General features: G+C 33.5%; 3 protein-coding genes, 4 long non-coding RNA genes and 1 pseudogene across 8 annotated transcripts; 3 read left to right on the forward strand and 5 right to left on the reverse strand.

The window, feature by feature from the left end:
• Nucleotides 1-25,739: 25,739 nt before the first annotated feature.
• Nucleotides 25,740-43,312, reverse strand: LOC134264469 (uncharacterized; annotated as a pseudogene).
• Nucleotides 43,313-49,813: 6,501 nt separating this feature from the next.
• LOC134264471 (E3 ubiquitin-protein ligase TRIM56-like) lies at nucleotides 49,814-50,947 on the reverse strand. Its single transcript, XM_062746768.1, has one exon. The coding sequence runs from the start codon at nucleotides 50,938-50,940 to the stop codon at nucleotides 49,846-49,848; it is 1,095 nt and encodes a 364-aa protein (XP_062602752.1). The 5' UTR covers nucleotides 50,941-50,947; the 3' UTR covers nucleotides 49,814-49,845.
• A 274-nt stretch (nucleotides 50,948-51,221) lies between these two features.
• LOC134264477 (uncharacterized) lies at nucleotides 51,222-56,887 on the forward strand. The gene is made up of 2 exons (XM_062746772.1): nucleotides 51,222-51,273; nucleotides 54,572-56,887. The coding sequence occupies exons 1-2, from the start codon at nucleotides 51,255-51,257 to the stop codon at nucleotides 56,728-56,730; spliced, it is 2,178 nt and encodes a 725-aa protein (XP_062602756.1). The 5' UTR covers nucleotides 51,222-51,254; the 3' UTR covers nucleotides 56,731-56,887.
• Nucleotides 56,888-64,192: 7,305 nt separating this feature from the next.
• On the forward strand, nucleotides 64,193-68,103 carry LOC134264475 (uncharacterized). Its single transcript, XM_062746770.1, is given in 4 exon segments — nucleotides 64,193-64,238; nucleotides 64,328-65,005; nucleotides 65,007-65,171; nucleotides 67,755-68,103. Coding segments are annotated over 4 exon segments (1,212 nt in total). The 3' UTR covers nucleotides 68,078-68,103.
• Nucleotides 68,104-70,713: 2,610 nt separating this feature from the next.
• Nucleotides 70,714-71,926, reverse strand: LOC134264478 (uncharacterized). Its single transcript, XR_009991530.1, has 2 exons — nucleotides 71,764-71,926; nucleotides 70,714-71,074 (listed from the first exon to the last, which is right to left on the reverse strand). It is a non-coding gene; the product is annotated as an uncharacterized LOC134264478 (long non-coding RNA).
• A 15,650-nt stretch (nucleotides 71,927-87,576) lies between these two features.
• LOC134264472 (uncharacterized) lies at nucleotides 87,577-89,073 on the reverse strand. Its single transcript, XR_009991526.1, has 2 exons — nucleotides 88,985-89,073; nucleotides 87,577-87,871 (listed from the first exon to the last, which is right to left on the reverse strand). It is a non-coding gene; the product is annotated as an uncharacterized LOC134264472 (long non-coding RNA).
• A 9,816-nt stretch (nucleotides 89,074-98,889) lies between these two features.
• On the reverse strand, nucleotides 98,890-100,564 carry LOC134264473 (uncharacterized). The gene is made up of 2 exons (XR_009991527.1): nucleotides 100,487-100,564; nucleotides 98,890-99,163 (listed from the first exon to the last, which is right to left on the reverse strand). It is a non-coding gene; the product is annotated as an uncharacterized LOC134264473 (long non-coding RNA).
• A 4,458-nt stretch (nucleotides 100,565-105,022) lies between these two features.
• On the forward strand, nucleotides 105,023-109,370 carry LOC134264474 (uncharacterized). 2 transcript variants are annotated; one of them, XR_009991528.1, is made up of 2 exons: nucleotides 105,023-105,189; nucleotides 109,079-109,370. It is a non-coding gene; the product is annotated as an uncharacterized LOC134264474 (long non-coding RNA). The 2 variants fall into 2 exon arrangements; XR_009991529.1 differs by lacking the exon at nucleotides 105,023-105,189 and adding an exon at nucleotides 106,994-107,095.
• Nucleotides 109,371-144,179: the final 34,809 nt, after the last annotated feature.

Genomic DNA, 144,179 nt, shown 5'->3' on the forward strand with positions numbered 1-144,179 from the left:
CGACGTAAGGATTAGCTCCTTACTCCGCCACTCTAGAGCAGAGGGGGGAAATGTACATGTTAGTAGTTGCAAAGATTTATTATATTTTGTTTGTCGTTGTCCACATCGCCCCCCAAATCAATTTACAAGATAATTTTTTATCCAAACAAATCTGATTTCCGAATATACATCCTAAGAATTCGTCATACCAAATATAATACTTGTCCGTATGAATATCTAATTGTTTTCGAGGATATATTTTTTTCGTTTCTTTTTCAACCAAACGAGTAAAAAATTGTCCAAACAGATATCTATATTTTCTAAAAAAAAAAAAAAATGTCGAATTTGTTCAATCAAACAATCAGTCAAATGCCTTATTTTACCGAGAACATTTTCTCCAGCGTTGAAATTATTCTTTCATAAATTTAGAAGAAAATATCGCTTTTGAGAAAAGGTCGCTAAATGACAAAATATAATAAGCGTTGCAATTGCGCTCTTTAACATGTACTTTTAATTAACACCAGACTTTCCCTTGCTGACGCAATACTGCTCTCCATATTACATGTATATAAAAAGATTTAAGATATTTTTCTTAAAATCAAGACCACATGAATTGAAATATTCATCGTTGGACTCCTTGGAAAAACCTGCATTCTTTCTTTTCTGAAGATCAGTTATGGGTAAGCCTTTCAAAAATAAAATTATATTCACAAAGATTTGTACATATATTTCTCATTTAAACAAATAATTATTAAAAATGTTGGTAACTGAAAATTAAAAAAAAAATGTCATGTCTAGGGTTCATTTAATTCTCTCTTTACTGAAATATTTCTGAAATATGTAAAGAAATTAATAAGACCTTTTATCTCTATAGGAAATTTGAAGGACGTATGTTGGGATAAATAAAAAAGGAATATTAATTTAATGTAATTAAACATTTTTAAAACTATTTGTAATTTGATAAAATACATATGTTACACTAAAAATACAGTGTAACAATTTCTTTGTAATAGCATTTCAATTACTTTTGATTTCAAATACTTTACTTCTGCCAATCTATGGCTGAAATTTTGCCGACTCGGCATTAAACACTAATCAATCAATAAATTACTTTACACAATATTTTTATCATACAATAATTCATTTTTGTTAGCATATGCATCCTCATTCCTTCAGGTTATTGATAGATGAAAGAGGCTTAGAATGTTCAATTGCATCCAATTACTTCGTAAAATGTAATTTATTACAGTAAATTAAACTTCTTTTTCATTTACCCCATCTCTGGTTACTACAAACGTCCTTAAAACGTCCTTAAAACGTTCAGAGGTCGTATTAGTCTCTACATATCTCAGAGAATAATTGTTTACAAGGCCTGTTTACAGGTGACGTAAATACAAGAAACTTATTAAATTCTAAGTGTTCACCTAACATTTTTTGAGTTTAAAAGAACAAATGCATACAATAAATAATATCTTTAATTTATGGTAAACGATGCATATTTCAGTTCGATGACGTACCCTCAGAAGGAAAATTCACATAAAATAATCTCTATGGAGTAAGACCACCACTTGCTCTAATTACTGCAAAACATCCTTTTCTCATGGATACCATTTACCCCTAAATATGAGATTTACCCATTTTTCTGCCACATATATACTGCATGAGTTTTTCCTAACCGTTGAAATTGTGTTGGGGGGGGGGGGGGCTTTGACATTTCTTATTAAAATCCCAAAAGTATTCAATGGGATTCAGATCCAGGGATTTGGCAGTGCATCATCACCCAGATGCATTTTGGTCAACAACCTTGGGCGTTTAGCACGTACGTGTACCGTTTAAGGATGATTCAGACTGTTTGAGATGATGTAAGAATGCCACGAGCACCACTTCCTTATCATTTTCTTACCATTGAAGTCGTTTGTTTTAATGTTTCTAAAATTGTTTCAGGACAATTTTACCCGATTGTGCCGCAAAACACCTTGGCCTCAGACAAAGATCCAGATCACTTCCGGTTTGGTAAAATTTTGTCCAAAGCTTTCAAATTCTGGTAAGTTGGCGATGAAAAAGCAATAGAAAATTGTGTTAAAATGGGTTTTTATACTGGTTGTTAATTTTAAAAATGTATTATCAAGGAAAAATAAACATTAAAATAAAAGTGAGTAAACCGTGGTGCAAGGATGATCCAGATATCAACATTCCAACGGCTCTCCTTTCTTTCTCAATGGTCATTATGCCAATGTTTAGTGTTTCTTTTAGTTAAACTAGCTGTTAAAAATTGAAACTGGTAAAAAAAAGATGCTGATTACACAAAACACGTGCCGCAAATTACATATTTATTGTTTTTAAGCTTCTTAAAATCCAGCTTAAACTCATAATTCCCCTTCTTAGAAAGAAATTTTTCAAAATCATGTCAGTTTTGAATATTTGTAAGATCCCAAACAACTAAAATTAATTTGCCATTGGATTCCGAAATTTCATAAAAATTCTTACAAACAAAGATACATATCGAGTTCCAGTAAATGTTCAACCAAGCCTCTTTCTTTACTCCTCGCTAAGATATTAACAGTAGTGAAATAGAAAGAGAAAGAGAAACTTCAAGAGTATTGTGCAATAATATATTCGATAAGTGATGTACATGTTAATCAGAGTGGATAATTATAAATTCCAAAGGACTTTTCAAAAATTTGAAATAACAAAATTTAATCCAAGTCAACAACATAAAAAACTTATGACTTTTCAACTTTATATACAAATTCTTCCCACGATAAGTTAAAGTCAAGACTTTTTTTTACATCAATGACAGCTGTTTTTTCAATAAAAATATAACTTGTAAATTACTTACCTTGTCATTGGTCATCTGCAAAATCATTTTGTTAAAGACATTCTGATTGTACACACAAGTAATATGAAGTTGACATCAAAAGGATGCTTGAGTTTTTGATTGACAATATATTTTTATTGCTTTTGGAAATAAGGTCTTTCAACAATCTATTGGAATTCCCATAGGTACCAATTGTGCCCCGTTATTAGCAGACCTATTGTATTGATATGAAGCAGGATTTGTTCTAAATCTTATACGTGCAAGATAACACAGAAGTACCTTATTATGAAGTGAACATGTTGTGACATTCAACTCGATATTGAGATATATCGACGAGTTTTTGTTAATTAACAATGGCCATTTCTTATGTCGATACGATATACATGTATCCCGGTGAGTTTGAGATAAAAGATACCACAAAGTTTGACACATCATATTTGGATATTTTACTTTAAAAAGACGTTAATGGTAATCTTACTACCAAGCTATATGATATACGTGATGACTTTACCTTTTTAACTTTTCAATCGTCAACTTCCTCTTCTTATGCAGAGATATACCCTCATCATCTGCATACAGGGTTTACATGTATATCTCTCAGTTGATTCGATACGCAAGAGCATCCTCTACGTATGTACAATTTCTAAAACGAGGTAATCAAAGTATTAAATATATATATTTAAAATTATTATAAACAAAATTTTTATACTGCCAGATCATTTCTGACCCAAATATATATATATATATATAAAATTATCTGATATTTAATAAATCTTATCTACCAATTTTAGACGTAGACCTACTTCTTCGTCTCAGTAAAAATTTCTTTTAAAAAATGTATAAACAACAAAATTTTCACTCAAAGACTTTTTCAGATATTATATTTATAATTCGTGAAGGAATTATAGAAAAAACTAGAGCAAAGTTCGTTGCAAAGCAACGAGTAGGTCTTCCGTCATGTTTGACCGGAAGTGGCTTTCATTTTTAACAAAAATGAGAAATAACGTCCAAAAATTGTTTGATTCCTCTAAATCCATGTTAATTATTGCAAAAATAAGCCATTTTCTGTTACTTCCGGTTTGACCGGAAGTGACGACGACGGACGGAAAATTAATTTTAATGCTCCCAGAGACATGTGTTACCAAAAAACTTGTCAAGAACGGCAAAAATACGCGTTTTCCGACTACTTCCGGTTTGGCCGGAAGTGACGAGGCCGGGCGTATTTTGACGACTTCAATAGATTAAGCTTGACATTTTAAACAACTTTGCTTCTTTGACGTATCACAAATTCTCAATACTTTTTGAGATATAAAGGAAAAACTTTCGGACCCACCAGGCCCCTGATTTAAAGGGCCAGCCCTTTTTTCGAGATATCATTTGAAAGATCTTTAAATTCTACACCATTTTTGTTCTACATGCTTTAACAAAATATTTCTAGGTAAAAAGTTATCGTTGAAAAGGTGCTTAAAATTTTGAAATTCTTGATAGGACTATTTCCAGCCAAAGCGAGCGTCGGCGCTTCGTACTTCCGGTAGTTGTGATATACTTAGTGCACTTCTCCAAAGGTTGCTCTAGCATCACTGAAAATTTCAAGCTTCTGTGTTAAGTGCTTTTTGAGAAAACTGCCGGACAAAGTGATTCTCTAAAAATCACTAAATCGCAGAAAACTTTGAACCGGAAGTGAAGTCATCAAAATAAAAAAAATATCTGTCTAGATTTTTTGATGTTCTATCAGACCTGAAAGTTTTATGAACATTGATCGAGCCGTTCTCGAGAAATCGCGCGTACAAAATCGGTAAGAAAAAAAACAATAATAACTAGAGCAAAGCTCGTTGCAAAGCAACGAGTAGGTCTTCCGTCCTGTTTGACCGGAAGTAGCTTTCATTTTTAACAAAAACGAGAATTAATGCCCAAAAATGGTTTGAATCCTCTAAAGCTATGTTTATTAATGCAAAAATAAGCCATTTTCTGCTACTTCCGGTTTGACCGGAAGTGACGACGACGGACGGAAAATTAAGTTTTATGCTCCCAGAGACATATGTTACCCTAAAACTTGTCAAGAACAGCAAAAATACGCTTTTCCCGACTACTTCCGGTTTGGCCGGAAGTGACGACACCGGACGTATTTTGATGACTTTAGTAGATTAAGCTTGACATTTTGAACAACTTTGCTTCTTTGACGTATTACAAATTCTCAATACTTTTTGAGATATAAAGGAAAAACTTTTGGCCCCTATAGGCCCTTTATTTTAGGGGCTAGCCCTTTTTTCGAGATATCATTTGAAAGATCTTGGAATTCTACACTTCTTTTGTTATACATGCTTTAACAAAATATTTCTAGGAAAAAAGTTGTCATTGAAAAGGTGTCAAAATTTTTGAAATTCTTGATAGGACTATTTTTGGCCACAGCGAGCGTTGGCGCTTCGTACTTCCGGTGACAATGATATACTCAGTGCACTTCTCCAAAGGTTGCTCTATCATCACTGAAAATTTCACACTTCTATCGTCAACGGTTTTTAAGAACATTGCCGGACAAAGTGACCCTCTAAAAATGACAAAATCGCGAAAATCTCCGAACCGGAAGTGACGTCATCAAAATAAAAAAAAACGGATCTAGATTTTTTGTTGTTCTATAAGACCTGAAAGTTTCATGAAAATCCATGGAGCCGTTTCCGAGAACTCGCGTGCACAAAATCGGTAAGAAAAAAAATAATAATAAGAAAACTAGAGCCGAGCTCGTTGCAAAGCAACGAGTAGGTCTTCCGTCCGGTTTTGACCAGAAGTGCCGGAAGTGACGTAAACAAAAGAAAGCAATGAGTTAAGTAGTCTCTAGTGACTTTATAATTTCAATTTTCCATTAAAACCTTCAAAATAAGCTATTTTTGGCTACTTCCGGTTTGACCGGAAGTGACATAGACGGACGGAATGTTAAGATTTAAGCTTCCAGTAACATAAGTAGCCCATAAACCTGTCAAGAACAGCAAAAATATGCAATTTTTGACTACTTCCGGTTTGACCGGAAGTGACGTCGTCGGACGTATTTTTACGACTCCATTAGATAAAGCTTGAAATTTTGAACAACTTTGCTTCTTTGACGTATTACAAATTCTCAATACTTTTTGAGATATTAAGGAAAAACTGTTGGCCCCTTTTGGCCCTTTATTATAGGGGCCAGCCCCTTCTTGTTGATATATTTCGAAAGATCGTGACATTCTCTACAACTTTTATTCTATATGTCTTTACAAATTGTTAACATGTAAAAAGATATTGCAGAAAAGGTGTTAAAAATTTTTGAGTCTCTGGTAGAACTTTTTTCGAGCCATTGCGAGCGCCGACGTGCGGCGCTTCCGGAAAAAGAGAATGGTGTGTGACAAAAGAGCACACCTTGCTCTATCATCGCTGAAAATCTCATGTTTCTGTCTTAAGGCATTTTCGAAAAAAATGATGGACAATGAGACCCCCTGAAAATCGCTAGATCGCGGAAATCTCAAAACCGGAAGTGACGTCATCAAAACAAAAAAATTACTTTCAGCTTTGTTTGATGTTCTATCAGTCCTGAAAGTTTCATGAAAATCTATCCAGCCGTTTTCGAGAAATCGCGTGCACAAAATCAGTAAGAAAAAAAAACAATAATAATAATAACTAGATACGATCTCGTTGCGAGCAACGAGTGGGTCTTCCGTCTGATTCTTGATAAGAAGAGATAAGATTTTGATTGAGAATTTCATTCTGAATAATGATAAAGATTGTAAAGAAGAACAATTTTGCCTTCATAATCTGTAAACAGACATTGAACATTAAAGACTTAAAAATTCAACTTTTGGCCCCTCACGGCCCCTAATATTAGGGATCAGCCCTTTTTTTCCTTACATCGTCTAAAAGCTCTCAGGATTTTGAACACTTTTTGTTCAACAACTATTCAGAGATTCTCTTTCATTTTCAAGTTATTAAAGAAAGAAATATTTAGGGGCCAACCCTTCAACTCCTTAATGGGCACATTTAGCGAAAAATGAAAGGTTGCATATTGTTTAGAACATTATTTTGAACATCTTTTGTTCAATATTACTTATTAAAATATTTCCGACTTTTGAGATATAAAGCGTCAAAGATTACGCATTCTGGCCCCTTGTGGCCCCTTATTATGCACCATAGGACATTCAAATTATAATATATAGTTGAAGATTGTTGAGATAAACATTTTTGCTTCAGTAATGTATAACAAAATATTGACTGCTAAAGAGTTATCGATTGAAGACTTTTGGCCCCTCTCGGCCCTTAATTTGAGTGCCCAGCCCCTTTTTCTTGATTTCATCTTAAAGCTCTTAGGAGTTTGAACAATTTTTGTGCAACAACTATTCAGAGATTCTCTTTCATTTTTGAGTTATTTGCAAAAGAAATATTTAGGGGCCACCCCTACAACTCCTTAATGGGGACGTTTAGCTAAAAATGAAAGATTGCATATTGCTCAGAACATGATTTTGAACATCCTTTGTTTAATATTACTTATCAAAATATTTTCCACTTTTGATATATTAAGCTTCAAAGATTAAGAATTCTGACCCCTTGTGGCCCCTAATTATGTACCATACGATATAAATAACATTATATATAGTTGTAGATTGTTGAGATAAACATTTTTGTTTCAGTAATGTATTACAAAATATTGACTGCTAAAGAGTTATCAAATAAATACTTTTGGCCCCTCGTAGCCCCTAATGTGATGAGTCAGCACTTTTTTCTTGATATCATATTAAAGATCTTGTTATTCTGCACAAATATTACTCAGTATGTGTTAACAAAATAATTATACTTTAAAAGATATGATTCAAAATGTCTCAAAAAATCAGTCATGATTCGTGTCCTAAATTTTGACCCCTACCGAGCTTCCATACTAGGCACGTCCAGAAATTTTGAAAACATAGGTACAAAACTATAACATGTCGTCTATCATTCCTGAAAAATTCAGCCTTCTAGCGTTTCTCGTTTTTGAGTTTTTGACCGGACAAAAATGTCATATAAAAATCGATTAAAGGGCGATAACTTTTGACCGGAAGTGAATTTCCAAAAATCAAGAAAAATGGATCAGGTTCACATTATGACAGATCATCTCTGAAATTTTCAAGTGAATCGACCAAACCGTCTCTGAGAAATCGTCTGCACAAAAATTGGTATGGAGAAAAATAATAATAATAATAAGAAAAAAAGTGAAAAAGAAACAATAGAATAATAGGAGGGTCTTCCGTTGGAGACGGAAGACCCTAACTAGAAACTCTTGTTGCTACAGCAACAAAGAAGGTCTTCCGTTCTGCCCTATTTATCTGCATGAATGAGATTTAATCTATGTTAAAAAGGGCATGTAATATTTTAAATGATTTCAGGAAAACAAACGGCCGGAGGTATAACTTACCAAGATTTTTTACTTTACTTAAGACAATTATAGTCTTGATTACATGTACAAAAATCATTTTCAATTATTTTTTCACTTTCTGTGACGACTGGAAGTGACGGCAGACGCATTTTACCCTATATTTGTTGCCCAATCTTCATGGTTAATTTTTCATATAATTTAAGTGTCTTGATCTGTTACAGTTTAAGAGATCTCGTAATATTATCTTCTCATTTTGAGGACAAGAACGTGACCGGAAGTAAATTTTTGAAAAGATATTTTAGGTTACTCTAGACATTTCAGTCTGAATAACATGTCCTAAAATCAATTCAAATGCTCTTTTTATAAAAAATATTTATGGGATAGTATGATACTAAACTTATGCAGATTTTCTTTCATAGCCGGAAGTTGTCGTTTTTGTTTCCAGTGGGACTGACATATTTCAGAACTACAAATAAGATGCTATAATGTATTACTAAGAAAGATTCCATTAGAAAAGTTGAAATTTTTGATTTATTCGTTCACTTCCTGTGACAACTGGAAGTGACGGCGGACAATGTTAACCCAAATGGATTTCCCTACTCATCACAATATATCACTTCTGTAAGTTTGATGTCTTAATCTCTTACCGTTTACGAGATCTAGTTATGATAACAGTAAATCACGCAACCGGAAGTGAATTTTACAAAGATATTTATGTTTCTGTAGACAGTTGCAGTCTAAATAACATGTCCAAAAATCATTACAAATACTTCATCTATAAAAAATATTTACAGGAAAGAAAAATGCTCCAATTATGTAGTTTTTCTCTTATAACCGGAAGATATCGTTTTTTGTTTCCAGCGTTACTGACATATTTCAAAACTACAAATAAGATGCTATAATGAGATGCAAAAAAGTGTCCATAAAGAAAAGTTGAATTTTTGGATTTCTTTGGTCACTTCCTGTGACGTGCGGAAATGACAGCAGACAATCTTATCACCCATAGATTTGCCTACTCAGCAAGATATACAACTTGTAAAAGTTTGGTGTCTTAATCTATTACCGTTGACGAGATCTAGCTATGATAACTTCTCATTTTGAGGACAGAAAATCCCACGCAACCGGAAGTGAATTTTACAAGGATAGTTGATGTAACTGTAGACAGTTGCAGTCTGAATAACACATCCAAAAACCGTTACAAACACTTTATCTATAAAAAATATATAATGGAAGGGAAAATACTCAAATTATGTAGTTTTTCTCTTAAAACCGGAAGTTGTCATTTTTGTTTCCAGTGGGACTGATATATTTTGAAACTACAAATGAAATGCTGTAATGTGATGCAAAAGAAATTTCATTAAAGAAAAATTGAAATTTTCGATTTCTTTGATCACTTCCTGTGACGACCGGAAGTGACGGCAGACAATTTTATCCCAACAGGTTTTGCTTACTTATCAAGATCTATCACCCCTATAAGTTTGGTGTCTTAATCTCTTACCGTTTACGAGATCTAGCTGTTATAACTTCTCATTTTGAGGACAGAAAATCACGCGACCGGAAGTGAATTTTGATAAGATTTTTAACGTTACTGTAGACATTTGCAGTCTGAATAACATGTCCAAAAATCATTACAAATACTTTATGTATAAAAAATATTTATGGGAAAGAAAAATACTCAAGTTATGTAGTTTTTTCTTAAAACCGGAAGTTGTCGATTTTGTTTCCGGTGGGGCTGATATATTTCGAAACTACAATTTAAATGCAATAATGTAATGCAAAAAAAGTTTCAATAGAGAAAAGTTGAAATTTTCGATTTCTTCGATCACTTCCTGTGACGACCGGAAGTAACGGCGGACAATCTTAACCCAAATGGGCTCGCCTACTAATCAAGATCTATTACTCATATAAGTTTGGTGTCTTAATCTCTTACCGTTTCTGAGATATGAATCAGACAAAATTATTTTGAAAAAGCGGAAATCGGACATATGTGACGACCGGAAGTGAATTTTGAGAAACTGAAAACTGCATTTGAAAGGTATTTTTACTCTCTGTCATCCCTGAAAATTTCATCAGAATCCGTCCAGTCGTCTTTGAGAAATCGAGCTTTTAAAAAGGGAACAAAAATAATAATAATAGGAAAAAGAAAAAGAAAAAGAAACAGTAGAATCACTATAAGGTCTTCCGTCTGAAACGGAAGACCTTAAAAAGAAACAGTAGAATCTCTATAAGGTCTTCCGTCTGAAACGGAAGACCTTAATAATAACTAGGTTCATGTCAAAATATGGCGGACGCAAAATAATTCCTGAATTTTCCTCTTTAACTCGAGCATTCCTGCATTGGACAGGTCTGATGCTTGATATAATTGATAAACCCTGTGTAAACTTTCTTAGTTTAGCGGAATCATGAACATTTTCGGCGTGATGAATGAATTGTTTACAGTAGCGATGAGGCCACCGCGCAGCTGCGAGCGGATCCAAGGATTTATGAATGAATTAAAAAAGATGGAAATAGAGTTTGATTTCTTTTATTTTATTTAATGACATTATTCATATGCAAGTAAAAGATATACAAGAAAATGCGAGATGCTAATAAATGCAGCTGACAATCTTTATTTTCTCAAGATAATTTTTTTTAATGAAATAATTATAAATTCTACAGACAAAACATAGGAAGAATGAATGATTGCAAATTATCAGATGACATAAGGGGAACTAAATTTTTTTATGAATGAAACTTTTAAAACGTTACTTGTAAGTTGTATATGTTATATCTGCGAATTCTACCTGGCTGCGCGCTTCCAAGGGGGGGGGGGGCTGTCTTGAATATAAACTTGTAAATTACCATTATTTTGTAGATAGAATTAAGCCTTATCATTTTCTTAACTTTAAGAAGAGTGCCTTGTTATATAAATGTCATGGTCATTTTATGTAGAATGTAAAACAATAAAGCGGAATGAGCATCCATTTCAATAAATGAGAAAGGTGGGGGCTAGGTTTCTTACAGTTTTCAAAAAAAAAAATGGGGGCGGGGTATAAGATGCACACACACATGACATATGTTTCATACATTTTATTTGCTAAAAACTCGACTCTGCGGAACCAGAGAAGGTTTTCTACAGGTCCATTCCCCATTACACGGGGAAGACCTTACCTGCACAATGGCACCATGTATATTACCCGCGCAGCCTATTTATGAGAAAATGAAATGAATATTTTTTAGTGTTTAAGAAAACGTTGAACCTACGCTTGCGAAAGTTCTAAGACATTCAAAGATATTTAATTTCTTCTTTATCAAATCAAGAAACTGGTTATACGTTAAATCAGCAAATAGGGGCCTTTACTTATGCCATGAATATCACAGAAAAAGATAGAAAGAAAGACAAAGAAATTTAAAAAATCGACTTTTAATTCCCTTTTTCGCGACGACCGGAAGAATTGACGACGGACAAAATGTTGTTCGACACATCTTCAAGTCATGATCTATGATATCCGACACAGTAAACTTTCATATCTTAAGCTGTTCGGGAGAAATGGACCGGACAAAGGTCATTTCCAGAAGTTGGTCAATACGAAAATAGTAAGAATACTAGATATGAAACTCGTTGCGAGCAACGAGAGGTCTTCCGTCCAATTCTGGAAAGAAAACGTAAAATCGGGGTAAAAAAGTAAAAAAAAAAAAAAAAAAAGATTTGCACACAAGGGGGATTAAAGTCAAGTCGCAAGCAGGAAATTCCAAAGCACTAAATATTACGCTATCGGGACTTCTACTCTAAATCTACTTGAATATATTAAGAAGACAGTGCTTCTCTCTTAAAATTATGAAAGGTGGGTCACTATTCAAAATTCAGCGCCAAACGCCACGAGTTAATCTTGCGCCTTTTCTTTGGAATTTTCTATTAAATAGGTGTGATAGCTTCAATGAAATTAAAAAAAGAACGTTCTTATAGCCTTAGATTCCAGGTTTAGAAAGTATATTTAACACATTTTACAAATTCCATATTGTATATATGCATGTAACACTTAAGCGGTTAAAACGGGTATGATTTTTTTTTCAATTTCCTGTTTATCCCCAAAGTGATCTATCCTGATTAGTTAATCGAAAAAGGTTGAAACGTTTCACCGAAGAACATGACTCCCCCTACGACGGTCAAGGAATCAGACATCATTTATGCTCAATAACTTGAATCAGGTCTTTGAGACAAGAATATTCAAATAAACTCCACGAAGCGATCTTTAAAAAAAATCGTTTTCTTATTTTTGCATTATTTATTAGTTTATTATGACACAAATGTGTATATGAAAAACAATGGTTAAGATATATACTGACAATATTAATTGATATCCTTTTTTGAAAAAGTCTTACGTATAAGTATGATTTAAGATCTGTTTTTCCGTGATGCACAAAAGATATTAGGTATCGAATTTCATTTGCACATTTAGTCTTTTCTTTTTCTACTTTGAAAGCCAGCCAAAACCAATTATAGAAGACGTTAGTTTGACACAGAACTGCAACGTAACTACGACGTGACAATCCAAGTATTCCTTTACATTTCATTTATTCTTATGTTACTTCGTTCAAGCAAACGCTCGGCTGCCTCCGTAAACCCCTATTGCGAAATGTCGGCGTTGACTAAGACAGCCGCCATTTTGGACCCGCTTCAGATTTTTGAATGCTAATATCTAGAGTTTAGATTTCTCAACATTCAAACAAATTATATAGTAAGCATTATGAGGAGGGTTTCTTTTAACATACCAAAAATAAATGAAAAATATTGAAAAACAAAAAAGTTAGAAAATACGAGTTTTTTTAATTTGCATCTCGTAACGACCGGAAGTACTGACGACGCACAAAAAGGTGATTCTGCAAACCACAAAGTCATGATCTATCATCTCCAATAAGTCTCCATATCATATACCTAGCCATTTTCGTATAAAAAAAATTCTTAAGGGGCGACAAAATCGCATTTTAAAATCAGAAAATTGTCCATAACTTGGCACCAGAAGAGAATTTTCCAAATTTCTCTTCGGATGTAACAACTTCATATAATGACACATATTTGTTGAAAGTTTCATGAGAAACCGCTGAATAGTTTTCGAGAAATCGCCTGCACAAAATTTTGTCAAAAAAAAGAATAATAATAATAACTAGATGCGTTCTTGTTGCTAGGGCAACAAATAGGTCTTCCGACCGACTTTTCTTTAGAGTTCTATGCTGCGTCATCCCATGAAATAGATTTCAGAATATATTTTTTCGTTTACGTTCATTTACAGTAGTTTCACAACACAGATCGTGATTGTTCCAGGTATTTCACAAAATATCTCCAAATATAGCTTTTAAAAATCGGCAAAATATTCCACACATGTTATAAAAGAGTGAAAAGTAATTTGTAACTGAAAAAAGACAAAAAGAAAGAAAAAATTTGGGGAACGCCTCGAGCGGGATTCGAACCCCCGACAGTAAGACAAAGTTTGGTTCGGTCATATCTTTGCAATAAACAAACGCATGAAGAAAATGAAAACATATATAGATATCTTTAAAGACGCTCTATAAACCCTGTAAATCCGAAAGAAAAATATTGAAAAACAAAAAAGTTGAAAAATTAGACTTTTTGAATTCACTTCCGTTTGCGACCGGAAGTAGAAACGACAAAAAATGAAGGACGTTCGGCACATCTACATGTGATGTTCTTTCATGTCCATAAGTTTCAATGTCATATCTTTAGCCGTTTTCGAGAAAAGTAGTGTACAAAAATCCATTTAAAAAATACAAATTTCCCCAAAAATCGCAAACGGAAGAAAATTTTGAAAAAATGAAAAACACGTCTGGAGATATTAACCTGATGCATCTTTCCTGTAAAAATCTTTGAAATCCGTACAGTCACAGCTGAGATATCGCCATAAAAATGAAAAAAAGAATAATAATAATAATAATAATAATAGGAAACCGACGGAAAACAATAAGGTCTTCCGAAGGAAGTCGGAAGACCTTAATAAGAATAATAATAAGAAACAGTAGAATCACTATAAGGTCTTCCGTGAAGACGGAAGACCTTAATAAAAATAGTGGAAAAGAAACCTAAGAATAACAAGAAGGTCTTCCGCTGAAGACGGAAGACCTTAAATAGTGGAAAAGAAACCTAAGAAAAACAATAAGGTCTTCCGCTGAAGACGGAAGACCTTAATAAAAATAGTGGAAAAGAAACCTAAGAAAAACAATAAGGTCTTCCGCTGAAGACGGAAGACCTTAAAAATCAGCAAGAAATATGAGATGATATATGTGCAAGCTTGTGATGTGCTTCATTAAAATTTTTCATGCAAGATAAATTTGCCTTCAATTTAAAGAAAAACTTCAAATAGATATCATTGAATCAGCTATAAATAAATGTTCCATGTTGCAATGTTGATGACCGATTACAATAGGCTTATATTCCAAAATAGATACATGTATAATTACATATGTATTTGCCGGACAGACGACAGCAAAGCAATTTGCCTTCCCTTCAAAGGGGAGAGTGAAAAAATGCTTAAAAAATATATGTTTGAAATTTTTTTTTTTTAAAAATAGTGACTTTCTTGAACTCAGCACGCTTTCTTCTTATTTCCAGTTAAAGATATGGATCGAAATGTAACGACAACTCCAGAAAATCTTCTGCCTATTAAAAATAGGTGCAACATCACAAGGAACATCACTAATTGTTTTGAGATACAAGGCCAGAACTGTACAAATGAGAGTGCAATAATCTGGAAAATACCTTGCGTTTCCATCGAATGTGGTTCTGAAATGTACACCCTACTTGCTTTACTTGGATTGGTCTATATTCTTGGTATCCTTGGCCAGTTCTTCACTATTGTCAGAATTTTTAGGGCTAGATTGTACAAATCCACAACATTTTCGTGCATTCTTGTTTTGGCAATCAGCGATTTCCTGGTTATATTTCCAGGATCTTGTAAATTTTTACTGGCAGGAAACGTAGAGAAAATTGTCCAGGTGTTCCATCCAGATTTGGCAACTTTGGTGTCTGTCGCCATTGTGGTATTTGTTCCCACTTTTTGGTGGATACTGTTTATTTTGCGTATGAGCGTTTTTATCTGATCAAATATCCCCATTTGTACATTGTAAATCACTCAGCAAAGAAGGTTATTATTCGATCTCTATCGACACTGTTGGTGCTGATCATAATGTATTCAACAGGCGTGGTCCTTTTTTATGTGACCAATAATCTTAGCAGTATTTTGAATTTTTTTGTAATACCAACCGTGTTTATGGCGTTATGCCATATTTTAATTTTCATTCTCCTACCCTTCTTTCATAAATCGAAAATAGAGGTCTTAAAACAGAGTGAGGCATCAAAGCTACGTTTGGAAACAGCCAATTCAATGACCAAGCGAACTGTTATCATTTTGATAATTTTTGGAACTTCGCAGCTCCCGTATTTTGTATTTTCGTGGCTTGTGGAGACGGGATATTTGAGTGGCTACAATGATATTTCGTTATATAGGATTCAAGTTCCATTGATCATAATCAATGGCATTAACTACGCTATCAATCCATATATTTATTTCTTGTTTTCGGGCGATTTTTTGGGATGCATTTGCTGAAGCACCTCTTGAAAAGAAATATATACACAATTTGATTTTACTAGAAAAAAAAAAATTAAGGTGGTGACAGTGTTTAATCCTGACATAGTAAATGTTTCAGAATAATTAAATTACAATTAAATTTTTGAAAACACGTAAACTACGTATTATTAATTTTAGAGATATGTTAATACATTGAAATAACAAATCAATTTATAACTCATTTTGAAGAACTAAATAACAACAATCCCCTGTTCATATTGCATAAGACTGATATTTTCTTCATTGTGGTTACTTGCCCATGGTAAAGGTAATATAAATCTTTAAAAGGCAATCATTTGTTTTTGACATTGATTTTCTTCAAGATAGAAAAGAAGGAATTCAAGCTAAAATTTTCTTCATTATCATTTTCAGAAAAAATCATGTTTTGTATTGCATACATTGTGATTTAAAAACATAGATATAAATCATATAAAGAATTCAGTTATTTTTTTTTAAAAAAAAAAGATCACTAAATACTCATTTATATTTTAAATTTCACCCCTATTCCAACCTGCAATTTCAGAATGAATAAGTCTATGCTTTTTATTAGTCCACTACCGGTGAAACGGGGGGGGGGATTTATATATAGGATTCCTCTGCGTCCGTCCGTCCGTCCGTCTGTCTGTCTGCCCGTCAGTCAGTCCGCCCGTCAATCAGTCCGCCCGTCTGTCTATCCCCGTCTGTCTGTCAGTCTGTCCTACTTGGTTTTCCGCATTTTTTTTAAAACGTTTGCAGACGTTGAACTGCATTTTGGTATGTGAATATATCTTGATCAGTTACAGATCAAGTTTGAATGTCGTTTCACTTCATTGATTTATGGCATTTTTAATTTTTCATAATCGTTTAAGATCGGGTTCGCGCTGCGCTAAATTCCGATGGTCAACATAATATGGCTAATAAGCGAGAAAAAGATGTTGAAAAAATGAGTTGAATTTTCATCTTAACGTGGATTATTTTATTAGGTTATAGGCATTCACAACCTCAAAATCAAGCAGTTTTACATTGGACATGTAACTTTTGCATATTATGAAATGACATCCAAAAGAAAAAGAGGAACCCGGTAGGTTGAAGATTTTGAAAAAAATGAGGCAGTTGATTTTTCGTCTTAATGTGGATTATTTGTTTCAGGTTAAAGGCATTCATAACTGCCGATGGAGAGCTGCAAATTTTGTCCTATACATGTATATGGCACTCGGGGCCATGGAGCAGGGAAAAATCGTTTCCGTGCTAGCACCTAATGCGACACGGGACCTTGGTTTATAGGCTCTCATACGAAGGACCGGTCTCCACGTCCCACAGTGGGATTCGAACCCGTGACGTAAAGATCAACTCCTTACTTCGCGACTCTAGGGCAGACGCTCTAACCACTGCACTGATTTGAAAGGAAGAATAAGGTGATAATGGAATATATTGTCACAAAAATGAGCAAATCTAAAGGTTTGAATATCCAGAGCCTAATGTTTTCTAAATATCATAACTACATACGTATTTTTAAATCAAGGGAACAATGTCTGTTGCTTTTTTATACAGAGTTAACTTGAATTTTAGATCATCATTTAATAGAAATAACATTTATGTTGATACGGTCAAGTCATCCAATGGAGAATATTATCTATGTATTGAATTGTCAAAAATCACAAAAAACTTATTTTTACGATAGCTGTTATGTAACTTAAATAACGCAGTAGCTGTGAAAAACATAATATTCTTAGATATTTTTATACGTTGTTTGTGATAAGTTCTACTTTTTTGTATACTCAACATGTATATATTATTGTAGTACTTTGAAAATTTTGTATGGCTTTTCAGATTGTATGGAAGAGGAATATCTAAATTTTTGGAAATTAAGACCGATCCCCTGACATATTGTTAATACAATATGTTTAAAACACACTTTGTTTTGTGACTTCTAAGGTGCCAATTTGCACTTAACGTAGCACTTTTTTCAAGGTCTCAATGATTACTGCACCATGAGATTCAACATCTTCATTATCAGGTTGTTTACGCTTTTTAAATATATTTTTCAGTTTTATTTCCTCCTCTAGAAATAGACGATTACATAAAATAAAGTTCCAACTACATTGTAAATTTTTAAATAATACACTTAATTACCCCTTCTGCTGATTCCACAGTAATATGAATACTTCTGGCAGACCTTTTGAAAACATTTCCTTAGCTTATTTTATCGTTGGGTGTGTAAAGATATCACCATTGTTTAATTTTTATAGTAAATTACACGTAAGAGTATCCCTTTTGGTTATTTTGATGCATGTGGTTATTTAAGTGATTTATTGTTTGATTAATATTTAAGAATTAACTTATATATTTTGAAATCACAAATTTTCGTGCGGGGTTAATTTTCCTTGTTTTAGAGGTGTGGAGATACTTAAAAATTCATGTCCAACACGATATGTAAAGTGTTACATACATAACTACTCAATACTTCTTCATCCACGAAATCAAATCCTTAGGAATCACAAGGATTTCCTCAAACAACGAAAAACTAACCCCTCAAAAATATGTGATCTTACATGTATTTTTATTTTCCTTTTTAAAAAACAAATAAAACCACAAACAAATGTTTTGTTCTTTAAACTAAGAAAAGATATTAAAGTATTAACTGAAAAAATTTTCCCTGAAAAGAAGCAAGTCAACTTTCCGAAAAGCGCTGTATGTGACTATATATTTTCATAAGAAACATCTTATTAATTATCATATTACGAAGTTAAAGTCATCATTTTTATCTTTAAGCTTTTTTGTCAGGTCCCATTAACGTCTTTTATAGTAAAATATCCAAGTACCGTGCTCTGACTTGACTATCTCAGCAAAATTTGGCAGTCTGTAAAGGTGACATTATGTTTCAAAGACAGTAGTTCCCATCACCACGTACCTCAATTCACTTGACTCGACACTAATCTAGAGTTTCGGTGGTGTAATATAGACGAGGATTATAATTTTGATAGTATATTAATTAGCTGTAATCCGCCATCATCAGGAGCCTATTTTCACATTTGTTATACAGATTACTAAATTAGTTAGGAGAAGAGCATGTCACTCAGATTAATATTGTGTTTAATACAAGTAACACAACAGTTTGTTCTTGAAAGATTGTATTGCAATTCCTTAGAAAATGTCGAAATTTAATAATTTTGGTAATTTCATTTTAGCGAATATCGCATACAGAATGGGGTCCCTGACTTAGAATCCATCACATATGTAATTATTTGTTTGTGAATATTTGCATGGAATTTAAATATATTACTTTCTGGGATAAAACATTCCTCTATTCATATTATTCCAATATCACTAGTTAATTTCGAGATTTAAACATACATCTAATACTTATATTAATTAACTATATGCCATTTTGACAAAGGCTTAACGTCTTCTTTTTCATGTTTGGTCCATTCAATGGCGTAATCTTCCACATAATTTATGATATATGTGACGCTAGTCGAAAGGTCAGGGTTTCTTAAACTCTGGCTCTTCTGAAAATTTATGCAAGGGAAAGTTTAATTAATTTTCAATCAAAAATTATTATCTATGAAAGATATAATTGTTTTAATGGAAAGTTTTTAATTCAATGATCATTAGAAATTATATTATACACGTATGGTTGTTTTTGATCTATCTATATATGTATCGCTGACAATTGTACTTGCCATGGTATTTCTTTCATCTTTAATTAACTTAAGGTTTTTGTCTTATTGTATCCACTAGATATTTAAAAGCGTTTAAAATTGAAAATCACAAAATTGGAAAATAATAGTAAAGATTTTGTGAAGAAAATAATTTAAAAAATGTTAAAGTCGATTAATTCATATTACATGTATTTTCCATATCCCAAATGTATACGTTCCTGCTCCAGTTCCTTCAAGTATTGGGAAATGTAGTCCTTTTCATGAATCGAAGACAAGAAAGCATACATAGGTCTGGGGTGGGTTTCGGTAAAATCATGAATACATTGAACTACCAATGCCAGTTTTCCATGCTCATCCTCAATATTCAATATCATTGGTACAGCTCTGAGAATTGTGACGTCATCATTTTTGCGGTGACGTATTATATTTGGGATATTCCCATATCCGAAGTGTATACGTTCCTGCTCCAGTTCCAGTGGCGGATTTAAGGGGGGCGCACCCGGCGCGCGCCCCCCCTAAAATTGTCAAAGTTAGTGTAAATCCCAGTTTCGTCTAGAAAATGTTAATGTGTCTACTTGGTAGACCTCATTTTTACCCTATAAAATCTCTAAAATCCAGGAGCTTCCGGGGGCTTCGCCCCCTGGGCCCCCACCAGGGCTTTGCCCTGGACCCACTGGGGGCCTCGAGGCGGCCCCCAGACCCCTTGCCTACTCTTGGCGCCCCCTCTGACTTCAATTCCTGGATCCGCGCCTGAGTTCCTTCAAGCAACTATTCCCTTCGATTACATAAACTTCAGTCTTTTTATATCTTTTTATATCATTGACAGCTGCTTTTTCAATGTAAATGGAACTCATAAATTTACTTACTTTGTCACAGGACATTTGTAAAATCTTTTTGTTAAAAGTATTCTAATTGTATACACGCTTACTCTGAAGTTGACATAAAAAAGATGCTTGAATTTTGTTATTAACAACATCTATAAGATTTTTGCCGACCAGATCTTTCAACAATCTATTAGAATCCCCATCGATACTAATTGTGCCCCGTTATTAGCATGCCTATTTCTTTAATCATATGAAGCAGGATTTGTCCTAAATCTTATACATGTACATACAAAGAAGAGAAAAACTTGCTGTGACATTCAACTCGACATTTAAATATATGAACGAGGTATTGTCAATCAACAATGGCTATTTTCATTTTTATGTCAATACGATATATCCAGCCGAGCATGAGATAAAAGATACCACAGAGTATGACAGCTCTGTTCCATATATGGATATCTTACTTGAAAAGAGGTTCATGGTTATGTAACAAGCAGGCTCTATGATAAACGTGCACGTGGTGACTTTAACTTTTCAATCGGCAACGTCCCTTACTTATGCAGCAATATACCTTCATCACCTACATACGGAGATTATATATCTCGCAGTTAATCCGATACGCAAGGTCAAGCTATTCGTATGTGCAGTTTCTAGAACCAGGTAATGAGAGTTTAAAATATATATATATATTAAAATTGTAATAAAGAAAGCTTTTATACTACAACATCATTTCTGACCCAATTTGATAAAAAGTTAACTACTAAACCTAATCTACCAATTTTAGATTTTGGCTTACTACTTTGTACAAGAAATATGAGATGAGACATCCTCCAAAATAATTGGAATTTTTCCAGGGGGCATAATTCTGTCAAAAATGGATCGATCGTATTCAGAACAGAACTCAACCTTGGTATTCTGATGAAAAATCTATATACCGAATTTCATTTCAGTATGTTCAACTTCTACTCAGAATAAACGGATACTGCAAATACATGCATGTTATTGGAATTTTTTGAAGTCCATGGATCAAAAATGACTCGATCGTGCCCAAAACAAAACTTCTCCCGGATATTCTTATGGTAGATCTATATACAAGTGTAGGTCTAATATCTACGCAAAAAATTAAAGAAAACAGCAAATAATTGAATTTTTTAAGTTAATTTATTTTATGTTTTAAGGGACATAACTCATGCCTCGATCGTACCCAAACAGAACTTGACCTAAATATTTTAATGAAAATCTTAATGCCAAATTCAATTTCAGTATGTGCGATCACTGCGAAGAAAATGAAAAGAAACTTGGTAGAAAGACAGACAGACAGATCGACCAGCCAAATTTCTTAAAATGCTAAATTAATGTGTATGAAATTGTTTAAAAATATTATTAAGAAATCGTAACTTTCTTGGATATGGATCAGAATGAAAAGACTTCTACAGGAAAACATCTGCTGATTGAGAAGAAGAGCAACTTCACAACGAACATCAACATTTGTCTTGAGATACAAGGCCAGAATTGTACAAATAAGAGTAAATAATCTGGAAGATACCTTACGTTTTCATCGAAAGTGGCTCTGAAATGCACATCCTACTTGCTTTACTTGGATTGGTTTATATTCTTGGTATCCTTGGCCAGTTCATCACTATTGTCAGAATTTTTAGAGCTGGCATGTACAAATCCAGAACATTTTCGAGCATTCTTGTTTTGTCAATCAGCGATTTCTTGTTTATATTTCAATTTTTACTGGTAGGAAACGTACAAAAAATTGTCCAGGTCTTCCATCCAGATCTGGCAACTTTCGTGCCTGTCACTATTGTGGTACCGGTATTTGTTCCCACTTTTTGGTCCAACATGAATACTGTTTATTTTGCGTATGTCATTGAGCGTTTTTATCTGAAAAAAAACATTATATTTATGTTTTGTTTTCGGGCGATGTTTAGGGATGTAGTAAAGTTTGTATTTGCAAAAGCATTTTATGAAAAGAAATAATACACAATCTGATTTTCAGTGTTAAACCCTGGCATAATGAATGCTCCAAAATGATTAAAATACAATTATATATTATTTGAAAATACGTACACACTAGATTATTTTTTTTTTAGAGATGTGTTATATATAATACATTGAAGTAAGATATCAATTTTTATCTAATTTTTGAAGTTCTCAATAACAAACAAACCCCCGTTCATATTGTATAAGACACTGATATTTTCTTTATTATAGGTATTTGCTGACGGTAATATTAAATAACTGTATATCTTTCAACGGCATTCATTTGTTTTTGACATTTTTTTTTATGTCTAAATGACAGAAAAGATGGAAACTAGAATAACCTTTGTCTTTGTATTGCATACTAGCTTAAGTATTTTGTGATTTTGAAACATAAATACGAATAATATAAAGACGGATCCAGAATTTCTATTTATAATTCACTTAAGTCTTTTAAGGTAGTCCGATCCTCAGGTTTATAAAATAAGCAGTTAAGTAATCAAAAATACTTATAAAAGTATCTCTGAATCCACAAAGTTATGAAATTTATCCTCAGTATTTCTTTGCAGTTAAAGATTAAAGTGAATCATATTATATAGAGGAAATGGTCAAATCTCCAATATTTTGCAGAAAAGGCGAATTGGAATATCAGCAATGCGTATTCTCATTGCAAATAAATTAACAAATATATTTAAGGTTAAAAAACGATTGGTATCCAGGCATTCAGAGAAATTGTCATGATTTTTATACTTATTTGGTACTTTTTATCTTCTATTTCCGTCATGTATTCTATAATAAATAGTGTAAAAGGTTTTTGCTATCATTGCAAGACATCACAAATCACTTCTCATTTCATATCATGCTAATAAACATTGGTTTTAGAAAATGTAAGGCTAAAGCTTATTCATTCTGAAAATGCAGATTGGTGAAATTTAAAATATTACTGAGTATTTACAGATCTTTTTTTTTTAAAGGATATCCGATCCCCCTAAATAAAACAACTCAAAATGATACTTTTCACTTGGATATAATTGAAAATATGAAAAGAAAGCAGTGTCCAATGCTATAAAAGTAGAACAGGTCAAAACACAGAGCTACCTTTGATGTGTCACTGCTGCTCTGAGCATATATAGGACAGTGATAGGGAAAACGGACTGATCAGTACATAGTTGAATCAGAATAATGAAAAAGGGTAACGTACAGAGATCTAAAGACCCCTCCCCTCCTCCAAAAAAAAAATTGTGAGCAGGATATTAAAAACAAGGCCCCTTGGAAATTGTTGGGATCAGGTGCCTAGGAGGAGTAAGCATCTTCTCTGGTTGATTTGAAAGGAAGAATAAGGTGAAAATTGGATATATTGTGACCAAAAAAAAAAAAATCTAGAGGATTGAATATCCAGAGCCTGGTGGTTTCTAAATCATAACTGCATTCATATTTTGAAATCATGGGAACAGTTGTTTTTTTTTTTTAAACAGAGTTAACTTGAATTTCGGATCAACGATATTGATATGGTCAAGTCTTCCAATAGAATAAATTATACAGTTGTATGTATTAAATCGTCCAAATTTATGAGAAACTTATTTTACAATAAACATTCAAAGCTGCAGAACTGTAGCTTCCTAAAAAATTATATTGATAGACCTGAGAGCTGCAGTGCCACCCATAGAAAAAAAAAACTGTATATTTATTGCGAACAAAAAGTGCGCTCGGTTCTAGATTAATTCTTTCAAATTCTTATCTCAATTGCAAAAAAGCTAGATTTGAATAAAGTCCTTACTCCTCTAACAATCACTTTCATAGTTTACATCTGTACGAAGAGCGTTGGACCAAATTATCTTGCAAACCAAAATGGCAGTATAGTTGGGAGATATTCGATGATCTCAATTTCATGGGCCAGTAGGGCTATTAACAACAATCACAAATCTTCTTCTGTTTTGTTGTGGAAACAGTGAAAGAATATGTTAGGATCACACGGCTGGTAAGATTTTGAGATGACAGTTTTAGAAACATGGAGAAATAAATATAGGGAAACAGCGCACTTTTTTGTGCGCAATAAATATACAGTTTTTTCAATGGGTGGCACTATAGCTCTCCGGTCTACCAATATATATTTTTTCGGAGAGCTACAGTTCTATTATATTCATAAATATATGTTAGACGTTGTTTATGATAAGTTCTGCTTTCTTATTTCAATATTGTTTTGATAATCATCATTTTTTCTCTGTGTGTATAAAATATTTTGAGCCTAGACGTTTAATGATGAATGCATTACTTGTGTATCATAATGTCAAAAAATGATAAATGTGCATAAATTGCCATGGGGAGATAATCATTTTCTTCGCAGAAGAAATGAACAAAATATTTGGTATTGTACAAAAATTAATTCAAGGTATGGCTCGTTTCAATGAACACTATTTGTATTTTCTCTGTAAAAATTATCTAATATATTTGATAATATAACATTGTATTTATTATCACCATCATTTTTAATGGAAATTATTTTCTTCTTCATAAAAATATGTTTTTGTTATTCTATATACCGTACATGTTTATATTATTGTAATTCTTTGTAAACTTGTGTTTGGCTTTGGGAGAGGACTATCTAAGTTTACGGAATTTGTGTCCAATCCCTTTTGTTATTTTCAATAAATTATGTTCAAAATAAACACTGTTTTGTAACACTCAAGGTGCTAATTTGCTCAATACGTAACTGTTATCAACACCTCGTCCAAGGCCTCAATGATAACTACATTATTAGATTCATCTTCATTATAATATTGTCTACCCTTTTAAAAAATAATTAAAACACGTACATGCAACAATACCATATCCATCAAATGAAAATAAAAGAAACAGGTCAACTTACGGAAAAGGACTGTTTGTGACAAATCACCATTTTTATCTTTAAGCTTTGATACCATTAATGTCTTTTCTAGTAAAATATCTAAATAATGTGTTAAGACTTGACAATCTTAGCAAAAATTAGGCAGTCGGTAAAGGTGACATTGAGTCTGGGCCTACAAAATTTTATTTGCAATGCACAATGAAAAGCTCAATTAAAGTAGAATAAAAACATGAAGAACATACATGTGAATGTACATGTAACCTCCCAAATGTGCTAAAATTGCCAAAATACTGGTGGAGGAGGGTGGGTTTTGCGAATAGCACAAGTAGCTCGTAGTTACCAATTGCTCAAAAGGCGCACTAAAAATTGGCGCTCAAATTAACATAGTGACGTAATAGCATAACATAACTGCATGAGTAAAACAGGCGGAAAACTATTTCCGTAAACCTTATTCATTTACAAGAATTAACATTTTACTTCAGTATATAAAAAAAAGATGAGTCTGGGCCTACAAAATTTTATGTGCAATGCACAATAAATAGCTCAATTAAAGTAGAATAAAAACACAAAGAACATACATGTGAATGTGCTTGTAACCTCCCAGACCCATGTAAATAATGGTTGAAAGAGCAGAGGGTGACTAAAACTTCAAAACAACCCTAGAGACTGAAAGGTAGTCCACTACCAAACTGGTACATTTTTTCGAACTTTTGGTCAGTGTTAGACGCTAAGTAGCGTAGATAGGCGTTGCTCTTCCAAAAACCCAGTTCCTGTATCAGCTCGCCTTGTAATCCTTGTTGGAAGGCCCAAGTGACCCCTCCCCTTCGAAAGGAGTACCCGGTTATATTCTCCGCAGGCAGGACTCTCTACAGTCGAGACAAAACCAGTTGTAAGACAGGGGTTCACCGTTGACCTACTGTAGGAGGGGTGAGGTGACCGACGTTAAAGGGTCAGTGAAGAGCAAATGAAATAAGCTGCGCAAGGCACTGGCTGGGCACAGTGGGTGACCATGCAAGTCAGGAAGCGTAACTTGAAGTTGGTGCTCTCGGAATTGCAGGGTCTTGGTCCAATTTAGGGATAACAAGAAGCCCTTGGCATGTGGGCTTATATTTTGAATACACAAATCACGGTCTGGAACACAGATAGGTCCCTGAGATAAGAAGTTTCCAGGCCGCAGAAGTCCGAAGAATACGATGAGGCATGCCGTCCAGAAGGACAAGTCCTCCTTCAGATCTAAACATAGGGAACTCCTAGTCAGTAAGAGGTGTCTAGGCTGAATAGGTGTCGCTGCTCCCTGAGCATCACCAAGTTCACGTTTTGCTCCCTTCAGGGTTTGCTGAATGGACCAAACCCCGTGAATAGGGTCATCTAAATAATTACCACAATGTAAATGTTTCACAATGTTCAGTTAATTCTTAATGGTACTATACTTAAAGGACTTCACATCCACGAAATATGCAATGTATAAGATGATCTGCTCAGGAGCTGCTGGTAACTTTAGCACAAAAGTCCAGATAGCAGGTAAGTTGGGCTTGGTATGTTTTCTTGGTGCTAACCGCCCATCCCTGGGTCCTCAGGCGACTGGCTGCCATGCGCAGTGCTTGAAGAAGCTCGGCCCCATCTGCGATAAATAAAGGCAGGTGACATGTGTGAAACAAGTGCTTTTACTGTGACCCATCAAATGGTAATATTTCATAGAGCTTAGTGAGCATGTAAGGTTCACTTAAACGCGAAATCACATCTGCTTAGTGTTCAGTTTACCCTTTACATAGGATGCAAAGATACTAAAGTTATAAAATGCTTGAGTTAAGAATAAGCTTCTGAGCCAGTCCATAATAAAAGTATTTCTGCTGGAACATTTGTTAATATATTGATTGCGCCCATGACAAAAGGGCCTTATGGCATTTTTGCTAAAACCGAGAAATAACGTCACAAAGATGTGACCTTGCAGACGGTGAACTTCGACGCAGATTTTATTTTAACCACGTGTTTTGACGTTTGACGCATCACAGGAGTCTGAAGTTTTTATTGTAAAAAAAAAAAATAAGAAAAAAAATAAATAAATAACAATCCGGAAAAAACATTTCCTACCTTTAACTAAAAAAGCCCGAGTCTGAAGTTTTTATTGTAAAAAAAAAAAAAAAAAAAAAAAAATAAATAAATAACAATCCGGAAAAAACATTTCCTACCCTTAACTAAAAAAGCCCGGGTTTTTTTAGTTGAGGGTAGGAATTTTTTTTTTTCCGGATTGTTATTTTTTTTTTTATTATTTTTTTTTTTTTACAATAAAAACTTCAGACTCCTGTGGACGCATCCAGAGTTTCTATCGCTGTTTCCAATTGTTATAAAATTTAGAATAATCATCATAATAATTTTATGATTCAATTAGAATTTTTTTAATTCAACATTCAATTAAATGAATCAAGCAGTAGTGAATTGCTATGTAAATGATTGTTAAATGTTTGATTGTAAATTTGTTTTGCTTCCCAACTTCTTAAGGCACAGCAGGGTTCTGTCTGGGAGGGGGAGCTTGCGAGCCAGCATCTCTATTAATCTCCAATTTGTAACTGTCATTTTGGGATGACCTGGTATAAAAGGGGGGTCAATTTCTATAATTAGCTGTAGACTTGTTGGTTTTGAAGATGTCAGAGGAGCAATTGAGACGAGCGCGTGGAGATCTGGTAATTAATTAATTGCTTTGGTTTTCTTTGGGATTTAACAATTGACACCAATTATTTCACCGAGATCTCTGGTAAATTAATTGAAGATCAGTAGTTTTCGGTGAAATTATATTGTGTTAGCTAAAATATTTAAACAGCTACACATCCCATATTGTATTCTATTTACTTAGGAAATTATTTCAAGTTTCACCTAAATTATTTGAACGGTGTAACTACTTGGTGAATCTTAATCTCGGTGAATCAACACCGAACTCCACCGAAATATTTACCAAGGTGCGAGTTCTGGTGTTCGGTAAAAATCCATTCTTGAGTATAATAAAGTCATTTATTTAACCTTAAATTCATCATTATTCAAGGGATATTGGTAAGTAATTGGGTTATTAAAGAAGTTGGGATTAAAATGTGTTCATTTTAATTTTGCATGCTTATATATTCATGTTTACATAAATAAATTGTAGAATAGAATTTGATTTATTTCTTAAAGAAAAGTAATTAAAAGGTTTATAAGTTTACACAAGGATTTAATATTACACTGGGATTTATAACTTTGGGATCTACCAAGTTCAGTGAAGTGTTGTGTAACAGTGTGTGATTCAATTTGGAATATATGATATTTTTCACAATAAAAACCAACGTTCCCTATAAAAATTGTGTTGACGAGTTCGCCTCGCGTCACATTGGTGGCAGCGGTGGGATCTGGGGTATTTGTGAAAATATTTTGTGATCTGAATTGTGTGTGAAAATATCCGTGCGCGCTCGTTTTGATTTATTGTGAACCGTGTAATAAAAAAATGGATAGTTCTTCAGTTGTGTCATTCAAAGGAAAAAATGATAGTGACTCCGAGTTTGATGAAGAACAGTGGCAGGAGACAGTGATGATTAGTGATGACAGTGATAAAGTTAATGTGCAAGAAAATGTGAAGGGAGGTGGTGTGTCAAGTGAAGAGTTTAAAGAAACGTTGTCGCATTTTCAGGAAACGGTATTTGGTCAAATGGAGAAACAACAAATATTTATGGAGAAAATGTTTCAATCTGTCCGAAAAGAATTTGATCAATATCACGGAAGATTGAAAATGATAAAGGATGAAGTGTATGGTGAAATTAAACAAGAAATTGATGGAATAAGAAAAGTGTCTGAGGTGGAAATCAAAAAGGAAAATGTAAGTGATGATGTGGCCTCGTCAGAGGAGGGGAAATTTCCAGGATTTTTGGCTTCTACTCCAAAGAGTACTCTAGGATTTCAAAAGAATGTAAAATGGGATTTGGATGAGCAAAAACCATTTATTGAGGACATGTCTTTTGGAGGAGTTACTAAAGATACATGTCAGTCTGATAGAAAAGATCAGCAATGTAAGGGGCGGAAATCATTAATTTTGGCTGAAGAGAAGGATCAGAAACCGAGTAATTTGGAGGATTCTGGTTCATCTAAGAAAGAAACCTCTCAGTGTTTAAGTGGTTTAACACCTAGTGCAGTGAAAATGAAACCTCAGCAATATGACGGAAAAGATGATTGGGATGAATATGTGACACAATTCGATATTCTTTCTGATATAAACAAATGGAGTTATGAATCAAAATCTCTTTATTTGGCAGGAAGTTTAAAAGGCCAAGCTAGAGCTATTCTGAATGAATTGTCACCATCAGAAAGGAGGGATTATGATAAACTTGTGAAAGCCTTGTCAAATCGCTTTGGAACGACGAATCGGGCTGAAATGTATAGAGCTCGACTGCAATCGAAAACAAGAAATAGAGATGAAAGTATTCCGGAACTTGCACAGACGATAAGGAAATTGACACGACAAGCATACCCGAATGCTTCTTCAAATTTACTCGATGTTCTCGCTTTGGATCATTTTATTGATGCATTAACAGATCCAGATATGCGTTTTAGACTGCGTGAGGCAAGACCAAAAAATATTTCTGAGGCTGAAATTATTGCCGTTCGTATTGAAACTCACAAACTTGCCGACCGACAAAGAGGAAAAGTGTTTGTGAGATCAATGGATGTTTCTGAATACAATAAAAAGCCACCTAACAAGCTACCACAGAAAAAATGGACTCCGACATCTTCAAAACCTGGCTTTGGAAAGTATTCTCAACATGGGACACAAAGTGCAAATAATGTGCAGGGAGAAATGCGAGAACTAAAAAAGCACTTTGATGACCTAAGGCGTGAACTTAAAATGTGTCAGGAAGCATTGAGTGATTCGCGTAGGGTTTCAACGGAACAAGAGAAGAAAGCTTTTTATAACGAGGGAAACGTAAAAACACCGAGTTCAGGGGCCAGAATTCGGGAGGAACAAACTGGCCCAAAGTAAAGTTTGTGGGTTCAGCTTGGATGAATGGAGACGGACTGTATATACGTTCTTGTGTACAAGGTGTACCGATTGCATTTCTTGTAGATACAGGTGCAAATATATCTATTCTTAGTGTAGACTTTTTCAAAAGTATGCCTGAAAGTGTAAGGCCTGCATTGGATTCTGTAAATATTGCAATGTTGACAGCAACTGGCGAAATCTCACCTTTCTTTGGGAAGGGGAAATTTAATTTGAATGTGGGTGAAATGGATTTTTATCATGAAATGTGGCTTGCCGATATAAAAAATGACGGAATCCTTGGGATGGATTTTCTTATGGAGTATCATTGTGATGTAGTGTTAAGTGAACAAAGTCTTAAGTTGGGAAAAAGTTTTATTCCATGTTTTAAGTCTAGCGCAGAGGCAATGTGTTGTAGAGTAGGTATTGCATCGTCAACTTGTGTGCCAGCGAATAGTGAAGCCATTGTACAAGGGAAAGTGATTGGCAATCGAGAACACTCTGAATTTCTCTTGATTGAACCAAGTGAACAATTTAGTGACCGTTACAATCTTCTGATAGCATCAAGTGTGATAAATGCATCTGGAGATAGTGTTCCCATAAGGTTAATGAATTTGACTGACCGGGAGATTAGCCTCAATAAAAACGTATTAATCGCTCAATGTGTTGAGGTGAATGAAGTTCAGTTAGAATCGGTTTCATCTGAAGTCCGCAGTTGTCAGACAAGTGAGTCTGATTGTTTACCAAAACATCTGGAGAGGTTATTTGAGGATAGCTCCATAAATCTAGACAGTGATGAGAAAGAAAAAGTGCAAAAGTTATTACTGGCAAATCAAAACGTTTTTTCTAAACATTCAAATGACATAGGGAGAACAAATTTAGTGACACATAAAATAGATACACAAGGTGCAACTCCAATAAAACAGAGACCTAGGAGAGTTCCTTTAGCTAAACAACAAATTGTGCAAAAATCAGTGAATGATATGCAGGAGGCTGATATAATTGAACCGTCAAGTGGACCTTGGGCTTCACCTGTAGTATTAGTGACAAAGAAAGATGGTACAGCTCGATTTTGTTTGGATTATAGAAAAATAAATGATGTGACAGTGAAAGATTCGCAACCTCTACCAAGGATTGATGACTCATTAGATGCTTTAAGTGGTTCTAAGTGGTTTTCAACACTGGATTTGAAAAGTGGTTATTGGCAGGTTGAAGTTGAACCAGAGGATAGACCTAAGACAGCATTTGCAACGTTTGATAGTGGGTTTTGGCAATTTAAAGTCATGCCATTCGGATTGTGCAATAGTGGTGCAACATTTGTGAAACTGATGGAAAAGGTGTTATATGGGTTAAATTGGAAAATCTGTATGGCATATTTGGATGATATAATTGTAATTGGCAATTCTTTTGAGGAACAAGTTTCAAATTTGTCACAGGTGTTTGAAAGAATCAAGGAAGCCAATTTGAAATTAAATCCGGAAAAATGTGTTTTATTTCAAAAAGAAGTGAAATTTCTTGGACATGTAGTGAGTGAGAATGGAGTTTCTACTGATCCAGATAAAACAAAGGTGATTGAGGAATGGGTTGTTCCTAAAAATGTAAATGAAGTTAGGAGCTTTCTTGGGTTGTGTTCGTATTACAGGAAATTTATAAGGAATTTTGCTTCTATTGCCAAACCACTTCACAGACTTACAGAAAAGGGCAGAAAATTTGTGTGGACTGAAGAGTGTGAGTTTTCTTTTAAGACTTTGAAGGAGCTACTCGTGACACCTCCAATATTGGCTTATCCTAATAGAACTGGACTATTTGTGTTGGACACAGATGCATGTGATTCTGGACTTGGTGCTGTTTTATCACAGATACAGGATGATCAGGAAAAAGTGATATGTTATTACAGCCAGTCACTCTCAAAACCAGAAAGGAAGTACTGTGTAACTAGGAAGGAATTATTGGCAGTTGTGAAAGCAGTGAAACAATTTCATCATTACCTTTATGGCAGACATTTCATTGTGAGAACTGATCATGGTGCGTTGCGTTGGTTGCTCAATTTTAAAAATCCTGAAGGTCAAATGGCTAGATGGATTGAGATTCTGTCCACTTATGATATGGAAATTCAACATAGGCAGGGAAGGTTGCATTCAAATGCTGACTCGTTGTCCAGACGCCCATGTTCTAATGTTGAATGTTCTTATTGTGATAAAGCTGAGAAAAAGAATGTCAGTGCTAGTGTGGATATTGGCATTCAAACAGATGTCAGTGGCTGTGGAGTTTTGGGTAGCTTGCTGGAAATTGCGTTGAATAATGACGTGAGTGCAAGTCCAAATAGTGACATGCCAGCTGATGTAGCTTCGTGTAATAGAGTTGTGTCCGTACCAGAAATGTCGGAAATGCAACGAAATGATAGTGTTCTAAAAATTGTCATGACATGGAAATCTTCAGGAATAAAACCTGAATGGAAGGATGTTTCTTCCGAATCCTTAGAAGTGAAACATTACTGGGCCCGGTATGATTCACTAACGCTGAAGGATGATGTGTTGTATTTAAAGTGGGAATCAGATAGTGGAAAAGAAATTTTGTGGTTAATTGTCTTGCCTAAAGAATTACAGAAATATGTGATGAATGAGTTACACAGTTCTCGAACTTCGGGACATCTAGGGGTTAACAAAACTTTGGAAAGAGTGAAATGTAGATTCTATTGGTTTAATATGAGGAAGGATATTCAACACATGTGTAAAATTTGCGATGTGTGTGCTGCAAGAAAAAGACCTGTGAAACATTATCAAGGACCAATGAAGAAATATGTTGTAGGAGCTCCCATGGAAAGAATAGCGATAGACATAATGGGTCCTTTACCTGAAACTGAAAAAGGAAATAGGTACATTCTGGTGATAGCTGATTATTTCACTAAATGGACTGAAGCAGTGCCATTACGTGACCAGGAAGCAGCAACTGTTGCATCTGCTCTAATTGATCGATTCATCAGTGTCTTTGGTGTTCCTAAAGAAATTCACTCTGATCAAGGAACGAATTTTGAATCAGGACTGTTTAAGGAAATTTGTGAATTGTTGAATATGGAGAAAACAAGAACTACGCCATTTCGACCTAAATCAGACGGTATGGTTGAACGTGCAAATCAAACAATTCAAAATATGTTAACAGCTTTCATAGATCCTATGCAAAGAGATTGGGACATGTTTTTATCAGTTGTGATGATGGCTTACAGATCCTCTGTGCATGAAGCAACAAAAGTGTCACCTTCGTACATGATGCTTGGAAGGGAAATAACTTTACCAATTGATTTAATATTTGGCGAAGTTCAACACGAAAAACAGAAACAATTAAAGTCGGATTATGCATTTCAACTATCTGAACAAATGAGATGTGTGCATGATTATGCCAGAGAAAATCTAAAAATCACTGCAGACACAATGAAAAAGAGATATGACAAAAATATCAATTTTCACGAATATAGTATGGGTGATGCTGTGTGGTTACATGATCCTACGAAAAAGAAGGGGTTGTCTAAAAAATTGCGAAATCAATGGATTGGACCATTTCTTATTGTGAAGAAAATTAGTGATGTGACATACAGGATACAAGAGTCTCCAAGATCAAAACCGAAAGTTGTGCATTCTGATAGGTTGAAACCATATCAAGGAGAAAACAGACCAAACTGGGAAGTTAATGAAGTTGATAGGGATAAAGTGAGAAGTAAAACCGTTGCTTGTGATGGAGGAAATATTCATTTGGGAGAAAACGGGATGGATATTAATAGTGATGATGGAATAGTTATTTCAAATGAGGATGGATCCGATGGTGGTGTTTTACACGATGAGGAAAATGAATTATGGTGTACTGACTCAAACGTGCAATGTGAAAGTGACTCTAGAAGTGCGGCTAGAATAGAAAATAATGTGAATCGTGATCAGCGCCCTAAGAGAAGTGTGAAAGTTCCCCAGCAATATAGTGATTTCCAGTTATACTAGTGATAGGGCTATATATTATAAATGTAATTATTATTTTTTTTTTATTTATTATTATTTTATCATGTTGTTTCAAAAGTATGAAATTTCTTTTTAGGTGACCAGCTTTGTGTGTAATATTTGTGAGAAGTTTAGGTCAGAGAGTCTGTATGCTGCAAACAGACACGTGCAAGAGCAGCACAGTGGATTTAAATTCAAATGCCAAGACTGTGGAACAACGCTTTCCCGTAAAGATCAAGAACACGGGAAGTGCCGAAGGGGATTCCCAACTATGTTAGTGAATATAAACACCCGCATATCAGGAAAAGCAGCGAAAGAGGAAATGGACAAATGGTACAAGGAAATTCTTCCGTTACAGATAACACGCATCACTAGTCCAAGGCCAATGCCGTCAACAACTTCAAGGTCAAGATCAAGATCACCTTTGGGACACAGGGATTATGACGAAATTTCAATCGACGCAGATGATCAATTTGAGAGAGAAGAGGAGGACATTAAGATCTTAGACGGATTAGAAAGAATGCAGAACGACATTATTCAACTGGATATAGGGGGTTATAAGTTCAAAACAACTAGAGGGACTGTAAATCAAATACCATCAAAGCTTTCCAAACTAATCAGCTTGAAGTCATCGGGAAATGTGCCGTCATACTTTGTTGACAGAGATCCGAAGCATTTTGGAATAATTTTAAATTATCTTAGAAACAATGGACAAATAGATGTCAGAGTTCTACCCGATGAGAGAAGTGCCCTAGCAGCTATGATGGTGGAGTGTAAATTTTATGGACTTGTGGAATTAGAAAGCGTGGTGAAAAAGAGACTTGAAATGTGCAGATGCCAGCACATGATGGAGTAAATCATTAAAGAGACACTATAATCTGAAATATTTTTAATTGTACAGTGATTCACTACTGTAGATATTGCTAGTTTAGGGACTAAACTTTTCAAAAAGGGGGGTTATGTTATAAAATTTAGAATAATCATCATAATAATTTTATGATTCAATTAGTATTTTATTAATTCAACATTCAATTAAATGAATCAAGCAGTAGTGAATTGCTATGTAAATGATTGTTAAATGTTTGATTGTAAATTTGTTTTGCTTCCCAACTTCTTAAGGCACAGCAGGGTTCTGTCTGGGAGGGGGAGCTTGCGAGCCAGCATCTCTATTAATCTCCAATTTGTAACTGTCATTTTGGGATGACCTGGTATAAAAGGGGGGTCAATTTCTATAATTAGCTGTAGACTTGTTGGTTTTGAAGATGTCAGAGGAGCAATTGAGACGAGCGCGTGGAGATCTGGTAATTAATTAATTGCTTTGGTTTTCTTTGGGATTTAACAATTGACACCAATTATTTCACCGAGATCTCTGGTAAATTAATTGAAGATCAGTAGTTTTCGGTGAAATTATATTGTGTTAGCTAAAATATTTAAACAGCTACACATCCCATATTGTATTCTATTTACTTAGGAAATTATTTCAAGTTTCACCTAAATTATTTGAACGGTGTAACTACTTGGTGAATCTTAATCTCGGTGAATCAACACCGAACTCCACCGAAATATTTACCAAGGTGCGAGTTCTGGTGTTCGGTAAAAATCCATTCTTGAGTATAATAAAGTCATTTATTTAACCTTAAATTCATCATTATTCAAGGGATATTGGTAAGTAATTGGGTTATTAAAGAAGTTGGGATTAAAATGTGTTCATTTTAATTTTGCATGCTTATATATTCATGTTTACATAAATAAATTGTAGAATAGAATTTGATTTATTTCTTAAAGAAAAGTAATTAAAAGGTTTATAAGTTTACACAAGGATTTAATATTACACTGGGATTTATAACTTTGGGATCTACCAAGTTCAGTGAAGTGTTGTGTAACAGTGTGTGATTCAATTTGGAATATATGATATTTTTCACAATAAAAACCAACGTTCCCTATAAAAATTGTGTTGACGAGTTCGCCTCGCGTCACACAATATGTGGAATTTATTTTCATTTATAAATTAATTTAATTAATGTCTGAATCTTTCAATCCACTGATTTTAATAGATATAAATAAAAACATTTAGAACTGTTTTGAATTCTTAACAAACTTATCTATTATACGTCTCTGATACCAATATACAGTTCTCCGACATCATGCACCATGTACATATATATAGAAGCTGTCGACAAGGTGTTTATCTGATAGGATAATAAACCTGTGTACTCTAGAAAAATAAATTTTATTTAGATATTTATACCAGATTTAGGATACATGTTAGACAGGGGTATATTGTTAAAATATTGCAAAGGAAAATTGCCTTCCTTTTTTGAGATCCGCTCCACCACTCTCAATATATATCGCGATCGCGTCGATCACATGTAAACATTGATTCATCGGTGCATACTGCTTAAACTTTTGTTAAATTGTTTATACTAATGTTGAAATTAAACATACATCTTCTACGTTGTTACAAATCTAGCAAAATGTGTCAGAACAACAGTCAAGATATTTGTATTTTCTATAAATAAAAAATAGGAGAGATAACTGTAATGTAAACAATCGATGTAAAAGGGGTACCAGAGAGGGACTTTTAACATTTCAGCGAATTTGCTCCTGGATTATAAAAGAGATCTTTTATTACCAAATAAAAACACTTTCAGTTGTCAGCATAATTTTAATATTTTTAAATAAAAAAAAATATTGTTGTACTTTGGGAACAATTAGGTCCTGTTAATGTAGACAAGGAAAAACAAAGAAAAAAGGAAAACTGTAAAATTGAACAGACTTTCAAAATTTTTTCCCCAAATCTCTTATCTATAGCTTTTTTTTGCATGAAATAATTAATAACGAATTTCATTTTTTTAAAAATAATATACATGTATAGTATCTACCGTATCATGAATCATGATTAAATATGGTCAAGTAAATCTGATGAGAAAGAGATGGCGAGAAAGAGAGAGTGGATGGAGGGTGGATAAAAATATTTATATTGAATCTATGTATCTAATATTGAGAAATGTGAAACTCTATTGAAAAAGATGAGTTTTCAAATCAAACAAAATAATAAAATCCTGTATTGTAAAATGAAAGATTTTTTTTTTTAGTTCTCTAAACTACATGTATGGCTATTTATTTTCAAGATCTCCAAATCAGTGCATATATAACCGCAACAATATGCTTGCATTTTGTTTTATTTTGGCCACAGTGCAGGGGATGGGGGTGGGGTTGTCCGTTTATATTTCCGTAACATGTAAGGCTTTACAAGGCTTAGCATATCCAAGCTGCTGGCATGGGACCAGAATGGAATTCATACTCTGTAAAACTCACTTCATAAAATAAAATTTAGAAAAAAATCATTAGAATGAAGGGAATTTTTTTTACAATTCAGTCATAAAAAAATATGATGAATTTTCTAAGATGCTCACATCCCTACTAAAATCTGACATTTCAAAACTCAGCCAGTTCAGAGACAATTGTCAGGAAATATATTATACAAAACAGTCATATTTAACTGACTTTATATTTAGGCATGAACAATTACCGGTATATGTTATTGATTTTTAACCTACACCCACCCCAACAAAATCTATACATTAAACTGCATGATGCATTTTCAGTGGACCTTCAGATATCCGGACCCCAGATATTCGGATGCTTCAGTATCCGGACGACTTTTCATTGGAACGAAATTTGTAAATGTAATTTTGTCTTGTTTAATTGGTAATTCTGGTATCCGGACGCTTCACATATCCGAACAAAATGACTGGGAACCAAAGCGTCCGGAAAAATGAGGCTCCACTATATATTGATTTGTCTACTGGATGTTTTTTTTAATAAATTTATGAGGAAAAAAAATCACGTGACACAAGATAGCGTCTTTTCACTGATTTAGAAGTGCCAAGAAATTCACAAAATTGTTTTGAGAAATTTACCCACCCTCCGTCCCCCTTCATACTCCATGATAAAAAACAGTATAGTCTCAAAATTATGTTTTGTAATTTATTTATCATAATATATACCTTGTGCCATCTTACTTGCCATCGTGCAACTTTTGTCTTGTCATCTTTATGAATTTTTTCCTTTTTAAATACTTTGTTTGTTTAAAAATATTGGCAGCTTTTTGTTTTGACAACTTTGTGGTTTATATACTTTTTATTTGTCAAAATATTTTTGCCAAAGTAATGTTTGTTTGCAATAGGGGAGATACCGTTGCCAAATTTATTGTTCTTTGTACTCAGGAAATATCCCGGTGATCTCCCCTTAACTTTCTGTGTTATATACTTATTGTCATTTAATAAATGACAATTCTCACTCAGTATACATTGTTTGTTATATTTCAACTATTGCGGTAGTCTAGCCAGATCACTAGGGTTACATAAATACCACTTTGTTCGAAATTCTTAATAAATTTTTGTAAATGTCATCTTTGATTAAATTCTATTGGTATGCTTCTAAAACCATCCATTTCATAAAATAAAACCAGATTCTGTTATTCTAAGGTGTCATTATATACATGATTAACGATACTGAATTTATAACAATTCGGTTCCAGGCTCATAGTGCTCATGATTGCTGTGCGATTTTGAAAATGACAATGCTCACAAACAAAGGAACAGATATAAAATGAAGAATATTATGCAGTATTATTTCAAACCTAAATAAAAAAGTGAAATTACGTGTTGTAGGGTTAATGGTACTGGGTGTAGGAGAGACACCCAGCCTGTGCATCTAAAACTTTGGAAGTAAAAAAAATATTTATTTATTTTAACTGGATTGTGTTCACAAGATTTGTAAGTTTCTGCCATTTAGATTTTTAACCCCCCCCCACCCCTCACCAACACACACATGATCCCATCAATGTTAACCCTGGGTCTATCTATTGTGTAAATGTGTGCGGGTTATAATTCATTCCTTTGTTTATAAAGTTTTTCATCTTTTTGATCTGTAAATATTAAAATATTTTTACTGTTAGACTGAAAAATATTCCGTGTATCCTTTATATTTTTCAAACAGCATTGTCATTTTTTGTCCCCCGCTTGAAAAGTGGGGGATATTAATTTGGGTTTGTCCGTCCGTCCGTCCGTCCGTCCGTCTTTCTGTCTGTCTGTAACGCTTTCGTTTCCACACGATATCTCGAGAACCCTTTGAGCTTTTGCAATGAAATTTAGCATAGCAACTCCCTGTGGACTAAAGAAGACCCCTATTGATTTTGAGGTCAAAAGGTCAAAGGTCAAGGTCATAAATAAGCAAATTCTGTCTGTGAAAACACTTTCGTTTCCACACGATATCTCGAGAACCGTTTGAGCTATTGCAATGACATTTTATATAACAACTTCCTGTGGCCTAATGAAGACCCCTATTGATTTTGAGGTCAAAAGGTCAAAGTTCAAGGTCGTAAATTTATACATTCTGTCTGTATGTAATACTATCATTACCGGGCGATATTTCAAGAAGATTTTGAGCTTATGCAACGTAATTTTATACCAAAACTCCCTAGGACGTCTCTCGCCCCTCTCAAAGTGCCCCGCCCCGTTTGTTTTATTAGTATTTATAGTATTACATGTCGCTATTTTTAGCGCAGGGGCATGAGGAGAGTTATTGCGTATAAAACAGGTTCTCGGCGGACTTTATGTTCTTATTACATCTATTAGAACTGTTTAATAAAGGCTAAATAAATCAAACACCATGGATTGTGTAAAATTTTGAGAATACCGAACATGAAAACATGAATATATACATGTATGTGACTTCAATTCTGCATATACTTCACACCGAGTAAAGCGATTCCGTGGTGTTGTGGTTATGTCTCTCGCTTCAAATGTGAGAGGACCCGGGATCGAATCTCGGTCGATCCTTTCTTTTTTTTCTTTTTTTTAAATACTTTTTTTTTTACTAAATGATAGTATTCAGCATGTGAAATGAAAAATTTATGAGGTTATAAAATCATCATTTCAGTGTGATAAACATTCCATATAAAAAAAATCTTCTATACACATAATAAAGAATAAGCAATCAAATCTTTATATGCATATTGACATACATGTATTTTATTTCCTTCAGTATACATGTATACATTTAATAATTCTACAAATTCAGTCAGGGGGAGCCGACTTTTTCCCTAAGCGGGGGACACGAATTCTCTGAATTAGCTTGTTGACCTTTGCAAACAGACAACCCTAAAAATGCAGTGAATTAACCGAATTTCCGTTTTATTTAAGTACTGTCTATTGTATATATCGTAATAACGTTACCACGCTTCACAATTTTTTGGTCTTTATATGAAATTTAGAAAAAATAACAATCTAATAAATTTTCACTTCATTTTGGTAGCGTTTTGTTGCTCTAGATATATTTTTTAAATTAATTTTTCACATATATTGTAATTTATGACAAATCGTTTTATGCTCTTCCTATCGAGAGCAAAGTTTTAAATTAAAATAATTTTCTAATGGATTCTACAGGCTTATCAAATGACTCTTGCATGGATTACTAGATGTAAATATTTTGTTTGAGAAAATAATTGTTCAAAAAACTAAATGGATGTCGCCCGCTGTTCAGGTCTCCCCCTGGTGTCATAGAAAAGTGAAATGTAAAACACTCACTCATAATACTATACACCACTAATGAATCGTTAATATATAAATAGCTATTGAATAATTATTAAAAGAGACAATGAGATAAAGATAATGTGAATGAGTAAATATAAATATTACACAACCATGAATTACCAAAGTAAAATTACAGAAGAAAATCATTTTACGTTCACTCTGAAAACGTTTGACGTTGTTGAAAAACATGACGTCATTATGAACCTCTTAAAGTATCTTTGATAAAAATGAAGAAAAAACCTACTTAGAGTAGAGATAGGACCATAAAATTTCATATTTGACAACTTCTAACCTTACTCTATCAAAATCCGTGAAAAACTCAAAATGTATAAAAATTGCCATAAGGGCCCTTTTCCCATGGGCAGTAGTATTGTCTGTGTACACTTTAACTTTTTTGTTCGCAAGTAGAGGTGCCCAACGTTGTAATGCTAGGATTATAGCCACAGCTTCCTTGGTATTTATATGTTTGTCTGCGACTTCCGGCACGTCCAGTGTCCAGTTCACATAAAAGATATCACCACTAAAATAGCAGCCGCCTCCTGCGTTCCTTAAGGAACGAACAGGACGTGTCTCTAAAACATGCATTGTTCCGTTGAATATGGGGTGGAACGCTATCCACCACTCCAAGTCTTTTCGAAAACAATCCAAAAGAACTTTGTCCGATTGGCGGTGTAAGGCATTTTTAGCGTTGATCACACGACGTAGAAAGGTGCGGCCACCTTGTATCACCTGACAAGCCCAGTTTAGTTTACCTATCAAGGACTCAAGTTTGCTTGCTCGTTTCTTGGATTGAAAGGTCAGAAGGAGGTCTTGAAGCGCTTCCATTTTGTCCTGAGGAAGTGAGAGGGTTAGATCACAAGTGTCTATTTTCACACCAAGAAAAGTCAGTTGTTGGCACGGTCCTTCGACTTTGTTCCAGTTGATACAGAACCCTAATTGTCTCAATGTTTTGATTAAAGCTTGTAAAGCAAACAAACATTTCTCAAAAGTTTCTTCGATAACTAAAAGATCATCAATTTATACAATCATTGTAACGCCATACTGAAATTTCAAAATTCTACAAACACAGCTAGACAATCTTTGAAAAATGCTAGGACTCTTAGCAGCCCCAAAGGGTAATTTTGCATCATACATATACGTTGCATAACTTTCATTTGAAAATTGCCACTTTAAACCTGTAAATATGTAATTGCTAGGGTGAATGTTGACTGACCTGTAAACACTTTTAAGGTCAACCTTGGCTAAAAAGCAGTTTCTAGAAATCAGTTTACAAGCATGGGTCAGGTCCATATATGTGCATGAAGTATCTGAAGTATAGTCATTTAAGCCTTTACCAACTGGGCGACTAGCATCGTGAATGAGCCCTACCTTGTTCGAGGACTTAGGAATGGCGCCAAGGGCGCTAATAATATTCAAAGGTTTATCGTGTACAACATAATTTCCATGCAAAATCTAATAAATAATATTGGACTTAACATGATCATAAAAAACTAAAGAAGATTTATAAGTGCTACATTCAACATAAGTATCGAGGTCCATAACATTGTCAACAATATGAAAATCCTCCTTTACGCCCTGCAGGATGAATTCTCTATCAAAGTCATCAGGGGGGATAAGCTTTTCCCAGGCAGATAGCTGCAGGTCGTGGGATGGAGGGTTGCCTAAGCGTTTTTGGATCTATCGCCGTTTTTCCTGCCAAGCCATGCTTCACTGCTGGATGATTAGGCCCGTAGCCAATAAAACAATTGTGGGCTAGCCTACAGTCTGAACGCACACAGTTGTCCTGGTTAAAACGACGGCATATTTCTCGTCCGTTTGGTAGGAATGGTCCTCGTCCGCGTTTGTTGGGTGCTAACGCTGTTGGCTGGTGAACTGGCTTCTCCACTGTAGCTGTTCTGTCCACTTGCTGTCTATAGATGTGTGAGACTGTCTGTGTGGTAGAGTTGTCCCGCTTTGGTATTAGATTAAACTCTCGAAGTTGAGCGCACGGAGTGTTCCATGAGTAAGAGTACTTTGACTGGATTTCATGGTATTCTCTATCATACAGCAAAACGCTTGGCCACACATAGTTAGCAGCTAATCTGAAGACGGACTGGGTATACCGTAAGTAGTCCTGAGATTGTCTTAAAGTACAGGTACCATCTGCTATCATCTCAAATAAAATTTGGAGGCTTGCATACCCCCACTGCTATACCGTAACATCTCCTAGGGATAGCTTTTTCTCTCCTACGTTCAATTTGACCCCATTGCCCATATCAATCGTTTTCGATTCGTCTAACAAGTCTCTTTTTCCAGTCCACTTCCCGAGTCAAAGTCCTCGTTTCCGTTTCAAGTGGGGCTTGCAGCATTGCCTCTACATGACGGGATGTTGCAGCACGCATCTCGGTTTCCTTCTGTATTTGAGTCTGCAAGTCGCGATATTTATTCTCCAGTTTCATCTGCTGTAGCTTTCTCTCGAGATCTTGGCACTTTGATTCGAGGTCCGCTATATCACGCGGGGAAGCAATTTTGTCGTGTTGACCATCCTGACCTTTTGCTGCTGGCATGGGTCGTACTGGCGTGGTTTCGATACCCGTCGTTTCGTTTTCCTTCAAGGACTTCATAATTTCCATCATCTTTGCCCCTGCCTTCTTTCTACGTTCTCTGTCTGCCATTTCACTTTGTATGAAACGCGACTGCGATGTTTTTGCGAATAGCATAAATAGCTTGTAGTTACCAATTGCTCCAAAGGCGCACTAAAAATGGTGCTCAAGTTAACATAATGACGTAATAGCATAACATAACTGCATGAGTAAAACAGGCGGAAAAACTATTTGTGTAAACCTTATTCATTTACAAGAATTAACATTTTTATATATATATATATATATATATATATATATATATATATATATATATATATATATATATATATATATATATATATATATATATATATATATATATATATATATAAAATTTGGACCTAATGAATGTAAAATCTCAAAGATAAAACATTCCTCTAATCATATTTTTCCAATATCACTTGTTTAATGCGAGATTTAAACATTCATCTGATACGTACATGTACACCATTTTTGACAAAGACTCAAAGTTTTCTTTTTCATGTTTGGTTCATCAACTGGCCTAATCTTCCACATAATTTATTATATTTTTTATATTTATAAAAATTCATGCAGGGGAAAGCTTATTTTATGAATTAATTAATAAATTAATTTTAAATTCAGAATTATCGTGTATGAAAGGTATCTTTTTAAAATAGTTTTTACATAAATGATTATCAGGTATTATATCATATGACTGTTTTTGATCTGTATATGTATAAAGCTGATAATTGTACTTTCCATGATAATCATTTCATCAATGAATAACTTAAAATTTTGATCTCATTTAATAATAGTTTACTTAAAAATAACTTGGAAACTTCTTATATTTTAAGCTTGTATGGTACAAATTGTATCCACTGGATACTGAAGGGCGTTTCAAAATTGCAAATCATAAACTGAAAAAAATGATTGTAAAGGTTTTTGTGAAGAAAAATATTTTAAAACATGTGTAACTCGATCAATTCATATTACACGTATGTACAAATGACAAAAGTATATATCTAGGATGTAAAATAATTTATTGCTACCGTAAAACTGGAAACTACAAAAACCTTATTAGAGAGGATGGGATACAATAAACATACAATGTATTCCTTGGATTTATGTTTTGGCATTCTTTCCTCATTTATATCGTAATATTTACATTTCCAATAAATTTCCCCTAGAATTCTTTACAAAATGAAATGAAGTATATTTTCTCATGAACTACGTTAGGTATGTATCACAAATAAGCATGAATATCTCCATTGTTACGTAATAATGCCGCTCTTGACGTCAAAAAGTCAAAAATATAGTGCACACTGTTTTGTTTTTAAAATGACAGTTGAACGGCGTAAATTTATGGCAAGTCATCAGAAAGATAATGTAAATATAAGAAATAAATTTAATTTTTTGAAGATTCATGAGGTATATTAACTACAAAGCTTCACCCGGTGTAAAGACGAATAATGACCCCCATCGAATAATGACCGGGGGTCATTTATCGACAGCGAAAAATGACCCCTGGTCATTATTCGACGTAGAAAAATGACCCTTTTGCCCGTAGAAAAAGTGTCACCACCCTAAAAATTTGCAGAACCCACCTGAAGAAAAATGACCCCCGTAGAAAAATGACTCCCTGTTGATTCAAACTGAAATTTTTAGGGGGCAAAAAAAAAAAAAAAAAAAATTAGAAAAAGAAGCATATTGGCCAAAATGCTCACCTGAGCTAATTTGGAATAAATTGATGATATGTTGATCTCATAACATACCATTATAGTTATTTTTAAGGTCAATGCGATGATTCAGAATGTAAAGGAGTAAAGATTTATCGAGCCTAAAGGGTTAGGTAAACATTGTCTTTCGATTGTGGGAATCATCGTACTGACAGAAAAAATCAGCAGTATCATATATATTTTTATTCTCCGCTGGAAAAGCGGAAGGGTATATAGTAATTGGGATGTCCGTCCGTCTGTTACGCTTTGGGGTATCCATCTGTTATCCGCAACTCCTCTTATATATAAAAAGATGTATTTGTAAAACAGCTATTCCCCTGTATGGCAACATAGCGAAGATTAAACTTTTCTCAAAGGCAATTTAAATATAATGGTACCCAAAAAAGGGTCTTCTCACAAGAAATACAATTGCAAAATAGGAAAGCCCTAGCACCACTTGTTCAAAATTAATGACTAAGGATAAGTTTTTGAAAGGTAAGTCAAACTCAAAGGTCATAGGGTCAAAGTTGATGGTTTCTTAAGAAAGGTTTAATGTAACAAGGATTACTTTTGTGAAGTATGAGAGTACTAGTATCTACCGTTTAAAATTTATAGCCAAAGTAAATTAATTAAAAATTTGGCATTTTGTGTAAAATGGGACAAACTCCAAGGTAAAGGACAAAAGGTCAAATTTGGTGGTACCCAAAGTAAGGTCTTGTCACAAGGAATGCACACATATTGAATATGAAAGATATAGCTACAATAAATGAAAAGTTATGGTAAAGTTTAAAGTTTTTGCGGAGAAACAGACTGCCAGATACACAGACATACATACAGACGGACACGATAAAACTACTAGTATATACCCCCAAATCTTCGATTACAGGGACATAAAAAGAAATGGTCTTCAATTAACTTTTCATATTATGATACAGTATAAAGAAGACGTTACAAAAATGAAAATGTTTGTTCTGATTTTCATATTAAATTCTCTGAAAAATATACTCAGAACTGGGTTAATTTGTGGAGTAAAACAAGAATTAAGAAATGTAATGAATACTGTGTGCTAAATCAAAAGGTTATGTCTACATGTATAGTTTTTGCATTAGAATGTGTATTTTACACTAACCCATAGCTTTACAGAGCATATTTCTAGGTGATATACCCACCCCACCCCTTACTTATTTAGGAGGAAGTTGATTATCAACAAAAGCAAAAAAAAAAAAACAAACAAACTACCCTACCTTTATTTTTCTATAAGGAGGGACTAAAAATAAGCTTAAAATAATCGTTTCTATTAATTTTCAAGTGTAACTCTGCCACAATACTTTCAAGTATACCCCCACCAACATTTAAAGTATGCTTTAATCATGGCAAAGTAAATTATGATATGATTCAACTTTCTGAAGGATTAACTTCATTTCAGTATTTTATCTAGAGCCTCTTTCAGTATTATGGAAAGGTACAGAGTTTTATTTATATTTTTGCTTTTAATTTAATTTTTGTTTGTTTTGATTTAAAGCCGCTTGGTCCGATTCTAATCGCTAAAAAATATATTCGTTTTTCTTCTTGAAAAATAATTGTCCATAAATTATTTCAACTTTTGTCAAATTATATCCCCAAAGTCTTTTTCTTTTTAAAGATATCAAAATTCAAAAGTTAAAAAAATAATTTTTGTAAGGTCATACATATGGAATGCCATATACGACAGCCAACTGCTTACTGCCAACTGCTAACTGCTTACTGCCAACTGTCAGCTGCTTACTGCCAACTGCCACACATATTTGAATGAATTTTCCTATTTTCGTTGATATTTATGTGAATTGTCAAAAAGAAAAAAAAAGTAAATAAATAACAAAATAAAAAGAATAGTATGATTTTACCCTTACTTTGGACTTTCAGTAGGGCGTGACTTTCTCGGCGCTACGTAAAAGCAAATACTAGTAGATTCCCATTGGTTACGAAATTCATAACATCAGGAACTTTAAATTGTTGTTGATAACGATGAGACGACTTATGCCCCACCTCTGTGCCGTGAGAGAACTTTTAATTGGCTATTTACTACACCAGTTGACATTCGGCCGCATCTCTATCACATGTATATTTCAACAGTGATGGGAAGCTGTGTAAATTTCAGAAGCTAATTAGGTAACGTCGAGAATGCCACGCCTTACTGAAAGTCAAAACTAAGGGTGTAATAGTAATAAATTAAAAAAAAAAAAAACCATGGATCCAGGATTTTTTCCATGAGTGATCCACCCCAGTAAAAATAAATCGAACTCAGAAATTTCTTGACAAGAAAAATAACGTTAACTCCTTTCGTAAACGTGAAAGAAAAATTATTTTGGCGGTGTGGGTGGGTTATGCTCCATATTTTCATATCTATGAATTTTCATACAAATTAACTTTAATACAGATTCGCGTTTTCGGGGGGGGGGGGGGGGATCCAAGGTCAGTTTTAAGTACTTATTCTAAAAACCATTGACAAAAAGTCAATTGCTCTAATGTATAACTCCTTTAATAAGGGGTATATTTTATCAATTGAAATCAGACAGAACATATCATCAGATCTTCAAATACTAATGAAAATGGATAAATGACTCCTTAATCTCATCGTATGTTTTTATTATGTTTTAATGTAAAATTCAACATATGGAGATTGATAAAGTATATTATTTTTTATTTTTATCTTATAAAATAACTATTCTCCTGTTTTTACCCCCCCCCCCCCACACACACACATGACACAACAAAATCTTTGGAAAGGATAAAAACTGAAAAAAGGATTTGTTGTTGATTCCCAGTGGAGTTATTTTGAAAAATAAATTTCAATTTCCCGTTAATTTTGAACCTTTGAACATTTTCCTCAAAGATTTATATCTCTTTGTTTTTACAAAATAAGTTATGTTTTATATGCACAGGGGAGGGGGGGGGGGTCCGGATCATCCCTTTAAAATTTATAAAGGTATTCAATGTACAAACTTAACCAACTGAAATTTATATAATGCATAAATTTAAAGGGACCTTGCGCCCCCCCCCCCTTCTAAAACGCGGATCTGTGTTTAATTGAAAAATCTCATAGACTTAAAGCATGAGACCCCCCCCCATGTGCCAAAATAATTTTTCACATTTAAGAACCGAGTTAACTTTTTTCTTGTCAAAAAAATTCTGGGTTGGTTTTTTTTTCTAGCCGGGTGTCCCTCTTGGGAAAAAAATCTTGGATCCGCGACTGTTTTTTGAAAATACACATGAATATATCAAAATAAATATGAAAATTTATTCAAATATGTGTGGCGGTTGGCAGTAAGCAGCTGAGAGTTGGCAGTTAGCAGTTGGCATTTGGCAGTAAGCAGTTGGCTGTCGTATATGGCATTCCATAGTCACACAAAAAATAATCCTTTGTTTTCATTGCGTGAAATCACCTTCGAAAAATTAAATTTAACGCTTACATGTATAACAAACCCGAGCATTTTTTCCACAACAAAGTGTACACGGGCAATATTCTAGCCCTCGTTACTAAACTCCCTTTTTAAAAAATCTTTTAAAATATCTGATTTTCCTTTATTCTGTATATGCATATTAATATAAAAATAACTATGGATTATATTCAGTTAATTTCTTAATTTTCATATCATGACTTAGGATTCTATCAATGGAAAAATACTCGGGTTTGAAATCTCTTCATAATTACATATAACCGATAAAAGTATTTTTTTCAAAGGTGACTTCAAAACAGATCTTCACTTCCCGTCAGGAACTGCTGTTTGTCAACAAGGTTTTTGGTCTATGTTTTCCATGTAAGGATTGTTGTAATAAACTATTAAATCAATCTAATAATTAATTTTTATATATTATCTATGTAATGACATACTTTTATTGTTTAAGATAATATGTACCTGTTTCGGGTGAAGCGGCTTTAACGTAATTTTTTTTTTGGGGGGGGGGGGGTTAAAAATTTCCTACTCTTTCATTGTCAAATAGGATTTGCGAAACTTATACAAGCTAAAAGTTGAAATGAAGGAAAAATTAATTTTTCTATTAAAGGGTATGGGAACCTGATTGTTGCATGATTTGGTTTCTAAAAACAAGTGGAATATCATTCTTTAAGCAAACACTATAAGGAGGAATATTAAAAAGAAATTTTATTTACTTGACAATTAAAGAATCTCTTTTCACTTTAAAGGGGGTCAATTCTCAATGGGGGTCAATTTTTTTTAGTATTAACATATAAAATAATGACCCCCTAGGACACTTTTTCTACAAAAAATGATTTTTTTCTACGGGTAGGGGGTCATTTTTGTCGTTGAAAAATGACCCCCGGTCATTATTCGTCTTTACACCGGCATAATTTTATCACGAAGGGCTAACGCGCTTCATGAAATATGCCGGCGTGAAGCGTCGTAGTTCATAACCTCATGAATCTTCAAAAATTACATTCATTTCTTAATTAAAGACGTGGCGGGAATTATTCCAGGTGTGAAGATCATGAATCATTTAATCTTTATCAATATTTTTTTATGAAGAAAACAAATTTGAAACATTTCAGCGAAACAAAAATGTATTGCATAAAGCCTTACACTAATGTACAAGGGTTCATTTGGTTCAGATAGCAGGTAAAGGAAACTCCACAACCCATAGTCTTTTACCATTTGAAATCGATTTTTAAGCTTCATACAAAACAGTTTGAAAACTGTTGGAGACCTTAAACTACTAGAGAAAATGTCAGAGCTTGTTAAGAATTGAAATCCCCAATAGCATGATTTTCAGCATTTCTCAATAGGTGGGTTCTGTATGGTCTAAATATTCAGATGGTAAGAAAAACATTTTTTAGAATGTTGAGTCAAGCCTCTCCCATGTTTGTGCGTATTGAATGGAAGAACTAAAGTTTTACTTCAATTTTCCTAATGTTTCTATTGTTGCACATTGTTCAAGTGTTTTCTCGATGATGACTTCTAAATCAAGTATAATAGGACTTTTCTTCATTTCTTCTAACTTTTTTTCGCTCTCATTCGTAAGCTTCGTTATCTTAGGTATCAGTGTTAGAAGCTGTACATTTGAACATTTCTCTTCAGCTGCTTGAAGTAGATTATCACAATGAGACAGCATTGTTTGCAAATCAAGCAGTGCTTGTTGACGATCTTGAACCATTTTCATTTTTGCATCAAGAGTTTCGGAAACTTTAGTTTCAAATTCTGTTTTCAGTTTTTTCAAATGTTTTATCAGCTTATCACTAAACTCCTGAATTTCATTTCCACGAGTTTCACAGTCTTTTTCTAATTTATCATAACTTGTGGATAACATGTCAACCTTTGAGTCAATATTTTCAATAAGCTTTTCAATTTCACTGTCCATATTTTCATTTTCTTTTTTGTCATTCGATTTTTGTGCAGCATCTTGTAATGTCAAAACTGTTTCACACTTTCTGTGATGCACCATTGTGCAAGTTGCACAACAAGCAACATCATGATCTTCACAGAACATTTCCAGCTTCTTTCCAGTATGAATATCGCAATGGTCATGGTCATCCGCTGTAAGCATACCTGCATCTTTGGAATCATCAATAGGGGCAATTTTGTGATCCGCAAGTATAGGTAAAGATGTATGAAAATCTCCACAAGCTTCACAAAGGGCAGCACTGCATGAGTAACACCAAAACTTGCCACTTTCACTTTTTCCCCTTTTACCACAAGGTTGGCATATGGCCTCTTTCTTCTCCAATTGATGTTGATCAAGCAATGTCATTATTAAATGATTTATTGGATAACTTGAAGCCACTGCTTTTCCTGATTTGCCGTCCGACATTTGCACTGGATTGGGTGAACGACATGTTGGACACACAAAACATTCCTCCTCTTCCTTGTAAGACGTTGAAATGTAACTTGCCAGGCATTCTTCACAATACGTGTGCAGACAGGGCAAATAGCGGGGTTTGTTGAATTTTTCGAAGCAAATTGGACAGATAATAAGTTCTTGAGTGCTCATCCTTTACACAATGAAGAACAGACAAACATGGCAAAAGATCAGTCTAAACAGATAACAAATGTTAAATTTGAAAGCATAACTGACAAATATTATATTTCCGGAATTGTTTACATTTTTTTTTCTAAAGTTTTGCAAGGAAAGTAGAATAGTTTTCAGTATTGTGAGACAGAGGAGTTCCGACTAGTTTTTTCTTTATACATTGACTTTTATTTATCAATGTCTACATTCAAATTATATCGGAATAGCTTGTTTTAGTCAACTTTTATCTATTCTTGACCTCTTTACCCCTACGTGCAAAGTGGGACACGTCAACAATGGTGGACGACGGGGAAGGTATATCATTTTCTGGTTATACTTACCTTTCCTATATTAAAAATTTTTATACCTTTTTTTTTTTATTTTTATTGTATCTAAAAGTGATAGTATATTTAGAAGATGTTATACATGTTATATGCATTTTTCTTTTGTGCAAGGGAAAAATCATTGAGCTATACAAAATGTTTCCCGGTGTGTAATAAATAGTTTTAAAAATCATTACACGTAAAAATAGAACAACACAAGGGAGGACACCATTTTGGACCATTTCCCAGATTCAACTGAATTGTCAGTGTTAATGTATATATAAATATTAATATAAACTGTTTATGAACTTCGAAGACTCTTTCCCATCTGTTGATGTCGAAAGTAATAATTAAAAGGTCGTTGGTGACAAAAAGTGAAAACACACCTGGAAACCTCTCAAGTTTTCTACAAGACCCCCCCCCCCCAAAAAAAAAAAATTAAAACTGCAATTCTGCGTAAACTTTTGGTGAATGGAAAAAATTAAATAAATGGTCCAAGCAAATTTTAAGTAAGGGAGCTGACTAAGAATCTATTTATTGAAAACTGCTATTAGAAGAACTACATGTATAATATGTAATTTACTATTGATATTAGTGAACATGCAAAGATAAGGGAAACTTTATAGGGACCATCTTAAAATACAATCAGATTCACAATAGAAAAATATGCAGAGATGTTAAGACATTTGCCCTTCCAAGTATTTTTACTTGTTTTAAAGAAGACGGAATTTTGACAGTATGTTCAAGATATAATAAGGATATATTTTATAATCTAATCCATACATATATCTCCCTCTTAAAGACAAATCATTCAAACTAATTTAAAAAAAATAATAAAATGACAACTTGAGTAATGTATACATTAGAAAAATGGATGATTAACTGCAGATATTTTTTTTATTTGATGTTTCACTAAAATGTGAAGAGATAATATCTTGTATAAAGCAAAAAATATGGTTGCAGAGAGCTAGAATTTAGACACCGCAGTAAGTTAACAATTTCGCAATAATTCAGAAAGTTAACAATCGTATCAATTAGAACCAAAATAGATTTTAAGAATAACAGGCATTAATGTTGTTTTTGTACCAAGAACTTTTACGACTTCTTTCTTTGATCAGTGAAAAATCCCTACAAAAAAGTCATTCAATGTTTTGAAATTGCAGAGCGCTTACCTGAGGCCTTCTGATTTATTAGCAGTTTCCTTTTCCTTTTCCTGTAACCATATTCAAATGTTGAAGTTTGTTTTCTTTTTATGTCCCTATATTTCCTAGGGGTTCATTACTTGAATAACATATGGAAAAGCATGTTTGCTGTTTGGGGAAAATCCTTTAAAAATCTCATGTATTCCTAAGTAAAACTTTGATTGCCCATTGTAGTCCACCCTTTTTTCATTGGTCCTGATTGTAAAGAAAAAATCAATCAACACTACTTGCAAATGCTTTTATCTAAATCTGACAACTAATTCGCTTGTTGTTCCTTGGGAAAAGAATTTCAAACTATTCTCCTATATACTCATGTGTTAAATTTTAGTTCACATTTTCGACTTCTTCTCAAGAACCACTGAGCCAATTTTGACCAAACTTGGTATAAAATATTCTTGGGTTAAAGGGAATTTAAATTGTAAAAATGATGGGTCAAGTCCCCTCACAAGGGGAGATAATCAAGAAAACACAAACATAGGGTGGGGTCATTAAAAAATCTTCTTCTCAAGAACCACTTGGCCAGAAAAGCTGAAACTTATGTGGAAGCATCCTGGAGTAGTGTAGATTCTAAATTGTTCAAATCATGACCCCAGGGGGTTAGGCGGGGCCACAATGGGGAAACAAAGTTTTACATAGAAATACATTTGTATATAAAAAAAATCTTTAAAGAAGGATATGGAGATAACGAACAGTATTCATTCTCAACGTCCATTAAACAATATACAAAATAAGAGCAGAGCAAACACGGACCTCCGAAACATCAGAGGTGGGATCAGGTGCCATGGAGGAGTGAGCATCCCTGCCGACCGGTCACACCCGCCGTGTGCTCGTTGTCATGATCAGGAAATAACGGAAAAAATTCCGTCGTCAATTCAGTGTATAAATAATGGACTAACAATTGGCATGAAAAACGTCAGTCAGATCTTCTCAAGAACCACTAGGCCAGAAAAGCTGAAACTTATGTGGAAGCATTCTGGTGTAGTGTAGATTCTAAATTGTTCAAATCATGACCTCCCCCCGGGGGTAGGGCGGGGCCACAATAGGGAATCTTGCAGATATTTTGACATTGGGACAAAATTTTACAAACTCCTACTTTACTCAGAAATATAATTCAAGTTACCTATCTGAAAATTAATCTTTGAGAAATATTGCTGATTTCTGAAAAAAAGTCTTTTTGTGTTATCTATCTGAGAAGGCTTCTTCATCAATATGACTACATTATGTTTTTACCGTTCTTAAAGAGATGATATCAGATTTTCAATATAAATATTTTATGAAAACTTTAACCTATGTGTTTTACCTAAAATTACCCTCCTGGGGTCGTTATATTAACAAAAAAATCTAAAGTACGAGATGTGATAAGAAGTTATCGAATTATCTATTGGTGTATTTATAAAACCGCAATTTAGATTTGAATGAAATTCGGCACACATATTACTCATAAACATGCTCTATAAAAAGCAGATGATAAGGTTGTTTTGCTGAACATATTTTTGGCTTTATTGTATAAAGTTTAACTTATTTCTTGTAAATTCGTAAAGCAGCTTGTTATAACTTGCACATAGTTTATGAAGACAAAAGACTTGTTGCTTTCGAAAATTTCTACTCTGAATTTTTCTGAATTAAAGTTTTAATAATTTTCATTAATACAACAAAATTGCTACTTATCTTAAGTTTTAAGAATAGATTTTGAAATTTTGTAAGTTCAAGGATGTGTCGATCAAACGCGTCCAAACATTTGAAGTTTCAATAACTTCGATTAAAGTAAGATTTTTACTATATTTTAGCATGAAATTCTAAAGCACAAGATGTAAGTCACGAACTATATAGAAATTGTAAGAAAATATTAAATTCAAATCTGTGTCTAAGCACCTTTAAGATTTTCACATTTATGTGTTATTCTGAAACTCCGTATATGAAATAAAAAAAGTGTAAATTTCAAGCTCTCGATTGTAAAAGCATGTGCTTCTTTCAAATGTCCAAATATAAGGTTAACAAAGTTCTCAAATATCGGAAATTTTATTCTACATGTATTTTTATGAGACATCGTATTTTTTATCATTTCTATGTTTTTTTATTCATTTACAGACACCAGAATAAAAACGGGACAGATTGAAATGGAAGGAGAGAATGAAGCGTGTTCTATATTAAACTGCATTTTTTGCAATACAGTTTTGGTCTCACCAGTAACACTGCGATGTCTTCATTCCCTTTGTAAACCATGTTTAATGAAATTGTTAGAAGAAAACAGTGTATCCGAGACTGACAGTTTTTCTCTGAAGTGCAAATCCTGTAACTATCTAACACGTCTGGAATATATATCAAAGACACAGGATGTAAAAGAAAAAATAATTAAATCCCTTTCACCGCCAAACGCAATTCTTACTTTGCTAGATTTCTCCAAACAGTCTCAAAAATCTGACTGCACACCATGTAGAAATCGAGGGAAGACAACTGCCTCGGCATATTGGTGCTATGATTGCGCTGTTTACATCTGTGATGAATGTTATGTTTTTCACACTTCTTTACCTATTCTTGTAAATCACAAAACCTACAAAAGAGAAGACACAAATGAGGTTACAACACTGCTTTCCTCGGCGCGAGATATGTGCGAGCGTCATTTTTTACGTTTCACTCGAGTATGTAAATTAACAGAAAAAATATGCTGTGACACATGCATCTCCTGTTACCATATGGATATATGTTCTAGCGAACACAAAAATATATCAGAAATATCAAGTAAGGTCAATTCTGAACTACTGGGTCTGAAAATCTGCATCAAATTACTTCTTGATGAGATAAAAACCATCGTCTTGGATTTATCGGAGGTGAAATCTACAATTGGAAACTTCTTTCAATCAAATCTACGCGCCTTACAAACACTAGGATACACTTTAGAAAAAACAGTTCTGGAGAAAACTGACTTCTTACTGGCAGAATCTTACAAAATTGCTTATTTTAAGCTAAATGAAATGGAGTCCAATTGCATTTCTCTGCGACGAAAAAAATGTGTGTTGGAAAATGCACGAAGTATGATATCAGTATCTAGGGCCAGCTCAGGAATCCGTGGGTTCCTTGAGAAAAAGAGAATAAAGAATACTTTTTTAGAAGTACGAGCATTCGTTGAAAAAGTTACAGGAGAGAAAGTTCAACAGATTACCATTTTCTTTGATCCATCAATAATAGGTTTGTTTGAACTGAAAACTTTTGGGAGTTTGAGTCAAAGACAGTCTGATACTTTACAGATTACAAAACCTGAAACAGACGACAGACAGGGAAAATTGAACAGCATGAATCGATGGGCAAGTCAGATAAATGTTTGTCAAGGGAAAGAAAATACAGGGTTGTTAAAGCGAGCATCTAGCGAAACAAATCTGCGGACCGAAGCTTCGCCACATTCAAGTAAGCCATTCGAAACGAAACCAGTACCTGAACAATGCGGCTGTTCATCTAGTGAGAGGGTTATACAGTTTGGAGGACGAACATATATTCTGTCAAATTCAATAAACATAGAAAATGGAAATTCTCACGTAACAGGATGCGAATGGAAATCTGAAGACGAAATAATGATCGTCGACGCTGCATTAAAAGGGAGACCAGAAGCCCGTATATACAATACGAAGAATGGTACAGTAAAGCAAAAAATTCCCTTAAATCATAAACCATATAATGTAACTGTCCTGTCCGAAAATACATTTGTCATGACATTCCCGAAAGAGAAGAAATTATTAATTGGCAGTTTTGAAGATCTTAGTGCCAATAAATTCATCGACGTTTCAATCAATTGCTATGGTGTATGCTATTGCGGAAAAGGGACGACGCTTATTGCTGGCAAGGATAGAATAGTGTTCTGCGACAGTGATTTTGATGAAACAAAAACATTAACTGTTGGCGGAGATGATATCAGATATATTTGTGCGTACAATAATAACTTAATTTTTTACACTGACCTGCAAAACAACAAAGTTTTCAGCGTAATGGGCAATGGCGATAATCGATTTACATATGAAGACACCGACAAGAAAGGACCGGCAGGACTAATCCTTGATGAAGCCAAAAATTTGTATGTTTGTGAAAAAGGTTCTGATAAACTTTTAGTTTTGAGCAAAAGTGGATCATGTTTAAAGAAATATGAAGTTGGAAAAAATCCAACTGCAATATCGCTTTCCAAAGACAAATCAAAAATATGTATAGTTAGGGGAGGACGTTACACAAATAATGTAGCAGATATATATGCTTCAAATTAGATAAATTGTAACACATTCCTTACAACCTTTTGATCAACATAATCAGATCTTAGTCTTCTGTATTTCACCGCATAGAGAAATAATGATATTTTAAGCAACACATAGTATAACTCCCAGAATTTGCAAGATTATTGTGAAATATTTGTCAATGGATTTTTCATGTCTCTTTGTCTACTGATTTGTGTCAACAAGTCTTCATACCTATCTAGTTCTGTTTGAGTGGAGTTGTGCAAACCTAAATTTTCAAATAACAAGATTATGAAGGAGTTTTCAATTGAACGTTTCAAACAAGGCTGATAAAGCTGACTTTGGAACTTATTTGACCTAGAAAATATTGTTTGATTTGAACAAATTAACGTTATCGGATATTTATGGAAATCTTGTGATTGTGTTATTTAATCTCAAAAAACTTATCAAAAGTTCAGGGACATGTTAAATTTAATCTTATTTTGATATTTGTAGATGAAACCTTTGTGATCTCTATTTTGTATTATCTAATTATGATCATGTCAACGATTTATCTTCTTTGGCACATATGAATACAGTACTTTATATGATGCTATCGGAAAAAAAGAGCCGGGCCAAAGGTGATTATCAGTTTCAGTTTTATGAATTATATTCACGTGATACTTTATTTGCAATTAACTTTATAAATACTAGTAACATTGGATAATTGTAAATTTGAACACTGTAACATACGATTATACCTACAAATAAATACACAACAGAAATCATAATGGTGTTTTTTTTGTTTGTTTTAACGTCCCTTCAAAAAAATTTAACTCTTATTGAGACTTCACCACTAACCAATGGAGGACTGCATATTTAAACATACACATTTTCGGTCTTTGCGCAGTGTGCAGATCTCTTTCGTTCCAGCAACTACAACCACACGCAACCTCGGTCTACACAATCTTTGTAGAAAAGATCGATTTCCACAATCCGCTGTAGGATTCGAACTCGGATGGTAATGATGAACTCATCACTCTGCGACTCAACAGCAAACGTTTTAACCACTGGGACAATCATGTTATAATCTTAACATTCTGATTATTAAATAAAATTGTAAATAGTTTTTCAAAAGCTTGTAACCACACTATGGCCGTTCAAATCGACCATGTGACTTTTTAAATACTTATTTTGCTTTTGAAATACTTATACGAGGCTATTCAATAGATATTGAGACTTCAATAAAGTAAGAAATAGCATATTAATATTTTTTTGTATTTCATTTACATCCCTTCTAAATTATCACCCTTTTCTTCAACACATTTTTGAAGTCGTTTTATCCAGCTTTGGAACGCTCCACTAAACTCCGAAAGAGGTATTGCCATTAGACACTGATAAACAGATGAACACGAATGGAAACACCGTTCAAATAGCATTTTTTCAATTCACGGAATTAGAAAAAGTGACATTGGGATAAATCTGGTGAGAACGGGGATGATCTAGCCGCCTTATTCCATTTTCACACACGACATCTTGTGTGTACTGGGGCTTTATCATGTAAAAGATTGGTCCCCCTTATTTTGGCCTTCAGTCTGCTGTTTTTGAAGTGCTTTTTTACTTCAGACAGTATCTTTTTTACTCCAACAGCTTAATTAACACTTTTATCCTTTTTAAAATTGGAATCTGAGCGACTATCCAGTTAGTTAAAAAATTTTGTATACAAAACCCTCCTTGCTGTCTTGTCGCGTTTAGCAATTGTAGGTCGTTTACTTTGTTTTGTGAGACACATTTTGTTTCCAAGGTTTCTCTCAGGTTCATAAAAATATAGCCAATTTGCATCCCCGAACAATTTCATGGAAACGTCTTTTATCATATTTTCAGTAAATTTTTCAAAGTTCTCGACTAATTTGCAACCGCTTTCTTTTTTGCTTGTCATTTAAAATGTGTGGGATTCACATCGCAGATACACTATACTTTCCAAAATCCTAAACGTTCTTTTGAAATCTTTAAAATGCTACCCGAGCTTCTTGGCAAACTGGTTCACGGTCAGTTTGCCGTCTCTGGCGATAACGCTCTTTACTGCTGAAATGAAACATTTAGAGATACCGAACAGTTTTCAAGCTCAAAAAGTCATCTAACAATACAAAATAGGAGCAGAGCAAACACAGACCTTCAAAACATCAGAGGTGGAGTAAGGTGCCGTGGAGGAGTGAGCATCCCTGGTCGACCGGTCACACCCACCTTCTGCTCCTTGTCATGATTGGGAAATAACGGGAAAATCTGTCGATAGGTCAGTGTAAATAATGGCCTATCAATTAGTATGAAACTCAATGATAAATTGTATTTGCTGACAAGGTCATCGCATTGACCATACAACTTACAAAATGATGACTTTAAATGGGACTGCTGAAATTCTTGTTTCATCAACTTTCTTTTTAACAATTTAACTCGTTTCAGAACTTGTACATACGTAGAATATGCTCTTGGATATCGAATCAACTGAGAGATATAAACTCCGTATGCAGGTGATGAAGGTATATTGCTGCATAAGTACGGGAATTTGATGATAGAAAAGTTAAAGTCATCGTTTATCATAGAGCTTGGTTTATAGATTACCACTTACATTTTTTCAAGTATAATATCCAAATATCCAAATATGAAACAGATGTGTAAAACTCATTGGCATCTTTTATCTCAAATTCACCGGGATATATCGTATCGACATAAGAATGGAAATACCATTGTTAATGGGCAATACCTTGTCGATATATCTCAATATCTCAATCTCGAGTTGAAAACCACAATATATGTTTTCTTCTTAACATATCAGATTTAGGGAAAATTCTGCTCCATATAAGCACAAAAATAGTTCTGCTTACAACGGGGCACCGTTGGTACATGTACCTATGGGAATTCCAATATATTGTTGGAAAATCTGCTCTCTAAAAGCTGCAAAAATATTGTCAATCAAAAACTCAAGCATCTTTTTTAATGTCAATATCAGAGTACTTGTGTGTACAATCAGAATGTTTTTAACAACATAATTATGCAAATTACCAATGACAAGGTAAGTCAATTTACGAGATCCATTTTTATTGAAAAAACAAATTTCAATGATATCAAAAAGCCTTTACTTTTGGGAAATGGTGGTGTATAAAGTGTGACCAGGAGATGCTTACTCCTATATGGCACCTGATCCCAGCTGATTTTTTTAAAGGTCCCCTTTTGCTCTGATCCAGAATGTGTATTGTTTAATGGCCCTTTGGGCTAGAATATTCAGTTTATTATCTACATTCGTATTTCATTTAAGAACATCCTTTCCCTCTTGATGATAAATATGGGTGTTTTATGAAAAAAGAGAGAAACAAGACAACAATGAGTGGGAAACTTTATTTGAAAATGTCTCTAAAGACTATATTTTAACATTCCTTGCAGTAAAAAGGGTTCAGTTTTCACTAATAATACAAGTATACCAAAAGCAACAAATAACGTTTATGTCGAGTATTTTAATCAGCATTTGGATTTTATAAGATCTTTACATTATTGTATGTTGCTGCTGATGTTTCTCGCTGTATACCATCTATCCACCACCGCAACCGTTGTAACAGGATCTGAAAGTGTTGAAGCAGTTGTCGTAACATCTCCTCTGTTATATAAGCTCGGTGCTTCTGCAGCGTGAATATCGACACATCAAGTAGCAGGTCTGTCTACAGGACTCACTCCGGTCCTCACAAGCACAATGACAACGCAGTACACTTAAGTACAGGTCTCTGCAAGAATCAGACAAAAGGTGAATCATGAGGGTTCTCAGAATTGGATGATTTTACAGTTTACACACATAGGTTTCTCTTTCACTATTAACCACGTATGTAAAATGAAAATTATTTTGGGTCCTAGTTACTATGGAAACATGGCCAAAGAAATTTTCTCTAGCAACCAGTCAATTTTTAATGTGGATGGACAAATAAATCACTAAACTTAGAGGCTTGAAATTGAATGTGAATATTACCAGAGGGGTTCTTAAATAATGTTATCATAAAGATGAACATTTCAAGTGATAAAACCATGTAATACATAGAATTTTTATTTTAAGATATTTCTTTTACGGGCAATGGAAGATATGAATGTTTTGCATTTTTTGCTGATTCAGCATTTTTGTTAATTTGGGCAGTTTTGAAGGCCATATATCTCAAACTTCTTGCATAATACAAGAGTATGGTATATTTTACATAAAGGCAGAGGAATATCCTTTTTGGAATTTAAATTCAAAAACGTGTGTTTTCGAAAGAAAACTCGTCTTACTTTTATTGCCTGGAACATTGCCACTTGTTTGTTTAGGTACAAATGTTAACTATAACACTCTAAACATGTTAAAAAATGCCATATTTTTTCAAAATTTATGACATGTTGCCATGGTAACAATGACACATAACACCAATTTTTTGCATAACTTTCAATAACAATGTCAAAGACTTTAAAGGGAGTTTTAAGAAATTCAGAGACAGTACATACCACATGTACAGCTCCTATATAAATGTTCAGGTCATTATAGATGATGGCGCTTAATAACTTTTCATGATAGCTACATGCTCATTGTTGTTGCCATGGTTAACCTTGCAAGCATTCTGAGATTATTGCATAAGCAATGCATGTCCTCTACCGGGTTCCCCCTTTTCTCTAGAATGTCATTTTATAATATGCAAAAGTTATGACCAAGGTAAAAGTGTTTGATATTAAAGTTTTGAGGTTATGCGTGACTTTAATCTAAAAAAAAAATAAAACACATAACGGAAATTCAACTCATTTTTTCAACATCTTGTTTACCATGTTGACCGTTGGAATTTAGCGCAGCACGAACCAGATCTTAAACCATTATGAAAAAATTAAAACGCCACAAATCTATCAAAAATCAATGAAGCCTAACGACATTCAAACTTAATCTGTAACTAACCAAGGTACACTCACATGCCGAAATTCAGCTCAATATCTGCAAGCGTTTAGAAAATAACTGCGGAAACCCAAGTAGGACAGAGTTACAGACAGACATGGGGACAGCTAGACCGACGAACGGACTCAGAGGAAACCTATAACCCCCTCCAGTTTCACAGGTTGGGGACTAATAAAGTACAAAAAATGTACTGATGCTCTTACATCACTGTGGTCTGTCAAACACTGAATAATCTTTACAAACATTTATGAGTGCGTGTCAAAAGTGGATTTATTTTCTTTGTTGCTATGGGGAATTTTCTGTTGCTATGGCGATTAGTATTTGCAAAATATTCCTGAATTCATAAAGAAGTCTCAGAAATATGTTTTTACTTTAAAAATTGATTTTGGTATCCACCGATAAGATTTAATTCCATGAATAACTCGCATATTTGATAATTTGTCTCTTTCTCTTAATCAAAACATCCATTTTTGTTGCCAGGCAACCGATTGTAAATATTAAAAAAACACACGTTTTTGAATTTAAATTCAAAAAAGCATATTCCTTTGCCTTTATGTAAAATATGCCATACTCTTGTATTATGCAAGAAGTTTGAGATATATGGCCTTCAAAATTGCCCAAATTAACAAAAATGCTGAATCAGAAAAAAATACAAAACATGCATATTTTCCATTGCCCGTAAAAGAAACATCTTAAAATAAATATTCTATGTATTACATGGTTTTATCACTTGAAATGTTTATCTTTATGATAACATTATTTAAGAATCCCTCTAGTAATATTTACATTCAATTTCAAGCCTTTAGTGATATATTTGTCCATCCACATTGAAAATTGACCGGTTGCTAGGGAAAATTTCTTTGGCCATGTTTCCATAGTAACCAGGACCCAAAATAATTTTCATTTTACATACATTGTTAATAGTGTAAGAGAAACCTATATGTGTAAAATCATCCAATTCTGAGAACCCTCATGATTCACTTTTATACACATATTGCCTGATTCTTACAGAGACCCGTACTTAAGGTTAAAGTAAGTAGGCGGGGCCTATTTTATAGGAAAATGTTTACTATGGCGTCACACATAATATAAGGTCTTCAAAATACCAGAAAATGAAATTATTTGCTATTTCAAACAGCTGGATAGCTGTATACTACATACAAACTTACTATTACATTCAGTTTTTTCGTTTGTTAAATCCCACACAACAGTATATACACGATGCATCGATCGCAACGTACTTGTCAATGTGACGTCATCTCGCAAAAATGACGCAGTTTGTGCACAGCGAGAAGCTGATCAAGTCACATTTTGTACAATGAAAAATGTCTTTTTTCTCAAATAAAATATAATTTTCAATTAGATAAAGAGCTGTTAACTTGGATGCGATGTCTATTTTAGTATTTCATTTAGAAAATATCCGTACATTCTCCAGACAAGTGATAGTGTCCTGTGTTTGTATGCAGAATCATTGAAAAAGTTATGGAAGGGCCCTAATAAATCGATTTATTGCAAGGGCATACCCTCAATACCTTGTCAAGTTTTTACACATAAACTCAAGAAGCATTAAGTATTTGAAAAGCGCTGCGAACGTCACGAAACCTTGCAAATAAATTAATTATAGCTTTATCTAATGTAGTTGACCAGCAAAATATTCAACCTGCCGTCTGACAAATTAAATTTTAGCAATTAAAAAAGGGGATCTATATAGGTTCGAAGCATTTTTCACAAACTACATATGTTGAAAAGGATTATAAAATAAACTAAGATTTTTTAACTTGGTTATGCCCTTGCAATATTGGAATTTATAGATGACCTCTTAACTGCAAGTATAATTTCTGAAATCATGTGACGTCGACATCACGTGACAAGTCTAAATAAAAAATCTAAATGTCCCAAACATTTAAATTTAAACCACATTACATTTTTTTGGTATCAGTGAAGTCCAAAAAAGAATCGCCCATCCTAATAAAGTATGCATTTTTTATCTTAAAAAATCGCCGATATTTCCATTTGTAACCTTAACTGTGGTGCGAAGGTTTATCCTGATTCCAAATCGAACATCCCTCACAGCAGTTAATGTTAAACATGACCGCTAACGCTAGAGCAGCTAGATACTTCATTTGGAAGGCGTATAGTTTGCTGAAAATTAAAAAAAATCTTTTAGATTTAGAAAATATTAAGTTTTTTTCTATTGCTCTGTATAATTTTTTATTTATTGTAAAGGATATGATCGTAACAAATTCATTAATATATCATTTATTTTTAATTCTAAGTAAAGGGAAAAAATCTTTTGATAAAGTTGAACAAAGAAAAATCGAGTACTGCTAAATTAAATTCATTGTGAATGAAGAGAGTAAGGTTAAACAATTATAATGATTTTTTTATAATAATGATTTAAACGGATGTGATATTGGAGAATGGTTGAGATGCATAAGAGACATCTTGAATTCGTGTGGTCTGTATTATGTATGAATGAATCAAAGTTTTATTAGTATGACATGGTTAAGATCTATTGTGTAAGAAACATTGCTAAGTCAATTTTTATAAGACTGGCATATGGGTATGGATGTATGTTCTAGCGAACTCAAAAATATATCAGAAATATCAAGTAAGGTTAATTCCGAACTATTGGCGTTGAAAACCTGCATAAAATCACTTCTTGATGAAATAAAAACCATCGTCCTAAATTTATCGAAGGTGGAATCTACGATTGGAAACTTCTTTCAATCAAACGCTTGGAGAAACTTTGGGGGAAAAAATCTCTCGAGAACACTGATTTCTTACTGGCAGAATCTTACAAAATTGCTTATTTTAAGCTACATGAAATAGAATCCAATTGCATTTCTCTGCGACGAAATAAATGTGTGTTGGAAAATGTACAAAGTATAATATCAGTGTCTAGGGCCAGCTCAGGAATCCGTGGGTTCCTCGAAAGGAAGAGAGTAAAGAATACTTATTTAGAAGTACAAGCATGCGTTGAAAAAGTTAAGGAAGAGATAGTTCAAAACATTACTATTTTCTTTGATCCATCAATAAAAGGATTGTTTGAATTGGCAACTTTTGGGAATTGGAGGCAAAAACACTCTGATGCACTACCCGTTGCAAAAGTCCATTCAGATGAATTACAGGAAAAAAAGAACAGTATCAATCGATGGGCAAGTCAGATAAATGTTTGTCAAGGGAAAGAAAATACCTGGTTGTTAAAGCGAGCATCTAGCGAAATAAATCTGCGGACCGATGCTTCGCTACATTCAAGTATGTCATTTGAAACGAAAGTAATACCAGAACTATGGGACTGTTCATCTACTTCCTCTAGTGAGAGGGACGCGGAAATAATACAGTTTGGAGGACGAACATATATTCCGTCGAATTTGATAAACATAGAAAAAGGGAAAATCTCACGTAACAGGATGCGACTGGAAATCTGAAGACGAAATAATCACCGTCGACGCTGCATTTAAAGGGAGACCAGAAGCCCGTGTACACAATACAAAGAATGGTACACTTAAGCAGAAAATCCCCTTAGATCATAGACCATATTGTGGTAAAGTAAGATACATGAAAGAGGCAATAAATTGTCTCTGTTACATTTGGCAATCAATCAAATATTTACAACAACAAAAATAATCTCAAACTATTTACAAACTACAAAGCATATAATCTTCCATAGTCTTGGATGATGATTATGAAATCACATGTAATGACAAAAATCAATATGCTCACCTATTCTACAATTCTAATCTTCAGTTAACTGAATTATCACCAGATTACAAAGATTTTGATGTCGAACCAGTTCTAAGACCTTATTACTTCAGGAATAACAGACAGGCAGGTCATAGTTCATCTATATAACACAACTTCAAGGACTTTGACTACTCCATCCAGAGGTATCATATGTGAGGTTCAACCCGTCATAATTGAAGACCTACCTAAGATGCCTGAACCGTCTGAGAAGTTCAACCTTTTAGATGAGATTGACATCATAGAGAGTGATTTATCAGATAAACAGTTGGAGAAGGGTAAGTATCTTCTTTTACAGTTTTCGAATATATTCAGCAAAGGAGACCATGATGTGGAACACACAGAGATTGAAGCATAGGATAGATTTGTTAGATGACACCCCTTTTAAACAGCGATACAGAAGAATTCCTGCATTCATGTTTGACGAAGTAAGATCGCATCTGAGACAACTACTTGACATTGGTATCATACGACCTTCACATTCTCCATACGCATCTAATGTGGTGCTATAGTACTTGTAAGAAAGAAGAATGGGAGTCTGCGATTATGCGTTGATTACAGACAACTGAACCAACTGACCAAGAAGGACAGTTACGATTTTCCAAGACTTGAGGATCTCTTAGATTGTATGGCAGGAAATAAGTTCTTCTCTCACATTGATATGAAGTCAGGATATCATCAGGTGGAGATATTGGAGAGCCATAAGGAATGCACAGCATTTTCTGTAGGAATTTATGAATTCAATCGCATGCCGTTTGGCCTCACTAATTCTCCGGCAACGTACCAGAGACTTATGGAGAACATATAATTTGACCTGAATTTGAAAGTGATGTTTATTCATAGACGATGTGATAATTTTTGGCAAGACTTTCGAAGAACATTTGCACAACATACAGCTTGTATTCAACAGAATAAGAGAGGCTACACTGAAAATAGCTCCATCCAAATGCCAATTCTTCAAGAGAAAAGTAATGTTCATTGGCCATATTGTTTCACAGAATGGTGTCGAGATAGATTCGGAGAAGACAGAGAAAGTTGTAAATTGGCCAAAACCAAAAACACCAGAGGATGTACGCAGATTTCTTGGATTCGTCGGATATTATAGACGGTTTATTGAGAATTTCAGTAGGATCTGAAGGCCATTGACTGATTTGAAGCCATCTCCTCTCAAGAAGAAGTCAAAAGGAAAGAACAAACAGATTAAAGAATGGCATTGGGGAATTGAACAGGACAAAGCCTTTGAGACACTGAAGACTCACTTAGCTTCTGCGCCGATATTAGGATATGCCGACAGTACCTTACCTTACGAGTTGCATACAGATGCCTCAGGTGATTCACTAGCAGCAGTCATATCAGGAGCAAAACAGAGTGAAGCGTGTCATCAGCTATGCCAGCCGTGGACTCAACAAGGCAGAGAGAAATTATCCTCCACATAAAAGAGAATTTTTGTCATTAAAGTGGGCAGTTTGCGATAAGTTCAAGGACTACCTGTTTGGCCAACATTTCACAGTCTTAACAGATAACAACCCTGTTACCTATGTGTTGACTACAGCCAAATTGGACGCGACTGGATATCGGTGGTTAGCAGCCCTTGCTTCTTTCAACTTTAACATCAAGTATAGAGCAGGAAGGAACAATGCTGATGCTGATGGTCTCAGTTGTCTACCCATCAACACTGAGACTGTACAAGCCATTTGCCAGTCAACTGTACCAGCTTATGTAGAATCTCTGACTTTGTCTCCAACGCTAGTTGTTGATGATGAGGATCCACGAGGAACCAGTACGGGAAATATTATTGATTGGTTTAAAGCACAAGATCTAGATCCAGACATTAAAAGAGTGAAGGAGTATGTTTAGGTCCAAAGTTAAACAATCCAGGAAGGAAGTAGGACCAAACCCCCTGTTACGACAATTTAACAACTTGAGGATAATAGATGGTGTGCTGCATCGAGAAACAACAACAGACGAAGGAGTGAAACATCAACTTGTCCTACCCATTGCACATGCATCAACTGTAATAGAGGCAATGCACAATGATATGGGTCATCCAGGTAAAGACAGAACCTTGTCACTTATCAAGGATAGATTTTACTGGCCTGGAATGCACAGCGACGTGGAGACATGGATCGCCGAGTGTGGAAGATGTACCAGGAGGAAGACACCAACCAATCAACGAGCTTCCCTTGTGAACATCACCACCAGTGCACCATTGGAGTTGGTCTGTATGGACTACTTGAGTCTAGAAACATCCAAGGGAGGATACCAGAACATCCTGGTGATCACTGACCATTTCACTCGCTATGCCATTGCAATACCAACCAGGAACCAGTTAGCAAAGATCCCAGCAGAGGCAATAAATTGTCTCTGTTACAATATGACGTAGCTGTTCTACCCGACAATAGATTTGTCGTGATATTCCCAAAAGAAGAGGAATTATTAATTGGCAGTTTTGAAGATCTCAGTGAAAAAAAAATCATCGACGTTGCAATCAATTGCTATGGTGTGTGCTATTGCGGAAGAGGGACGACGCTTATTGCTGGTAAGAATAGTATAGTGTTCTGCGACAGTGATCTTGATGAAACAAAAACAATAACTGTTGACGGAGATGATGTCAGATATATTTGTGCGAACAACAATAACTTATTTTTTTACATAGATTTGCTAAACAAAAAAGTTTTCAGCGTAATAGGCAATGGTGATAATTGATATACATATGAAGACACCGACATGAAAGGACCGGCAGGACTAATCCATGATCATGTAAACGATTTATCGTACTGGGCACACTTATAGTACTTTAAATGATGCTATGGAAATAAATCAGCGGTGCCAAAGGTGATTAGGATTTTCATTTTCATTTTTATTAATCTTATTCAGTTGACACTTTATTTGCGATTAACATTATAAATGATATTGGATAATTGTAAATGTAACACTATAATATACGATTATACCTACAAATAAATACAGAAGAGAAATAATAATCTGTTTGTTTGTTTTAACACCTTCGAAAGTTTCACTCATATTGAGACGCGACGTCTCAATATGAGTGAAACTCACCTACCAGTTGGAATGCTGGATATTTAAACACATACATTTTCGGTCTTTGAGCAGTGAATGGATCTCTTTCGAGTTCTTTCCAGCATCTTCAACCGCATGCAATCTCGGTTTATACGATCTTTTTAGAAAGACGGATTTCTACAATCCGCTGGAGGTTTCAAACATGTGTGATAAGGATGAACTCCTCACTCCGCACTCCGCGACAAACGCTCTAACCATCGCACCAAGCGGACGACAATCGTGTTATTTATAATCTTCACCTTCTGATTATTAATTTAATTGTAAATATTTTTGCAATTGCTTGTAACCTCACTATGACTGTTCAAATCGATTGTGTGACTTTTTAAATACTTATCGTGAAGCCATTTTATGAGGGCTATTCAATAAATATTAAGACTTTAATAAAGTAAGAAATAACCTATTAATATTTTTGTATTTCATTTACATCCCTTCTAAATTATCACCCATTTCTTCAACACACCTTTGAAGTAGTTTATCCAGCTTTGGAATGCGCTGCTAAATCCGAAAGAGGTATGCCCTTTAGACACAGATACACAGCTGAACATGAATGGAAACACCGTTCAGATAGCATTTTTTCAATGTACGGAATTAGAAAAAAGTTATATTGGGACTAATCTTGTGGGTAAGGGGATGATCCAGCTGCCTTATTCCATTTTCACACACGAAGTCTTGTGTGTAATTTGCAGTGTGTGCTGGGGCCTTATCATGTAAAAGATTTGTCCCCCTGATTGTGGACTTCAGTCTTCTGTTTTTGAAATATTTTTATACTTCAGACAATATATTTTTTACTTAAACAGCTTAATTAACACGTTTACCCTTTTTAAATTGGAATTTGAGCGACTACCCCGTTAGTTTAAAAATATATATCATATACAAAACCTTCCTTGCTGTCTTGTAGCGTTAAGCAATAGTAAGTTGTTTACTTTTTTTGTGAGCCACATTTTGTTTTTAAGGTTTCTCTCAGGCTCATAAAAATGTAGCCAAATTTCATCCCCCGTAACAATTTCATGTAAACGTCTTATATAATATTTTTCGTAATTTTTCCAAAGTTCTAGACTAATCGCTTTCTTTTTTGCTTGTCATTCAAAATGTATGGGATCCACTCGCAGATACTTTCCTAATTCCTTAATGTTCTTTTGAAATCTTTTAAATGCTACCCGATGAAATTGTCAGCTTTTTCACAATCTGGTTCACGGTCAATCTGCCTCAGTTTTAAAGATACTATTGAAAATAATTCTATCAAATACATTTCTTTAAACTGAAATAAACAAAAATTGAGGTCAAGGTCATAATTTCAGATAGACATATGACACACATTTAACTTTTAAAAGGACATCTTATATTAATTTAATCTGCCGTCCCTGGCGATAATGATCTTTATTGCTGTAATAAAACATTTAGAGATACCGAAGAGTTTTTTAGCTCAAAAATTCGTTTAACAATATATAGAGAATAATACATACCCTTTTCCATATCACATCCTGTATCAGCCCGAGACACCAATATCAGCCAGAGGGCCGAAGGCCCGAGGGCTGATATTGGTCGAGGGCTGATACAGGATGTGATGTGGAAAAGGGTATGTATTATTATATTTATTACATACTTGGTAATAAAATACAGAACACATTCAGTTGAGAAAAAAGTAAGCAAATAATCATGCATAGACGTCTTACATACATGTACATAGTCTTATGTCTCATAAGATTAGGGTTTGTTTCTACTTCTATTTCAATGCACTTGATCCGTCATTTGAAAATATTCGATAGTACTACATGTATTTGTAAATTAAGATTAACCTTATTTTCAAAAAGTTAAAATCAAGAGAATATGAACGCACCAAAAATTGTGTATGATCACAAGTACTGATATATTGTGGTTTAATTTACTAAGGGTGTGATATTGACGTCACAATAGTCGTACCAGCCCTGCAGGGCTGATATGGATTTGCAGGGCTGATACGGATATCAGCCCCCCAAATCCATATCAGCCCTGCAGGGTTGATACGGCTATTGTGACGTCAGCCATATCGCATATGCAAAAAACCTGTATTTATTACTAAGTGTGTAATAAAAAAAAGGAGCAGAAAAAACATGGCCCTTCAAGACATCAGAGGTGGGGTATGGTGCGATGGAGGAGTGAGCATCCCCTGCCGACTGAAAAGACTCTACTTGAACATTCCTTGCAGTAGAAAGTGTTCAGTTTTCACTAATAATACAAGCATTTTACAATACATTTTATACCAAAAACAACAAAACAAAATGTTCATGACGAGTATTTTAATCAGCATTTGGATTTTATTAAGATTTTTACACTATTGAATGTTGATGGTGATGTTTTTCGCTGCATACCATCTATCCACTACCACAACCGTTGTAACAGGATCTGAAAGTGTTGAAGCAGTTGTCGTAACATCGCCTCTGTTGTATAAGCTCGGTGCTTCTACAGCGTGAATATCGACACATCAAGTAGCAGGTCTGTCTACAGGACTCACTCCGGTCCTCACAAGCACACTGACAAGGTTTATTCTCATTCCAAATTCCACATCCCTCACAGCAGTTAATGGTAAACAGGACTACTAACGCAAGGACAGCTAAATACTTCATTTGGAAGGTGTATATTTTGCTGAAAATTAAATAATATCTGGAAGATTAATAAAATATTTTTTTTATCTTATTGCTCTGTACAAGATTAAAAAACGATTATAATTAATTTATTGTAAAGGATATGATCGTAACAAATTCATAAATATATCATTAATTTTTAATTCTAAGTAAAGGAAGAAAAATCTTTTGATAAGTTGAACAAAGAACAATCGAGTATTGCTAAATTAAATTCATTGTGAATGAATACACTAAGGTTAAACATGATTTATAATAATGTTTATAATAATGATTTAACGGTTGTGATATTGGAGAATGGCTGAAATGGATAAGAGACATCTTGAATTCGTGTGGTCTGTATTATGTATGAATGAATCAAAGTTTTATTAGTATTACATAGTTAAGATCTATTGTGAAAGAAACATTGCTAGATCAATTTTTATAAGACCGGGATATGGGCTTAGAAAATTCAACTAAATAATTAAATCACAGGATTTAATTAAAAACAATTTTGAACGAGAAATGTATCTTAGTAAAGTTCTAAATTTTGTTAACATAATTCTTAAATCTTTTGGGAGTTTACTAAGATACATTTCTCGTTCAAAATTGTTTTTAAAAATCCTGTGATTTAAAAAAAGAACTTTCATTAATAAGTTACTAAATATTTTTTTAAAAATATATACAATAAATATATCTAATTTCAATACATACCTCGTTCTTTCACAGACAAGAGATTAAACATTTAGTTGAAAAAGCGGGCTATTTATCCATCTAAACCGATCCCATTACGTCATTATGTTATTATTGCAGGCACGTGATTGTCAACTACGCATAAATGAAATTCGTCCTTTTTTACGGATATACTAACCTGTCATTAAAAGACACAAATCGCCATCTGGTAACGGTAACTAGGGGAAAATGAGTGTTTATAGAGGGAAACGTCACTAAATTAAACGAAAATATCCTAGTAATGTAATAAATGCTTGGAATGATCAATGCAAATGAATATTATTTTTAAAAATCATGCTGTTTAAGCAGATGGGATCCAAGAGAGTTTGAAAATAATACTTTGTACTTACTTCTTACTATATATCTAAGTGTTTATTTAGACACATCCATACTGATGAAACCCATAGAATAAAGAAAGAATAACAAAGGAGTATCCTACTTAAGTATAGTAGCGTGGTCCCTTTTTACACTCTTGGTTATTTATTAGCAAAGGGTATTTTGTTTGATTTCATAGTGTATAACAAAGTATTTCTAATTAAAGCATTGTGCATTAATTCTGTAATGAATCATTAAACATTTGAAAAAAAAAATACAAGTCAATTTTTAACACCCATTGCACTAAAAATGCCGGAACATTTTCATCAGACTACGGTTTCTCTTTTACATGGAAAAGGGTGGAGACATTTAGATTGGATACTATAAAAAGAATATTCTTGATACATGATATTTTCCATCCAAAGACGGATTATATGTTCAAGATTCACAATCAACTACAAATTTTCTATTTACAAGATTTGAGCGAAATACGTTCACAAGATTAACCAAAAAAGTTCATGCTAAAATATATAAAACTAGGTACGTTTCAACGGGTGCGTATCATTACCGCTACATTTTCAAAATTTGCATTACCGCTACATAGTCGTCACCGCAACAAAAGAGTTACATTATCGCTACATATAAAAGTATACATTACCGCTACGTTGTCAATTTCGTTAGCCATGTACAGATTGATGTAAAGTACAACATATACATGCATAAGACCTGTATCCCTTGAAATACAAAATCCCACATTCACACGCGACTCAAAATACAACAAATCATGGACTAAGTAATATATTCAAATATTTGAAGCAATTTACATGCATGCTTACATGACAGCAACAAAAGGTTTTATTTAAGATTGCCATGTATTTTAATTCTGTCAACATTTCCAAAAATTCAAATTCTTTAGAATGACAAATGTAAAATATTGTGCTGATTATTATTATTTATGAAAGCTTCTTGATTGGAACTTATATTCCGTACCTGGATACCTGGCTGGTTCCATATGTAGCGGTAATGAGTTGTTTTCGACTAAAAAAATGTAGAGGTAATAATCGGTCGAAAATCTGAAAAAAATGTAGCGGTTCAACTGAGAGCTAGCTAGCACGTTTACTGCGGGCATTCACCCGTAACGACACAAATCCACGTGGGTTGTTATGATTCTAAACAGGTCATAAAGAGGTTAATTGCATGTAAATGAAGACAGCTAAGAGGTTCGAAATCACAATACTGTTAATTAGAAAACAAAGAGCACAAGGTTGTTCAACAAAGATATTTTTACTCAACCTTTACACATATAAAATACGCATTATATTTCAAACTCGACTCTGAACAAACGTGTGCTCGATGTTAACGAAAGCTTTAAAGTGTGTACCTGTCAGCGATTTCTGTTGATTTTCATGAAAATCAAAGGACCCTAACATCAAAACGCAGCTTCGTATGATGCTTATATCTATTATTTGACATTTTTAGATTATGACTCAAATAATAAGACATATTTTAATAATAAAATTTTATTTTTAAGGCTTTTAATGAATGTTCGAATTTGACGAGTTACCAGGGACCACATATAAGCCTTATTGACACTTGTCATTTGAATCAAACATTATGAGATAAGATTCTAGTGAAGCCAAACATTATTAATGATAAATAAATATGTATTTGAATCAGTCAAAATTATAATGCCAATATTGGATCAAAAATATAAATATACATATATTGTACATTTTATCTGACCTTTCAGCAGTATCATACAATGTACAATGCATGTATTTAAAAACATAATGTAACAAGAGGCCCAGGGGCCACATAGCTCACCTGAGCAATTGGCTAGGAAAAAGCACATATCAGATCAGAACTGAAAGTTTACTGAGGGGGGGGGGACTTGAATTTTAACCCCCCAGGGGGTCATGATTTGAACAAACTAGAATCTACACTACCTGAGGATGATTCCCTATAAATATCACTAAGCATGGCTTTGAAGTACTTGAAAAGAAGATTTTAAAAGGTTTCCCTATATATTCCTATGTAAAACTTTGATCGGCCATTTGGCCCCACCCTACCCCCGGGGGTCATGATTTGAACAAACTTGAATCTACACTACCTGGGGATGATTCCACAGGAGTTTCATCTTTCCTGTCTCAATGGTTCTTGAGAAGAAGATTTTTCCTATATATTCCTATGTAAAACTTTGATCGGCCATTTTGGCCCCACCCTACCCCCGGGGGTCATGATTTGAACAAACTTGAATCTACACTACCTGAGGATGATTCCACATGAGTTTTAATCTTTCCTGGCCCAATGGTTCTTGAGAAGAAGATTTTTAAAGATTTTTCCTATATATTCCTATGTAAAACTTTGATCGGCCATTTTGGCCCCACCCTACCCTGGGGGTCATGATTTGAATAAACTTGAATCTATACCTCCTGAAGATGATTCCACATGAGTTTCATATTTCCTGGCCCAGTGGTTCTTAAGAAGAAGATTTTTAAAGATTTTTCCTATATATTCCTATGTAAAACTTTGATCGGCCATTTTGGCCCCACCCTACCCCTGGGGGTCATGATTTAAACAAACTTGAATCTACACTATCTGAGGATGATTCCACATGAGTTTCATCTTTCCTGGCCCAGTGGTTCTTGAGAAGAAGATTATTAAAGATTTTTCCTATATATTCTTATGTAAAACTTTGATCGGCCATTTTGGCCCCACCCTACCCCTGGGGGTCATGATTTGAACAAATTTGAATCTACACTACCTGAGGATGATTCCACATGAGTTTCATCTTTCCTGGCCCAGTGGTTCTTGAGAAGAAGATTTTTTTTAAATGCCATTAATTTTTCAATAATTCATAATTATCTCCCCTTGGAAAAAGGGCATGGCCCTTCATTTGAACAAATTTGAATCCTCTTTACCCAAGGATACTTTGTAGCAAGTTTGGTTGAAATTGGCCCAGTGGTTCTTGAGAAGAAGATGAAAATGTGAAAAGTTAATGACAACGACGACGACGACAACAACGACGACAGACAACGGACAAATTTTGATCAGAAAAGCTCACTTGAGCCTTCGCCTCAGGTGAGCTAAAAAGATAAGAACGGCCGGTTTTGGATATTTGGTTATATGGAGAAAGCTTTCACGTGAACAATAGCCCTTTAGGTAATCAGGTAAAAGGAGAAATTTCGGTTATAGATATTCGAGTAAGATAAAGATGCCTTTAATTTGTATAAAATATATTCAAAAGACAGTAAGCGAATCATCTATCCTTTCGTTTTCACTGTGTGGGAGTTAATCAAAGAATTAAAAGTGCATAGACACAGATTTGAAGTGAATATTTTCCGTATAATATTATGACTTAAATATTGTAATAACATTTCACACGAAAATAAATTAAAAATCTTATTTCATCTCAAAGTTATTGAAACTTCAAATTTTTGGATGGGTTTGATTGACACATCATTGCACCTTCACAGATTTTAGAGTAGAATAGAATTGTTCGAAAGCAAAACCCCTTCACAAGTTTCGTCATTCCGCACTTAGTGTTGTGTACAGAGTTTAGCAAATTGAACACACCAGTGAAACGTACACAGTTTTTATAACAGGACACGAGCTCTGTTATTGTTAAGGTTTACGATTCCCTTTTCCTAAGTATAAAGAATAGAATTATAATTTATGAAAGTGCGAGGATGTGTCAATCAAACCCATTTCAATAACTTTTAGATGAAATAAGATTTTAAATATATTTTCGTGTGAAATTCTATTGCAATATATAAGTCGTGATATTATACAGAAAATTTGAGAAAATATTAACTTCAAATCTGTATCTATGCACCTTCGAAAGACTATATAAACAATATGTTATGGTTCGAGTCGTCAAGCTTAAAGCCAATATTGTCTTTGTTTGTGAGGCCAGTTATAATGACTGTATTGAGAAGAACTTAGTTTTAATTCTACATCTGAAAATTCTACTTATACTCGTATTTCACTTTTAAAAGATGAAAACAATTTTCCAAGATCGCATTATAGTATTTATAGCTTTTAAAATTCCAGACACCCAAGATTGATGCGATCTATCCTATCTTTATTTGATTCCAACCCCAAACTTCATACAAACGCCAACTAAAGGATCTAAAGATCACTTAAACTTCAGAGTCAAGGAAATGCTCTCCTTTGTCGTATCCTTACAAAATTATTAACTGCTAATAAGGAGCATCTATACACTTATTGTTTTACAGCATATTCTAGAAGATTTTCACGAAATATTCAGAATTCAGATTATCACAAATTGTGCTTAAATGTAAGCTAACATGTTTTTATAAACTTATGGAGTAAAATTTATTCAAAAACTACTACATGAGAAGAATTTTTGAACATTTAAATACCCGGTATGTCGGCAATATATTATCAGTTAATAATAATTACTTTCATTCATATGTCCATTCGATTTACCCAAATGAATTTAAAATTAAATACACCACAGAGTATGTCAGATCTTTTTTTTATGTATTTTACTGACTTTATACAATAAGCCAACTAAAGTGTACGTGTAAGAAAACGAAAAAGGGAAGATTTAATTTTTTACAAAGATATGTTGTCATATCTCGCTATCATCTGCATGTGATTTTTATATCTCTCATCTTATTCGATACTCAGTACATGTAGCATGCATCGAGTACGATAAGTTTTTTACCAAATCAGGCTATTGACAGTAAAGTTGGTAATACAGGGACAATTTCATATAAAGTCAACATTTCGTTTGTAAAATGGCAGTTACATTGTATATTGATCCTGTTAGGAAATATATCCTACATGTATCACTTGATCGCCTTAGCTTTTGGCTTTTTGTGTCATTTCGAATATCAGACCTTTGTTTTTGCACTGAATTTGACTATGAAATGTAATGTCTGCCTTATGGATTCAAAGGATTCCATTCAGTTGTGATCGGTCAATAGGGGATGCTTACACCTCTTAGACACCTGATCCTCACCTCTGGAGTTTCCATTGGTCTGTTTTTTATGCCCTCTTAAAAAAGTATTGTTTATAGAACTTTTAGATCGAACACTGTTCGTTATATTCCCCATTTTCATCAATCTGAGTCCTACATAGAGATATTATCATTATGTAGCTATAAATATTGTTAAAATGTCTAGCTCAATTGTCACAAAGATCTTGGAATTTAAAATCATCAATATATATGATCGTAATTAAATATATGTATTTCTTTGTCTGTACATGTAATTATTTTGAGAGGTAAAACAAGCTTAATTAAACAGTCCAAAAATACAAAATGATAAATCAATAAAATACAACGAAGAAAAAAATTTGAAATATAGACGATTAATTTCATACTTCTGAACTGTGAGTCATTTCACGTACCCGATAAAATTGTTTTCAAAATGGAATACATGTATATTTTTAATACTATATTATACAAAATAGAATATTAAAACATTAGTTTATTGCATTTATTTATTCACATTTGAAGTGTAGGACCCAATATTTCATATTTTTAAAACCCGGCAATCACCTCTCAAGTTCATCGTTCATTGCTTTACTCTTTAATGAAAAGCAGCTTCAGCTGTCGACGAGGTTGAGGGAATATAGTTTTGTCAGAAAATAGAAGCAAATGTTGCACACTAGTAGAGGGAAATTTCGAACAATTGGTAACCACTCTTTGTGATTGTAATGTCATTAGTGTATAGTTCATGACCAAAAACTAGAGCATCATATCAAATAGATACACTTGTATTATATTGCAGAGCTTTATATTTGTTAAAAAAATCAAGATTATGCAAACATTTCATGTCTTGTATCACTCCTATTTTGTATTGTTTTATGTAATTTTGAGCTTGAATACTATAGTTGTTCGTTATCTCCATATATTTTATTTCTCAATTACAAAACATTTTACATTTTGTTGTAATATTTTCAAATCAAAGTCATAACGTTATGTCAATAGCAGTGGTGATATTAAAAGTTATATAACCTATTTGTATGACTTGTTTTATACCAACTTGTAAGCTTTGATTTTTTACTGAATATGAATGCCCCAGTTACGTAATCAATACCCAAGTCTCACGGCGGATGTGACCAGTCAGCAGAGGATGCTTCCTCCTTGTAGGCACTTAATCCCGTTTCTGGAATTTTCAGGGGTCGGAGTTTTTGCCCTGTTCACGGAATTGTATTGTTTGTAGCTTTAAGATGATTAATCTTTGATTGTTATCTTCATTTTGATCATACTTTAAGAAAGCGGACATGACGTAATATTTATCTCCGGTACTTTTTTGTCATTTCTGCTTGTATCGGGATATGTAAAGTGTTTTTCAGGAATCTCATTACTTAAGTAAATATCACATTGTTGATCAAAACCCGAGAGTTTGAAAAAGAAATCATAAATAAAGTTTTTCTTTATTTTTATTTTTATTTTTTTTATGTCGAGGTGTATGTAAAGTTTTTCATTGAATTTGATTTCAGATTTTATGGTCTTGGTTGTAATTTTGTATCGTTATCTTAACATGCTATAGTTGGTTTATTTCTAGAATTATCAAAGGAATACCAAGAAATAATTAATATTTCTATCTTTTATATTATTATTGTGCACAGTTTATTTAAAATAATTATTATATATTCACGGATTTAGTAATCAAAAAATTTCGATTTAAATGTTAATTGACAGCTTTTCTCCAAAAATGAACGAATACAATATCTAGGACGCATATGACATATTAGGGTTTTGATTATCTGCAATGTGTCGGCAAATTGCATCACAATATCACAATAATAAATGCAATGCATCACTATACATACTATTCTAATTAAATCACATGCCATATGTCTTGCCTTTTTGTCGCCTAAAATAGATAATTCCATCCTCTGGCTGTACATTTTTACACAGCTGCTGTCGATGTGGCATAAATTAATTTAACTCAAGCCAGTTTTATGCTACCATAACTCATTAAACAACAGTATTTGTTTTTTGTACAATGTAAAAACTTCACAATTTAAATTTCATGCATATGTATGTAGGATTTTTTATTTTAAATTTTATTTTACACTCTGGTAATATTCTGTTCTTGAATAGTTAATACTCAGCTACAGTGTATACAAAAAAACTTTTACATCACATCGCAGCGCAGAACAAACACCACAGTTAAATTAGATATTCTTCGTCAGGCCAAATAAATTTTTAAACTGAGTTGTTCACGACATACGTACGAGAGAATGTCAATTGCAATACAAGTATTTTGCAAAACTCACCGCATGCTCAATGAACATAGATTTAGTGTATAAGCTTATACATAAAGATATTTCTATACTGAATATTATTCAGTGCATCAGAACAACGAATACCATAAACCATATACCATGGTCATAAAAGTTATCAAAATAATATTAAAGTTCCCAAATCCAGGATAATTATTTAGGATAAGGTTGTGTAATCTAGACCAATTATTTTTCATTCGTACATAAAATTTTTGCTTCAGCTTTAACTGGAATGACAAGGTAGGATAACGGCCAAATCTGGCCCCTTATTTGATGTAAAAATCAGAACACTGGTAAATTTGTGATAGTTTGTAGTTAAGAACTTAAAATGATGCTTGCTTTATAACCAGCACTTTTGTAAATTGAAAGCCTACATGGAAGCCACAAGAGGGTGCAAAAGTAGGACATTTTCCAACATTTCCTCAATTCTTGTGGAATTTCATCATATTTGAGATACTTTTCTCTTCCGAAAAAAAAGAAAACAAAGAGCACAAGCTTGCCTATTTGAGAATTTTACACATAAACTGCATCTGATACTTGTTTATCATATATATAAATTTGGTAGATAGGCTAGCTTGTGCTCTATAATTTCCGAAATAAATGTGCTGAAAATTGATGAAAATTGGCATTTAAATGAGAAAATTCGAAAACTGACCGAATTTCTGACCTCTCTGTGACCTCTTTATATGTCAAAACTTATAACCAATACCCTTTTTGTTGCAGGGATGACAACAGATTTTTATTTATAAACTGCTGCATCAGTCTGAAAGACGCCCAAAATCAGTGGCCAAAAAGGGGTCTTATCCTATCTTGTCCTGTCCTTAGGAATTTCTTTTATTTAATTTACATTATTTTAGTCTTACAATGACCTTTTTCGCATTGCCAACTACGCAGAGTTGAAATTATATATTATTTTACATACATTAAAACCAGTGAATGACAATGACACTCAGTTGTTGTCTAAAAACTGCACGTCAACAAGAACTGATTTTGAAATTATAATGTGCTTGAGATAAACGAAATTGTAATTCTTAAAATGCATAGACAAATAAACACAAACTAATATCCATTCAAAACAAAAATGCTGTATAAGCAGATGGATTAAAATAAACCTGGCAAATTATAATGCTCACAACAACCGCTTACTACCTATCTATTTAATCATTTAAAAGCATCCTTAGGGCTAAATACAGCAGATGCATTATATGTTCTATGCATCCTTGTTTATTAGTAGGGCCGCTATGCTAAAGTGCATGTTTTTTTGATGGGACATAGTGTTTATTTTTGTGTAACAGGTTATTACGTGTATTTCTATTTGTTCATTGTCGTTTATGTACAATAAATGACCTCTTTAATCCTAACTGAGAAATGCAAAAGTTGGATCAGATATTAATATGAATGTACATTATAACACTATTGTAAAAAAAAAGAGACCAACTTTCACTCACGTTTTCTTATGTCCACTATGACGCTCTATGGTTTTAAAGTTATCTGGCCTCCTATTATTTTACATTAATTTTATCAATTTCAAATTAAACTAATATTGTTTATTATTATACATATTCATGACATGATAATTATTAACAATCACACGGCCATATTTTATAGAACAGTTTGTCAAAGTCAGCCAAGCCTGGGGCTTCAAGGTCTTCCGTAAAAAAATGAGGTGTACTGACTATGTGGTCGGCCAATGCCTGCATTGACTTATTGTGTAGTCGGCCAATGCCTGCATTGACTGACTGATGTGCAGTCGGCCAATGCCTGCATTGACTGACTGCGCAGCCGGCCAATGCCTGCATGCATTGACTGACTGATGTGAAGTCGGCCAATGCCTGCATTGACTGATTATAAAGCCATCCAATGCCTGCATTGACTGACTGATGTGAAGTCGGCCAATGCCTGCATTGACTGACTGTGCAGTCGGCCAATGCCTGCATTGACTGACTGTGCCGTCGGCCTATGCCTGCATTGACTGACTGATGTGCAGTCAGCCAATGCATTGACTGACTGATGTATAGTCGGCCAGTGCCTGTATTGACTGACTGACTTTGAAGTCGGCCAATGCCTGCATTGACTAACTTGACATTGATAGACATTATAATGCACAATACCTGACTGAGCCTGCATTCATACTGCATAGTAATGGAGATCCTGCATTGGGGAATTGGGACATGTAAATTATCTGCATTCGCATATAGTTGTACAAAATCAGTAGCATTGCAACAATGCAGGCTAAGAGATTTAAAATGGAAAAATAATTATAGTGAAAACGTCTCCATCTGGAATTTCAGTATTTTCCTTTTACCAGTTTAACCTTATTTTGCTAAACTTTGAAAAGTAAAATTTTGTCAATTCAAATGTGTGCTTCAGAATACATGTAGGTTTTTGTAAGGTGATGCATGAGTCATTTATAAACAAAGCTTTAAAACGTGATATTTGCATAAAAAATAAATGACACAAATCAAAATTTAGTTGAGACTCCATTAAATGCAACATTTTAATGTAAATTTAAGTGAGGATAAGTTTTTTAAAAATCGAAAACTGCTAAATATAGTTTATTGCGAGTGACTTGACAAAGTTTTTTTATTAGACTAAACAATTTGAATGATATGTTTATGATACAGTAAGAATCTAACGGTTATGATATTGCAGAAAAATGCATAACCAGCGTAAACATATGTGTTTTCCGAATGATTCATAATATATAGTGAATGCAGTCCTAATTGTATGACCAAAAATGATACATGTAAAAAGATCTTATGGTTAGACAAAACTTGTTATTCAATTGCCCCCTCCCCCCCCTACAATAAACAAAAAAATGCATATATAAATGAAATGAAATAAATATTGGATAACTCGATAGACTGCATAATTCAACCTTATGAAATTATATAGATAAAAAAAATTGATTATGAAACAGTCCGTAAAATCAACTCCCATAAGTACTTAGATTCCTTTAGTTCACATTCAGAATTACTTTTAATTAAAATGTAGGACAGAAAAATTTGACAAAGTAAATGAGTATTTTATGCATTAGTAACTTGTAGCTTTGAATAATACTCACAATTTAGTTAATTGATCGATACGCAAGAGCATACGCTAGGTATGTACAATTTCTAAAACGAGGTAAATTATTGACAATCAAGTTGATGAAACAAGAACACCGACAGTCTCATTAAAGTCATCATTTCGTAAGTTCTACGGTTGATACAATGACCTTGTCAGCCAATACAATTTGTCATTGAGTCAAATTCTGACTTACGTTTTTCATACTAATTGTTAGGCCATTATTTATACTCTGAATTGACGACGGATTTTCCCGTATTTCCCGTCATGACAAGGAGCACACGGCGGGTGTGATCGGTAGGCAGGGGATGCTCCCTCCTTCATGGCACCTGATCCCACCTCTAAATGTTTTGGAGGTCTGTGTTTGCTCTGTTCCTATTTAGTATTGTTTTATGGACTTTTGAGTTTGAATACTGTTCGTTATCTCCATATATTTCATTTGCAAAATCAAGAACTCTCATTGATAATCTTATAAATATTTTGAAAAATATATAACTAATTTCATTACATACCTCGTTCTCTCACAGACAAGAGATTAAAACAGTAAGTTGAAAAAAAAGTTGTTTATCCATCTAGACCGATCCCATTACTTCATTATTATTACAGACATGCGATTGTCAACGACGCATAAATGAATTTTGCTATAGTTTACGGTCGTACGAATCTGTTATTGAAAATGGAAATGTCGCCATCTGCAACCGGTACCACGGAATAAATAAGTCTATAAATGGAAACGTTACTAATTTAAATGAAAATATAATTTTATAAAGGCATTGAGACATAAACGAAATAAAATATTCATTAAAACAATCATGTTGTATAAGAAGATGGAATCTCGGGTACTGCTCTAGTATAAGCTAATAAACGTGTTTTATTAGTTACACAGTCAGTTAGTGACCTAATACGGATTCATACAGGGTGTGAAATGGAAATCCGTATTTCCAGAAGAGTCCCAATACGGATTTCCATTTCACACCCTGTATGAATCCGTATTAGGTCACTAACTGACTGTGTTACGAATTTATCCCGCTGAAGACCTTTTTCAATATAAAAACATATTTGTGCATATTATGAAAGTATTAAGTTTTAATCCAATAACATTGCAACATAAAATATCGTTACGGTAACAAGAAATTTAACTAAACTACCTACGTAAACCGTTTTTTGGCCGCCATTTTTATTTACAAAAGCAACGCTTCGAACGTAATCGCGTGCGCGATTTCATATTACCCCTTGACGGCGACGTAATACGGAAAATATCAGGGCATCATGTGATCAGCCTTTATCCAATCAGCAATCTACAAATTTGTCTGAAGCGGGATAATTATAATTTCATGGAGCAGAATTTATTCAAAACCTTCTACATAAGAAGAAATATACGACATATAGATACATCGACAATGCATCATTAGTTAACAATAAATACTTTCATTCATATGTCCATTCTATTTTCCCAAGTGAATTCAAGTACAGCACATAGTCTGTCAAATATATTTCCTATTCATGTTTTACTTTATACGATTAGAGGCAACTAACAAATAAGTAAATGAAAATGAGATGATTGCAATTTTTACTTAGATAAGTTGTAATACCCTGCTATCACCTGCATTTTGATTTTTATATCTTTCATCTTATTCGATACTCAGGAGTATGCACCGAGTACGAAAAGTTTTTATACCAAATCAGGCTATTGACAGTTAAGTTGGTAATGCAGGAGCAATCTCATATAAAGTCAGCATTTCGTTTGTACAATCGCAGTTACATTGTATATTGACCCTGTAAGTAAATATAAGCTATCACTGGGTCGTCTTTTGGTTGATTTGTTTCATACCGAATATAAGACCTTTGTTTTTGCACTGAAATGACTATAAAATGTAACGTTTTCATTATGGATTCAAAGGGTTCCATTCGGTTGTGATCGGTCAATAGGGGATGCTTACATCTCTTAGACACATGATCCTCACCTCTGGAGTTCCACTGGTCTGTCTTTTATGCCCTCTTAAAAAAGCATTATCTATAGAACTCTTAGATCGAACACTGTTCGTTATCTTCCCCATTTTCATCAATCTGAGTCCTACATAGAGATATTATCATTATGTAGCTGTAAATATTGTTAAAATGTCTAGCTCAATTGTCACAAAGATCTTGGAAATAAAAAATCATCAATATTTGATTATAAATAAATACATGTATATGCATTTCTTTGTCTGTACATGTAATTTTTTGAGAGGTAAAACAACCTTAATGAAGCAGTCCAAAAACACAAAACCAGTGAAATACAACGATGGAAAAACACAAAATTGAAATATGGACGATTAATTTCATATTTCTTTTATGTTTTGAAATGTACATCATGTTATGTACATGTACCCGATAAATCGTTTTTAAAATGGATGTCTACGATCATTATTTTAAAATAAAATACATGTATATTTTTTAATACAAATCATACAGAATTGAATATTTAAAAAATTAGCGCATTCATTAATTCACATTTCAGGTGTTGGAACCAATATTTCATATTTTATCTCCCGACAATCGCCTATGCACCTTATCATTTAATTCATTGATTTACTCTTCAATGAAAAGCAGCTACATCCCTCGACGAGGTTGAGAGAATATTGTTCTGTCAGAAATTGGAAATAAATGATGCACAATAATACCGGGAAATGTCTTCCAATTATTGACCACTTTTTGTGCTTGTAATGTCATTCGTGTACAGTTCATGACCAATAATCACAAGCAAAAGATATTCTTGTATTAAATATCGGAGAGCTTCATGTTTGTTAAATACAAGATTATGCAAACATTTTGTGTGCTGCACTGTCAAAGGTCCTTTTTTCTCAATTACAAAAATATTTTATATTTTGTTGTAACTATTTTTAATGCAAATGTTAAGTCAATAGCAGTGATATTATAGGGTAATGGAATGGGTATGAGGGAAATAGAAAATTTATGGTTCCCCGAGGGAAATAGTTTCCAGCCGAGGGGCACCATAAATTTGCTATTTCTCGAGTTCCCAATCCATAACTGTTTATTATACCAAAACAATCATAGGCAAAATCTTTATTCTTTTTACCAGATATATATTACATCAAAAAAAAAAAAAAACAAACAAAAAAAAAAACAAAAAAAAACACAAAAGAGGAATAATCACAAATGCATATAACATAAGAATAGAAATAACCATTGTAAATATATTATTGACAATACGTCGTCGATATATCTAAATGTCAAGTTGAAGTCCACAGCAAGTGTTTTATTCTTTTCACGTATAAGATTTTGGACAAATTTTGTTTCAATTGAATACAAAAATAGGTCAGCCAATAACGGGCCGCAGTTGGTAACCATGGGAATTCCAATAGATTGTTAGAAGACCAGGAATCCAAAAACCGCATAGATATTGTCAATCAGAAACTTAAGCATTCTTTTAATATTTACTTCAGAGTGCTTGTGTGTACAGTGAATCTTTATTAACAAAATAATTTTGCAATGAAATGCAAATGACCAATGACAAGGTAAGTAAATTTACGAGTTCCATTTTTATTGAAAAAGCAGCGGTCAATAATATCAAAAAGCCTGGATTTTAATTTATCATGGGGAATGATTGTATATAAAGTTGAATAGTGGTAAAGTTTAAGCTGTTGATTTTGGATTTTAATTTGCCCAAAAGTTCCCAAAACTATCCACATCTGATTTACACCACTTCTTGAATATATTGTTTCACATTACTGTTGAAGTTTCTGCTTCGCTACTGTTAATATTTTAGTGAGGAGTAAAGAAAGAGGCTTTGTTGAACATTTCTGGACCCCAATTTGTATCTTTGAAAGGATTTGGTTTTCAAAGTTTTGGTATCTATATAGATATGGTAATTCAGATTCATGTGGGTTGTTGGGAATATTAAAAATATTCAAAACAGACATATGATTTTGAAGAATTTCCTCCTTAGAAAGGGAAGAATGAGTATAAGGTGGATTATCACCTGTAGAAATAAATCACAGTTCCTCTAAAATGCAATTTAGATAATAAGCCTTCCAAACAAAGATAATGTTGTTACCTGCTTTGTCAGCAGGGACCAGTACATACTGATCGTGCAATCTATCTAATTCTTTTTTCACTTCTGAATTTCTGTAAACAGAAGGATAGCTGATTTTCAAATTGTCTCTCAATCGCCTAAAGCGAGATTTCACGTACATCTGTTACATTTATTCCATTCTGACAAAATGTCAAGGTCTCTTGTTTTTTCAGGTTTAATCCATCGCCTGGCGTAATCTTTTACATGTACAATGTAAGGTATTTACAAGTTTGGAAGCATATTTGAAGGAAATATGGTTGAATACAAGACTGAACCCTTTTGTAATTAAGAATACTGCCTATATTAACCGCGGCAATTCCTTTGCTGGCATAAACGGGTTGTTTTAGCGCATTTTTTTCTGTAAAACGCTGCAGTTTAAAAAGCCTATAATTTGCAGTATCCATTATCTCAGATCCGAGCCTGTATTCTGATGCCGAGGAATCATAAATGGACTTTTCTTGACCTTTAAAATTTCAAGAAGACTATTTATAGGTTACAAAGGGACAGAGTTCAGTTTGGTACGAATATGATGTAGACCTAACTGTTGATTTACATAAGGTAGTAATGAATCAAAAGAGACATCGTCATCACATTTACATTGTTATACTTTGAACTGGAAAGATTTCTAGTGTCACGGTTACGGCCTGCAGAACGGCTACACATGACATTGAAATAACCTAAGTTACGACTGCAGTGTTATGAATAGATAAATACATGTATCTAAAATCATATTAGAACAGTTTTGTCGGGTTAATAATAAAAAGAAACTCAGTAATCATCACATACTGACAAAAAAGCAAGGCCTCTTACTCACTGATAGATTGAATGATTTGACTGTTGAATCAGACACCAAAGAATTTTGATAACGCAAAGGATATGACATTACAGTAAAATTGTAATAAAGTTTATTTACATGTATACTCATTTTAAACTTTAGCTATATGAAATATTACATTGACAGAAGGTGATTATGTAACATTTATAATGGTTTTTTTTTTATTTTTCTTGATCAATCATTATTTTATTTAAAGTAAACCATAAATAAGGTAACAATAAATAGACAATGTAAGACGTAATATTTCTTTATTTCATTTTTCTTTATTTACTGGTGCTGGACAAAGAATAAAGCGCGCACTGAATCTTTAAACAATGGTTCAACATCTATCGAAGCACCGACTGAATTGTTCTTGACACTCTACTAGACAACGGTCAATGTCTCTGATGGGCGGTCTGCAGGAAAGGGTACACCTGATATGATCCCGATTACAGTTGTCCACACACTCAATGAATGAAATTCGCTGAGAGCTGGTGGCAGCAAAACACGCAAGGACCGTGAAAAAAATCAAAGTTCTCATCCTGGAAGAGTAGCTGGAAAATGCAATAGAAATTTATTGTAAGAAAGGGGTTAACGAGGATTGACAGGAAAGTTCCCAAACCAAATTAATCTTTGTTCTACTAGTTTCTAGAACTTGGAAATGAGCATATAATAATTTGTAAAATATTTATTTTGTTGATGAGTGAAATTCCTTTCCATTTGATAGGATTAATTAATGTTACTTAGTTTAAATTTTTAACCATTATGCAATGACATTGGCTTTTGACTCAGTTTAACAGTAACTGTTATAGGTTCAGATCTTCAGGAAACGTACAAACAAGTACAGCCAACTCCGGAGATAACGAAATTCAGGAGACCATACAAATTATTTCAATATATCCAATTTCGAAATAAGCGAAATTAATCGACCAACATGAAGCCGCCATTTTTAAAAGTTCCAGCTTTTACCTTTGAAATAAAGTTTGAAAGAAAATTTAACTTGAAAACGTTTCTATAAAATTCAGTTAAAATTTTCTAATTTATTCAAAATTATCTTATAATTAGCTTTACATGAAGCTTTTAATAAAATGATAAACAAAGAAACAGAAAAAAAACACGACATAAACACAAACAAACTAAACAAGTATTATTAATATTCTATACATGGGTGAGTACTTCATTTGATTACTACTGTTAAATCTTCCAAACTTGTTGTAGAGGGCAAATTTTCGTTAATTGTTTAAAAATTAGAGGCTCGCCAGACGTAATTTCGTATACCTATCAAAATTTACAAAAAGGAATATCAATTCTTGGAGGATATACTGTAAACGTATTACATTTAGCGGTGTATTCTATTTAGCGATTTTGGCGGAAATCAGAGTCAGCTAATTCAAGTACATCACTAAATGTCCTGTATATTAACAATTATAACTAGCGCATTCAGACTGCGCTAAATCAAAGCTACGCTAACTTGTTGAAAACTGAATTTCCGCCAAATATCGTACACGCCAAATGTAATACATTTACAGTATACTAGCGGATGAAGGGTGCCTAATTTCACAAAATTAAGCCACCGCGAAATCTAATGATTCCATGGTATTCATATTTTTTTCCAAAAATATTTCATAAATACTTGATCAAATAAATTACACGATCTCTTTACATACCTCGTTCTTTCACAAACAAATAAATAAAGTATTTGTTTCATAAACGGCCTTTTTATCCGAATGAAACCGATCCCATTACGTCATTATTATTACAAGACATGTGATTGTCATCTACGCATTTGTGAATTATGTAATATTTTACAAAAAATAAAACCTGTTAAGGGCAATGACAATTAGTTGTCGTCTGCAATGGTACATCAAGATGAATTGGTTTTTAAAATCAAATTGTCCTTTATTCAGACGAAAATATAATTTTATAAATACATAAAGAAACAAACAATAAATAATATTCATTCAAATCATCCTGTATAAGATGGAATAAAATGAACGTGGCAAAAAGTGATGCCTAAAGCCACCTCTTACACCCACGTGTATCCTTGTAATTATTTAAAGAGTTACCGTTTGTTTCCTTTACCTAGCCTTTTAGGTGTAATGGAAGTATTTCAGTTGAGGTTCAAATTAAGACTCGCGCAAAATAATTCCTGAATTTCCCCTCATCCTGATTCGGGCATTTTGACACAAAACTGGAGCTGATTTTTTTATATGATGAAAACTATATGTAATCTTCTGTATTGACCAGATTCGTAATAACTGAGGGGGTGGTGATTTTTCTACATGCGAGAACTGTGACAGTCGTTGTTTGTTTTAAATCCATACCGCCTACTCAAAGCGCATTTTTGGTAAGAATGTATAGCAAAATTTAATACCTTTGAACAACCTTTACATCCTTACGGACTTGACCTTTAAAATAAAAAAAAAATACATAATTTTCTAAATTTTGATGAAGCATTAAATAACGTCAAGGTCACCCCTACTAATGTCTTCGGAACCTTTTATTTTTCGGTGTTCTGCAAATGGCTCTGACAGTGGCACTGGCGAGAGTTAGCGAGACTTCAGCGAGACAGGGTAAATTATTCACGGAAAGTGGCTAGGAAGTGACTAGCACGTGGAGATATGGTAATTGCATTATGGGTTACTATACGAATACTACAGGAATTTTACGCTTGATAAATTCGTTTATTGTACTATCGGTGAATACAATTGCCAGGTGGATTTCCTGGCCAATATACGTGATCACGATTATAGTTATGTAAAAAATGCGTTGTCCATTTAAATGCATACGAGAAGCTGCTCGTTTTCCTTACCCTATGAAGTACTGGTAATCTGAATTTGACACTACTTACCCGGTACGTATACATTTTATTAAAAATATTTTTCTCTAGTTCACAACAAATTAAAAACGCCCGAGATATTTTCCTAGTTTCTAATGTTTGCATTTTGTTCATAAGAACATTTTTTTTATTTTGCACTCCATTGACATGATCATAGATTGACCTGAACCACGTGTTTGAAGTAACATGTAGACATGTGGCGTAAACGTATACAATCAACAATTGGTCACTTGCTCATTTATAGTGTGCATTTATTTTTTTACCAGCGTATCGGTCGCTAGTGAGCTGTGATTTTTGCACTTAAGTATAAGATGTATTAATTGGTATTTACCCCCCCCCCCCTTAAGCCACCCATTTCTGTTGAAAACCATGAAAGTCTTTCAGAAAGTTGTGGAAACACATTTTTCACAGGACGTGTTTTCAGAAGAAACAGACTAGATCTATAGCAATTTCCTGTTTACTGCCAATTTTATTCATAAATCCGGATCTACCCTATAACCTTTGAATAGATAAACATTAGTAGGGGTGAAGGTGCACTGTAGTGACTTGCCAAGTGTATCAATAATTACACTGTTTCCTGAGATTAAATGAATCAATCATGATATTGCAATGCCAGTGTTGGATTAGATATATATAAATTAAAATCTTTAGATCTGATTTTTCAATGATGCCATAAACAATACAAGGTTTTCTTAAAAAACAAGACAGAATTTATACGCGTCTAGCTTTGAATATTAAAACACAAGAAAATTTAAAGCTAAGAAGCGTTATTCGCTTTCTTTTTTAGCATATTAATTTGGAATGAAACAAGGGTAAACTGTTTTTTTAATTACTAGTATACAATTATTGCTACTGTTTTAATGCATTTGAACTATTTCTCTTTGGAGATGCAGGACTCTAATTGAGGACTAATTAGGTGCCATGGCGCCTAAAAATTATGATTGGCGCCTAAAATTTTTCTTCAAGTCGCCGAATTGACTTGGTGGTCGTCAAATTGCTGAACTATAAACATTTTCAACTTTTTATAAAGAGCAGAGAAGAAGTTTAAAAGTTGGCAATGGTCATGTCTCTATATATTGACTAATATCAGTTTTAAAATTGGTGTCTAAGAAAAATTTACCTGGCAACTAATTTTTTTTATCAGAAGCCAGTGGGCGCCTAAATTTTAGAGGTCACATAGAGGCCTGAGATGTCAAAACATGTAATAATGATAATAATAATAATAATAATAATAATAACGAATGGTGATTATGTTCAGAAACCCATTTAAACAACACAAATCGGAAGCAAACCAAACACGGACTTTTAAAATTTTCAGAGGTTGGATTAGAGGTCATGAAGGAGCAAGTATCCCCTGTCAGCCAGTCACACTAATAGTGCGTTGTCGTGATCGGGTAAAGGGAGTAATCTTAGTTATAGATATGTTGATAAAGAGGCCTTACAATTTGTATTAGATATGTCAGTCCACATCCGACTTAACGATATCATCTAAATCAATATATAATATAAATATCGGCAATATGTCAAGCTCAGTTGCCCTATGATCCTGGCGTGAAATATTATTACAAAATGTATCGGCATGTATCATTTATAATATAAATTTTATTGAAAAATAAATCAAATCTAAGCAAACCAAACACGCAAAACCATTGAAACATGACAAAGAAAAGGTCAAACTTGAAAGATTCAGAATTTTTTTTACATTTCTTCGCATTATATGGTGGCTTGTAATTTGATTTTTTTTAAAAAATAATGCAAAATGAAAAACATTTCATTTATTGTTTAATTCACTTAAAAATACTTATTTCTAAAAATAAATTTTTACAAAACAGTTTTCTGGTAAACAAGAATGCTTTTCAATATAACGATATTTATAGAAATATTTTTTTTTTATTTTATCAGAAGTGTTATCACTTGAAAGTATGTTTTTATGATGAAACTCTAGATTAAATATTTTCAAATAACAATATATCTTGCAAAATTATATATCTTATATAATTATATAATATTGTTGTATTATGCATGTTAAATATTTTGACACATGGTGCACGAAGGCGAGTGCACTATTTTATTTAGGCATAGTACATGCATAATGCAACACTATTGTTATTATTATGCTGACTGTTGTTATTATTTATGCGGCAATCCATTTGACTTTTTCCTGAAAATATGCAAGAACTCATACAAAATCTTCATGCTAAAATTGGTTGCATGCTTAGTTATTTATTTTGGTTACTAGTATTTTCTCTAAATAAGTCGGGATTTTCTGTCCCAAAGCAACTCAACTTTATTTTCTGTTTTGTTAGATCTAGCAATTGTTGTTTGTTTGCAGACGTCGATTCTCATTGATAATTTTCTTTTACATCCTTCAATCAAGCGTCATATAAAAAAAACATCAGTTCATCTAACGATCTGTATGTAATTTATTGCATACATTAAATTAGGGTCCCTTATAATATAACTGTTTTCAAATAATATCAATTGTATAAATTAAGTTTATATATTTAATAAAATTATTTTATTTGTAGCGTAATCGATAAGGCATCGGACTGACAACCTCGTGGTCGTGAATTCGATCCGCGTCGTGGGCATTGAAGAAAATCAAGTGTTGCATTATGCATTTTGACACATGGTGCACGAGCCGGAGGCGAGTGCACTATGTGTCAAACCCTGCCTACTTTTAGGCATAGTACATGCATAATGCAACACTATTGTTATTATTATGCTGACTGTTGTTATTATTTATGCGGCAATCCATTTGATTTTTTCCCGAAAATAATGGTGGTAACACAGCGCTCTTGCAAAAACTCATTCAAAATCTTCATGCTAAAATTAGTTGCATGCTTAGTTATTTTGGTTATAGTATTTTCTCAAAATAACTCAATTTTCTGTCCCAAAGATACTCATCTTTATTTTCTGTTTTGTTAGTAAGACTGATTTGTTTACAGACGTGGATTCTCATTGATAATTTTCTTTTACATCCTTCAATCAAGCCCTATATAAAAAAGCGTTTTAATGACCCCATGATATCAATTCATCTAACGATCTGTATGTAATTAGTTTGAAACTGTGTTGTACACATTTATCTAAGATAGAATAAATATAACTGATTTCAAATAATAATTTTCTCCTTCTTCTGTCAATTGTATAAATTAAGTTTATATATTTAATAAAATTCTCCTAATCAGTGATCGTCTCTGTGGCGTAATCGATTAGGCATCGAACTGGCAACCTCATGGTCGTGAGTTCGATTCCCGGTGTGTGCATTGTAGAATTTTTTTCAGAAAATAAGGCCGTGCACTATTTCGGCATAGTATGCTTACGCTATATAAATCCTTAGACCACTATGCGAGAATAGTAGGGTATGGGTTATATAGAGACACACTGACAGGAAGCATAATAATTTGGCATAGTATGTTTACGCTATATAAATCCTTAGACTACTATGCGAGAATAGTAGGGTATGGGTTATATGGAGACAAACTGACATGAAGCATAATAATTAACTTTCAGTTGAGGTATGTTTAAACATCTGCTACATGTGCATCCTTCAATTCATATTGAATAATATTACACAAACTTAATATCATATTTTACCTTCAGGCATCTAATCATATAATTTATTAAATAAATGTAATCTAAATTAATAAATTAAATGAAAATCAGCTAAAATCTGCCGGCAGGGCTCTGAGTGCTGGTATATCGTTTTGTTAGAGAAAATGAGACAAATGTTTCACAATAGTTAAGGTAGATTTCGAGCAATAAATGACTTCCGTCTGTGCTTGTTATGTGAATATCGTATAGTTCTCGACCAGTAACTATACCACAATCATCACATAAAGCGCCATTCGTGTATCAAATTGCAGAGCTTTATTATGTTGATGGTCAACAAAAAAAAGTAATATTATCTGCAGTCATCAGTGCTATCTTTTCTGAATTAATACAAAGTATTTTATATTATGTCTTAACTATTTTCAATACTTCAGCATAGAGTTAAATCGAGTTTAGTGGTCATGAAGAAAGCCAACATACTTGAACACTTAATTTTGTCAATTGTAGTTTGGATCTGGACATATAAATTTCAGATTTTTTTTTTTTTTTTGCATTTTATTCTGAAATAAGAGGTCGAAATTTTGATCGAAGGATGACGGTTGATACGTAACCATCACTTATACACGTATTTTTATTTTTTTATTATCATTTTGAGGTTATGATTAAATTACTTTGACAAAAATGAAAATGTTTTCTATTTTTATATTGCAATGCTTATAGTCGATAATTTAATATGAATCTTAGTCATTATTTTAAAAGGGCATAAGTTAACTTCACTTACCAAATTGAAAAAAAAAACCTTCTACTATCGATTACCTTAATGAAATATATTTGCATATGGAGACAAAGCTCAAAAGTCTATTAAACAATACAGATCAGGAGCAGAGAAAACACAGAGCTCTAAAACAGCAGAGGTGGGATTATTTAACCTTTTATTGATGAGTAAGCAGATATACATATTAATGGAGGACAAACTGAACTTCAAGAGTTTTTTTTTTTTGTTGCTTTGATTTTTACTTAATGTTACTAATACATTATAAGTAACAAACCAAAAACATTTACAAATAATTTAATTTTAGTTGTAACACGTCCTTTGATTGGATGAAAGATTTTTTAAAATTTATATTGAATAACATAACTTGCCTACGTCACAATGCGTTTTATTAACGCCTTTTAAATTTCCAAAATTTTTCCAAAATTTCCTTTGACTTCATTAGTGTTCACATATGATTATCATTACTTTTTGAATATTATATTATACAGTACTCCTGAAATTCATACTCCATTCAAAATCCTGTTAATATTTTATCGATAAGTAAAGAAAGAAACAAGGTAGAACATTTACAGGAAACCATTATGTATCTCTGTAATTATTGTTATGAAATTTAGAAATTTAGTATTAGTATGGTAATTCAAATTCATTGCAGCCCGGAGGACCGGGCTGCTCTATACATTTAAGTTTAAGTATAGGTGTATGGGATTGAGGTGAGAAAAGTCATTCCGAGTTCAAGGTTATCTAAACATTAAAAAGATTTTACATCAGAAGTTCTTTTCCTTTATAAATTATGAGATGCTCAATACATTCACTTCCGTGAAGTGAATATTGGCATGAAACAAGTCACCAAAAATACGACACAATGACAACTGTTGCAGGGGTGGATTATATAGGATATGGAATGATGGAATATTAACCAACTCCTGGCTAAGGTTTCATATATATTTAATATCATAGATGTTCAGGAAATAAATGGCCCTATAAAATAAAACAATAACAATGAATATCACATGAAATAATAACAAATGTATACATTCTATTTCACTTATCCTGATGTTATTTTTAATAACTTCAGCTGAAGTTAAAACTAAAGTTGTTAACCATGTCATAAATTATTTAACATTTGCTGTCATGTACATATACATGAATTTTAATGCCAAATAAGTACCCAAATGTTCAAAAGATGTAACAGAAAAATGAATACACTGTATAAATTATAATTAAACTCTCCACCCCGACCCCACCCCAGCCCTTCGCTCGTCCCAGCTCTTCTTAAAAATGTCAAATTCAAGATAATTGTTTCTTCTTAGGAAAAAATAATGAATTTTTGGTTATGAATAAAAGGTTTTAATTTCCTGTGATCTTTTTTGACAGAACTTCCTTGATGTATAGATCGACTCCATTTCCTGGTTTTATTTCGTAGCAAGACCATTTAAATATTTTTTTCTTTCTTATCATTATACATGCATAATTATGACAAAATATAAATCTAGCAGTTAAGAGTTATCTACCTTAATTCAAATATCTAGCATACAAATAAATCACTGTACAGTTAATCTTTCCACACATATTTTACAATCACAGCTTTTACAATCACATTTCAATTAATGTAATGATATGTTATTATTACTTTAAAACAGACAAAAGGTAACATATTCTAATTACCTATGGGACAAGGCCCATTCCATAAAACACCAAAAACAACTGGATGTTTCAGCTTTACATATCTATTAACAAATAATGTAAACTGTACTATACATACTATGATACTCATAATTCAAAATAAATATATATTCTGAGATGCGATACTGAAGATTTAGTTTTTATTCATTATTTAAACTTTCACTCTTCCTTCAAACAGGTATATTAGCTAAATAGAAATATTATTAAAATATAGAATATTAATAAAGTAAATACTTAAGGTCAGGTCTGGTCTATAGGTCTCAAATCTTTGTCTAGAAAATTTTCTAAATTAAATGCACAGCCAACCTGGCAAAAATCTCTGAGTAGTCTACCTGAGAACAACTCAGAACCACCAATAAAATGACAGAACCCCAATACTACAAGCTTTGAACTCTATCGCTCACCAAGTAAATAAATTTTGTATTAAACTATTAAATCTTCTTTAATTTCATTTATATCAATAATATTTATTCAATATTGTATGATATTTAAATTGTATACCTGTCAGTTAAAACACACTGCTACACAACCACCATGTATGTTTGCTAAACATGTTATTATAACGACTGTAGAATTTACGAAATGTTGACTTTAAACGTAATTGTTGAATAATTGATTTATTGATTGTATGTTGTTTAACGTCACTTTTAAGAATTTTTCACTCATATGGAGACGCCACCACTTGGCGGTGGAGAGCTACATATTTTGTCCTATACTCGGCACTCAGGGCCATTTGTGAGGGATCTTTTTCATGCAAGCACCTACTGCAACACGGGACCCCGGTTTATACGGTCTCATCCGAAGATCCATTCTCCACGTCCTACATTGGGATTTGAACCCTCGACGTAAGGATCAACTCCTTACTTCGCGACTATAGAGCAGATGCACTAACCACTGGAGTCATGCGGGCGAATATGATTATTGATATATCATCCTAGTAATATCAACTTATGAGTGAGTAGCCTGTCTTGATTTAAAAATTGATCATAATCAGAGCATGCTCCTGAGTAGCGAATTAAATGGGAGGCATAAACGTCATATATGGATGATATCAGAATATTTTACAAAAATATTCTTTGACGATGGAAAAGCTGAAGCCATCACAGTTGTCACACCATTTTGATGTAATTTGTCCTGTGTTGTCGATAACCACTGATACAACAAAATACGAAGCAGATGTGCAAGACTCTATGGTTTTATATTTCAAATTCACTGGGATGAATCGAGTCGACCTAAAAATGGAAATTACTCGTTGATAAAAAACTATCGATACATCTGAATGTCAAATTGAAATTTTTTCTTCTTCTCGTGTAGATGTTTTCAATAAACTCTGCTTCATAGGAAAATAAACAAGAGGCCCATGGGCCACATCGCTCACCCGAGCATTGTGGCTAGGAAAAAGTAGTAATTGGTTTACTATTGAAAAGTTTGAATCCAAAAGTTTGGCCCCGCCCTACCCCCGGGGGTCATGATTTGAAAAAACTTGAATCTACACTACCTTAGGATGCTTCCAAATAAATATGAGCAATTATGGCTTTGCTGTTCTTGAGAAGAAGATTTTTAAAGAATTTTCCTATATATTTCTATATAAAACTTTGGTCGGCCATTGTGGCCCCGCCCTACCCCCGGGGGTCACGATTTGAACAAATTTGAATCTACACTACCTGGGGATGCTTCCATATAAATATGAGCAATTATGGCTTTGGTGTTCTCAAGAAGAAGATTTATAAAGAATTTACCTAGATATTTCTATATAAAACTTTGGTCAGCCATTGTGGCCTCGCCCTACCCTCGGGGGTCATGATTTGAACAAATTTGAATCTACACTACCTGGGGATGCTTCCATATAAATATGAGCAATTATGGCTTTGCTGTTTTTGAGAAGAAGATTTTTAAAGAATTTTCCTATATATTTCTATATAAAACTTTGGTCGGCCATTGTGGCCCCGCCCTACCCCCGGGGGTCATGATTTAAACAAACTTGAATCTACACTACCTGGGGATGCTTCCATACAAATATGAGCAATTCTGGCTCCGCTGTTCTTGAGAAGAAGATTTTTAAAGAATTTTCCTATACATTTCTATATAAAACTTTGGTCGGCCATTGTGGCCCCGCCCTACCCCCGGGGGACATGATTTGAACAAACTTGAATCTACACTACCTGAGGATGTTTCCCCATAAGTTTCAACTTTCCTGGCACAGTGGTTCTTAAGAAGAAGATTTTTAAAACGTACCACCAAATTTTCACTAATTCTCAATTATCTCCCCTTGAATAAGGGCATGGCCCTTTATTTGAACAAACTTGAATCCCCTTCACCCAAGGATGCCTTGTGGCAAGTTTGGTCGAAATTGGCACAGCGGTTCTTGAGAAGAAGTCGAAAATGTGAAAAGTTTACGGACAGACAGACAGACGGACGCCGGACAAAATGTGATCAGAAAAGCTCACTTGAGCCTTCGGCTCAGGTGAGCTAAAAAGGTTTGGCTAAAAAAGAAGCACAATAAGTGCCCTTCGGGATTCAATAGTTTGTTAAAGACTTGATTTTCGAAGACCTGTATCTGTTTTCTGTTTCGCAAATCTTAAATTCACAGTCGAATGTTATCTGAAATGATTATAAATATTAGCTTTTTCAGTCCTACATAGTATATTTAAATTACCCCCCCCCCCCACCTCCCTAAAAAAATCAGCTAACAACAATAACAACAACAACTAGAATAAACAGTCTAAGATGTTAGATTTTTTTTATTTATTCATTAAAGCTTTTGTGATTGGTGCTGCTAAAAATAACCTCCAAAGGCAAATAGTAAGGCACCGTTGAAGATTTCTATTACAACTTGCTATACAAGAGTAGCTGGGCGGTTTGCAGGATCTTAAACATTTGGAAAAGTTCTCTTTACAGGTCCTTACACACTCCGTGTAAGAAGTGCTCTGGGAGGTGGTGGTAGCAGCGAAGCAGACAAAGATTAGAAAAATCAATACTCTCATCCTGGATAAATAGCTGTAAAATACAAACAAAAATTCATTGTAAGAAAGGGATTTACGGGGGATGTTAAGAAATTTTACAGACCATGAAACATATGGAGATTAATCTTCGTTACTTGAAATACATGGTTATTGAGATAACAAACAATATTTAAGCTCAAAAGTCCATAAAGCAATACAAAAAAGGAGAAGAGCAAACACGGACCTCCAAAAATCAGAGGTTGGATCAGGTGCCTTGTAGGAGTGAGCATCCCCTGCCAACAGGTCACACCAGCCGTGTGCTCCTTGTCAAGATCGAAAAATAACGGGAAAATTCTCAATTCAGTGTGTAAATAATGGACTAACAATTGATATGAAAAACGTCAGTCAGCATTTGTCTCAATGATAAATTGTATTTAGTGACAAAGTCATTGTATCGACCATAAAACCTACGAAATGATGGCTTTAAACGACTGATTGTACTCTTTCAAGAAATTGAAAATGAAAACTTTATCATATGCAAAAAATAAATTGTTATTGTGTAAAACTCCATTTCATGTTATTTGATACAAGTAATGTTACTTAATTTTAACATTCACTGTTTTGGCACCACATAATAAAATTGTAATGATAAATGCAGTGCCTGCTGTCAAATCTTTTTGTGATTATTCATAACATTTTTTTTTATCAAATAACAAAATTGTTACGTTAAAAACATAACATGACATTCTCATTTTTTTAAATGAAATACTTCCCGCTTCTTTTAGCTTAAGCTTACAGAATTTATTTTATTGTTCTACACAGTACAGTTAAACATTTTTTTTTCATTACGTTCTACAACATCATTCTTGTCAGTTTTTAAAGAGGACTACCTTTGTTCTGAATTTGATTTTTTTCAACGAAGAAAAATTAAGGCATAATTTGATATTTCAATTTGTCTCATTTATTTTCTTCATTATTTTATCAAGGAAAAAAGTGTCAATCACTCTGGAGTTGATATTAAACGCATGCTGGATTTCTTTATTGACATCATTTTTGTAAGTCTTCGGAAACCAGGTTCTTTATTTATTGGTATTCCAATGGGTACTTATTGTGCGCTCTGTCATTGACAGATCTGCTTTGGCATTCATATGAAGCAGAATGTATTCGAAAACTTTTACATGAGAAGAAGTGAACACTTGCTACGACCTTAATATTTTCATTTCAATATATCGACAAGGTATTATCAATTAACAAAAGTGACTTCCATTTCAACTCGATAGGTCCCAGTGAACTTGAAAAGAAAGACACCACAAAGTATGCTACATTTAAATTTCTAAACTTTTTAAGTTGATACAGAAACCTGTAGATTGTGACTTACTTTGCTCTCATTGTTAAAAGTAACCAGAAATAAAACAATTCCTGGTCTATAGCACCAATTTATACAAAACTAGTAGGTTTTTATCCTTTTTTATTCTGACATGTGATCCTTATTTACGAACCTTTTTTTTGTATTCGATAGCTTGACATATGTTTTTACGACGTTTTAATTTATCACATACCGGATATACCTAGTGATATTAAATTTGATGGTGCTCAGAGGGTGTTCATAGTCCCAGATATAAAAGTACTTTTTATTGGCTATCTTACCATAATGTTGCCTTTCCAATTATACTTGGTATGTAGGACTGTCAGTGACCTATAAACCCCAATTGGGCACCACCCTCAAATCAAGATATCCCTACATAAGTACTATTTATGGACTCAGTCCCCTTACCTGCACCACAGGAGTTCTAGCCTTGAGCTCTTCTTTAACTAGGTCAAGAATCTTTATGCTAACTTTGTATTTTTGTTCAAATTTAATCACTTAGTATTGATGAACATAATTGGTCTATTCTGATTGTTCCATTATAAAAAAAAAATCTAAAAATTACAGTGCATTGTACCAACATCAAAATCCTATCTGTTTTAAAAAGATATTAAATGAAATACAGTCCCTTTTCCAATTTTAAAGTCACTACATGTGGTACACAATTATTGTCCATCCTTGTTTAATAAACTTTATTTTATTTTACTGCCATTAATAAGTCCACTTTTAATTGTTTAAACGTTTGTAATATGAATATAACCTCCAAGTATAAAATTTTCAAATAAAAAGGCCGTTCTGTGAGTTAACAATAAATCTCTTGGGTTTTCCTCGGTATATAAGGGTATTTTTAATTTTTAAAATAGAATAAAGAATGAAACAGAAGGTAAAGTAGTCATAAAACAAATGTAAGACCAAGAAATAATTCTTGTTAAATAAATATAATTCATATCATGTATTTTGATTGCGTATTAAAAGACAAGTCAATTTAAAGTACTTTAGGAGTACTTTAAAACAATATGATTTAAATGCTGGCTGACGTTTTTATACTAATTGTTAGTCCATTATTTATACACTGAATTGACGAAGAATATTTCCGTTATATTAAACGATCGTGACAAGGAGCACACGGCGGATGTGACCGGTTGGCAGGGGATGCCACTCCTCCATGGCACCTGATCCCACCTCTGATTTTTTGGAGGTCCGTGTTGGCTCTGCTACTATTTTGTATTGTTTTATGGGCTCTGATACTGAATACTGTACGTTATCTCCATATCCTTCATTACCATCGTTAACCGAGTTCTATTGGAATGTAACAGATGTATACACCTTTTAAAATAATGATATAATTTTTGAATATTTTTGTTTCTAAAATGTCGAAATACTACTTAGAAACAGGTGCTGCACAATAAAACACGATAGAATTATCATGAATAATCGATGATGGTAAAACGAGAATGTATAACTGAAGTGTAGAATGAACAGTGCCTAGGATAAAGTTTTGCCAATTAACTCGCCAGGTTGTGTTGTTTTTTATTCAAATTTTTAATAATATAAATCATATACTCAGTTTTGATGCACGAAATTTAATTTTCACAACTTAGGTCTCTTCATCATGCCTTTAATTATGATCATGCCGAAACTCTGGAAATCCAAAACATTTTAATGAAATAAGGACAGCTGCATATTTGGAGAGCTCTGCTTTTAAAACAAATTCTTACTGAGTTAAAATACAGTGTATCTTCTGTGACAAAAAACAGTACTTATTCATTAAACATATTACTCAGCATTTTAATATTTAATAATGCTGCATTATCTGTATTGTAGTGAATTGAATTAAAACATGCATTTCGTATTTTTTTTTTAATCTTAATGCTTTCTTTGGTTGTTAGAAAAAAAATCATTACCCGCTTAAGCTTACTATTACACTGTCTGTAAATATTTCATATGTACCCGAAATGGGTTTTGTTTAAGGAAAAGCTGTATTATTTTTCGATTTCATGATGTGATCAATCGATTGGCTTGCCTGATAATTTACATAAACGCCGAGCCAATCGTCATGAAATAAAAAAAAAATAAGACAGTTATTCTCTATATTCATATACTCTTGATTCCGCCAATCCACGTGCTACAAACCTTGCTTCTGTCTAGCTATTTGTCCCACCCTGCTTGTGATTTTTTTTAAACCGCGCCTATTGATGATTCAGTGCATTAACTATTTGTACATGTACTTTTGTCTCGGACAAAGACATTGAAAATGTAAATATTTTCGAATGTAGCTCCTGCCTCTGATCCTCGTTAATTTCATCTTATTAATCGTCCCCCGCTTTTGCGAAAGTGGAAAGACATTAAATCCCATTCGTCTGTTCGTCGGTCAGTCTGTCAGTCTGCCCGTCTGTCCCCAAACATTTAACTTTGGTCATAACTTTTAATGAGAATAGGTATGACTTTCATGTTTCACGTGTGTATTACCTGTGGCGAAACCTTTCCGAATACACCATGATTTTTTTTACCCCGTGACCTTGAAGCTTGACCTAACTTTCAAAATTGTTATCTTTCCTTGTTATTTTTGATTGAGAAGAAATACGGCTTTTACAGTTAACAAGATATTTCCGAGCAAGCTATGATTTTTGTTACCCTGACTTTCACCTTCATTTTTAACCTTATTAAAAAAAATTGATAGATTTGGTGATTACTTTTGAATAACATATGATAGGGCTTTCATAAATAATGACGCCCCGGTCATAATTTCCATCAACTATGACATCGAAAGCGGGGGGCCATAATTCTTTCAATTTGCATGTTAAACTTGTAAAAATATTTTCGAGAGATGGCAATGACGTGCAAGCTTTCAAATGTAAAGACAAATTGCTTGAAAGCGTGTTTTACAATCAATTAGTATAATCTTTCTTTATTGTAATTCCACCCTCCTATGATGTCATAGGTTTTTGCAAAAACTGTAATTATTTTAAATTCATACCTAATATAACAATATCTCTTGGAAGAATGATTTACAATAGGTGTAATGATAAATATTGTAAAGTTAAAGAATTTTAAAAATGCATATTTTCTGTATTTAATCAATTATTCAATCTTTAAAAAATGTTGACAAGGGCAATAACTCCTTCTAAGGTCTCTTCATTTCAGGCATTTGCTTTATTATAAAATAGTTTCCCTAATATTTACAATTCAAAAGTACGAGGGTTGTCCCAAAAAGTCGTACACAGGGAAAACAGTTTTGTTTCTCTTTGCTTTATTAAATTTCTTTCGTTGTCATAGCAAAGAGTAACATTTTATGATCATGCACTTCATGTTTCACGATGAAATCACTTATAAGAAAGTTATGAAAAAATAAAGAAAGAATATTAGTGTACACCGGCGCACGAAAGCAAGCGTAAATTACGTCTCTTATAACGTCATGATCTATTTGTCTGCTTCACTCGCGGGTACTGTACAATGTATTAACATTCAATATTTTTTTAAGTGATAGACCAGTCTTGATTAAGGGACATATTTAAATTCACTACTGTCCGTTTGTTTTCTTTATACTTGTTCTTTTTTAAAGCAGATTCAAATTTCAGTCAAAATTTAGTCGAAAGATCGTCTTACATTGTAGGCAGCAGAGAATACAAATTGTTTTACGTCGTTCGCGGTCCAGATTGTGACCAATTGTCTGCGTTTATCAAACAGTACTCTACTTCTTACATGCCGTATTTAACTATTTTCGGTACAGAAGAAAAACTCATTTAATATCGTGCAATTTAAAAATAATTTCTTTATTAAAATCTGTTGTGTAAGGTCACTTCTGTACTCTTTTTTCCCGTCTCAGATGTATATTAACTATATCCAATACAATTTATTACATCTCTGTGCGCCGACCACGCGTTTGACGACGTCATTTTCATCATACTCAAATTCAACGATACTATAAAAATCTTGACACCAAGCGTCTGTTTCTAATGATATTTAAATAAAATTTTGACATAATATTAAGATTTTTATTCTGGTTTCAGTGATTTAAATTTGAGTTCAATGTATTTCATAGTACTAAAGAAATTAAAGCAAATGTAGTAGTTATATGCGTAAATAATTCCGAATTTTGTGCCGACAGGTCTTATCGGCCTTCATATAAATCGTCCTAATATTATTTATATGAAAGATATGCATTTAAAAATTCACAAATTTAAAGAACATTGACTATATTTGGTAAGTATTGGTTGCGTGTTTCAAAAATTATACACATTGTCTACGACTTTTTGAGAAACCTTCGTATCTTTTAAGTAGGAAGTATTTAGGAACACTAAGCATCAGAATTATGCATTTTAACCAGTTTTTACATATTTTTCATAATACTGTTTACAAAAAATGTGCGATTTTTTATGTTGACATACACTTTTATTTATTTATGTTTCGCATCTTAAATAATATGGTGACCTATACATTTTTTGCAATATCTCGAAAGTTTAAAGTATATTAAATGAAAATAATATTGTAAAGATGACTTTTTTTTGAAAGATGACTCACTAGATAAAAAAATAGGATTCCGCATCTGCCGCTGCTTAATTAAGATATTATTACATAGTAAAACACAATCTCGACATTTATCTATATATTTTATGGTCTTGTGTGTCACGGATATGCCATAAGATTATTATAAATATGCTGGGTAAAAATGCGTGTTAACATAGGAGCGCGTAATTCTTAAGGATTAATTTAAGGTAAGCTATTTATTCAGGTATAAATTTTTGAGTCTGTGACCTTGAAGCGAAGCCTACTTAAACAATTTAAATATAATTTTAAATGGACATAACTTTTGAATGATACAAGATAGGGTTTTCATATAATAATGATATTAAACAAGTATAAGAGGGGTGATCAAAAAGTTCACGAGCTCTGTGTATCTCTACAAACGTAACATTATATAAATATTGCATTTAGTTGAGTGTAACATTGAAAATTTTCACCCCAAGAAAACCATTGTCAACCGAGGGGCAGCCGAGATTGACAATGGTTTTCGAGGGGTGAAAATTTTCAATGTTACACTCAACTATATGCAATATTTATTATATTATACTGAATGTTTTATACAAATACATATATAACAATATTTACATTCGCTGTGTTTTTCTACTAAGCCAACTGTGAAATTGATTTGAAAGTCATTTTTGTGTAAACTCACGCGTAGAAATATATAGGAAAAAACGTGCGTTAACGTGACGTCACAATGAGGCTTCAGCGACGTTAATAAAAATGCAGCGATATAGGGCAGCGAGAAATTTAAATATAGAGTATATTTTAGTTGCTTCTGAACATGTAAAATGTAAATATAAGGAATGTTTTTCAGTTTAGTGTGAATTATTGGTGTGTGAATCACACAAACTTGCATGTAGGCATGTTTTTCATGAAGCGCGCTAGCGCGCTTCATGAAATATGCCTACGTGACAAGTCTGTGTGATTCACACACCAATAACTCACACAAAACTCTAAAACATTCCTTAAGTGAACCGTGCGTGCATAAATTCTGCGCAGTCGCTATTTTTTGGAATATCACCTGTCGTCAAGCAATGTTGACTGTTGCTACGCTGGAGGGCGTGGCTTCATTATTCAGCGGGTAATAGTGTTTTTTGCAAATTTTTCTCTACCATTCAGATTCAACTAATTTACATGAAAATTTAATATCTTGAATTGCTACACAACGTTGTAACGTCAAAAAGATGTCTAAATAGATCGTTTATGATGTGCAGTGTCTATACAATAGTAATACTTAATGAATAACCATCTTCTTTTTTTGATTTTATGATGATGATCAATTGCTTGCGTAATTGCTTGCGTAATAATTTGCATAAACGCCTTCGGCGTTGATGCATAAAATTATCACGCAAGCCAATCGATTATTCATCATTGAAAAATCGAAACAAGCCAATCGATTATAAAATCATCATTGAAAAATCGAAAAATAAGACAGTTATTCCTTATATTTACATGGTATTGATTCCGCCAAACCACGTGCTACAAGCCCCGCTTCTTGTCACTATTTGTCCCGCCCTGCACGTGATTTTTTTTAACTGCGCCTATCAATGAACCAGTATATTGATTAAAATAGAAATAAAGTACATGTACATTAACTATTTATAATTCTATCTGGAGCAAAGACATTGGAAATGTAAATATATAATTATACGTTCATAAAAGTTATTTTTAACATCTTTTTTTTTTATTTACGAATCGATGCATTTATATCGAAAATGCAGATTCATGAGTTTCCAAGTCATACTTGAACCGTATCTTACTTTATTAATGATTATAAATCAACGTGTAAATATTCACCATACAATTCTATATTTGTTGCAGGTACATGTAATTTACATTGTACTTGTCTACTTGTCTTTATAGTTGATCAATCACTTAAGAATAAATTAAAAACCCAAGCCGTTCATTGGTTGGACCCATTAGTCGTATACGATTTGTAGTACAGAACAGGAACATGCCCTACCCGACATACTGTCAGATACGACTTCAGAAAGTCGTATAATACAAGTAATAACGAATTTCACACAGTAATAGTTTGCTGTTTACGACAACTTGTATACGACTCGTAATACCGTGTAAAGCCGCCTTAACCAGGTAGGTCTAACTGATTAATTAATTGACGATGTTTGTACAATTTATACAAATTAATTGAGATTTACCCGTATGATTCCAATTGATGATTGCTCTAAAAGTGCTCAAAATACCAACAGTACACTAATTATATAGCCTCCAGGGAGTTAGCTTAATATTGTAATTAGCAATACTTTTACACATACGATGTTGAAAATTCATACGAGCCGTATTATAAATTATGTGAAATTATACGCGTATTATTTTTACGGATCTATAAAACTCGTAAAAATTAGCAGCAAGTAAAAAATACCCGTTATACGCGTACGGTATGTGTATATTTATATATGTGTGTATATTTTTTAAAAGAGAATAATGAATCACTTTAAGGTAACAGTATAAATTAATACTGTGGACAGAACCTTGGTTAAATTTTTTTTTCATTAGAACAATTCATTGTGACGGTTTATTTGTTTTCTGTCATGGTGTTTTTTCTATGAGGTCAAGATATGAAACTCTTCAATTGCATATAGATTAAAAATTATAACTACATTTGTATATTTCATGATGATCATTCGGGAAAAAATCAACAGAAAAGACAGTTTAAGGAAAGAGAGACGTACTGATAGACAATTAACACGTGAAATTGAAGGGTACAAAAATTGGTATAGATGAATAAACATTCATAGGAAATTCACATTGTTTCCGAATCGTGCATTATAAGAACGTCAGACGTCATTTTAGCCAGCTAGTGGACACTTCCGCAAGACATTCTGACTATTTATAATTTTGATTTTAACTTATAAAATCAAAAGAGACCTACATGTACCTAGAGTGATTTTTAAGTACTTTCCACTAATATAAATTTTCATAATTTTTCTGTCTTCAATTCGGAATAAATCAATAAGCTATCAACAAATACATTTTTAATATGACGTCATGTACGCATCGTTGCCGATGAGAGGGCTACCTGATATAATTTTCAATACTGAAACCGAATATCGGTTTTTTAATTGAAATTATTTAATCAGAATTTTTGCGGTGCCAGACAACTCGACGAAAGACAGGTCACCGACAAAATTGAAATTCACCGACTCTTGCAAATTCGCCGAATGGACAATTCACCGACAATATTGTCGGTGACTAGAAATTCATGTAATAATTGTTAGATGTTCTGTGAAGTATTCAGATATAATAAACATAATCAAAGATGTATAAAAATACATGTTTTTCTTTGTCTTTTTTGTATATCCATAATTGTTGGTCTAGCGCATACAGATTGCTTCTCGTGATTCCGAGCAAGGTCATAGGTCAGCAATATTGGGTGAAGATTTTCATTAATGAAAAAAAAAAGATTTGAAATGAATAAAAACGTTTATTCACATACATGAATTTTCTCTAAATATTTGTTAAATTTCCATGTTTTATATATTCGGTCGACGATGTGTCTGTCGATGACCCTTCTTTCTGAATTTTTGATCACTTCTCGTATCACCAGTGACAAGACATTTCTAAATACCAATGATGATAGACCTCGTGACTTTGATGTTTGACCCACTTTTCAAAAACTTTAACTTTGTTCATGATTTTTAAACGGGCGTTCAAACTGAATCTGTGTATTGCCTGTGACGAGACTTTTCTAGAAATATTATGATTTTTTATCATGTGACCTTGACCTTGAAGTTTGACATACTTGTTATAAACGTTTACTTTTCCTTTTAACTTATGATCAGGAAAAGATAGGACCTTCAGATTTGACCCTGACCTTCAAGATTGACTTAATTTTCAATAAATTCTACTTTCAAATTTGGTCATTTGAAACTCTTGGTGTGATAACTTCTGAATGACATATGATGGGACATTCATACTTGACACAATATGCCGTAAATAATGACATTTCACCAACAAAGACCCCGAAAGCGGGGACCACTATTCTTTGAATTTGCTTGTAATCAATTAAGACCTACTGTTAACCATCATTTTAAGAGAAATAATTTTTTATTGCAGCACGTTTGTGGTTCAGAATGAGGATCCTATTGCTGTTTATTTTGTTTCTCTGTCTTCAGGAGAACATGTGCAGTGGAGCTTGTCCTCCTTGCTCGGATACTTACACTTCCTGTGTGACGGGTTGTCTAGGACGCAGCAGCATGTACACATGTATCGACAGCTGCATCCGGGCATTGAGGACATGCATTAGCAACTGTGTGGGATAAAACATGCTTCTATGCCTTGATTTGCCTTTATTTGTTATGGCCAGGAGTGTAAAGCCTAGATAAATAATAAAACATTTTCAAACTTTTGCATTTGAATATCTAACAGAACTTGAAATTTAAACTCTGCGACATTAATTAAGATTTATATTTTAGAAAAGATGATTGGCATGTTTTTCTTCCATTTTATTATCTTATTTTTCTGTTAAATATCACAATGTAGAGTGCTGCCATTCTAATAATACACTACAGTGGTTCAAAGAAAGCTTGATTTGCGATGGTTGCATTTCATGTCCGACATTTTATAAAGCAATCATCTTTTCATTACCGACAATTTATAGTTTAAATTTATGATATTTGTAATATAAAACAGAATTAAAGACTTCTATAATAAAGATTCTTAAAGAACGAATTATTGATAATGAGACATATGGAAATAGAAAACAGTATTCAAGATCAAAAGTTCATAAAACAACACAAAATAGGAACAGAGCAAACACGAACCTCAAAAACATCAGACTTCTGGTCAGGTGTCATGGAGAAGTGAGAATTCACTGCCGACAGGTCACACCCGCCTCGACGCCCATAAAGAATTGTCATGATTGGGAAATAACGGAAAAATCCCATTTCTATTCAGTGTATAAATAATGGACAAATAATTCGTATGAAAAAACGTCAATCAGCATTTGACTCATTGATAAATTGTATTTGCTGACAAAGTCATTTTATCGACCATATGACTTCAGAAATGATTACTTTAAACAACACTGCTGAAATTGTTGTTTCATCAACTTGTTTATCAATAATTTACCTCTTTTTAGAAAGTACTTATACGTAGAGCATGCTCTTGCATTTCGAATCAACTGAGATATATAACCTCAGAAATTCCAGCATCTTTTCGATGTCAACTTCAGAGGATTTCTGTGTACAATCAAGAATGTTTTTTATCAAAATAATTTTGCAAATGACCAATGACAAGATAATTAAATTTTCGATTTCCATTTTTATTGAAAAAGCAGCTGTCAATGATATCAAAAAGCATTGACTTTAATTCATCGGGGGATGGTTGTACATAAAGTTAAAAAGTCGTAAGTTTTTAAACTGTTGATTTTGGTAAAATTTTGTGATTTCAAATTGTCCAAAAGTTCCTAAGATCTAATAAGTATCCACATCTGATTTACATCACGTCTTGAATATACTGTAGTCATTTGTTATATTGTTGCATAGTACTCTTGAACTTTCCCCTTTACTACTATTGAGGAGTAAAGAAAGAGGCTTGGTTGAACATTAACTTGAACCGGGTATGTATCTTTTATGTAAGGATTTCTATGAAGTTTAGGAATTCGAATGTGGATATGGTAGTTCAAATTAATTTTTGTTCTTTGTGATATTAAAATTATTCAAAATTGACATATGATTTTCGAGAAGTTCTTCGTTAGAAGCCAAGGGAACTATTAGCATAAGTTGGATTTCCACTTGTAGAATTAAAACCAAGTTAATTTAAAATACAATTAATATAATGAGCTTTAGAAACAATGACACTGTTGTTACCTGCTTTTTCGGCAGGAACTAGTATGTACTGATCATGTAATCTTTTTAATTCTTGTTTCACTTCTGGATTGTCGAACACAGAAGGATATAATGGTTTTCATATTGACTAGCAATTTTTATACGCGATTGTAACAAAGATCTGATATATTTAATCCATTCTGACAAAGCGTCAACGTCTTCTTTTTCATAGCTGGTCCATCATCTGGAATAATCTTCGACAGAATCCATAATATTTATGAAACTCCGACGCCAATTGAAGAATCGGAGTTCCCTTTATATTTAGGATCTTTCAAATCCAAGGACCTCATTTTTAACTATTTTACGTCATCTGTAATAACGTGTCCAGCAAGACTTTAGTTATATGGTGAAAAAGCACATGAGAATTTTTAACCCCTTGGCACATGTAAATGTTTTGATATTTAGCTCTCTCCTTTTCAAATATGTTTAGTTTGAGATAAGATGAAACTTATACGGCATACAGAAAATAGTCGAGGGAATAAAACCATCACCGTTAATAAAGTGCTGTTTTGGGGTGCAGTCGATGACATATAATTTAGTAGACATTAAAATTCGGTAATCAGAAATTGAATGCTCATTTAACTTCTGCAAATATTTTAGATGGAATTTGTACTGCATGTGTGTCCAGTGTGTTGTAAATTACTTTGGGTCAAATACAGAATAAGACAAATTATTATACCTCATTATAAATATTCTACACAACGCGTTACCTGATTGGTTCTAGGTTATCACGCGATCGGGCCGTAAAACTTCATATTTCACGTTTTTCATCATATTCCACCTCTTCGGAATACCTAGTGTATTTTCCCGCCATTATAGTTCTCGTTCGTTGAAGGAAAACTCCCGAGAGTAGTAGACGTCACAATAGCCTGGTTAACGTCACAAAACTTTAGGTTAACAATGAAAGTGGATTTGAGAGCGGTGCCGAATTTGATAGTTTATGTTTATTTCAAAGGTTTTGCTTGTTTCGGTATAATTAATATAGAATTTTTGTGTTATTTTTCCATTTTTTATGTAAATTGAGTACAAATTCAATATCTATTGATTTTCTATGTGTTATTCATATATCAAGTGCAAGGTTGTATTTGAAATTACTTAGCGTTTATTACTGAGAGATTGTAAAGATATTCCGTAAATGTTATTTACAAATTGTGTATTTGGACCAGGCGATTGAGCAATAAAGTTAAGCACTATCAATAGATCAAATAATTCGTGTAAGTGGTCAGTGTTCTCTAGAAGTAACAATGTTGATTTTGGTCAAAGTTAATGACTTTGAACGCATCCTAAATTGATTTTATGAAATACGGAATTCTAAATTTGGCAAAAGTAAAACTTCAATTAGTATTAAGGAACACTGATCACATGCTGACCACATGCGGTCATGTCACATGGGTACCGAAAAAGTTAACAAGTTGCAGAATTGTCATGGAAACCGGTTCTGGGGTATATAATGGCCGTGCGCGCCCTGACAACCTGCGGTTTCTCCAAAATAAATCTATAATAGCTTACAACTTGTTTTCTTTTAAGGTACGTACATGTAAATTCAATCATCCTTATGTTTATAATATTCATGTTTATATACTTTGAAAGTTAACGCAACTGAAATGTAATATGTTGATAAAAATGAAATGTTATTAATAATTTGTTTCTTTTTCAGAGTGTTTTGTAAAATTAATAATTTTATTGATATGAGTTGCGGTTTCTCCAAAATAAATCTATAATAGCTTACAACTTGTTTTCTTTTAAGACCGATATCATCAGAGGTTGAAAACAAGTGTTGCCATCCCTCACAAGCCAAGCGGGAATCAGGCTCAAACAAAAATATATAAAAAAACAACTACAATATAATAAACAATTCATTGCATGAATGTTCGGGAAACATGAAGTATATAAAACCAGAAACCCTCGGGGAATATGATTTTTCTTGGCTGAATAAGTCTTCATATTTCCCTCACTATCATGCAATAAATGTATAATATTCCTTTTTGTACAATTTGACTGAATTGGCTTAAACGTACGAGTATGAACTTATTATGCAAAACTTCGATTAAAGGTTAACACATCTTACACGTCAACCAGTCTATCTGTCCATTAACCCACCGGCGTCTCAAAAGGAACGCTAAACAACAAACAGTCCATCATCTGTAATGTATATAAAATCTCATAAATTATGTCCTCCTGGGCATCCAAATATGCACATTCGATATATGTTCCTACAGCTGCGGGCACAAGTGAACCATCTTCTGATGCCGTCAGAGTAGTCACATTTTCCAAAACAATCATTAGGGTCTTCCGTCTCCAATAGAAGACCCTTCTATTATTCTATTGTTTCTTTTTCACTTTTATTCTTAAGGTCTTCCGTTTCCAACGGAAGACCTTCCTGTTATTCTTCGGTTTCTTTTTCCCTATTCTTACCGATTTTGTGCACGCGATTTCTCGAAAACGACTGGATCGATTCTCATGAAACTTTGACATCTGATTGGTACTGATCTGAACGTTATTGGGACTTTTTTTGCTAATGACGTCACTTCCGGTCGTGAGATTTCGACAATTTCCTTATTTTAAAATGTAATTTTGTCTGAACTTAGTAGCGAAAACTGCTTAAGATATGAACTGGAGACTTATTGGAGATGATAGTTCATGACTTATAGGTTTGCAGAATCACCTTTCCGTGTGTCATCTATACTTCCAGTCGCTACCGGAGGTGATATTAAAAACCCAATTTTTCAACTTTTCTTTTTTAATATCTTTATTATTGAATTGGATAAAGGGCACTTTTGTAGAAGCGAAATATGTAATTTGTTTGAAAATCGAATAAGCCAATCTCGAGATATTTGCATTTGAAAATTTGAAGCGGTGATCCCAATGGCTAAATGGTTAGTGCGTTGGATTGTCACGCGGGCAATCCGGGTTCGATCCCACTTATGTCAAAAAAAAATTATCACTTTTTCTGCTCGATCTTTCGTCATTTTTTAATTTTAGACGATTTGCAACTATGTATTTGTTATATGTAGTTTTTATCATATCTTGTGTAATTAGGGGTCACAAGGGGCCAGAATGCTAAATCTTTGACGCTTCGTATCTTGAAAAGAGGGAATATTTTGATAAGCAATATTAAACAAAAGATGGTCAGAATAATGTTCTAAACAATATGCATACTTTGAATTTTTGTAAAACGGCCCCTTTAAGGACTTGGAGCGATGGACCCTAAATATTTCCATTCAGCATATCTCCACAACGAAAAGAAATCTCTGAATAAGTGTTGAACAAGAAATCTTCAAAATGACAAGATATTTCATTTGATATCAAGAAAAAGGGGCTGACTCCTCAAATTAGGGGCTCAGAGGGGCCAAAAGTCTTTCTTCTATAACTCTATAATGATCAATATTTTGTTATGCATTACTGAAGCAAAAGTATTCCTCTTAACGATTTGTAACAATATATGATTAAATTTGGATCATATGCTACGTAAGTAGGGCTGACAAGGGGCCAGAATGTCAAATCTTTGACGCTTTATATCTCAAAAAGGGGGAATATTTTGATAAGCAATATTGAACAAAAGATGATCAGATTAATGTTCTATAAAATATGCATACTCTGAATTTTTGTAAAACGGCCCCATTAGGGACTTGTAGTGGTGGCCCTAATTATTTCCATTTAGCATATCTCCACAACGAAAAGAAATTTCTGAATAAGTGTTGAACAAAAAATCTTTAAAATCACATGACCTTTTATTTGATATCAAGAAAAAGGACTGAGTCTTCAAATTAGGGGCTCAAATGGACCAAATGAATTTCATCTATAACTCTATAATGATCAATATTTTGTTATACATTACTGAAGCAAAGGTATTCATCTTAACGATTTGCAACAATATATGATAACATTTGGATCACATGTTACGTAATTAGGGGCAGGAATTTATCAAAAAGATGTTTTAAAATTATTTTCTTTATTTTTTCTTTGCACCAAAACCAAGTTAAATGATTAGCATCAATTTGCTTACACTGACAATGTTATTTGACTATGGGTTTTTCTCTTCATGATAATTTTTTTTCAGATTTAACATTAATTCAGTAAACCACGGATATAAGGTCAGGTCTAGTGAAATTGAGGTCAGGTCTAGTAAATTTTCTAGCTACTAGTCCGACTGGTCTAGTTAATTCTAAAGTTAATGTTGAGCCCTGAATTAGGGGTCACAAGGGGCCAGAATGTCAAATCTTTGACGCCTTATATCTCAAAAAGGGGGAATATCGCAGCTAGGTTAAGGCCGCCCATAGGAAATATGCCTTAAAATATTCAAAAAAAAATCAATATAATGTTGATATTTTTTTATCATCTTGAGTTTTTATTTAATGGGAATTATACTGATGTATATCTATGTATGGGGTCTTAACCGAGTTCGGCCAAAGCGACTTCACGTACATCAGCTGTTTGTCACGTGACATGTTTAAAACAAAGATCGTAAAAGTTCACCGATATACGGATAATTTTTCACTATGATATTGATTGTGTTTTCTTTAAGACAAATTTCTTAACCCGAAAAGTGCTGGGAGCGATTTCTCCATGCCCGAGAATTATATGAAATTTAGTCGACTTTTGATAAACTATGTGCATTTACATTATACGCATTGAAGAAATGTAAAACTACGGAAAAAATCAACAGCGCACAACTTGCTCCCAGCACTTTTCATAATAGTAGGGACAGTAGCTACATGTGTATAAAATATTATAATTTATAATCAAGCCGATATCGTTGAACTTTTGAGATTTTGGAGGGGTTGTACCTGTGATTGTAGTACGTTTCTTTATATAAAAGTGCATGACTGCGGCTTTATAAGTGACCTAATAGTTATGAATTAAATAAGACTGTGAAGTATTGATTAATGCATTCAGATTATGAATTAATTTCAGTCAGATCACGCTAATTTTCATATTTTCAGTTCCACTAATAGCTTGATCTGCGTCTCAAGTACAGAGAAACTGCGTGTCAAAGTAGCCTATGACGTCATATCTGTTAGTACAGCAAGATCAAGTCGGCTTTGATTTTAAATTCAAATAGTGTTATAATGACAAGATAGGTTACACATTGATTTATATTTACAATAATTAATAGAAATCAAAGTATGTAAGAGTATATGAAAAAGATAATTATTATCTATTCGCCGAGATTCATTTGTACAATTTCACTGTGACGTCATAATCGCATTCCTGAGGCTCTGCATACACTGATCTACCTTTGGGTAGCCCTTAACCTAGTTGCGATTTTGATAAGCAATATTGAACAAAAGATGGTCAGAATAATGTTCTAAACAATATACATACTTTAAATTTTTGTAAAACTGCCCCTTTAAGGACTTGGAACAATGGACCCTAAATATTTCCATTCAGCATATCTCCACAACGAAAAAAATCTCTGATTAAGTGTTGAACAAAAAATTTTCAAAATCACAAGACATTTCATTTGATATAAAAAAAGGGGGGCTGACTCCTCACGTTAGGGGCTCAGTGGGGCAGAAGTCTTTCATCTTTTATTAGCTCTATAATGATCAATATTTTGTCATACATTACTGAAGCAAAAGTATTCATCTTAGCGATTTGCAACATATTATAAAATTTTGATCATATGTTATGTAGGGATCACAAGGGGTCACAAGGGGCCAGAATGCTAAATCTTTGACAGCTTATATCTTGAAAAACCTGATTATTTTGATACGCAATACTGTAAATTCCTTATTTTTCGCGAGTGCTTTTTTCCGCGAACTGGCTCTTTAACGTCAAAACGCGAGAATAATAATTCGCGAATGGACGGTTGATCAACAGAATTTACATTGATTTCAGCACAATAAAAATAAAAACGAGTAATATTTATTCGTGAGCGATGCTTCTAGCGAAATTACGCGGAAATTAATTCCTCGCGTATAATTAGGAATCTACAGTATTGAGCAAAGATGGTCAAAATAATGTTCCAAACAATATGCACTGTCTGCATTTTTTAAAAAGAGCCACATTAAGGACTTGGAGAGGTGACCCATAAATATTTCCATTTAGGATATATCTTCAACGAAAAGAAATCTCTGAATATGTGTTGAACAAAAAGTCTTTGAAATCACAGGACCTTTTATTTGATATCAAGAAAAAGGTTCTGACTACTTAAATTAGGGGCTCAGAGGGGCCAAGAGTTTTTCATCTTTAACTCTTTAATGATCAATATTTTGTGATACATTACAGAAGAAGAGATATGGCACCTGATCCAACCTCTGATGTTTCGGAGGTCCATGTTCCTCTGCTCCTATTTTGTATTGTTTTATGGACTTTGATATTGAATATTGTTCGTTATCTCCATATCCTTCTTAACGATTTGCAACAATATATTATAAAATTTGATCATATTTTTCGTAATGAGGGGTTGCAAGGGGCCAAAATGCTATATCTTTGATGCTGTACATCTCGAAAAGGGGGAGTATTTATGTCATTCGCTTTTAACGAATATTCAGTCAAAATCACATCTCATCTTATCGAGAAATTCAACGGAAGACCTGCTCGTTGCTCGCAACGAGATCTCATCTAGTTATTCTTCTTTTTTTCTTACAATTTTTGTGCAGAAGATTTCTCGGAGATGGCTTGATGGATTTTGTTCAAATTTTCAGAGTTTATGTATATTTATCTGAAGTTTGTACCCCCGATTCAATTTTTGAAAAATCTCCTCCGGTCGGAAGTTATCGCCCTTTCAGTGATTTTTAAAGAGTAAACTCGAAAACGACATTAGCTAGAGAGCTGAAATTTTCAGCAATGATAGACAACACATTGCTGAATTGCATATTGGATTTAAAATTTTTCAGAAAGAAAAAAGTGCTGACTCATCACATTAAGGGCAAAAAGGGGTCAAAACTATTCATTCAATAACTGTTTAGCAATAAGTATTTTGTCATACATTACTGAAGCACAAATGTTTATCTCAACAATCTATAACTATATATTATAATTTTTAGATTGTATGGTACATAATTAGGAAAATTAGAAAATTTAGAGATTCATTTTAGATTTCGAGTTATTTGCATAAGAAATATTTAGGGGCCAACCCTTCAACTCCTTAATGGGGACGTTTAGTGAAAAATAAAAGGTTGCATATTGTTCAGATCATTATTTTGAACATCTTTTTTTCACTAATACTTATCAAAATATTTCTCACTTTCAAGATATAAAGCGTCTAAGATTTAGCATTCTGGCCCCTTGTGGCCCCTAACAGGCTCCGCCCACTTCATTTGCATCATTTTTTGCACTTCATTTCCCAAAGCGTACCGTTCACAAAACGAACCGTTCCGTGCAAGAAACGAAACGTACCGTCCACAAAGCGTACCGTTCCGTGCACAAAGCGTACCGTACCGTTCACAAAGCGAACCGTTCCGAGCACAAAGCGTACCGTACCGTTCACAAAGCGAGCCGTTCCGTGCACAAAGCGTACCGAACCGTGCCGTTCAAGTGGTGTAGTAGCACGGTTTAGGGTCTGTAATTCATGTCTGGAAATTAAGTCCCAACTTCGGTCGACTATAGCAAGAATTATTCACTTAGACCACACTGCCTTTCGCTTCATTTATTTAAGTCATTTAGTTGTTTATTTGACTCACTGTCACTATTATTTCTAGTTCTACATAACTTACCGTTTAGGCATGTAAATCCCAACATAAAAATATTCACTGAAATCTCACTTCAAAATGTGGCTCCCGTGACGAAATTGTTTACCTCCTCGAATAAAAGAGTTCCTATACACTGTTTTTATTCTAGGTGATTCTAAACCAAGTCTACTGTGGCGATTGAACATCACATAGGGTAGATTAGAGTTATTTTTTATTTCTTTTAAAGATTTCTATAAACTGAAAGCCTTTAATTCCTTACGTTATTTATTTATTTATTGATTTATTCGCGCAAAGGACATTGGGTAGTGCAGGAATTCTGGGAATGTTTCACAGAAAAATTTGGTTGACGTATGTACAGATTTCAATCCGAATTTCCTCTGCTCTTACACGTTAGTCTATTGAGCTCGCTTCGCGACGCTCGCTGTGCGCTCGCTATAAATTAGGCATTGAAAACTAGTATAAAAAATTGGAGCTTAATTCCTCATCTAAATTTTCATCCGAAACCATGAAATTTTGGATAAGGCATATAATTTATAAATAGGATTTACATGTTCATGCATCTAAATAATTACATGTAATATAATTGTATCTATCCTTTTTGTAGCTATAATCTGCAGTTCATTGTGGGAGACCCTCATTGTGTCGTCAACATTAAATCTACAATTAATACATGAAAGGATTTTGAAGGTATGAACAATTTTATTATATCATTTAGTAGATACATATATTTTAAATTTGGTGGCTCTAAAATCAAATGTTTATTTGTCAATTTGCTCGAGAATCAGTGTAAGAAAAATATTTGACTACATATATATAGACTGCCCCTGGTATATGTTATCATGTTGGACGGAATAATCTCTGCTGCAAACTTTTAATGAATCACATGTACATTATTAATCTGTATGAAACAATCATTTGTAGTACAAAAATATTTCTCATTTTCAACAGGTGTTCAATGCTGAAAAATCAAAGAACTACGGGTATTTGTGTGTGCTGATTGGTAAAGTTTCATGAAGAGGAGTCTGGCAGAGACGATCACGATGGCACTTTCTCATCTAAGCTGATCTATAGCTATGTCAGAAATGGTGAAAATATATTAATTTATGTTTTCTCCCAAAACCAGTGATGGCAAACCTAGAGTGACTGGAACATCTAAAGTTCTACAAAATATTGTCCCAAAGTTGTGTGAATTTTTTGCTGCCACATAAATTTATCAATTGTATCTAAACAAGTTGGTCTGTATTATGGATCCTCTACTAAGTGTAACACATACCTTATGAGATTACTGTCGGAGTCCTTATAGTATCTACATTTATATCACAAGTACTATTTATTGTGTCATTAAAATCTTAAAATTTATTTTCTAAGTCATACTGTATCGAATGTTTATCACTCTTCTTTGATACAATTTACTGTCGCTATCAATTTTTAACTTTAGTATTTCTGTTTAAATTTTTTTTTATTCTTTTGTGTACATTTTTAAATTCTAGACAGAATTATAAATTCACATTTGCAGAACTTCAAACCATTTTCATTTATATAGATCAATTTTGTACATTGAGTTATGAGATTCATTCATAATTTTTGACTTGCAAAAAAAGTAAAAAAAAAAAAGTGTTCAAATAATTGAAGGGAAAAGTGTTTTGACTTTTCTAATGTATATTGTGTAATGTGTAATTATGTGTAATTATAAATATTTCTCTTTCAAATTGTTAATGTTCCATGGTAAAAGCATGTAGTTGCAAATGACATTATGAACTTGAACGTTTATTTTTACAAAAAGACCATTTTGTAATTTTTTTTTAATAACACTCTTACCAGTATGTTTTCTTATTTGATATTCTTTAATTTTATACAAAGATTACAATATAAAGGTAATTTTTTGTCCTTATTATGGAATAAACTTCTTAGATACCAATTTATGTGATTTTCCTTAGATTTTAGTTTTCATCAAGAGTTATCTTCCTTAAATGAGTTGTTGCCCGTGATGACCCAATTTTTAGGTCACCTGAGTAAACTATTGCTATCCGTTTTTGTCTGTCGTCGTACGTCGTTCGTAAACTTTTGAACATTTTTAACTTCTTCTCTGGAACTACTGAACCAATTTCAACCAAATTTGGTATACAGCATCTATGGCTGAAGGGGAACAAAAATTGTGAATTTCATGGTCCCTGCTCCCCTGGGGCCTTAGGGGTTGGGCCAAAACCACTAAAATTAATGCAATCTTTAAAAATCTTCTTCTTTACTCCTGGACATCAAGAAGTCAAACTGTTGATATGATTGTAATCAGCACTGAGTCTTCTACCACAATTGTGAAATTCATGGCCCCTGGGTCAGGGGTTTTGGTGTTAGGGCGGGGCTATATAGATCATATAGTAAAAGTGCATTGATTCTTTGAAAATCTTCTTATCTGCTCCTGGATATTTAATTAACTAACTAAGAACATAGTTATGACGATCAAGAGTTCCTCTTCAAAAATTGTGAATTTCATGGCCCCTGGGTCAGGGGCTCTGGTGTTAGGCGGGGCTATATAGATCATATAGTAAAAGTGCATTGATTCTTTGAAAATCGTCTTCTCTGCTCCTGGGTATTAAATAAACTAAGAACATAGTTATGATGACCAAGAGTGCCTCTTCAAAAATTGTGAATTTCATGGCCCCTGGGTCAGGGGCTCTGGTGTTAGAGCGGGGCTATATAGATCATATATTAAAAGTGCTTTGATTCTTTGAAAATCTTCTTATCTGCTCCTGGATATTTAATTTACTAACTAAGGACATAGTTATGATGATCAAGAGTTCCTCTTCTAAAATTGTGAATTTCATGGCCCCTGGGTCAGGGGTTCTGGTGTTAGGATGCGGCTATATACATTGTAGATCATATAGTAAAAGTGCATTATTTCTTTGAAAATCTTCTTCTCTGCTCCTGGGTATTAAATAAACTAAGAACAGAGTTATGATGATCAAGAGTGCTTCTTCAAAAATTGTGAATTTCATGGCCCCTTGGGCAGGGGCTCTGGTGTTAGGGTGGGGCTCTATTGATTGTATAGTAAAAAAAACATTATTTCTTTGAAAATCTTCTTCTCTGCTCCTGGGTATTAAAGAAACCAACTAAGTACATAGTTATGATTAACAGGAGTGCATCCTCCAAAATTGTGAATTTTATGGCCCCAGGTTCTGATATAGTGAAAATGCATTAATTCTTCAAAAATTTTCTTCTCTGCTATGTACAGTTCTATACATGTACATAGTTATGATGAGGAAGGATGCCTCTTCCAAAACTGTGAATTTCATGGCCCCTGAGTCAGGGGTTCTGGTGTTAGGGTGGGGCTCTACCGGTAATCATTATATATAGTGAAAATGCATGAATTCTTTGAAAATCTTTTCCATTGCTCCTAGGTATTATGCCAATGATCTTAGTACATATATTTATGATGAAGAAAGGTGCATCTAGCATGATTAATTTCATGTTCTTTGGGTCAGGAGTATCGGGAGGTGGGGGGGGGGGTGGGGGGGTGGAGGGGTAACAGTACATAGTCTGAAGATAAATAAATGCTTTGAAATCTGCTCTGTGGTATTAATCAACCATTTATGATGAAATAAAATTTATGATAAAATTTCCAAAAATTTTAAATATGTGGCCCCAGGGTCAGTGGTTCCTCGGGATGGGGTGCACGACTGGTTATAAAGTGAAAATGCATTTTCTCTTTCTTACTCTGATCTAACTCTTGGTAGTAACTAGAGTAAGCATTCTAAGTGTATAATTATGATAAGCAATGGTGCCTCTTTCAGAATTGTGAATTTCATGGCATCTGGTTTAAAACACGAACCAAAGTCAATTTTTGGAAAGTTGTTTCATGATACTCAGGTGACCTATAAGGCCCTTGGGCCTCTTGTTTAATTTGTCATGACCCATACTTTGATTTTAGAACATTAAATCGTAGGGTTTCCAGGCATAAATTTTTACCAATTTGTACAATGGATACCTTAAGTTTTTAATTCAAGTTGTTAAGTTATCTATAGATAACTTTGAATTAAAAACTTCATACATTCTAGTTGTAGGTTTTTAAAAGATAAAACAAGTCTTCGCCGGCGTTATTAAGGCTCGCAAAAAAATTTGATATACATGTATATGGATTCAAATACACCTTGACACAAGCCTTTATAGCAACGGTATTCCATGAGGTGGGGAGGAGGGCTCCAGAAAAAAAATCTGTGTACTACAGACCTGAACTGAATTTTGAAACTGAAAAAAAAATCAGTTCAGTTCAATTCAGTTCAGATATATGTTAACTACCAGCCATTAAGGGTTATATATGTATCAAAATAGCCTGGATTTGAAAATAACAAAACTATATGCCAATCGGAGATTAAATTTAACAATTTTGCTATGAAAGTACTATCGGTCAAAGTAGAGAGATCACTGTAGAAAATGCGAACGAACCTACATTAATATCCAATAAACTTAACAAATTTTCTTTGATTGAATTTCGGTTAAAAGAAAACATGCATATGGTCCACGTATTGTAGTCCTTTTTTTAAAGGACAGCAACTTGTCTTCTGTATTGACCAGATTCGTAATAACTTAGGGGTGGTAATTTTTCTATACACTAGAACTGCCATGTCTTTGTTTGTTTTAAATCCATACCGCTTACTCAAATGTGCATTTTTGGTAAGAATGTATAGCAAAATTTAATACCTTTGAACAACCTTTACATCCTTACGGACTTGACCTTTAAAATAAAAAAATACCTAATTTTCTAAATTTTGATGAAGCATTAAATAAGGTCAAGGTCATCCCTACTAATGTGTTCGAAACTTTTTGTTTTTCGTCGTTCTACAAATTATAAAACCCGAAGAGTTCAGAGTAGCTCTGACAGTGGCTCTGGCGAGAGTTAGCAAGACTTCAGCGAGACAGGGTAAATTATTCACGGAAAGTGGCTAGGAAGTGACTAGCACGTGGAGATATGGTAAACAAAAAAGTTATGTTGCGTTTTAGTTTTCACCACCCTATAATATCATTCTATAGAAATGTACTTTAATCGATCTTTCTTAAATTCATTCAAGTTTAAATTATTTTTAAGCATTCTCTATGATACAATTTTCTGCTGTCATGAATTAAAATTTCTTTTTTGACAAATATTTTGCATGGGAAACGGAACTATAGTTTTTGGCGTCAGATTAGCAAATGAGGCACCAATGTGACTTTAACTGACAAAAATCAGATGAATGAGAATTGCATTATGGGTTACTATACGAATACTACAGGAATTTTACGCTTGATAAATTCCTTTATAGTACTATTGGTGAATACAATTGCCAGGTGGATTTCCTGGCCAACACACGTGGTCTCGAGTATAGTTACATGTATGTAAAAAATATTTTGTCCATATAAATGTATACGGGAAGCTGCTCGTTTTCCTTACCCCTGAAGTACTGGTAATCTGAACTTGACACTTCTTACCCGGTACGTATACATTTTATTAAACATATTTTTCTCTAGTTCACAACAAATTAAAAACGCCCGAGATATTTTTCTTAGTTTCTAATGTTTGCATTTTGTTCATAAGAACATTTTTAAGCGGTTAGCTTCGCTAACCGCTTTATGGCATGTGTCCGATTTTAATCGACAACGGAAACTTCCATAAGGCGCTACCTATTGACAACGGAAACTTCAACAAAGCCTCTACCTAGTACCTATGATTTGTTTCTAACACATATAACATATGTTAAATAAAATCAAGACTTTCAAAACAACATAATCTTTCGGTTTTTTAATGTTTTTCTGATTTTGTTTGTCAATGAAATAAATTTATAATTGTTGTATTAAAAAAAGTTTATGTATAGGAGCATTTGGTACCGAGATTAAATTTCCGTGACATCAGCTGATGACGATCGGGCCCTGTGACGAAATTCGAAGTCAGCATGAAGTTTAGCTGATAACATTATCAACGCATTAGATTAAACTTTAGGAAGAAATGTATAGCGAGAAATATCATATTTGAACCCAATGCTACACAAAAACCAGTAGGCATTTCCGATTTATGTGTTAAATTGAAGCCTGAATCGAACAGGTGGTCAAAATGGCGTTGGACACCTTGTGTATTTATATATAGAGGGGGTAGAATGTTTCGATATTTGGCTAATTTAGAGACTTACTGATAAAAATTCAAGTGCCTGTGATTAATTATAAGGCACCCCTCATGAACAATAAATATTTGACCGAATTATGCTACTGGGCACAGGGAGGACGGATTAATTACTGGCTAAAGGGGTTGAAGGTTATTACCGACTGCAAAACACCGGAGAATCTCTCAATCGAGTTTCATTTTCCAAAATATTAAGGCATCCCTTTAATTAACTTAAGTAATACTAGTACACGAAGAAAGCCTTTATATAAAAATACTGAGTACATCTGTAAGTTGTACAGTTATGGATTACCTCCATAATGAAACGTTTGTTTTCTTCTCCTTTTTTTCTCAATTGAAATTATTTAAAAGATGATAAAAGCTTTGTTTCCAGGGATAAATTCTGTACTCAGTCTAATTATTACAAACGATTTTAAACGATCACATTTTTATTTAAAAAAAATAATGGGAGCCTGAAAATACTAAAATTAATTTTAAAAAATTGGAGAAAAAAATTTAATCGGCATTCGATCCTTTTCTAAAAATCAGCCGATATAAAATATGCACAGAAAAAAAGAGGCATGAAAAATCTTAACGATAAGCACAAATTGAAAATTATATCTAATGAATGATTATTTTTGAAAGTTTGCTAAAATCCTATGCAAGGTATAAGTTGTAAAAATACTTTTTAAATTTGAATTTGTCCAATTTGTTAATTATCATTTTGAGCCTTTAAGAAGAAATAAAAATTAAAATACAGATGCTTACAGACATATTGATAGAAATTCGCATACTTGTTTTTAGTAAAAAAAAACAACAAACAAACAATGTATTGCTTATGCGACATATTGAAGAAAGTGACAATGATACCTAGGTAATTCTTGCAATGGACAATTAAATTGTTTGTTATACACTGACTTTTAGTGAACCTTTGAATTTTTAAAATACTAGTATTGATGGTGAACTTTCCTTTTCACATTTTTAAATACAATATTTCATGAAAAATATTTGCCAAATACTGTAGATTGGCAAATAATCACGATGGTTTTAATTTCACTATGTTCGCGATTTGTAATTTTTCCGCGAAATTAAACCCATCGTGAATGCTATCATTGGTAATTGGTAAACGTTTAAATGCGTATACGCAATTACAATAAATTTCTAGGAGCGTGAAATTAAAACCATGGCGATTAGTAGTTTTCAAGAAATCGTGAAATTTTAACACCGTGGAATTAAAATAACTTACAGTACTCAGTATATGTTCGTTTATACATATCGTGCAAGACTCTTTTTTAAATAATTGTCATATTCCATTTACTTATTCGAACATTTAATTGTATGAAAAGTCAATAATGTATACATTTCTTAAAACTTTATTATCTTGTTTTCTTGTCTTTCTTCCTGTGAGAGAAATAGTTCATAATATTAATAAACAGATGTACTCAGTATCTGTATCAAAATACAGAATGAACAGTGATCGGTCTCAAAAGAAAAACGGATCCTTGAAAGTTCCGGTGCCTAGGAGAAGTAAGCATCCCCAATGACAGGTCACACCTGCTGACCCGCAGTGAGCCTACGAAACTGAAGCTCTCTGAAATTAATTAATTCTCTGCTCGTCCATCCGTTTTTCTCAGACTAGCCAGCTAAAGATCTATGTACAGTACTCCACATCAATTAATCTAAAGAATTTGAATTATCATTTTATTTTCTTTTTGAGTTGTTTGCTATAGTAGCCTTTACAGTTACCTAATTTCAGAATCAAAAGAGCATGAGAGCCAATTAAATTTGCAACATCAACATAATTTTTTTTTCGTTTCACTTTTGGACGCCACCAGTGGAGACAGTTAGGGAGAAATTTTTGAAATTGAACTTCCTGTCTTTCAAACTGAAAATCTCAGGTTGATATTTTGAAACAAACATTTGTGACATCAGTCTGGGATCTTATTGGTTATACCATTTAGTTAAGTACTACAAAAATTCAGTGTGTCTGCTTCTTCGCTGATGACACTGGAAAAAGATATGCATGCCTACTTTAATATCATCATTCAATGCATTTTTTGTTATTGTACACTGTACATATTCGATGAAAGCATGCTAACCGCTTTTCAGTACTTTCAGTACTTTGATTTTTTTTAAATTTTGTACTCCACTGACATGGTGGCTAAAGGAGGGGTTTTAATATAACAATATATCTTATATACTTTTCGGCGAAAATTAGAGCTCACTAGTGACCGATTCGCTGATAAAAAATGTGCATAATCATCTACACTGACAAACCTTTGTTTGCCTTAGATGGCTATTGTTATAAATGCGCACAGAGGATCTTACATGTACCACGAGCAACTGACCAATCGTTTACTGAATAGCAACGTTTACGCCAAATACATGTTTACATTTTACTTCGAACACGTAGTTCAGGTCAATCTACGATCATGTTAATGGACTGCAAAATAAAGAAAAATGTTCTTACTAACAAAATTCCAAGATAAGAAACTACGGAAGATGTTACGGGCGTTTTTAATTTGTTGTTAAATGGAAAAAAATGTTTAATAAAATGTAGTTTGCTTCTAGTTCAGAACACCAGCGCTTCAAGGGTAAGGAAAACGAGCAGCATCTCTTATGCATTTAAATGGACAAAACTTTGTTTACAATCGTGTTCACGTGTTCGGCCAGGGAATTCACCTGGCAACTGTATTCACCGATAGTACAACAAAGGAATTAATGCAGACACAAATCGCTTTTGCAGTATGACTTTCAGAAACCTGATAGAGACTTCCGCCGTTTATTTAGCAAATTAATTATTTGTCATTATGAGCATGAAAATAATATTTTTTAAAATGCTTTTCATTTACCATAAGGTTTTCCTTTTTTCAAGCGTAGTATTCATAGTAACTCTTAATGCAATACTCATTCAGCTGATTGGTCAGTTAAAATCATACTGGTGCCTCATTTGCTAATCTGACGCCAAAAAATATAGTCCTGGTTCCCATGCAAAAATATTTGTCCAAAAAGAAATTTTAATTCATGACTGCAGAAAACTGTATTATAGAGAAAACTTATTTAATTAAGTTTGAATGAATGTAAGAGATCGATTGATTGAAGTACATTTCTACAGACATTATAAGCTGATTCTAGGGTGGTGAAAACTGAAACGAAACATATCTCTTCTGTTTACCATGCCTCCATGTGCTAGTCACTTCCTAGCCACATTTCCGTGAATAATTTACCCTATCTAGCTGAAGTCTCGCTAACTCTCGCCAGAGCCACTGCCAGAGCTACCCTGAACTCATCGGGTTTTATAATTTGCAGAACGCCGAAAAATAAAAGGTTCAGAACACATAAGCAGAGGCGCACTTGCTCGTGGTAAGATCCTCTGTGCGCATTTATAGCAATAGCCATATAAGGCAAACAAAGGTTTATCAGTGTAGATGATATTACACGTTTTTAAAAGCGTATCGGTCGCTAGTGAGCTGTAATTTTTGCAGTTAACTATAAGATGTATTAATTGGTATTTACACCCCCCCATAAGCCACCCATTTCTGTTGAAAACCATGTGAGTCTTTCAGAAAGGTGTGAAAACACATTTTTCACAGGACATGTTTTCAGAAGAAACAGACTATAGCAATTTCATATTTACTGCCAATTTTATTCATAGCCGGATCTCCCCTATAACCTTTAAATAGGTAAACCTAAACCACGTGTCTTGAATTTAAATCACAATAACAATAGGGGTGAAGGTGCAAAGGTGCAATAGATAAATCTAAACATCTATTGCTATTTGCAAGTGGGAATAGGAGGAATTGAGATTTTTAAAAAGTGGGAATAGCTAGAAGACACCGTGCAATGTAATGACTTGCCAAGGTGTCTTCTACCTATTCCCACTTTTTAAAAATCTCAGTTCCACCTATTCCCACTTGCAAATAACAATAGATGTTTAGATAGTTAATTTGATTTTACAGTAACTAGACTAATTACATCTGCTCTATAGATTTACCTGTATTTTGTACATTTTAAGACAGAAAATAATGAATACATCTATGAGAAAATATGATTTATTTCGAATTTTTGAATTAATAAAAGTGTCTAAGAAGAAAAAAGCAACTTAATATCTTAATTTAAGAACATAAAATGAATAGATGTATTGAAAAAAAAGCATTCAAATAGGTGGATTTTAGAATGAATATATTAACGGAGAAAAAATATAATTTAATTCTATTAAAAATCCATTTTTTCTTTGAAGTATTAGTAAAAAGTCTGATTTATAATTCAATAAAGCAAATATACCTGTCCTCCATTCCAAAAGGTGTTCATTAATCATTGTTTGTGCAGTAATTATATGTTTTCATAGTTAATTATTTGTTTACACAAAAATTCCGGCATATTTCATGAAAACGTTAGCGCTTCATGATTTTCAAAAGTATGGGAATAGGTGAAGAACGTTGTAGTTCAATATTAAACTCATGAATCTTCAAACAATTAAATTCATTTCTTATATTTACATTATTTTTCTGATAATTTGCCACAAATTTACGCCGTTCAACTGTTATTTTTAAAACAAAACAGTGTGCACTATATTTTTTTACGTTACGGCGTCAAGAGTGGTATTGTGACGTAACAATGGAGATATTCATGCTTATTCGTGATACATACCTAATGTAGTTCATGAGAAAATATACTGCATTTTATTTTGTAAAGAATCATAGGGGAAATGTATTGGAAATGTAAATATTAATCATTGTTTGTGCAGTAATTATATGTTTTCATAGTTAATTATTTGTTTACACAAAAATTCCACCTATTCCCACATAAAACCTTAAGTACCTTTTTCTACCTGATTTTCAAAAATTGGGAATAGGTAGAATGAACATTTGCCAAGAGTATCAATAATTACACTGTTCCCTGAGATTAAATGAATCAATCATGATATTGCAATGCCAATGTTGGATTAGATATATACCTGTATAAATATAAAATCTTTAGCTCTGATTTTTCAATGATGCCATAAACAATACAAGGTTTTCTTTAAAAACAAGACAGAATTTATACGCGTCTAACTTTGAATATTAAAACACTAGAAAATTTAAAGCTAAAAAGCATTATTCGCTTTCTTCTTTTCGCATAATTTGGAACGAAACAAGGGTAAACTGTTTTTTAATTACAAGTACATATATGCTACAGTTGAATGCATTTCGATTATTTCTCTTTGGAGATGCAGGACTCTTATTGGCGACTAATCTAGTCGCCATGGCGTCTAAAAATTATGATTGGCGCCTAAAAATTTTTGCTGAACTATAAACATTTTTAACTTTTTATAAAGAGCAGATAAGAAGTTTAAAAGTTGGCAATGGTCATGTCTCTATATATTGACTCATATCAGTTTTACAATTGGTGTCTAAGAAAAATTTACCTGGCAACTATTTTTTTTTTTATCAGAAGCCAGTGGGCGCCTAAATTTTAGAGGTCACATAGAGGCCTGAGATGTCAAAACATGTGATAATGATAATAATAATAATAATATCAAGTTAATTCAGAGAATTTGTGTCCCCCGCTTAGGCAAAAAGTAAACCATGCGCGGTTTCGGGGGAGGAGAGGGGGGGGGGGGGTCGGGTGCCTCTGACTGAATTTGTAGAATTATTAAATGTATACTGAAGCAAATAAAATATGCAAATATGGATATAAAGATTTGATTGCTTATTCTTTATTATGTGTATAGAAGATTCTTATATATGGAATATTTATCACACTGTAATGATGATTTTATGAGTTTGTACAAGGCAGACCTCATAATTTTTTCATTTTACATGCTGAATACTATCATTTAGTAGAAAAAAAAGGATTTCGGATAAAAAGAAAGGAAACCATCCGGGATTCGAACCCAGGACTTCTCACATGTGAAGCGAGAGACGTACAACTAGACCACGAAACCGCTTACGATCTGTGACAATTATATGCAAAGATGAAGTCACATACATGTATATATTCACGTTCGATATTGTCAAAATTTTACACAATGCATGGTGTCTAATTTAGCCTTTATTAAACAGTTCTAATAGTTGTAATCAGAATATAAAGTCCGCCGAGAACCTGTTTTATGCGTAATAACTCTCCTCGTGCCCCTGTGCTAAAAATAGCGACATGTAATACAATAAATTAAATACTAATAAAACAAACGGGGCGGGACACTTTGAGAGGGTTGAGAGAGGTCCAAGGGAGTTTTGGTATAAATTACATGTACATGCTCAAAATCTTCTTGAAATATCGCCCGGAAACGATAGTGTAACAAACAGACAGAATATATAAATTTACGACCTAAAACTTTGATCTTTTGACCTCAAAATCAATAGGGGTCTTTATTAGGCCACAAGGAGTTGTTATGTAAAATTTCATTGCAAACGCTCAAAGGGTTCTCGAGATATCGCGCGGAAACGAAAGTCTTATAACAGACAGAATATGACCCTGACCTTTGACCTTTTGACCTCAAAATTAATAGGGTTCTCCTTTAGTCCATAGGGAGTTGCTATGCAAAATTTCAATTCGAAAGCTCAAAGGGTTCCTGATATATTGTGTGGAAACGAAAGCGTTACAGTCAGACAGAAAGACGGACGGACGGACAGACCCAAATTAATATCGCCCACTTTTCAAGCGGGGGACAATAATAACGAATGGTGATTATGTTCAAAAGTCCATTAAATGGGGTTTATCAAATATGGATAAACCTGGTTATTTCGTGCAGCTTAGTTTTTTTTACATATACTAAGATCGATAACTCCTAATCATTACGTTCATAATTCATCGGGCTCGGTGCTCAAAAATATTTGTTGAATGCGCATGTCTTCTAGAACATTCCTCTTTATTCCGTAATTTCAGAGAATCAGACGCTCAAATTTTTTAATCCCACACTACCTCCCCCTAAGTCTATTTTCTATTCCTCATTAGCATCTATGTCATGTTTTATTGCAATGTAATTTTTCTTTTTGGTGGTTTTTTACGTTTTCGTTTAATTTCTCGTTTCAGCGTCATGGCATGGATCATATGCTGAATAGGATCCACCGGCTTATTGATGTGTTTGGCAGACCTTTCAAAGTTCCAGTTATGAGTGGTGTTTTAACTTTGTTAAGCATAATTTTGCAAAGAATGCTGTCTCCGGGGGGTACTGTTTTTTCCAGGCTCCTTGGATCAAGATGGTATTTCTCTTGCTTATGATTATCTATATGCATTTACCTATGCTGCAATATAATCATCATCGGCGCATACATTGTATTATATCTGATATTTTATTAAATGGCCATGACACGCACGCCAAAACAAATAATGTCTTGTTTTATTGACTCTATTTTTAGACATCCTTAACCTTTTACAGGGTTAATCTGATCAAGTTTGTTTCTGTTGTTTTCCAAGTCCAATGTCACGAAATAACTAGGCCCAGTCTACTTGAACTGCGCATACGTTTTAACGCAGCGTCGACTCTGGCACGTCACAATACCCTTGACTGCCGTCACAGTTGAATACAATAACGTCACGATTAAAATGACGTCAAATTGCGCTAAAATGTTTCGCTGTTCTTGCTTTCCTGGTAGCTCTATAGACTGTGCATGTTGAAAGCTGGCTTTTCTATTATTTACATTTTTAAAAAAAAAAAAGATATTTGTTTCAATTGATAAATAACTTTGGAACATAATTGATTTTGAGGGATCAATTTTTGGTACAGATTCATTAATTTTATCTTGTTTTATTTCAGTTTGTGAGTTGAAAAAAACAAACACTGTAACCAAAAGTAAATGATTTTAGTCTTTCTCCTTGAGCATGTTGAAGTGTTTATACACACACTTTTTATTGACTTTTTTTATGCATGGATTAGCTTTAGTTTTTTAGAAAAAGTCTATGAATCATTTAAATGAAACCCCCGAAATATTTTATTTTTCTTGATATTAAAATAGAAAATTTGTTTAAAAATCGTGATTTTGTCGCCTTTACCCCACCCCCTCCCCCTTCCTCTTTTTTTTCCACGTAAAACAACGTCGCGTGTTAAGAGAAAAATAAAGTATGTCGAGAAAATTATTTCATCATGTAAGAATTATTTAATTTTTAGAAGCTGATGCAGTATTACAATCGTTTGTTGATGCTATCTAAACCATTGCGACTTATAAAAATATCTAGTTGGATAAAATAAGTCCTATTTTTTGTTTTGATATGTTCCCTTTTCACTGCAAAAAAGGCTACCTCCAATTTTCTTGTCATTTTTTAAAACAGGATTGAAAATCGCATGATACTAGTATATGTGAAAAACAAAACATTTCATCATTTATTTATTTTTGATTTGTCAATTTCTTTGTTTATTGGAGAGTTTTAGTATGTAATTGTGTATAAAAAACACGAAAAAAAGGTCCATATTTTGACTGTGCTCCCATTTGACTACAATTAAGGCAAGGTAACAAAATTTCATTCTAATTTTTCTTAGCATAAAACATACAAATATATTTCGAAGAATTAAAATCTTTTTATCATTCCGTTTTCGTAATTTTCAACTAGATTGGGCCTCGTTAAACAACACAAATCAGGAGCAAACCAAACACAGACTTTTAAAATTTTCAGAGGTTGGATTAGAGGTCATGAAGGAGCAAGTAACCCCTGTCAACCAGTCACACTATTAGCGCCTTGTCGTGATTGGGTAAAGGGAGTTATCTTAGTTGTAGATATGTTAGTAAAGAGGCCTTACAGTTTGTATTAGATGTGTCAGTCCGACTTAACGATATCATCTAAATCTATGTATAATATAAATATTGGCAATATGTCAAGCTCAATTGTCCTATGATCCTGGCGTGAAATATTATTACAAAATGTATCTGCATGTATTATTTTATAATATAAAGTTTATTGAAAAGTAAATCAAATTTAAGTAAACCAAACACGCAAAACCATTGAAACATGACAAAGAAAAGGTCAAGATTGAAAGATTAAAAAAAAATCACATTTCTCCCCATTATATGGTGGATTGTAATTTAATTTTAAAAAAACTAATGCAAAATAAAAACACTTCATTTATTGTTTAATTCACTTTAAAAAATACTTATTCTAAAAATAAATTTTTTCTTGTGAAACAGAATGTTCGACTTTTTGAGTTGATGTGTTAATAAGTAAAAAATGATATCATTAAAATTACATTCTGAATTATTGTGTAGTTATTTTGATAACTGCATGCTTTTCAATATAACGGTATTTACAGAAATATTTTTTTTCTTTTATCACAAGTATTGTCACTTGAAAGGAGGTTTTATTTTATGAAACCCTAGATTAAATATTTTAAAATACGAATACAGTATATCTTGCAAAATTATATATCATATTAACTTTTAGTTGAGGCGTGTTTACACATTTATTACCTATACATCCTTCAATTCATATTGAATAATATTACACAAACTTAATATCATATTTAACCTTCAGGCAATCCCTCGTCTGCTAATCATATAATTTATTAAATAAATGTAATGTAAATTAATAAATTAAATGAAAATCAGCTAAAATCTGGCGGCAAGGCTCTGAGTGCTGGTTTATCGTTTTGTTTGAGAAGATGAGACAAATGTTTCACAATAGTTAAGGTAGATTTCGAGCAATAAATGACTTCCCTCTGTGTTTGTTATGTGAATATCGTTTAGTTCTCGACCAGTAACTCGTTTACTATTATACCATAATCATCACTTGAAGCGCCATTCGTTTATCAAATTGAAGAGCTTTATTACGTTGATGGTCAACAAAAAAAATTAATATTTTCTGCAGTCATCGGTGCTATCTTTTCTGAATTATAGCATAGTATTTCATATCATGTTTTAACTATTTTCAATACTTCAGCATAGAGTTAAATCGAGTTTAGTGGTCATAAAGAAAGCAAACATACTTGAACACTTAATTTTGTTAATTGTAGTTTGGATCGGGACAAATAAATTTCAGATTATTTTTGCATTTTATTCTGAAGTAAGTGGTCAAAATTTTGATCAAAGGATGACGGTTGATGCGTAACCATCACTTATATTTTTATTATCATTTTGAGGTTATGATTAAATTACTTTGACAAAAATGAAAATGTTTTCTATTTTTATATTGCAATGCTTATAGTCGATAATTATGTTCCCCAAACGAAGTTGGGGAACATATTGTTTTTACTCTGTTTCTTATTATTAGGTCTTTCCACCTTTCTGTGGAAAGACCTCTTGAAATGCTTATGTTTATTATTATTATTATTATTTTTCTTCCCGGACTTTTGAAACCGCAAGACTTATCGAAAAACTTTATAGTTCATGATATTGGATATTAAAAGTTATTCCGAAAAACGACCCCCCATGTTTGATCTTTGACCCCTTTCAAAGTTATTGCCCCTTTCGCAAGAAATGCTTGTTATCGCTACTCCTTCGAAACCGTAAACCGTAGAAATATGAAACCTTCACTAAAGTCTTCGACTAATTGAGAGGACTCTGGAATCTATTCATTGCGAAAGTATTCGGTGACTCCTTCAATGAGTTATTGCCCCTGAAAGTCTTTGAATTTTACAAATAATCAAATATTTTCAAAACGAGAAGGTGTAGAGACATGATACCAACTGCATAAGATTCATTGAGCTTTGAGCTTAAAATTCATGTAAAGGTCAAAGTTCAAGGTCATTCCAAAATTGAGAAATTAAGCTCTTTTTATATCTTTTTTGTCTCTTTACATATACAAAGCGTCTATGCATCATTAATATGTACTCTTAAAACTATTTTACAGATTCAATTCGTATTCCGTAAGATTGACCCTATTAAAAGTTATTGCCCCTTTCGCAAGAAATGCTTGTTATCGCTACTCCTTCGAAACCGTAAACCGTAGAAATATGAAACCTTCACTAAAGTCTTCGACTAATTGAGAGGATTCTGGAATCTTTTCATTGCGAAAGTATTCGGTGACTTCTTCAATGAGTTATTGCCCCTGAAAGTCTTTGAATTTTACAAATGATTAAAAATTTTCAAAACGAGAAGTGATAGAGACATGGGACCAACTGCATAAGATTCATTGACCTTTGATCTAAAATTTCATGCAAAGGTCAAAGGTCAAGGTCATCCAAAAAATGAGAAATTAACCTTTTTCTATATCTCTTTTGTCTTTCAATATATACTTAATGTCTTTGCATCATTAATATGTACTCTTAAAACTCTTTCAAATATTTTATTTTTGTCCCCAAAGATTAACCCTTTAAAAAGTTATTGCCCCTTGTGCAAAAAACCTTGTTATCGCTACTTCTCTGAAACCGTAGACCGTATAGACACCAAACCTTCACTAATGTCTTAAAGGTCTTAAGGCCTAACTTCACTATATAAGTGCAAAAGGATCTGATGACCGCTTATATGAGTTATTGCCCTTTAAATTCTTTGTACTTCCTATTTAACCTTATAACTTGAAAACTATAAGTCGTAGATGCATGGGGTCAATTGCATTGTGACCCTTGACCTTTGACCTTGAATATTTTTTCAAGGTCAAAGGTCAAGGTCACCTCAATTTTTTTTTAATTTTTAATTTTTGCTATCCTTTAAGACAATTTTGGTTTCTTATTCATGGAATTAAATTTTAAAACAAAATTGAAATTCAAGGAAGGTGGAAAGACCTCTTATTGTTCTTTGAACAATAAGTCTACTAGTTATTCTTATTATGTTCCCCAAACGAAGTTGGGGAACATATTGTTTTTACTCTGTTTCTTATCATTATTAGGTCTTTCCACCTTTCTGTGGAAAGACCTATTGATATTCTTCTGTTTATTATTCTTTTTTAGGGCTTTCCACCTTTCTGTGGAAAGACCTCTTGAAATGTTTATGTTTATTATTATTATTATTATTATTATTATTTTTCTTCCCGGACTTTTGAAACCGCAAGACTTATCGAAAATCTTTGTAGTTCATGATATTGGATATTAAAAGTTATTCCGAAAAACGACCCCCCATGTTTGAACTTTGACCCCTTTCAAAGTTATTATCCCTTTCGCAAGAAATGCTTGTTATCGCTACTCCTATGAAACCGTAAACCGTAGAGGTATGAAACCTTCACCAATGTCTTCGACTAATTGAGAGGACCCTGGAATCTATTCATTGCAAAAGTATTCGGTGACTCCTTCAATGAGTTATGGCCCCTGAAAGTTTTAAAGCTTAAAAGAAAAATTAAAAACTTTTAAATGACAAGTGGTAAAGATATAGGACCAAGTGCATGAGATCTTATGACCGTTGACCTTGAAAATAGGTGAAGGTCAAAGGTCAAGGTCATTGGAAAAGTAGAGAAATTGTCAATTTAAGCTTAAAATTCAAATGACCTTGACCTTTGACCTTGAAATTTGATTTTGACCTTGACCTCTGACCTTGACCCTTACTCAAAAAGTCATAAAGAAATATTCATTACCTTTATCTAGATTCAGCTTCAAGTGTTAATCTCAAGTTTACCTCTCTCTCTTTTCATGACCTTGACCTTTGACCTTGATAAATGACCTTGACCTTTGACCCCATTGACCCAAAGGTCACAATCAAGCTTAAGGTCGTGGAGGTATTTACAACCATCACTCTAACAAATGCTTATAAAATTAACCCCCCCCTTTAAAAAGAAAATCAACACCAACTTAGAGAAAATGTCTACAAGTCAAACGAAACGAAATATCGGCATAAGATTCGTAATAAAAGCAAGAATAGACTTGAAAGAAAGTGTCCTGAGAGTTTGAAGGTGAGTCTCTAAAGCATTTTGAAATTATAGTGAATATCGGCAAAATCTGCATTTTTTTTCTGTCTGAAACTCAGTTATTGCTGAGCATAAAAATTAATTAAAACTCGTATTGGCTATTTCTGCAATTATTGTTAATATCATTCGATTCTCCTGCTCTATTACGACATTTTAATACCAAGTATTCTTGCTTTCTTAGGTGTATGGAATTTATTCTAATTTTATTTAGATTTAAATCTAAATTTCGGAAATAGCGATTTTTCATATCAAATAAATTTCCACGCAATTTAGATAGGTTAAATCAATTGCAGATACCCCGCTTTATACAATACAGTGTAGAAAAAATGTCCATGACTCACTCACTGTTTTTTCCGGGATTTTGAATTTCCTCTGCAACTGACCACGTGTATTACTTTCGCTTTTACGACTCTATATATGCTAAGTGTCATTGCTTCACTGCAAATGTGTCCCATAATTATTCTAATCATTTTCCTACATACAATATCACATCAAACCGGCAAGATCTCAGTTTTTTAAGAAATTTGACCGGTACTTTCCTACGAAACTACAGGTATCCTCTTCCACCTTCAGAAAATAAATTAGTTTACAAAATACGCTTACTTGTGTACAACTTGATGGCTCAATGGTTAGCGTGTCCGACTTACAAACTGAGGGTTGTAGGTTCAAGCCCAGCTGGAGAACTTTTTTTTTTTTTTTTTTTTTTTTTTTTTTTTTTTAATTCAAATGACATGAAAACTTAAAAAAGGTGGAAAGCCGTTAATTGTTCAGAGAACAATTAGTCTCCTAGTTAGGTCTTTCCAGCTTTCTCTGGAAAGACCTATTGATTTTCTTCTGTTTTTTTTTTTTCTTTTTTATTATTTTTCCGCCGTGTGATTTTGAGTTTCAAGATTTATCGAAAAGATTTTTAGTCGACAAGAATGTACTCCGTAAAAGATTTTAGCAGTTGACCCTGCGTATATGAGCTTTGACCCCTTTCGGAGTTACGACCCCTTTCGCAATAAAAGCTTGTTATCGCTACTCCTCCAAAACCATAAACCGCAGAGATTCCAAACCTTTATTAATGTTTACGACTGATTTAGTAGACTCTCCAATCAAACATTGCGAAAGGATTCGTAAACTCCTATATTGAATTATTGCCCCTGAATGTTTGCAACGTTTACGAATATCAAGATCTTTTCTTAAACGACAAGGCGTAGAGACATGGGACCAACTGCAAAAGATTTCTTGACCTTTGACCTTAAAATCTAGGTCAAGGTCAAAGGTCAAGGTCATTCAAAATATGTAATATTAAGCATTTTTTATAGCTCTTTTGTTCTTAACCAAATTCTAAACATCTTTGTATTTTTAGTATGTACTCTTAAACCCATTTCAGAGATTCCATGCTTGTCCCCTAAGACTGAACCCTCTAAAAGTTAGTGCCCCTTTCAGTGTAAACCCTTGTTATCGCTACTCCTCCGAAACCGTAAACCGTAGAGGTACAAAACCTTCAACAATGTCTGCGACTAATTTAGTACACTTCTCATTCTATTAGTGTGAAAGAATTCGTAAACCGTTTTAAGTAGTTATTGCCCCTGCAAGTTTATGATGTTTACGAAGAAGTAAAAACTTCTTAACGACAAGTCGTAAAGACATGGGTCCAACTGCATCAGATCTTTTGACCTTTGACCTTGAAGATTAGGTCAAGGTCAAAGGTCAAGGTCATTGGGAAGTATCAAAATTGCATATTTACGGGTTTTTAATAAAATGACCTTGACCTTTGACCTTGATATTTGACCTTGACCTTAGACCTTGACCTTTTCTCAAAAGTTAAAAAGGTATACATGTATTCATAACCTTTACCTAGATTCAGCTTCAAATGTAAAACTCAAGTCTGTAAGTGGGTTTTTTTTTTTTTTTTTTTGATGACCTTGACCTTTGACCTTGATGAATGACCTTGACCTTTGACCCCATTGACCCAGAGGTCACAATCAAGCTTAAGGTCTTGGAGGTATTTACAACTCTCTCTTAAACAAATGCTTATATCCCCCCCCCCTTCTTTCTCAAAAAAAAAAAATCAATAGTGACGTAAACAAATTTTGTACAGCTTAAAGGAGATCACACATCGACATGAAATTCAGATTAAAATGTAGAAGACACTTCAAAGAAAGTGTTCTGAGAGTTTTACTGTGAGTCTCTTAAGTATAATGAAATTCTATTCAATATCGGCGAAAACTACATTTTTTTTTCTGTCTAAAATTTAAGTGCTGATGAGCATAAAAATTAATTAAAGCTTGCCTTGGCTATTTCTTCAGTTTTTGTTAATAGCATTTGATTCTCCTGCTCTAATACGACATTTTAATACCAAGTATTCTTGCTCTCTTTAGAATGTGGAATTTATTTGAAATTTATTTAGATTTAATATTAATCGGATGAATCTCGAAAATAGGGATTTTTCCTATCAAATAAATTTCCACGCTCTCGCTGACACCGTTTTCTTCATGAAATGCATGTTTCAAGTTTAATTTATGCTCATAACTATTAATTCAATCCAAATAGAGATGATTATTTAATCTAACCTATGAGTTCACCATATCTGTCAAAACAAACGCGCCTATATTTTCACAAATTGTAAACACAGTGCCGACACGGAAGTTTGAATGTATCTTAAGCTCTGTATGATTAACTCAATCTATTCAAACTATAAACAAACTCAAATGTTTTTTTTTTACAGGAAATCTCCATTTTCAATATCCACCAATCGTTTTTAGCTCACCTGAGCCGAAGGCTCAAGTGAGCTTTTCTGATCACATTTTTCCGTCGTCCGTCCGTCCGTTCGTCTGTCTGTCCGTCCGTCCGTCTGTAAATTTTTCACATTTTTGACTTCTTCTCAAGAACCACTGAGCCAATTTTGATCAAAATTGGTACAAAGCATCCTTGGGTGAAGGGGAATTTAAATTGTAAAAATAAAGGGCCAAGTCTCTTCACAAGGGAAGATAATCAAGAAACGACAAAAATAGGGTGGGGTTATTAAAAAATCTTCTTCTCAAGAACCACTGGGCCAAAAAAGCTGAAACTTATGTGGAAGCATCCTGGGGTAGTGTACATTATAAATTGTAAAAATCATAACCCCCGGGGATAGGGTGGGGCCACAATGGGGAATCAAAGTTTTACATAGAAATATATGAGAAAAATCTTTAAAAATCTTCTTCTCAAGAACCACTGGGCCAGAAATGCTGAAACTTATGTGGAAGCATCCTCAGGTAGTGTAGATTCTAAATTGTAAAAATCATGACCCCCGGGGGTAGGGCGGGGCCACAACAGGAAATCAAAGTTTTACATTGAAACATATAGGGAAAAATCTTTAAAATTCTTCTCCTAAAGAACCACTGTTTCATAAAAGCTGAAACTTATGTGGAAGCATCCTGGGGTAGTGTAGATTCTAAATTGTTGAATTTATGACCCCTGGGGGTAGGGCGGGGCCACAACAGGGAATCCAATTTTTTCATTGAAATGTGTAGAAACAATTCTTTAACAATCTTTTTCTCAAAAGCCAATGGGCCAGAAAATCTTAAACTTATGTGGAAGCATCCTTGGAAAGTTTAAATTCTAATTTATTTAAATTATGAGACCTGTGGCCGTGGGTAGGACGCTGTTTTTTTTCTTTTGATTTCCGATCGGGCTCGACATTCCGAATATTACAACATTCGAAATCAGAACGAGGCTCTTTGTTTATGGCCACGTTGCGTTGGGCGAAAGACAGTTATCAAAGACATATCCAGATTTAATTCTAATTAAGATACCTGGTTTGTTTTCGTTCATTAGTAGAGGTAATATTTTAAAACATGCATGAAACATCGAAGCGATTCAATGAGTTGCGATGTGTTCATTTGCGTACGGTAAACTGTTTGAAGCTTTTTCCATTTTGCAAATTATTATGAATTCAACAATTATTCTGCAATCAGTATCGCCGTCTAGATATATAGGACGATGTCTAGGATACGGCAAAACAATTTAGAATACAAGATTAATATTTTTATTGATGAATAATAATCGAAATGCTTAGGTTGAGGGAAAAAAGTAGATGCAAGGAAAAAGAGAAGCATGATATGAGCAATGTAGTAATGCAGGCAGTACATATTATTTGAAGTAACATACCGTAGTCTTCAAGCCCCAGGATCATGAAATAGATGTAGACTTAAGTATAATTTTCATCAGCTTGTAGAATGTTTATTAACTAATAACTATGTAATTTATTAATCTAAAAACTTGCAAATAACACTTGTATGGATTTATACTAAAACATAATTTAATTTTAATCTCTTTGGCCTCCACAACATTGAAAAATTTTGATTTAAACCAAAGAGGTGTCTTGAATCATGATCCAGGGGCCTGTCTAAATTAAAAATAAAAAGACTGATTAAGTGAATGTGTTGTGTTGTTTTGTTGCCTGATTATAATGTTATATTCGCAGGGATTAATTTACCAGGTAGGTTTTGGGGAAATTACCCTTTCTGGAGAAATTGGGATAATCGGCTGGGGTCTGGGGACCAGTCCAGCTGGTGCAGGGTGACACCCCCGGGCCATGATATCTTGGCCCAATGAAAGGTTTAGGGTCTGCTCATTTAACTTCCATTGAACATTGTCTCGGTCATTTCATATGGAAACGTTCACAAAGGTTATACATTTGTAAGTTATGCTTTCAACCACATTGTACATTAAGAAAATTCATTCCATGTCAAAATTTAAAAAAAAACAACAAAAAAAACGTTACATGTAGTCCATTCCTTTTCACAGATTATAGACCCATGCCATATGTTTCCAATCCTCAGAGGAACAATGCAAAGTGATACCATAAGATACAACATTTATTTGGATTTTAGATTATGAATATATTTTAAATGTAAAATGGTATGAAAAAATTCCTACTGTGTTGAAATGGTATTACTTACCATATATATTGCACATTTCCCCATGACAGAGATGCAATTTAAGGACTAAAAAGAATTTATTTAGTTTCAAAAATAAACAAATCATTTTTCATAGAACACCCCCCCCCCCCCGCCTTATATGATTTTTAAAATATCATTGTCTGAAAGAATAAGTTAGATTTTGATTATTATTACCACCAATTCAGACATTGATTTAACTTTTTCTATCACAAGTTTGCTTGGGCCGAGGTGTGTATGGGCCGACATATTAATAATTTTGGGCCGAGGGGTTATTGGGCCGAGATGTCTATCTACCGCCCGGTGAGGGGGGGGGGGGCAATTGAACTTTGGCATCTTTTTGACCATTTAATGTGCATAAAATAGCAAAGTAATACCTTATTTCACACTTTCTGATAATCATGTTGATTTTTACTTTTTCCCCCCAGTTTTTATAAAGAAAAGAAATATTTAAGCTTTTCATTATTATAAGGGGAAATTTTTACTCATTAAAAAGCTTAAAGGGGAAAATGGGATGTTCATGTGGTGAGAAAACCCAAATATTGGTAGTAAATATGCCCTAGATTAATCCCTGTTTTGTAACAACAAATTATCTTGATGGGAAAGTGTATGCCAAAGGTTTGATTTTATTTTCCGCTTTTTTATAAAGAACTGTTTAAATTATATAATACATGTATATCCATACGGTACTCTAATGCTGTTAAAGACTGTAATCTAATTGACGTGAAATATTTTTTGCTATGAAAAAAAAATTACTTGCAGTGATCAAACATCCCATGGTTACAGCAATAATTTAATTGGAAAGAAAATCAATTGCATTGAATTGTTGAATACATTTTCCATTGTGCAGAAATGATAAATTTAGACGCCCATTCCGAAGGAGGGGTATACTGTTTTACCCTTGTGTGTCTGTTGGTACTAAATTTTTGTAACAGTTTTCTCAGTAATTGTTAGTCGCAGATACTAGAAATTTCAGCACACTCTTTGTTTAGGCATTTTCGTACAAATCTGATGTCAACTTGTTCTTTATCTGTGCATGTCTCTATACCTAAAGGAACATTTGCATTTTGAGTTTAGTTGGTAATGTAATAGATCCAATGGATACTAGGTGTTGGGGAGAGTACTATTTTAATGATATCTGATTAAAGCTGAACACCATTCTTAAAAGGAACATGTCTGATATTTTTGTTCAGAGAATCGCTATTATTAAGGCCCCTCTCGGGGGGGGGGGGGGGGGGGAGGGGGGTCCTATAGTGATCAGTCTGTCTGTCCTTCCAGCTGTCTGTCTGTCCGTCCGAGATCTCTTATCCGGAGCATCTGTTCTCTCTCCTTGGCCCAAATTGGCTCATATTTCATCCACAGAGTGCCTTAGGGTAAGCGGTGTGCAGTGACCTTGAACCATGTTTCTACGTCAAAGTCAAGGTCAGAGCAGAATTATATAAAAAATCCTTGACCGGAGCATATTTTCCCTCCCTTTGGCCCAATCTGGCTCATACTTCACCAACAGAGTGCCTTTGGGTAACCGGTGTGCAGTGACCTTGAACAATGTTTCTACATCAAAGGTCAAGGTCACAACAGAATTATATGAAAAATAGCCTCTCTGTTTAAAATCTTTGTTGGGTGCGTAATTCCACTCGGCCTCAAACAAATTGACTGGGTATGTGATTTTCATTCTATATTATGATGGAGGATATGCAACAATTTTCATAGAGGATACATTTCTTAAAGTTTTTTTTAAATGTATTATTTTTCAGGTAGTAGTTACTTTTTGTCCCCTTTAATCTCAAACACCTTCAAAATTAACCGTTTTCAGCTACCTTTCATTTTCATGTTCATTGCTAAAAACGGGGCCCTTTGAGATGGCCACCATCTCGTTGATATCTAGTTAATTCCTGCAGA

The sequence above is a fragment of the Saccostrea cucullata genome, unplaced genomic scaffold (assembly GCF_032062105.1).
Source record: "Saccostrea cucullata isolate Sc308-1 unplaced genomic scaffold, CSIRO_AGI_Scuc_v1 ctg1453, whole genome shotgun sequence".
Lineage (NCBI taxonomy): Eukaryota > Metazoa > Mollusca > Bivalvia > Ostreida > Ostreidae > Saccostrea > Saccostrea cuccullata.

Bases quoted from the DNA above. Each gene is read 5' to 3' on its own strand.
- LOC134264471 (XM_062746768.1), bottom strand. From the start codon at position 50,940: ATGAGCACTCAAGAACTTATTATCTGTCCAATTTGCTTCGAAAAATTC.